This window comes from Crotalus tigris, unplaced genomic scaffold, assembly GCF_016545835.1.
Source record: "Crotalus tigris isolate CLP2741 ecotype Arizona unplaced genomic scaffold, ASM1654583v1 scf7180000017585.4430047, whole genome shotgun sequence".
NCBI lineage: Eukaryota > Metazoa > Chordata > Lepidosauria > Squamata > Viperidae > Crotalus > Crotalus tigris.
Window position 1 is genome coordinate 2,907,687 of NW_024096493.1, and position 102,796 is coordinate 3,010,482.

At 38.1% G+C, this 102,796-nt stretch overlaps 4 protein-coding genes across 7 annotated transcripts; 3 read left to right on the forward strand and 1 right to left on the reverse strand.

The window, feature by feature from the left end:
- Positions 1 to 21,187: 21,187 nt before the first annotated feature.
- OSTF1 (osteoclast stimulating factor 1) lies at positions 21,188 to 56,630 on the reverse strand. The gene is made up of 10 exons (XM_039361444.1): positions 56,408 to 56,630; positions 40,413 to 40,459; positions 35,226 to 35,276; positions 35,054 to 35,117; positions 33,126 to 33,179; positions 28,767 to 28,874; positions 27,233 to 27,282; positions 27,030 to 27,108; positions 24,237 to 24,335; positions 21,188 to 23,177 (listed from the first exon to the last, which is right to left on the reverse strand). Exons 1-10 carry the CDS (start codon positions 56,439 to 56,441, stop codon positions 23,119 to 23,121), a joined length of 645 nt encoding a protein of 214 aa, XP_039217378.1. The 5' UTR covers positions 56,442 to 56,630; the 3' UTR covers positions 21,188 to 23,118.
- A 192-nt stretch (positions 56,631 to 56,822) lies between these two features.
- On the forward strand, positions 56,823 to 69,165 carry NMRK1 (nicotinamide riboside kinase 1). 4 transcript variants are annotated; one of them, XM_039361419.1, is made up of 11 exons: positions 56,823 to 56,959; positions 57,059 to 57,094; positions 59,067 to 59,192; positions 61,511 to 61,553; positions 62,185 to 62,275; positions 62,915 to 62,963; positions 64,789 to 64,957; positions 65,035 to 65,106; positions 67,455 to 67,561; positions 67,978 to 68,056; positions 68,924 to 69,165. In XM_039361419.1, the coding sequence occupies exons 3-11, from the start codon at positions 59,174 to 59,176 to the stop codon at positions 68,925 to 68,927; spliced, it is 633 nt and encodes a 210-aa protein (XP_039217353.1). In that variant the 5' UTR covers positions 56,823 to 56,959; positions 57,059 to 57,094; positions 59,067 to 59,173; the 3' UTR covers positions 68,928 to 69,165. The 4 variants fall into 4 exon arrangements, with proteins under 4 accessions (XP_039217353.1, XP_039217370.1, XP_039217361.1 ...); XM_039361436.1 differs by lacking the exon at positions 59,067 to 59,192; XM_039361408.1 differs by lacking the exons at positions 56,823 to 56,959; positions 59,067 to 59,192 and having other exon boundaries at positions 56,982 to 57,094.
- A 140-nt stretch (positions 69,166 to 69,305) lies between these two features.
- CARNMT1 (carnosine N-methyltransferase 1) lies at positions 69,306 to 90,042 on the forward strand. The gene is made up of 8 exons (XM_039361394.1): positions 69,306 to 70,924; positions 73,857 to 74,052; positions 75,115 to 75,278; positions 81,301 to 81,441; positions 83,131 to 83,309; positions 85,028 to 85,141; positions 85,966 to 86,069; positions 86,666 to 90,042. The coding sequence occupies exons 1-8, from the start codon at positions 70,569 to 70,571 to the stop codon at positions 86,774 to 86,776; spliced, it is 1,365 nt and encodes a 454-aa protein (XP_039217328.1). The 5' UTR covers positions 69,306 to 70,568; the 3' UTR covers positions 86,777 to 90,042.
- A 1,886-nt stretch (positions 90,043 to 91,928) lies between these two features.
- CUNH9orf40 (chromosome unknown C9orf40 homolog) lies at positions 91,929 to 99,538 on the forward strand. The gene is made up of 2 exons (XM_039361459.1): positions 91,929 to 92,318; positions 97,534 to 99,538. Exons 1-2 carry the CDS (start codon positions 91,986 to 91,988, stop codon positions 97,684 to 97,686), a joined length of 486 nt encoding a protein of 161 aa, XP_039217393.1. The 5' UTR covers positions 91,929 to 91,985; the 3' UTR covers positions 97,687 to 99,538.
- Positions 99,539 to 102,796: the final 3,258 nt, after the last annotated feature.

Consider the following 102,796-nt stretch of genomic DNA (forward strand, 5'->3'; position numbering starts at 1 on the left):
CAGGTAGCTAATTTTTTTGTTGCCCAGGCCCAGAATGAACTTCCGGAAGCGGCATCCACACAGAGAACCAGTTGTTCACATATTTGAATCCCAACACTGATTGGGGCTGTTTAAAATAATTGTAGCACTCTTTATTTATAGATGCTGATATATATATTTAATGAGGGATAACAAGAAAAATGGGATATCTGCTATCTTTCATTAAACAAAGGAGAAGCCAAGCTATTTCCAGAGGCAGATTAACTAATATCTGAATTATGGCACTGCGGGAACGAAAGAATATTGCTGGATTCCCTAAGCACAATCCTCCCTTACTGAAGGATATAAGCTCTAAATACTTGTTCTCGAAGGAGCCCAGAAAGAATCGCCTCTTTCTAATTTACAAAGTGTTAACAACTTTGTTGCCCTTTTGGTTTTCTGTTCTGATAATTAAAATATAATCCTAGGATGAGAGACGTGGCATTTCCACAGCTTTTTGTCTCTCTGGGTGTGCTTGTGTGTTTGTGCATGTGTGCATGTCTTTTTCCAGTGGCACTCAATGGGCTATGATAACAAGGAGTAAAATGATACCAATTACTGGAGAGACAGAATGCAAGGTGACAAGTTCAGATGAACCAGGGATCACTCAGTGAAACAACAACAGCTGGCATTTATCTGTAGAAAAAAGAAAAAAAAGAAGAGTGTGTATTTTCAGTATCTGAGTTTTGATACCTTATTAATAAAATACCACCTCTCTTGCAAAGCAAAACAGACCTCATCATTACAAAATCACTTTCTTGCTATCATCAGCCCAAGCAACAATAGCAAAGACTTTAGTCAGTTTTGCAGGTCTGTAGCCAAATATCAAAATAAATTTACAGTGCTAGAATTATTAATATAATTACTAATATATTCTCTTGAGATCCACAATGGGTATTCTATATCAAGTCTTAGGCTTCCTTTCCAATTTTCCTTACATCCCTTTCCTCCCCACCCCTATATTTCTTCCTGTTTACCAGGCTGTGAAACATGGGCTCCCCATACCACTAAAAACTCTTCCTGTCCCTTGCTGAAATGTTGGAATAGAAGTTGGGTTTCTTATTGGTGGAAATTAAAATCAAATAAGCCTTGAAACATGCTTAAGGAACAGGTGCGAGAAACACATCCCCTTCCTTATATTAGTAAAGACTCATCACAAAGAGGTTCTTCTTATTCCATTTTTTAAATTCTGAAATGCCCAGGGAGGGGTGGGGGAGGGATAGGGAGCAATCAACGTCCAGAGATAAAAGAGCCAAGCAATCCTTCACTTTAACTTCCCTTTGGACCACAGGGTTAAAATAAGAGGTTTCGGACATGAGATCTATTGGAACAAGACTGTTCTGAAACCTGGGCCAAGAGGACCATTGACAATATGGTATGAGGCATGGTGTCATGCTTTATACATTGAAAGCCACCCACTTTCCAGTGGACAAGTTCCCATGTTCCAAATACAAGGGAAAATATCTTATTATTTAGAGTATTTAAAACCTCATCAATGTAGAATCCATCAGGATTCTAAGCCAAGGCTGCAACTCAATTTTCTTCTTTAATTTCTAAGAAAAACAGGAACACCAAGAATATTTTGGATTTGAAAGGGCTGAACAAACATCTTTAAAGGAATCATTTCAAGATGGGAACATGAGGGCAGGTGGCCAACCAAACACTGGATAAGGCCATTATAATCTAAGCTACTTTTTATTGTCTAGTTATGTCTATCCCTTGTTTTCTGTTTTGTCTCCCTTGCAGCCAGTTGGAATGGAGCACTATGGAAATGCCAGAAATAACTAAATTAAGGCCAAAAGGATGACATGTGCACGATGATGACATCACGTAAAATGCCACAATTTCCCTCTGAGTATTGATGCAAATACATGAATTTTAAAGTGATAATGTCATCCTGTATATTTTTTTTTTCATTTAATACACACAACTCTTTATTCCCCTGCAGATAAGCTTATGTGATGATTGAGTAGCAAAACTGCTAATACAAAAGATGATAAAACTGGGTATCATTTCCCAAGCTACATTCCATCTGGAGAAGGAAACTGCAAAGTGATATTTGAACAGGATTACCCACAGGAGTGGGATAAAAAAAATGTCACTATTGCAGCTATCATCATGTGACGCAATAAAAAATCAGGGAGGGTAGAAGGTTTGATTGCATTATTGCAGCTGTTCTCTTGACATTCTTTTTTACCTGTTGTGAATATTCCTGGATTTGGGAAGCACAAGTAGGAGGAGAGGTCTAAGGGATGCACATAATCCAAGTCTTGGAATGTCAGGAGAACAGAGTTAGGAATAATTTTAGAACTAGAATAGGTTACTATTCTACTGTCGTAGAAACAAGTGCACCTGTTTGAAAACCTATTTTAAGTTACTTAATAAAAGTGACTATAAAAGTTGTTTTCTTCCTATTTAACTAGCTTCCTATGCTATCATACATTTTCCCCACATTCCACCCAAATATATTATCTTAGAGTCTTAAAGCATTTGTAAATCCTCAAATAGGTTTAATGGTGGCATCAGAACAAGGGGGGTATTGCACCAGAATAATGAAACCAGAATGGCAAATGTGTGTGCGTTTGTATTGTGTGTTGCGTGGGGATGTGTCTGTGAGTGCATATTTATGTGTAGAGGATCTCCTTGTAGAATCAACTGAAACAATCATGAACTAGATGGTGCTCTGTCTATTTAGTTAGCCCTCCTCTCCTTCAAGGATCACGTTTTGAAGCAACATGTGCTCATCAAGACAGACAGTACCTTAATGAAAGCATTTACTGCTTGACAAGAGGGAATGGAATTTTCTCCAGTGATGTGAAACATATGATAAGGTAGTAAATTTAGAGCTGCAGATTGACTGGGTAGGAAAGCAATGTTCAAATTGGAAGAGAAGCTGAATCCCACCATGTTCTGAATTGTAACAGAAGGTTCTGGAATGAGACAGTTGTGAGTGCTATCAGACAACAGCCAGATGCTTGTGTTTCTATCAAGGTTTTCATGGCAGGAGGCTTCTAATGTGTTGCTAGTAATCTCAAGGGACTAGCAGCAGGGGTCTGCAACTTTGACAACTTTAAGACTTGTGGACTTCAGCTCCCAGAATTCTGAGAGCTGAAATCCAGAAATCTTAAAGTTGTCAAGGTTGCAGACCCCTGGACTAGCAGAATAATAGAAGAAGACCTGATTAAAAAAAAAACTCTTAAGATTACTTGGACATGACTTCATTACCCATGAAATTAGGTTATTAGATGATGATGGATGAATAATCCCTTACCTGGCTTGAATGCTATTATAAATAAAGATAAGACCTGTTTTACAAACAGGAGGAGATAGGCTATAAAATTACGATCGTTTGCTCTAAAATGCATTAAAAGTTATTCCTGTAACTCTAATATTACATCGATCATCTTTTACTCCTGGGCATTCTAGATGACACAATTTTTCAAAGATCTATTGAAATCCTTATTCTAAGTGTTTTTGAATGATGTCACTTGTCCTGCATCTTCCCAGAGGAGATGAGTGAAAGGACCCAAATAACAAAAGAATGGTGAAGAGTGATTAGTTTCTGGGATGAGACAGTGGATCTTAACACTGCCCTAGAACTGGCCATTCTCCTAGAGCAGGGGTCTTCAAACTTGACCCTTTTATGACTTGTGGACCAACTCCCAGAATTCCTCAGCCAGGCACACTGGCCGGGGAATTCTGGGAGTTGAAGTCCACAAGTCATAAAAGGGCCAAGTTTGAAGACCCCTGTCCTAGAGACTCAAACATGAAGGAGCATTCAGCGTATGCTCAAACTACTTGCAACTGTACTGCAGGCTGCTCAGTTTGGGCAGAAGGTGATCCTAACCCTACCCCAGTTAGCAGCCCCCATTGAGAGTTTGCACCTAACTCACAGAGGTTTGTGGGAATCAATTTCAGTTGTCACAAACATATGGAAAAATAGTGTAATAGGAGTACGTAAATCTTTTTATAATCCAGGCAAAGTAAGAAATGTGATCGTCTAAAAAGGTAATATTTCTAGGGCTTGGACTTTATATGCAGTCCTTGTGTGGTTTTTAAATTTTTGAGTTCAATGAGTATTTTATCATTCCTCATAAATGTAATTATAGTGTTTTTCATATTGCCTAAAAAATCATGCATGGTAAAACGTGCAAAGCTTTTAAAAAAAAATCTGCCAGAAGGAATAATTGCTTCTGGAAATGTTAATACTATAATCTTAAAGTATCTCTTTAAATAGTCATTTTCATAGAGCTGGAATGATTATGTATATTCCTAATAAACATTACCACTACAAAGAGAGAGAGAGAGAGAGACACACGGAGAGAGAAAGAGAGCACAATTTTCATGCAAATCTACAACATTCCTTTTGTAAAAAAGAAGCCTCTCTGAAGCTAACAAGCACACTAGATTTGGCTAAAAGATATAATGCAGCAATCCCTAAGAAGCCTTTTTATAAGTTAAAGTTGCTTCAAGTGATGGCAGTTCAGAAGGAGAAAAACACAACAGGGAGATTGAATGTTTAATACAATCCCTCATCTAAATTGGTTCTCAACAAGCTGGTTTTTCTCCTAAAAAGGACTCCTTGCTTAGTTACCTACATCTCTGAAGCTTTTAACAAAATCCTGGAGATTTGTTTCTCTCTCTCTCTCTCTCTCTCTCTCTCTCTCTCTCTCTCTCTCTCTCTCTCTCTCTCTCCCTCCCTCCCTCCCTCCCTCCCTCCCTCCCTCTCTCTCCTCTCTCTCTCTCTGTCTCAAAAATCAGTTTTAGGAAAATTCCAAACTTGGTAACTCAATCTTGACCAAATCAGCCCAGTGTTGTTATTTGGATGAAAAGGGATGATCAATATTTACAAAATGATGGTTAGGCCACAGGATTTCTGAAGTCACACCTTCCTTATTTGAAAGGAGACAGGGCTATGGACTGCAAGAATAACCTTGAGAGTCATAAGAAAGACTGTGGGGTCCTTGGTGTTCTCCAAGCTTGGTGATTTTTGTGCAGACATTTCATTACTCAGTTGGGTAACATCATCAGACTATTGATGGGCAATGAAATGTCTGCAGGAAAACCTCTAAGCTCAGAGTATACCAAGGACCCCACAGTTCAACCCAGAGCTGCAAATATTCTCTTCTGTTGGTAGAAGAGAAAGAGCAGCAGCCTAGACCACAGTCTGATAAGAAAAATCTGAATCCAAAGGAGGAATGGGGGTGGAGAAAAGGGTCTCAAAAGGGATCATCCCATGGAAGATAAAAGGGAGGGGAGAAGTGCTTTCAGACTTGAAAGATTCTGTTACTCTAATCCAGGGGCGTCAAACTCAATTTCACTGAGGGCCGCATCAGCACTGCGGTTGCCCTTGGGGGGCTGGGTGGGTGTGGCCAGGGTGGGTGTGGCCTACTGGGTGGGTGTGGATGGAGTGGGTGTGGCCTACTGGGTGGGCATGGCCAGCTCTACATCATTCACGTCAAGGGTGCCTGTGGGGGCCTGGGCAGGAGTGGGATAGATTTGAGGGTCTCTGGCAGAAGGGGGTGGGACTGGGGCAAGCGCCAAGGTATGGTCCATTTCTTCATTCCTCACAAAGGGTGACACCTCCCCAGCATGCACCCAGGGGGCAGGGCCGCCGTGGCAGGGGCTGGTTCCTCGCTGTTTTTAGACGGCCTTGTGGAGCTAAGACTAAATGCGTTTCAGCATAGATGGCCACCACAAAATTGTACATTGGCTCCCAGCTGGCCTGGGCCAGGGCCAAGGCAGCGGGGGCCGTTCCCTCACTATTCCAGGATGGCTTCGTGGACCACATGAAACCACTTTGCGGGCCGCATCCGGTCCCCGGGCCTTGTGTTTGACATGTCTGCTCTAATCTTACAATAAAGGTAATACCGCTAAAGAGATTGTTTGTAGCTCAGGGTTGAAAAAAGGGGACCTTAATGCTCTCTGAGTCTGGTTTTTTTTCTTGCCAGATGTTACATTACCCAAACTAGGTAACATCACTGGAGCAGAACATTGCTCAGGGAGCACCTCAATAAAGATCAAGATAGTATTCATGGTTTGGGTTTCTTGTCTGAACTACTTGGAAGAGCTGACAAGTGAAGAGGGGAAATTGTTGATATTTATTAGCCCTCTGTAGTTCCAAATATGGGTTTCAGTCCCCCCCATCCCCGTCAAATGTATCCAATGAAAATCAGGGACATTTCATATGCTTTAGAACTATAGCTTCAGGGCCTTGTAGTTCAATATATCAGTAAGCCCAGTCTTGGATAATTGGGAGAATTTCTCCATCTTCTGCTGGAGATTGGTCAAAGCTGTTTTGATAAGATCATAGTTGGGATCCTGGAGAAACTAAGAAAAAAAAAGAAAGAAACATAGAATTAAAGAAAAAAGGACAATTAAAAAAAGAAAAAAGGGTGTCTGTGTTTGCAAGTGTCTGTGGTCCTACATATGTGGTTTTAAGGAGAAATATAAACGCTATTAACACTCATATTTGTTATTTCTGTCCCAAACATTTATAGAGCAATGCATCAGGAAAAGCAATATAAGAACAGGCAAGAAAAGGGGCCAGATTTGAATATATTTCTCTGTCTATGCAAGTTTTTTTTGTCATGCTAATTTTTCAGTAAAGAGCACTTTCCCACACTATGGGGGTAATAAGAAATGGAAATGTTGTTTTGCTTCAAATCTGGAAAAGACTTCACATTTTAAAAGTCTGCCAAATCATTCTGAATAGGCTATCCTTTGGCCAAAAAATATCCTGCCAGGATCCTGGCGTGATTTTAGAGCAGTGCTTCTCAGCCTTGGCAACTTTAAGATATGTGGACTTCAACCTCCAGAATTCCCCAGCCAGCCATACAGGCTGGAGAATTCTGGGAGTTGAAGTCACCCATCTTAAATTGGCTCAGGTTGAGAAGCACTGTAAGAGTAAATAGGCAACACAGTGCCAGTTGCCCCTCCCTCCCTTTGTCTTCTCAGAAGCTCCCATTGGATGTTCCCGATGCATTTCTTCTTGTCCCAGCCTATCTCAATCACACCTACTACTGATACTCCAACCTATCACATGCTACTGGCCCATCTTTCCGAGATCTTCCCGGCCCATTCTCTTCCTCTGGTTTCAGAGGAACTTTCAAAGTGAAAAGTTTCTGTTCCATTGTAGCACTTTCTATAACACTTCTTACCTCAAAAGGAAAGCACGATGGGCACCTATGTATGTTTTGCAAAATATGTTCAATAAAGACACGTTTCTACAAATGGTTGTCTCTCTAATTCTATAACTTGCAAAAATGTAATCCTATGCATCATCTTAGTTTTTTTTTTTAAAAAAAACTGAATTCCATAAGGTTTATTTCCACATTTTGGATTGCATATTAAAGCAACAGTAACATAATGAACTGAAATATTCTGCTATGGATTGTACTGAAGAAGTTGATCTGATATAGTGAGGTTTTATTGTGGTTGTTGTTGTTGTTAATTGCGAAGTCGTGTCCGACCTATCGCGACCCCATGGACAATGTTCCTCCAGGTCTTCCTGTCCTCTACCATCTTCTGGAGTCCATTTAAGTTCATACCTACGGCTTCAGTGACTCCATCCAGCCATCTCATTCTCTGTCGTCCCCTTCTTCTATTGCCCTCAATCTTTCCCAGCATTAGGCCCTTCTCCAGTGAGTCCTTCCTTCTCATTAGGTGGCCAAAGTATTTGAGTTTCAACTTCAGGACCTCCATAGTGGTCTTTCTTCATTTGGGTACTTATTATGGCAAAAAGAAGATGACAGAGTCTTCCAGATCAGTAGGAAATTTCTTACTGACTTCAGTGAGCCCAAATGATATATTGGAATGAGATTTATCCTTTCCTGCAGCTTCAGTGTTAGGATAGCTGGCAAGATTTCCTTATTCTGAAAAGTGTAGAGGGATCAAAGATCAACTATTGATCTTCAGCTCAGTTCACAGCATTGTTGACAACTGTTTATTTGACCTCATAGACCTAACTCTTCCGTGTCCATGTGGGGAACAGCTGCTTCTGTGTCACACCAACTATGAAGAACTTTTCATAATAAAGGCAACTGTGACAAGAGAATTTGGGAGCAGATTAACACAACAAAAGGGTAACAATAGGATCCAGGTCACAGCTAAAAATATCTGAGTCAAACCTATAAAATATAAATATATTCTGAAGTATGAAAGCAGACTTTTCATTGAGCAACAGTTATTTAAGAGCAACAAGTATTTATTATAACAGAATAAGAAAAGATTTAAGCAATTAAATTATTATAATGCTTTTAATAAGTTAAACAAAGAGTAGATTACCAACCTTACCTCTCACCTATGCCACATATACTCATTATTTCTGAGTATTTATGTAACCTCCTTACAATGCAAGAGAATTGGTTTAATTGGTTTATCTGGATGATTACAGATTATACCTATCAGATGTGAACTGCACAAATCCAGGTAACAGAAGATGGTAGCAAACAGAAAATTTTGTATCTCTCTGCTGTCATCCAGTGGCCATCTAGGGTTTTGGGAACCAGATATAGTAATCTTATTTCTTATAGATGTTATTTGATTTCAATAAAATATATGCTACATAATTGTTAAGATTATTTCATAAATTAACTCCAACACAGACATAGAAATCAAATATGGAGACAATATTTTATATCTATAACTGAAAGGAAGCTCTGTATAGAATACAAATATATTTGCAGAAGGTGAGGTAGAGTATGGATATCAACATTTTGAGTTATATTAGGTGGCCTTCCTCCTTCAATCTCAACTGAGTCATTCTCTTGCTTTGAGGATTTATTATCTTCAAAATTTCATATAGATCTCTTATCTTCCTTTCATTTGGATTTACTGTGATTTCTTGAACATGAACATTCCTTTTGAGTTTTCATTAAATGTATTACTGACTGCTAGCACTGGGACAGAGTAATGAAGTTTTTTTCAGCAAAAGTCTTTAAGCCATATCACTCCAAAAGGTCTTCCATTACTTGGTTTTGTAGCCCAATACATTTTCTTTTGGAAATCTGTGCAAAAGTTGTGTATGTTTTGTAGCACTTGGCCAGCCTTGTCTGAGTTTCAGGCTAGGCCTGTTGATTCCCTGGATAAACAGGGAATACCAAAGTTTGTAGATTAAGCTCAAAGAGTTAGGCCACACTTGGAATACTGCATCCAGTTTTGGTCACCACGATGTAAAAAAGATGTTGACACTCTAGAAAGAGTGCAAATAAGAGCAACAAAAATGATTAGGGGACTGGAGGCTAAAGCATATAAAGAACGGTTGCTGGCATTGGGTATGTCTAGTTTAATGAAAAGCAGGACAAGGAGTGACATGATAGCAGTGTTCCAATATCTCAGATGTTGCCACAAAGAAGAGGGAGCCAAGCTATTCTCCAAAATGCTTGAAGGCAGGACAAGAAGCAACAGATGGAAACTAACCAAAGAGAGAAGCAACCTAGAACTAAGGAGAAATTTTCTGACAGAACAATTCATCAGTGGAACAACTTGCCTTCAGAAGTAGGTGAATGCTCCAACACTGGAAGTTTTTAAGAAGAGACTGAACAATCACTTGTCTTAAATAGTATAGGGTTTCCTGCCTGAGCAGAAGGTTGGAATAAAAGATTTCCACAGTCCCTTCCAATTATTATTATTATTATTATCGATCATCGCACAGTCAGCCAGATGTTCAGACTGGATTTGGCATTTTGTCTACCTATCGAGTCCTTACCCAGGACCTGGGATAGGCAGATGTGGATGTTTGATGGTATTACAGATATCGTCGCAGGATGGAAGCAGTTCCTAATAAGGCTGCCTTTTGCAATTGACTAATAGCGAATTTGTCAATGCCAATGGTGTTCAAGTGGTGCTCCAGTTGTTTTGGGATTGCACCCAAGGAGCCTATGACTATTGGTACTACCCTTGCTTGCTTTTGCCACAGTCTTTCTATTTCTATTTGTAGGTCTTTGTATTTTGTTATCTTCTCCAGTTCTTTCTCTTCTATTCTGCTATCTCCAGGCACTGCCACGTCCACTATCCAGACTTTTTTGTCTTTCTTATCGACAATTGTTAAGTCTGGGGTGTTATGTTGCAGGTGCTTGTCTGTTTGAATTCTGAAGTCCCAGAGCAGTTTAATTTTATCATTTTCTATGACTTTCTCTATTTTATGATCCCACCAGTTTTTGCTTACAGGCAAATGATATTTTTTGCAGATCTTCCAATGCACCATTGTTGCTACTTTGTCATGCCGCTGCTTGTAATCAGTCTGTGCAATCTTCTTGCAACAGCTTACCAAGTGGTCCACTGTTTCTTCAGCTTCTTTGCATAGGCGGCACTTACTGTCTGTTGCTGTCTTCTCAATTTTGACTTTGTATGCATTTGTCCTTAAGGCTTGGTCTTGTGCAGCCAGAATTAGTCCCTCGGTCTCTTTCTTCAATTTTCCTGCTCTTAGCCATTGCCAGGTTTTATTATTATCTGCTTTCCCAGCTATTTTTTTCATGTATTGGCCATGTAGTGCTTTGTCTTCCCATGCCTCTATTCTGTTCTTCATTTGGTCTTTCTTGTAGGCCAGTTTGGTCTCTCCAGTAGTTAGTAAGCCTTCCTGATATACTAATTTCAGTGCATCTTCATCATTGTTCTTCAGATATTCTTCCAAAGCCATTTTTTCTTCTTCAACCATCTGATGTACTTGTAGCATTCCACGCCCACCTATTTGCCTTGGTAGATAAAGTCTATCAATGTCACTGCGTGGATGAAGGGCATGATTCATTGTCATTATTTTTCTGGTCTGCCTATCCATTGCTTTTAGTTCTGCTTGAGTCCAGTCCACTATTCCAGCTGTGTACCTAATGACTGGGATTGCCCAGGTGTTGATTGCCTTTATGGTATTTCCTCCATTGAGTTTGGATTTTAAGATCTTCTTCACTCTCTTGATGTATTCACCTCTAATCTTTTTCTTGACTTCAGTGTGCTTGATGTTGTCAGCTTGAAGGATACCCAAGTATTTGTAGTACTCTTCCTCATCCAGACTCTTAATGTTATTTTATCTTGATTCCTTCAGTTTTCACTATTTTTCCTTGTTTGATAGTAAGTGTGGCACATTTGTCCAAGCCAAACTCCATTACAATATCTTGGCTATATATACGGACAGTGTTGAGCAGCGATTCTATTTCAGATGATGTTTTTCCATACAGCTTCAGATCATCCATATAAAGGAGGTGGGATAGTCTGGCAGATGTTTTTGATGTTTGATAGCCATGTCCTGAGTTATTCAGTATTGTTGACAGAGGAAACAGTGCAATAACAAATAGTAATGGTGATAATGAATCTCCTTGAAATATTCCTCTCTTGATATTAACCTCTCCCAGCCTCTCACCATTGATCTGCAACTGTGTCTTCCATTGTGCCATCGATCTTTGCACAAATTTTCTGATGTTTCTACTGACTCCTGTTATTTCTAGGCACTTTATTATCCAATCATGTGGCAGAGAGTCAAATGCCTTTTTGTAGTCAATCCATGCAACATTCAGGTTGGTCTTCCTTCTCTTGCAGTTTTCCAAGATCATTTTGTCTATTAGGAGTTGATCTTTTGTTCCTCTGTTGTTGGGGCGGTTTCCTTTCTGCTCAGGTGGAAAGAGATTGTTTTCAACTAGATGCTGTTGCACTGCATCAGCTACTACACCAGTTAGTAATTTGAAAGTTGTTGGTAAGCAGGTAATTGGCCTGTAGTTACCTGGTATTATTATATTATTATTATTATTATTATTATTATGGATCATCGCACAGTCAGCCAGATGTTCAGACTGGATTTGGCATTTTGTCTACCTATCGAGTCCTTACCCAGGACCTGGGATAGGCAGATGTGGATGTTTGATGGTATTACAGATATCGTCGCAGGATGGAAGCAGTTCCTAGTAAGGCCGCCTTTTGCAATTGACTAATAGCGAATTTGTCAATGCCAATGGTGTTCAAGTGGTGCTCCAGTTGTTTTGGGATTGCACCCAAGGAGCCTATGACTATTGGTACTACCCTTGCTTGCTTTTGCCACAGTCTTTCTATTTCTATTTGTAGGTCTTTGTATTTTGTTATCTTCTCCAGTTCTTTCTCGTCTATTCTGCTATCTCCAGGCACTGCCACGTCCACTATCCAGACTTTTTTGTCTTTCTTATCGACAATTGTTAAGTCTGGGGTGTTATGTTGCAGGTGCTTGTCTGTTTGAATTCTGAAGTCCCAGAGCAGTTTAATTTTATCATTTTCTATGACTTTCTCTATTTTATGATCCCACCAGTTTTTGCTTACAGGCAAATGATATTTTTTGCAGATCTTCCAATGCACCATTGTTGCTACTTTGTCATGCCGCTGCTTGTAGTCAGTCTGTGCAATCTTCTTGCAACAGCTTACCAGGTGGTCCACTGTTTCTTCAGCTTCTTTGCATAGGCGGCACTTACTGTCTGTTGCTGTCTTCTCAATTTTGACTTTATACGCATTTGTCCTTAAGGCTTGGTCTTGTGCAGCCAGAATTAGTCCCTCGGTCTCTTTCTTCAATTTTCCTGCTCTTAGCCATTGCCAGGTCTTGTTATTATCTGCTTTCCCAGCTATTTTTTTAATGTATTGGCCATGTAGTGCTTTGTCTTCCCATGCCTCTATTCTGTTCTTCATTTGGTCTTTCTTGTAGGCCAGTTTGGTCTCTCCAGTAGTCAGTAAGCCTTCCTGATATACTAATTTCAGTGCATCTTCATCATTGTTCTTCAGATATTCTTCCAAAGCCATTTTTTCTTCTTCAACCATCTGATGTACTTGTAGCATTCCACGCCCACCTATTTGCCTTGGTAGATAAAGTCTGTCAATGTCACTATGTGGATGAAGGGCATGATTCATTATCATTATTTTTCTGGTCTTCTTATCCATTGCTTTTAGTTCTGCATTATTATTATTATTATTATTATTATTATTATTATTAAAAAGCATAGGATAGGAGAAAAAACTTTTATAATGCTTCCAAGAAATAGCTTTGTTCGCTATGCCATCCATCAGGTAAACTCACAAGATTAGTTTTTATTGCCATGCACATGTATACATAACCTGAACTAGACTGTTGTTTCTCTGTGTCATATAATATATGTGGGTATATGCATAATTCTGTATTTATTTATTATTTTTGTCATATTTATATAGTGTATATTGGAGGAGGTGTATGCCAATTAGTGTACATTCAAAGTGACAAAAAAGTTATTATTCTAAGAAAGTTAAAGTTATTACTCTAACCGGACCAGGAATTGATGTTGCCACCAGAGTTGAGGTTACTTGAAGGAAATGAAATTCTGCTATTTTCCCACTATTGTTTAAATGTTAGCTGTGATTCACAGAGATTCACATTTTTTAGAAAAATTGCATCTAACCACACATCTCTTGTTATCTTTGTCACAACCTTTTCTTTCCACTGTCCCATTTGTGCAAGATTTATGTAATCCAATGAAAAACAATATTATTTTTATTGACATTTGAGGGGGAAAATGCTTCATTCCCCCCCCCCAGGTTCAATTCTTTGAACTCTGAAATAGTCTGAAACTCTGAAACTTTGTTAGTGCTTTGCCTCAATTATCTGTCAACAAGAATGAGTTGATTCCAGTGAAACCGATTAAGAATTATAAGATTTAACTTCTCTAACACTTTAGCTTCGGGGTTTCACAGTAAAATGTGAATATACTATGATAATCATCTTTAAATTTATAGAATAGCTCTTGCCTCCAAGTGTAGTCAAGATCATGAGACCACACACGCTGTGCACAAGGTCAAGTGTTTTTTAAGCTCTAGGCTGACTTTCCTTAATAAATTCATTGTTATTGCTTTGGCCTTAATACAACAGCCACAGTTCATTGTAACTGGGCATGTGGACATTTTAATGTATCTACTCAACTCTTTCTAATTCTTTGATGTTTTCAGAATGTCTGTGCCCCAAAAATCTCTGCCAAAAATTCTGTGTGCTGACTTTGAATGCTAGGTTTGACTTGTTCCTCTTTACAATAAGCTGATGTTTATCCACTTCACCCCAAGCTTTCTGTTTCTGAATTATGCATTACTTTTTCTGGAACAGATCTGTGAAGCATTCACTGATTATACACTTAATAGATAGAAAAAAAATTCTTCACTGGGGTACATATATAATACAGTTCTTAGATATCGCTCTGTTCCTTATTGTAATTTGGTTATTGATGCCAAATTTCTTCTGCTTACACAGTTCCTTCAGTGGCAAGGAATATTTTTATATTCAGACTTAACTCTGTAAAAAACGTCTTATCATTTGTCAGTGACTAGAACTCTGGAATCAAGGAAATATCCTTGAAAAGTATTGCCTTGCACAGTTTAAATACATCAACTTCATTTTTGATTCTCTAACACTTTTAAAATGCTTACTGCATTTATATTCTTCAATTGGCCTGCACATCCAGCCTCATATTTGCTTTAGGTCTAGTTTCTAGAACATGAATGAGAGCACTGCATAATTTTCTTCTCCAACATCACAGGAGCTGTTCCACAGTCTTTATTATGGCAATAATTTCTGCATAGCTTTGTCTTTTTGTAATTTCATTTACTACAGCTTTTTCCAAAGAATAGCTTGCTACTCCGATTAGCATGCTCAGGCACTATTTGCATTTGGAATTAATTTTATATTCCCTTTTCTGTACAGTCATTTGTTAAGGTAGATTATTTGGCTATGCTGCACTAAAAAACTTAGCATAGCTATAACCTGTCTGTTTTCGTTGTATTATAGCCTGGGTGATATATTGGCCTTTTTTGTGTTTGCAATTTACCACAAGTATCTTTAGATGATCATAACATATGCATTTGGAAATTCCAAATTTCAATTTCTATTATTTAATTTAGCCACATAATGTTTTGGACCACAGTCAGTAGCCCTAAATTAGAATTTTTCCTTTAAAAAAAAACTTTCCTTACATACCATTTGCACTTCCAGAAGCCTAGGGGCTCTGCACAGTGGACTTTCTAATCACCCAGTCTCTCAAAACAGTTTAAAGTTGACCCACGGACAGTAGATGTTGAAAAATTGGAAGATGAATATAACATGAAATCCAGCTTTAGACTGATCAGTAAATGCAAAGAGTGGTATCAGTGCCCCATCTTGTGTTATCTCTGAATACAGAATCAAATTCTCTCCTCCCTATAGTACAGAAAAGTGAAAAAAAGCCCAATTCTATTTTTTTCATCCACTTTCTTTATCCATATCCTGCACATTTTTCTGGTAAAACACAACAAACCAAAATAAAAGGGGTTGCTTTGAGAAGGAGCTGCTATGTTGCCTAAGCCTCCATTCCTCTTGTCAATGAAATATTCCTGTGAAACAACAGCTTATAACAAATGACAAATAATGTGTGGAAGAAGAAAACAAAGATGCAGAACCCCTATGACAGAATAATAAGGGGAAAAGAGGCAAAGCAAGAATGAGAAACACGAACCCTATAAAGCTGCTTAGCTGCTAATGGGAAAAATTTTAAAGTTTCAAATTAGGCTGAGGCAAAGTCAGAAATAATCCAATTTTTCAAATCAGCCAGTTTTTTTCATTTTGTTTACCATTTCCTGTTTTAAAATATTAGTTTTATCTTACAATGAGCATCATAAAGTTGAGCAGGCCTCGAGCTGAACTGCCACAAAGACCCTATACTGAAATACTTCGTATCTGATGGCATTTTTTTTGTACTGTCTGAGCTCATGAGTACTGGCCAAGTGATCTTTCTCTATAATTATTTATTTAACCAAAGTATATGAGAAAAATACAATAAAAGAAATGGAGAAAGAAGGAAACAGATGTGATGGATGACAGTGGCAAGGTAGATAGCAAAGATCCTCAAACAAAACTATTTGGACAAGACAATACAAGCATTCTCCTTATTCTAGTCTTAGAAAAGAATAGTAGAAAGTGGTACCACAAAAGAGTGCAAGAAAAGGAGAGGATTAAAAGCTTTGGAAGCTTACACACACATGTGCAAGCAGTGCCAGCTGAAGGGTATATGGTGCCTCTGGACCACATTGACTAACAACGCCATCTTTTACTGAGGTGAAGATGACAATTTTTAAAACAATCAACAATCTGCTCTGTGTGAGGTGACTTTGGAAATTGCTATGCTGGAGCAGAGTTGCCGATTATAGTCAACTGAAAATTGCTGAGACTGACAGCGAAAATACCAAAAATTCTGCATTAACATTGATCCTTGAAAGGTGGATGAAATATAAATAATTTATGCAGGCTTCTTTGCTGCTGTCTGAAGAAACGTTCTAATTTCAGGTGCATTTCATGTGAAGGGTACCAATCTGCCTGTATTCTAGTAGCTGTTTTTCTCTTCAGGCACTTCTGCTCATCAGCAGAGAAGAATATCATGCATATTCACCCAGGGTATCCATCTTGCAGAGGAAGGATGCGGTAGTGAAGCTGTAAATTCTGTCAGTGTAGTTTTCAACTGGTAAGACAGATTGATTTCTCCATTTTCTTGAGTTGGAAAGCTTATTTCCTTGAAAAGAAACATGTTTGGACTCAGCCCTGGAAAGTAATAAATAGAAAAAAAGTTCATTCTTGTTATATAGGTGGACCATTTTGACAAGGCTTTCTCTGAAGGAGAAGGGTATGTGTGAGTAAGTTACACAAAGACTACTGTACAGAGACTAAACGCTATTGAGCAATGGGAACGCTGCCAGCAATGTTAAAATGATGCTTTGCTATGTGTTGACTAAGATGAGGAATCTTGTTCACCATGAAAGCCAGATTGGCTTTGGAGAAATCAGTCCAGAACTGCAGGCAAAAATAGATGTGCTGGAGTTCACAGGAAGAAAGAGTGGACTTCTTTCTATACATCTTTCACAGGCACCATTCTCACATTCCTTCCTTGCTCATATGATTTTCATGAACAAAAGACTGAAAGCTGGGCTCATCTTTCTGAGAAAGATGCAAAACCAGAAACTTTTGAGATTATTAGGAATAGTGTCCAATATCTCTTTGCTTTAACACATGTCCACCATACATGATAATAAGTACCTGATTTGTGATTACATTTCCAACATCTACCTGACATATTTTAAAACATTTTTGCTAATCTTGCTGGTGGCAAGTGCCATCTAGAAAACATTTTCTATTAGTTTTCTTTATAAGAGGTTGACATTGTCAATTTATTGGCAAAGCATCAGCATTAACTTGGGTTAAAAGAATGGATAATCTTAGAAATAAAAGATTGTTGTACTTGGAGGGACATGACTTACAGCTCAGTTGGCATGCTTTCTTATGGTATGGGAAAAATAAAATTCATAAATATTTTCAAAGCCACTACATTAGAAATGCATTATTACTAACATGGGGGAAAATAAAATGTAAAATATACTTGAAAATTCCAGGATGGCTTTCAACAATGGAAACATTTGTACATCCAAATTTAGACAGTCTTGAGAAAATATGGACATATAAAGATATTCTAAATTCTGAAGGGAACTTAAAATCTAAACAAGAGATGGAAAATCAGGGTATTGAACTATCATGGTGGTCATATTTACAAATGCAAGTGAGATATCATAAAGATGTTAAACTGTATGGATTTTACAGAGAGCAGATCTTGTTTGATCAGATATTATTAACCTCTGAAGAAAAACTAATTAAGAAAATGTGTAACTTTTTACTGAATTTGAAAATGGAAGATGAACAAGTAAAAGAAACAATGATAATATGGGCAAAGAATTTTGGATACAATATAGATTTAGAGAAATGGCAAAGCTTGTGGGAAAGAAATTATCCTAAGATTAATTAACTTCAGAGTGTAACACTTGCATATAGATTTTGCATTATTTCACAATAAGGAAGGTTAGTATGTCATGGAACCGTCATTTCCACTTTCTAAATGTGACTCAGATTTATTTTCAAAATGACTCCTCTAGAAAATACTAAGAATTCCAGGTGAGCTGATCACCTGAATAACAGAAGAGTGCAAATCTCCCACATCATAATTTGTAGGTCATGATCAATACCACTGCAGCAAAGCTAAAGGTGGATCTTACACAGTATTTGCCTTAATCTGGTTCCAAAGTCCCTTTGCAAGAGATCAGATCAGTGTTCTGAGAAGAGCTGCCCACTATTCAGTCTGTTCCTTTGGAGAAAGAATGAAACTCCTCATTTACTTTTCGTCTTAGTTCTACCAGGCACTCTTCCACTATAGAGGGGCATTACATTATCCATGAAGAAATATGACTTCAGTTATAAGAACAAAAGTTTTTTCCTTCCTCATTCAGCTTCATCCTGGCTAAATACAGGCATGGCTGAAAGTGCCCAGTTATAAGGCTGAAGTAATTCACAAGCTCTGCTGGTTAATAGTCACAGCAAAGCTGCTTTATCATTTGAGGACAGATGGGCATTCATAGATCTATAGAATCTATGAACGTCAGTCTGTATATATACATGGATATGTATGTTGGAAGAAGAGAGCTTCTGTACCATTTAATCCTGCTCACTACAGGAATTCATTAAACCATTCCCAAGAAATCTATGTAGAGCACAAAGAATTTTGCAGTGGCTAAATGGGGGAAGCTATTGTAGATCTAGAACAGGCGTGTCTAAATTGCCTGGGCCACATTGAGTGAACAGGAATTGCTTGGGCCAGACATAAAATATTTAGTATAGATAATGTACAAAAATAACCAACTTTATTTTTTGAGGTCTTACGGGGTTGTCCAGGATCTCATCCAGCCCATGGGCCATAGGTTGAACATGCCTGGCCTAGAAGAACATTGGTTTCTTGGTCATTTTTCAGAGATAGACTTACTGGTACCTACATTTCATTGTAGTTCAGAAAGTTACTAGTCCATGAAAAGTTTTGTCTGGCTTCAAAGATAACTTTTCAGTTGGTGGAGATATGTAACCAGGTTTTAGAAATCTTCACTGGAAATGGCTTGTTGCCAAGCACAATTTGAAAAAAAAAAAACACTAGTGCTTCTCTTTAATATGCTGCATGGCTTGGGGCATGGAGGAATTCGGTATTCGGAGGTTTTTTTTTATGAAGACATTAGATGGTGATGAAGCAAGACAACTTCTAACTTCAGTATAATTTTATTTAATTTAAATTAAAAATCTACATGACTTAAGGCTGTTAAGGGACTGCTTCTTGTGTTATGAAACCTGTTGGGGTGTTAAAATCTGCAGAATAAGCCTTTTGGAAGGATTTTGCTGCGGTCAAGTTCCATTCCTCTGGAAAATGAGAGAAGGCCTCTTTCCTGCATTGCTCCTAGACTTACAGTACCCTCCCTTGGAAGTCGGGGTTGACCTCTCCTTAAATTAGATGCATCTTTTTTACTGGGCTTTTAATCATTAAATTATTTTATGCCTGGCGTTAATTAAGTACTGTACACTTAACATTAAATCCTTCTTGAGTTTTTTTTAGAAGTTTGTTAGTACTTGCAGCTAGAAAGTAGAAAGACTATAAAAACCCAACAAAATGTAACTTAAATTAATTAATTAAAATTAATTAAATACAATATTGTTCCATATACAGAGTGGTCTCATTCAGACCTATTGAAATCAGTTTGGAAGCAACTTTTGGAAAACCTCTGAAGCCACACATAAAACCCTGGAGGAAGGATTTTAGCTCTGGAAGAGCTTTGCCTTGTCTCTACAAAATATCTTAAGACTATAGAGCAATAAATGAGTTGTGATTGCTTTTAGCAGTATTTTTATTGCTTTATCAGTATTGTATTTTATGATCATATTTGTCAGGCGGAATTTTCATAGTATAACTTTATAAGTTTTTTAAAAATACTCAAGAGTGATATTTCATATATTTGATTTTGCTACCACTTCTGATTTTGTCCAAACTGATATTCTCAGAGCCATTTCGGATTCCATCATTACCTAATGAAAAGACAAACAAAAGCTAGGGTGTATGTATTTTGTTTTTCCAAATTTAGCCCTGTACAAGGTTTTTCCAATGTATTTTTGTTGGCTTCTTAAATCCGTATGGAAATTTCTATTCCTCAGCATATTGCTCTACATTTCTTATTGAAAGATGAATAAGATACCTGATCTTGTCAGGAATTGATTATATCCCCAGTGATTCCTAAATATTGATCATCCTAGCTGTGGTAGATGGGATTCTGGATTCAACATAATTTGGACAGCTATAGGTTTTTGACTTCTGAACCATGGTTTTAATGCAAAGTAGATTATGCCTTAAGGCTTACTTGGATGTCCTGTAATTAGAAATTATGCAGAAATTTGTAACTCAAATCTCCATTTCCCATTAGAAAGTTTTTCCGAGGACGGTCAAAATGAAATGTTAACTTTCAAACAGATAAAAAGTACCCTTCATTTGCGTAGAATCTCTTTTTGAAAGTCACATTTGTTTATGGTAAATGTATGATATGCAAATAAACACATAATGAATATTCGTTAGGAAAGATCTATTAGTTTATATAATAGTAAACCAGATTGAATGCAATGAAATAGAATTACTTGTTTAAAGCTGTTTAAAACTCTTGCCACAAACTTTATCTTCTATATGCAGATAGGACAAGAACATAAAGTAAAAACCTCATAAAAACCCAAGTAAATTACTAATCCACAGAAGCATTTGTGCTGTAAACATGTCTGGAGTTGTAAGAGCCCTATAAAATAAGACAAACATCTGAAGAACTTAATTATATGTGCAAAAGGGAGAAAAGGGTTCATTCCGAGACACTGTGTTGGACGTAAATTAATGTGAAACAATAATTAGCTTTGCAGTAAAGCCTGTACCCAATCTACAATAAATGCACATTTTTAAAATGGATTTATAGTTGCAGCTTCTTCACTCTGAGTAAGTTGGTTGAAATGCAGCAGTAATTCACTAAGCATTTCTGAGGCACAGTCTCTGAAACAGGCCATGATACTCTGGTCCTTTAGGCAGAGCAACAATTCTGTCTTTCTCTACTACCAGTAGTTATAATAAAGGGCACTTAAGACTAGAAAAGTCACTCGGGCACTTAAGATAAAAATGTCACCCTCTCTGGCAACAAACATGCACGTGAAGGGTAAATAATGTAAGATTTGCTGCTCTTCTATGGCACCCCCAAATCTATAGTCCCAATTTGATATCAGGTTTGTCTACGCGATCGCTACTTATTTTGCCCTTGGCAAAGTCATGTTGATCTAGGAAGAACTACAATGAAGTTTCAAAGCATTTAAAAATATTTATTCATACTGAATGTTTTTCTGAAGATACTTTTGGTTCATAGGCTTTTTTACATCACGAGTTCAGAAACATATCCGTTTTGAAATGAAATACTTTAAAGATGAAAAGAAACAGGAAAGTTAAGAGCATATGGCAAAAAGAGTCATCAACATCCTGTTACAGACACAACCACAAATATCTTTCAAATTACAGCAGAATAACGTGTATCTCCGGGTAAATTTCCCCCAAATTAAGTGGGCAACCTGTACAAACAGGTTATGTACCATGGTCCTCAGTGAATGAATTCTAGTATAAATACTAGTGCAGCTGGTCCCAATATTATATACTCCAGATACGTTTCAATGCAACTCCCATTATTCCAGCCAGGAACACTTTAGGAAAAATGATTTACTGCCCTGTCTATGTTGTAATCTACAGATATAATAAAGGGCAGAAATGGATTGGCCTATTATATCTCTCTTAACTCCAAATGTTGGATTCGTCTGTAGCAACAACTTCAACCAGACGTTTAGGTGAAACAGAAGATGAGACTTAACAGGATTATACTATTCCATTGTTTGCTCAATAGCTGGTGGAAATGGTACAGATAAACTAACAGGATTCTCCATGTGTTCAGTTGGATAGATGCCATATTTCTTGGCTTATTACCTCATAAAGCCATAAAGCAAGGCAACTGAGGATATCTTACCTCATTTTGCCTCCACTTAAAATTTAGGACTTGGACACACACAAGCACATCAACATGCATACATACATACATACATACATACATACATACATACATACATAGGGCAGCAATTCTGTGAAATACAGGGCCAAGAAAATGAACCATTGGGAAAATATCTCACATATACAAATTAGAGAGAAAGAGTGTGCTCAGCCTTTTTTCATCTCCAAAATTACTATTATGGAGGACAGGTTTCAGCTTAAACATACATTCCTTGTCTCTAGGATCAAATTCTCGATACAGTTCTTCCATTGTAGAATACAGATAAAGCCTCCTTTTACTCTCTAAGGCAACTTCTATATATCCAATTGTATTGACAAGACCCCTAGAGCAAGGGTGTTCAATTTTGGCAACTTTAAGACCTGTGGACTTCAACTCACAGAATTACATGGACGGCTGAGAAATTCTGGGAGTTGCAGTCCAACAGGTCTAAAAGTTGCCAAGGTTGGACACCCCTGTCCAAAGGGTATTAAACTGCAAAAGACTGCTATGAACAACTATCAAGGCAAAATGGCTGTATTTTAGCTGACCAAACAATCTTTCTTTCATTTTCTCTCTTTTCCCCCAAGATTATTTTCTCCCTGTCTCATCTGGTGCTAAACTTCTATTTTTGGTGGCATGCGAATGAACTTACAGTAATTGCTATCACAGCCAGTTCTCAAGGGAAACATTAAAGGAGTCATTTTAGCTCCCTGGCCCAAATTTTCTTTATGTAACCTGCCATTAGGAGTTCTAGCACAAAGTAGATCACTTAATGAGAGACTACCTGTAAATATATATATGAAAGGGGAAAAGGGGGAGAAGGGGTAATGGTGAAAATGTTCTGTGGAGAATCCAAGTTCCTGAGATTTTTCCTCCATAAAATAGCCTAAAACATGTCAGGCATAATTTAAGATGAATACATATTCGCCATCCAAATGGCTGACATCTCTAAATGCTGTTCCTGTTATTTAACAGAGGAAGCCTATTTCAGTATAGCCCTCTTCTAGACAAATAATTTAAAAAGTAATTAGGGAATTTATAGCCTTAATAGGAGAGAGCTTTTTTTATAAGGAATGTCTCCCCAAACTTAAATTATAGTAGCACATATTGTGAGTAAAAAATATTTTATCACAGCAGAGGAAAAGAATCTGAGAAGGATAAAAAAGAAGCTATCGATTTTCAAGGCAAAATTAAAGCAATTCAGTCAGAGTCTTCATCATCAAGATAGTCTTCTGCGTTGCTTAATGTTCGCATTATGTCTATAAAAAAGGAAACAAATATAAAATGGTCAGTTTTCAGCTAGGCTGATCATTTTAGAATGTATCTCCCTTTATTCCAACTTCTGGTTAAGCTACATTTCTCACATTTCAAATACAACTCTATATTCTTAGAATAATTATATTTCAAGCATTCTCCCTGCTTGTTTTTAATACGTCACTTGAAGATTATGTTATATATTTTATATGGTTTTAAAAGCTTTCTATATGTTTTGATATTGTATTCTGGGTTTTTTGTCTTGTTTTTAATTGCAAGCCACTCAGAATTATGTACTTGAGATGAGCAGCTATATAAAATGAATGAAGAGTTGACATCAAGTCTATCAAGGCTTTTACAGGTTGTACACTTTTTTCCTCCTCAGAGCATTTCATATATTTTTGAGGGGAAAAAAAGAAAGATGAACTACTCCTGTATTCACAGATCAGTCATTAACCCAATCATATCTTCTTGGTAGTAGTTGTAGCACACAATCACAATCACCCACACCAGTCAAAAGTTTACATTTTGGGGAATGGAGTACTATCACTTGCTTTCTCCGATCTTGCTTGAGCCCTTGTGCCGTTGACATTATTTACATTCCGTTGTTACGTTGTTGGCCCTTTCCCCATGTCCAGGAAAATAGCAGTTATAACCATCTGTGTTTGGAAATTGGACTCTGTGTTGTGTAGGTTTGAGTAGTGAGGGATGTAATGGAGAGGCTTCTCATTGTCTCCAGGTCTTCTTGGGTAGATAATAGAATGGGTGGAGTTTGGAAATTGCCTAACAGTTTACTGGTTTGGGGTTCACATGATGACCCTGATTGAGGGAAGGTAATTTAACTCCCACTTCAAATGTCAGGGTCTTTTGGGGCAAGACTAGTTATTTGCTATTCCATTACTGACTGGAATCCGGTATTCCCACAATATGATACCCCTAGTTAAGAGTATAAATTTAGTGTATTTTCTTTTGGGATAGCCACCTACCTACTGAAGCCTTCAATTGCTTGGAGCAGTTCAATTGTCCTGGGAGAGCCATAAGTGCAAAAAAAGGTTAAATCTTACCTTGTCCTTGTTTCTTTTTAAGCAAGGAAGCACAGGCAGCGTTGGTAGCCATGTCCAAAGCCAGTTTTTTCTCATTATTTCTTAAGTCTGTTCTGGCACCTTGATGAAAATAGAAAACAGGACAACACTGTCCTCAGTTTGGACAGAGAAACAAAATTCCTCTTATCTTATTTTTGATTCTTATCTAAAAACTGAACTACTTTCCTATCAGATCTGAGGTATGTAGGGCTGTCATCATAGAAATGAAAAGGTATTATAGAAAGAGACTTCTCTGAGTCAATAAAGAAGCATGACTGATAATATTTACTCTTTAACTTAAGTTCAAACTTGGACTGGTGTCATTTATGTTATGTTATGTTATGTTATGTTATGTTAAACCATAACTAGGCTGTGTGGTCTTGCGTGGGGAACACAGAGGCTGACACAGCCCTGGGAATGGTTGGCCCCATTGGAAACTCCGCCCTCACAACTCTTAATCCCCTCATTTTGGAACTCTCCATTATTTGCAATTTTATAATGTTGTTTTACATTTTTATATTTTAATCTTAAATTATTCAATGTTTGATTGTACTGATTAAATTGTACCCTCCTAGAGCCTCTCTGTGAGGGAGATGAGAGGTTAAAAAGTTTGATTAATAGATAAACAAACAAACAAACAAATTGCTTTCCCTAATTTTGGCTTAGCGTCTTGTGAGAACCCAGTCACTATGGGTTTGTAAACCATGGTTTATAATTATCAGGCTGCATGAACTCAGCCACTTGTGATTTATTCAATAGATTTCAGTAAATCCAAAGGTTTTGCAAAGTGAGGGATCCTGCCTGAGTTTCAAAGTCATAGATTGGTATCTAGGTAAAACAATCTTTCACAGCATTTTATCTGATCCTTATTTTTATACACACAATGTATCGAAGGTCTAAAGCAGGGGAGTCCAACCAGGGCAGCTTTAAGACCTGTGGACTTCAACTCCCCAAGGGCTGGCTGGGGAATTATAAGGATCAGATGAAATGCTGAGAAGGATTGTTTTACCTAGATATCAACCCGTGTTTCTGAAACTCAGGCAGAATCTCTCACTTTGCAAAGCATTTGGATTTACTGCAATCTGTTGAATAAATCACAAGCGGCTGGCTTCATGCAGCCTGATAATTATAAACCATGGTTTACAAACCCATAATGACTGCATTCTCACAAGACGCTAAGCCAAAATTAGGAAAATCAATTTGTTTGTTTGTTTGTTTGTCTATCCATCAATCAAACTTTTTAGCCTCTCATCTACCTCACCGAGGGGCTCTACAATTTAATCAATACAATCAAACATTAGAAACTGAATAGTTTAAGATTAAAGTGTAAAACAGCGTTTCTCAACATTTGTGTGACGGCGACCCCTGTCACACGAACGTGCTGCGCATGCGTGGTGCCGCGCACATGCGTGGGGCCACCCCCATGTGCGGTGCACATCCGTGGGGGCCACCCCATGTGCAGCGCGCATGTGCGGCGCCGCCCCCTGAGGGGGGAAAATGGCGGATCGCATTGTTTGGCGACCCCTGTAAAATGGTCGATCGACCCCAAATGAGGTCGCGACCCATAGGTTGAGAACCGCTGGTGTAAAACAACATTATAAAATTGCAAAATATGGATAGTTCCAAAGTGAGGGAACTAAACTTTAACCCGGGTGTAAAATAAGCCTTAATAACAATGGCATAATTTCTCATTCAAGCTTTTGAAATGTAAATGCAGAATATCCTGTGCTTCTTCACAACATTTTTAAATTATTAAGAATTCGAAGGTCCAGTCTGTTGTGAGGCAAATAGATTTGGGTGGCTGCAGGAGAACTGCAACATGCCTTGGCCATCTGCAAGCTTCAGACTGTCAAACCAGAATGAAGCAACTTTACAGCAGCACTCTTGTCTGATTCTGTACCTTTATAGATGTAGCCTTCTAAGTAACTGTTTCAAGTCAACTTCCTGCTAGCAGATACTGTGAGATACACAAAGTTTGGTCTTAATTTCACAATGATATTCTAAAGCAGGGGTCTCCAACCCCACAGTCCATGGACCAGTACCGGGCCGCAGCATGCCAGCAACCGGTCTGCACAAACAAGGAAAGCCCCATCCGCGGGATGCAGGCAGCATACAAAAGCACACCCCCTCCGGTCCGTGGAAAACCTCTCTCCACGGAACTGGTCCCTGTTGTCCAAAAGGTTGGAGACCTCTGTTCTAAAGGACCAAAGCAATATCTGACATTAATTTCAGGTTTCACTGAGGATTTCTATCCATTCATATTTCTTTGCTAGTTAATGTTAGGAATCTTCAGGAATAAGTTTCTGTCTTATTGAGAATTTTTCTCAAAATGTGGGGGAAATATGGTTACTCAACTGTATAAAGTATATGCTGATATTTAATACAATTGCACAAAGCTGTATACTATGTACATACTGTATCTTGGTTTAATAAAACCATATATGATTCTTGTGCTAAAGTTGAGTCCTTCCAAACTGGTGGCCATATAAACCACTTTTGATAATCTTCTTCTTTAGCAAAAACCAACAAAGACTTTTCTTTTAGAACAGTAGAGATGATCTTTTAAATCATGGGTTGATATGTTAGCTTGTTATGAAAATTAACAGTTTCTCATCTGGATATAACACACAATTAAGATTCATTATTCTGAATGTTGAATTGCTGTGGGTTAAGAGAGAACATTTATGAGGACAGAGCTTGTATTTTAAGAACACAAATTTCTTGGTAAACAGAGACATTTAACCCCAAATTTGGGTATGTTGAGAAACACAGTACCTTTTCCCAGCAAAATTTCTACGATATCTTCATAACCTTTCCATGCAGCAGCATGCAGAGCTGTGTCTCCCAGTTTATTCTGTGAAAAAAAGAGCAAAACTAACCTTAAAGGTTGGAAAGGAACAGTTTTGATCATTTCAATTGTAACCTACTACATCACTGCAAAGCAATTCTTGAATGTCACTCAGTGTACCATTCCCTACCTGTTGGTTTAGTTCTACCTTTGGCTGTGTCAATAACACTTCCACGATGTCTACACCAAATGAAGAAAAAAAAATGGAAAATTTCATGAGAAATTAGGAAAGCCAAGACTTTGAATTAATCAGCAAAAAGGCCCATTTTCTTATTTTTAGATTTGGGAAAATTAACTGGAAAAGGCTCTGGTAAAAACTGGAGTCACTAATACAATAAATGAAATGTCAAGGAAGATCGTCCTTTGATTTAATATATATATATATATATATATATATATATATATATATATATATATGTGTGTGTGTGTGTGTGTGTGTGTGTGTGTGTGTGTGTGTGTGTGTTTGTTTTCTGAGGTTTTCGCGGGTGTTTGTATGTAGGTCTTTGGTTGTTCGGGTTTTCTCCAGCGTAAAATTGGAAGTGTCTTGGCGACGTTTCGACGAAGTCCCATTCGTCATCTTCAGGCTGGTGTTTTCAGCTTCGTGCTTCTAGCAGCAATGTGTGGTCTTAGCTGTTTCTTCCTTTTAACTGCCAGTGGGGGTATGAACTGATTGGGTGGGAGCTTGGCTGTGTTCTGATTGGGTGGAGGTGTGTTCTGATTGGTTAGGGGCTTGGCTGTGCTCTGAACACTCCCCCATCCAATCCAACCCCCCATCCAATCAGAGCACAGCCAAACTCCTAACCAATCAGAACACACCTCCACCCAATCAGAACACAGCCAAGCTCCCACCCAATCAGTTCATACCCCCACTGGCAGTTAAAAGGAAGAAACAGCTAAGACCACACATTGCTGCTCAAAGCACGAAGCTGAAAACACCAGCCTGAAGATGACGAATGGAACTTCGTCGAAACGTCGCCAAGACACTTCCAATTTTACGCGGGAGAAAACCCGAACAACCAAAGACCTACATATATATATATATATATATATATATATATATATATATATATATATATATATATATATATATAAATGTGTACACACACACACACACACACATATTAAAGGGGAAGAAAGTCAAATTGTGCTTCCCAATTCAATACGTGAACAACACTTTTCATTTCTCTAAATTTTGTAATGCAGTCAAAACAGACACCAAATGTGTGAGTATAATTTACATTAAAAATGTCTCCCTCCCTCCCTCCCTCCTCCCTCCTTCTATCTTTTTATCTATGGTATATTTATTAAAGTAAATTCTATGCATAAAATTGAAAATGGCATGAGGGGTAGGCAACCTTGGCTCTTTTATGACTCGTGGACTTCAACTCCCAGAATTCCTGAGCCAGCCATGCAGAGGGGAAAGGGAGAGGTTTCCAAGCTGAGCCATGCTGACTCAGGAATTCTGGGAGTTGAAGTCCAAGTCCTAAAAGAGCCAAGGTTGCCTACCCCTTAGATACTGAATAGATAAATATTTTTTTTAAATGTGTAAGAGATATGTAAGTAGAAACAAAATGGGTGTGAAACTGGTTTTTTTTTTTTGCAAAATGAAGGATGAGATTGGCTTTAATGTTAAAAAACAATTAGGTTTGAAATAATTTCTCTACCTTTGTGTCCACCATGAGATGCCCAATACAAGGCAGTGCTTCCAGCTTTATCTAAGCCATTGACACCAACTTTGTTATCCAAACATTCCCTCAACCAGCTCAAGTTTCCTGAAAAAGAAGAAAATACGTATTAAACATTAAAAATAATATATCCAGAAAGTGGCAGAAAACCAGTTGGAGACTACACCTATCCATTTACACTGGGGCAAAAAAGTATTTAGTCAGCCACCAATTGTGCAAGTTCTCCCACTTAAAAAGATGAGAGAGGCCTGTAATTGTCATCATAGGTAGACCTCAACTATGAGAGACAAAATGAGAAAACAAATTCAGACAATCACCTTGTCTGGTTTGGAAAGAATTTATTTGCAAATTATGGTAGAAAATAAGTATTTGGTCAATATCAAAAGTTCATCTCAATACTTTGTTATATATCCTTTGTTGGCAATGACAGAGGTCAAACGTTTTCTGTAAGGCTTCACAAGGTTGGCACACACTGTTGCTGGTATGTTGGCCCATTCCTCCATGCAGATCTCCTCTAGAGCAGTGATGTTTTGGGGCTGTCGCTGGGTAACACGGACTTTCAACTCCCTCCAAAGGTTTTCTATGGGGTTGAGATCTGGAGACTGGCTAGGCCACTCCAGGACCTTGAAATGCTTCTTACGAAGCCACTCCTTCGTTGCCCAGACGGTGTGTTTGGGATCATTGTCATGCTGAAAGACCCAGTCACGTTTCATCTTCAATGCCCTTGCTGATGGAAGGAGGTTTGCACTCAAAATCTCATGATGCATGGCCCCATTCATTATTTCCTGTACACAGGTCAGTCGTCCTGGTCCCTTTGCAGAGAAACAGCCCCAAAGCATGATGTTGCCACCTCTATGCTTCAAAGTAGGTATGGTGTTCTTTGGATGCAACTCAGCAGTCTCTCTCCTCCAAACACGACGAGTTGTGTTTCTACCAAACAGTTCTACTTTGGTTTCATCTGACCATAGGACATTCTCCCAATCCTCTTCTGGATCATCCAAATGCTCTCTAGCAAACTTCAAACAGGCCCGGATATGTACTGGCTTAAGCAGGGGGACACATCTGGCACTGCAGGATCTGAGTCCCTGGCGGCGTAGTGTGTTACTGATGGTTGCCTTTGTTACGTTGGTCCCAGCTCTCTACAGGTAATTCACTAGTTCCCTCAATGTGGTTCTGGGATTTTTGCTCACCGTTCTTGTGATCATGTTGACCCCACGGGGTAAGATCTTGCGTGGAGCCCCAGATCGAGGGAGATTATCAGTGGTCTTGTATGTCTTCCATTTTCTAATTATTGCTCTCACAGTTGATTTCTTCACACCAAGCTGCTTGCCTATTGCAGATTCAGTCTTCCCAGCCTTGTGCAGGTCTACAATTTTGTTTCTGGTGTCCTTCGACAGCTCTTTGGTCTTCACCATAGTGGAGTTTGGAGTGTGACTGTTTAAGGTTGTGGACAGGTGTTTTTTATACTGATAACAAGTTCAAACAGGTGCCATTAATACAGGTAATGAGTGGAGGACAGAGGAGCCTCTTAAAGAAGAAGTTACAGATCTATGAGAGCCAGAAATCTTGCTTGTTTGTAGGTGACCAAATACTTATTTTCCACCATAATTTTCAAATAAATTCTTTCCAAACCAGACAAGGTGATTGTCTGAATTTGTTTTCTCATTTTGTCTCTCATAGTTGAGGTATACCTATGATGACAATTACAGACCTCTCTCATCTTTTAAGTGGGACAACTTGCACAATTGGTAGCTGACTAAATACTTTTTTGCCCCATTGTGTGTGTGTGTGTGTGTGTATGTATGTATGTATGTATGTGTGTGTATATATATATATATATATATATATCCATTTAATTTCTCTCTCTCCGTCTCTATCGCTTATCTCTCTCCCTCTCTATCACTTATCTATCCACACAATCTATCCCCTCCATGCTTATCTATCCATGTATACACATACACACACACATACACACACACACACACACACACACACACACACACACACAAACCTCTTCTTCTAGAAAGATGAAAATTATATTTTTGGGCATAAAAGGAGGACATACTATAAATCACATGGATAAAATGTTAAATATTTTGTGCTTGAAAACAAAAGAATTTATCTGATGGAACCTATATATATGAATTGTCCATATAATCAACAGAATACTGAATGGATTGAATAATGCTAATGGAGGAGAAGTCAGTTGGGGAAAAATCATAGCCTTCTAGCACCTTATCAGCAGGGCAAAAAATGAGGACATTTTTCTACCTCACTGAAACCAGTGACTAAACCATGCATCATTGTGTATGTCATTGAAAAAAGTAGCATTTCTGATATGCCTCCCAAGTTCAGACTACCTAGCAATTGGGGATTACTGCATGACAAAAGGACGTTGCCATTGATGACAGACCTCGCAAGACAATCTCTGCATCTTTCAACAGATGAAATGGATCGAGGTATGAGATGGATATTCAGTTAGTCCTCGACTTATGACCGCAATTGAGCCTTAAAATTTCTGTTGCTAAGCAAGAAAGTCGCTAAGTGAAATTTGTCCCATTTTACGACTTTTCTTGCCACAGTTGTTATGTGAATTTCCGCCATTGTTATATTAGTAGCACGGCTGTTAAGTGAATCTGGTTTCCCTAATTGACTTGCTTGTCAGAAGGTTGCAAAAGATTATCACATAAGCCCAGGACACTGCAACTGTCATAAATAATGAGTCATTTGCCAAGCATCTGAAATTTGATCAATGACCATGGGGATGCTGCCAACAATCATAAGGATAAAAAACAGTTATAAGTTACTTTTTTCAGTGCTGCTGTAACTTTGAACAGTCATTGAATGAACCATTGGACTACAGCAGGGGTAGGCAACCTTGGCTCTTTTAGGACTCCTGGACTGGCTCAGGAATTCTTGGAGTTGAAGTACACGAGTCATAAAAGACTAAGGTTACCTATCCCTGGACTACAGTATTAATCAACATCTCTACAAATGTATCTGGAAATAGGTTTCTTGGAGCACATTCCAAATAAAACTGACGTATTGGCACTTTCAAATTAATTCCATTCACAAGATCTTTAAACAAATGCAATCCCTAGGAGAGTCCCGATTTTGTCTCACTAGTTTATTTTTATCAGGTGTGTGGGTGTTCATGCTAAAAGCCTATTAAGGCAATTTCTATTATATCACATCAGTTACTATATCAATTCTTGAAAATAATGAATTAGTCAATACCATACGATAATATCAGAATAATACTTGTTTCAATCGATATGCTAATAAAAACAGAAAAATAAAATTATTTGGGTAAAATAAAGCTAGAGAATATATTCCCCTAACCTTTTGACCCTAGTAGGATAAAAAAGACATCCCTGGAATGGATATGTATATCCATCAACCAAAGCTGCATTGCAACAATGCAACCCAAGAATCACCCCTTTGGTAAGTGCATCCTGATGTCATGTGCCTGTACAAGAGGAGTGGAAAATGAGTTGTGATGCATGACACTGCTTTTTGGTCATTTGGACAAAAACTTCCAATCCAGGATATATTTCCAGATGCTGATGAAAGAAGTTATAGTTCCACACAGCTGGACAGCATCAGGGTTGGACAAAGGTGCATCATAAACATGGGAGCCAAATTATCTGCCCCAAAGACAGAAATAACAAAGAAGGGAGGGGGAAAGTTTGGACATTTTTCTTTTGAACACAGAAAAGGATTACAGTAACTTAGATAATCCGATCTCTCTTCCGCTTCCCATATCAGACACTTCTCATTCTCATACTGTACACCACTGTTTATCTGCCATAAAAGTAAAGGTTTCCCCTGTCCCTGTCCAATGCTAGCGGGTGTCGCTCATCTCTGTTTCCTAGTTGAGGGACCCAGTGTTGTCTGAAGAGGCTTCCGTGGTCATGTGGTTGGCATGTCTGTATGCCGAGGTGCATGGAACATCGTTACCTTCCCACTGAAGTGGTACCTATTTATCTACTTGCATGCTTTTGAACTGCTAGGTTGGCAGGACCTGGGGCGGGAATGGGAGCTCAACCCATCACACAGTGCTTGGGTTTTGAACTGCCCATCTTCTGGTCAACAAGCCCAAGGTCTTAACTGCTAGGGCAGTGTAAATTATAGAGGAAAAATGCACACATTTGTTTCAAGTCAGTCCCCCGCTAGAGCAGATGGAGAAGAAAGAATCAAAAACCTCTGTTGTTAAGAGGAAGCTCACCAACAAAATGTGTGCTTTTAATAAACCCTTACAAATTGATCTACTTCAGCCCAGAAATCAATGAAAAGAGACCAGATGAAGTCCTTGGTCAATATTGACCCTACACCTACCTCTCTTGGCAGCTTCATGTAATGGATTGTCAATGGATTCTGCTTGTTCAGCCACTAAAACAAAAAGAAAAAAATACATGCCAATGTAGCCAGTTGTATTAATCTGTCTCTTAATGGGCTGAAGACAATAGCACTAATATATTTAAAGTCCATCAATAAACTTCTGCCATTATGTCTCAAAGCTCCACTGAATTTGGATATCTTTAATGGAGCTCCTTGTAAGCAAAAACTATTCACTTCAATGTGAGAAAAATAAACTATACCTGCAGTGGAACTGCACACCCACAGCTTCTATGATATTGAAAAAAACTGGGAAGGTCCAGCTTAGAACCTTGGGTATAATATAACATGTTCATGTGCATACATAAAATTCTGATCTGTAGCTTTTTGATTTATCTATGAACATAATATTTGCTATGACAAATTAAAAAGATAAACACATATACACAATTGTACTGTCATCTCTAGATAGTCTGACATACAGTTAAAAAAATTGATTAAAAAAACCCCAGTGATTGTAGTATACTGCAATAAAAGTGAATACATTTGTATTTAAAAGAGGTGTGCAGAGCTTCCTTTGAACTAATGGTCTATGTCAGGGCTTCCCAACCTTGGCAATTTTAAGACCCGTGAACTTCAACTCCCAGAATTCTCCCGCCAGCCATGCTGGCTGAGGAATTCTGGGAGTTGAAGTCCACAACTCTTAAAGTTGCCAAGGTTGAGGGCCCCTGACCTAAAGGACCATACATCTAGAGTGCTGGTAATAACAGGTCCTACTTTCTAAGTTCCTATAAGTAAGAACAGTTTGAAGCATTTCAAGTGAGAATTCTCAAACTGTTTCTAGTAAGAAACAATATCATATTATAATTTAATGCTGGTATGAGTCAAGAAGCATTTACTCAAACTTGCTTAGTTATGATAGTTTTAAGAGTCAAATCAACAAAGAGAGCTTGGATATTGTGAATGACACAACAGAGTCATTCTTGAAGCAACTCTTCATAATCTGTCCAAGTTTGTTTCTGAGCTTGTTTCTGAATCTAGGACAGGAATCTTCAAACTTGGCCCTTTTATGACTTATGGACTTCAACTCCCAGAATTCCTCAGTCAGTGTGCCTGAGGATATAAAAGGGCCAAATCTGAGGACCCCTGATCTTGGAGATGGTTTGTAGCTGCTGAGGATAAGAAAAAATATGAGTATCTTTGCGGCACAAGCAGAATTCATCATCTAACATTTGGATCTGGCCAAAAGATTCAATGGGCTGTGAACAAATCCAGGAATCTTTGATTTCTCAGAAATTCTCATTCAGAGCTGCAGTTCACCAGGCTTCCTTTGAGAAGCTCTGTTAACGGGCTCAGAACCTAAGCATATGTACATGGTTTTTGAGACTGATATCTCAAAACAAAATGTCTCTGTATTCAACTTTTCAACAGGTCCCCTTTCTGCTCTGATTGTGAATCTTGACTTTTAATATTGCAGAGGATATTCTTAACAAGACTTTGAGATTATAGCAGGGATTTCTATAATGTTGAGACAGTCAAGGGCGCCATGATAGAATGGTTACTACCATCATAAAACAATTTTTCTAAAGATAAATGGTTGAACTATAAAAAAAAGTTGAATAATCTAAATTCAAGGAAGAAGCTAAGCAAAGCAAGGGCCAAGAAATTTGGCCAAAAGAGTGTAATGTTCTTAATGTATCTTATTGTTCAGAATCTCAGTTTTAATTCTACTCACAGATGTACCTGAAAAGCACATTATTATTTTTAAGGCTAGCCAGATGTTTAGACTGAATTTGGCACTTTTATTCACCTACTGGATCCTTCCCAAGGACCTGGGATAGGCAGATGTTGTTGTCTGATGGTGTTAAAGGATCATTATTTTTATTTTGCTTCACAACTATCTCTTGGAATACAATTCACGAAATTACCATAGTTGCTGGGGATTAGTCCAGTTCTTCCTTTACAGGTTCCTTTCCACCAATTTGTGTCACTCTGGAGGAAAAAGAAAGAAAGCAGTGCTGAAAAAGGCAACTGGCAGTTCAATAGTCATTTTATTTTCTTAAGGAGAGAGTGATTTAGTAGCTTTGTTTATCAACTCACCATATCAGAAATGTAGATAATGTCTCCTTCTTCAAAATACAATTCATCTGGCTGGAGCAACAAATACACTGCATTAGTTAAAGAACTGACTTAAACTACATTGAAATGCTTTTGGGTGACCTTATTTGAGTGACAGCTTCAATTCCAATCCTTGCATCCCAAATCAAAAATTGCATTTGTGCATCATAGCAAGCATGGTTAAGAGATTCTGTGGCTTGTATGATTTAGCCCTGTCCTTTCAGAGGGCAGTATCCCTGCAACCCATCTGCCAGCTGGTACATCCTCTTTGGCTTTTTTCCTGGAAAAAAATTGTGCAAAAGTGCTTGGGACTTAACTTTTTCCCCTCTCAGCAGGATTACTGAAAACTAAATAGAACTAAATTATATTGGGTGAGGTAGTGGGGAACAAGCCAGCAAATGAAATACTGAATTCCAAAAAAAGCTTAGATCTGGCTGGGAAAAAAAGAAACCACCTAGTTGTTGGGATGCAGGTCCATTCTAAAATGTTCCCCCCCCCCTCCTAGTTACAAGACAGATTTAACAGAAGTACAAAATACAAGAGTTGGGAGGGACCTTGGAAGTCTTCCAGTCCAACCCTCTGCTCAAGCGGGACACCCAGTACTATTTTAGGCAAATGGTTGTCTTATCTCTTCTCAAAAACCTCCAGTGATGGAGCATCCTTAGCTTCTGATGGCAAGCTGTTCCACTGATTAATTGATTCCATTGTCAGGAAATTTCTCCTTAATTCTAGGCCATTTTCTCCTTAATTGGTTTCCATTCATTGCTTCTTGTTCTGCCCTCAAGTGTTTTGGAGAATAGGTTGACCCCTTCTTTTTTGAGGCAGCCCCTTAGATATTGGAATACTGCAATAAAAGTCAACCCAAGCCCTTCTTTTCATTAAACCCAGAGGGGTATTATTTTATTTTATTGTATTGTATTAATTTTTAACGTATTGCTCCATTTCACATGAACTCATAGAGATGTACAATAAAAAAACAAAATAATTGTAAAAGCCTACTTGCCCTTTGATTCCAAATGTGCACACCCATATCCACTCAATGCCTATATACCCAACCCCCGGTCTGTGGACCAATACCGGGCCGTGGCATGCCAGGTACCAGTCCACACAAACAAGCAAAGCCCCATCCGTGGGATGCAGGTAGCACACAAAACCATGCCCCCTCCGGTCCATGGAAAAACTTTTCTCCGCAGAACCAGTCCCTGTTGCGCAAAAGGTTGGGTACCTCTGCCGTAGGAGATAACCAGGCTGGGCCCGGGGGAGGGGTCAAACGCATCATCAGTCATGATTCCCTTCATGACCACAAGAGATCTAAGCCCAGCCCACTTTGAATTCCTTCTATTCTTAACTCCCACTAATTTCCCTTGACTGTTAGTAGTTCAGATTGTCGTACAGATCAAGCTTACAATAAATCTTTACAAACATTTGAACTGCCTGGATTTCCTGATTTTCCTGGTTCTTGACATGTACCTAATTCAATCCCATATTTCCAGAAACACATACATGCCCACACATTCCACATATTGAGGCAAGATAATACGTTGTGCTCATAATGTAATTACTGTCCTTCCACTTAGGATACAGTAAGAAAATGAGAGTTTTGTTGTCCCCTGCTGCCATCTACTGATTATTGATGGAAAAAATACAGTGCAACAGAAGAGTAAAACTTCCTATGAATCAAAATGAAATAGCAAATGCTCCTTATTTTTATTGATCTATAGATGCTGAAGAATGGCTGTGTCATTGTGTTGAAACTGGAACCAAGTACAAGAATAATGCTAATGAGGCGGATTTTGCTGCATAGCTAAGAGCAACCCATAGGAGGAAGGTAATGTAAAGTGCTAGTACCACTTTATACTACACTGGTAAGACCACACTTGGAATACTGCATCCAGTTTTGATCACCAGATATTGAGGCTCTCGAAAGAGTGCAGAGAACAGCAACAAAGTTGATTAGGGGACTGGAGAAAAAGCATAACATTAACGGTTGCAGGAATTGTGTATATCTAGCTTAATGAAAAGAAGGACTAGGGCTGATACGATAGCAGTGTTCCAATATCTAAGGGTCTGTCACAAGGAAGAGGGGGTCAAACTAGTTTTCTAAGCACCTGAAGGCAGGTCAAGAAGAAATGGATGGAAACTAATCAAGGAGAGATTCAACCTAGAACTAAGTAGGATTTTCCTGACACTTAGAACAATTAATCAATGGAACAACTTGCCTCCAGGAGTTGTGGGTGCTCCAACACTGGACGTTTTCAAGAACAGATTAGACAATCCTTTGTCCAGCATGTATAGGGCCTCCTGCTTGAGCAGGGGGTTGGACTAGAAGACCTCCAAGATCCCTCCCAATTCAGTTATTCTAGTATGCATAACTAAGGGATTGAATATATGCACTGCTGTTGTAATCAGAATAAGAAGCCACAGACCTGTGTCATGTGCTAATCAGTCTGCAACTCTCATATCCATCTGAATGAAAACATTTTGAAAGCTGGGCTGCCAAGTACATTCTCAGTCTGCCTTTGAGCCATCCCTAGCCATTCTTTCCCCATCTCTCTCTTCACCATCATTCACATACAGCGAGTAACAAACCCCACAGTGCCATATAATGACATAACAGAAGTGCCTAATGGCTCTCCAACACTATTTGGAGTCTGTTGCGGTATAGATACATCTGTGAGTCTCTTGCATTATAGATACATAGCAATGGGATTTATAGGGCCAAAGAGGAATAGTATTTTCCCACTCCCAGACTAGTTCCTAGTTCCCTGGTTTTGTAGTGAGAGGGGTCAAAAATGCTTATTGGTTTTGCAGTTCTCCTTCAGGAGCTTAGACAAAACAAGGAAGCTCTGCGTGCTAATACCAGATTACTGAATCAGATGGAAACTAATCAAAGAGAGAGGCAATCTAGAGCTAAGGAGAAATTTCCTGACGGTTAGAAAAATTAACCAGTGGAACAACCTGCCTCCAGAAATTGTGAATGCTCCAACACTGGATGTTTTTAAGAAGAGACTGGACAGCCATTGGTCTGAAATGGTATAGGGTTTCCTGCCTGAGTAGGGGGTTGGACTAGATGACCTCCAAGGTCCCTTCCAACTTTCCTTATTATTATTATTATTATTATTATTATTATTATTATTATTATTATTATTATTATTATTATTATTATTATGGATCATCGCACAGTCAGCCAGATGTCCAGACTGGATTTGGCATTTTGTCTACCTATCGAGTCCTTACCCAGGACCTGGGATAGGCAGATGTGGATGTTTGATGGTATTACAGATATCGTCCAGGATGGAAGCAGTTCCTAGTAAGGCTGCCTTTTGCAATTGACTAATAGCGAATTTGTCAATGCCAATGGTGTTCAAGTGGTGCTCCAGTTGTTTTGGGATTGCACCCAAGGAGCCTATCACTATTAGTACTACCCTTGCTTGCTTTTGCCACAGTCTTTCTATTTCTATTTGTAGGTCTTTGTATTTTGTTATCTTCTCCAATTCTTTCTCGTCTATTCTGCTGTCTCCAGGCACTGCCACGTCCACTATCCAGACTTTTTTGTCTTTCTTATCAACAATTGTTAAGTCTGGAGTGTTATGTTGCAGGTGCTTGTCTGTTTGAATTCTGAAGTCCCAGAATAATAATTAATAATAATAATAATAATATTAATTATTACTATTACTATTATTATTATTTCTGTCTATTTGCTTATTCCACCAATCTTACAAACCTGACACCCAAAATCAGCAAAGATATTTTTGTCAGAGGTATCCATCAGAGAAAACAGCAGAGAAAACTAATAAAACAATTGTGCTCTCATGCTGCAAACTCTGCTCCTTTTATATGAGTGTTCTGATGTCACATACAAATAAGGAATGTTGCAATGCCCAAGCTGTAATTTTGATGAAATGGTCCAATTTTTAGCTTTATTTCTGGTATAATTTCAGCTCTGGTATTATTCAGGGGCTCCCATCCAAGTACTAACCAAGCCTAATCCTACTTAGCTTCCAGTCCCAGACAGTATCAGCTAAATGCTGGCCCTGCTGAGATGAAATGATAGAATAACAGCTAAGAGAATATTACCTCTACAATTTATCCAAGGCAGAACAAGGGCTCAGAAAACATCTTGCAAGCAAGAGTTGCGTCCCAATACTTTACTGTAATTGATTGGAGCAAACAAGCAGAAGCTAATCTATTCCTGGTCTCCCTAAGGCAGGAGTGTCAAACTGCTGGCCCGCGGGCCGGATGCACCATGGTGAAACCATGTCCACCCCACTGTCAGCAATGGGAAAAAGTTGCAATACGTCGTGACACGTCAAGTGGCGAGTTTGATACGCCTGCCCTAAGGTGCATCAAAAGTGAGCGATGAGGCTTAGATTCTTTTATAATCCTCTAAATTCCAGATTTCTAAATGTCACAGGTTAAGGCCAAAGACACTGAGTAAAGATAGACATTGAGAAAAACATTGTGAAAAACCAGTTCCAAGACATGATGTAACTTAGCACAATAGCAGACTGAACTGTCAAATTACAGAAATTGGTTGATTTAAAACATTAACATACCATTCACCATTGCAAAGTTTCAGTGAGGTTACCATAAAATTCAAATCGTGAAAACAGTTAGGTTAAGATCACTGAGGAAATCATACCTCAAAACTTTGTATAAAATCAGAAGATTAATGCAGAAGGAGGAGATGGACACAACATTGTTTTAAAATAATTTTTTTCTTAATTCTTAGTGGTTAAGAATGCCATTTGCAATCATGAGCCACTTCCTGTCATACTTCTTTCAGCCGTTTTGAACTGTTTGCTCAGGAATGACTGGATCAGTTGGCGGGATTTGCACAATCAAGGCCTAAACCACATACCAGAATATGATTTAGCAATGAAAAGGCTGAGTTGTCTACTTTAAATTACAAACAACATTCATTTTTACTTAGAAGGCAAGACACAATCTGCAGGACATGTGACTAAGTTCTCAGTAAATATGAATGATGAACAAACAGCAGCTTTAATCTAAAAAATAAAAATTGGATGATATTTCATCTCCACAGGGGAAATACATATACTCCTTCCAGTGTTTCATGTTCATAAAAAAAATAGTCTGGAGGAAGTTACCTCTTCATATTCAAATTTTCCTTTTTAACATATTTTGAAAAAGTAGAAATATACTTACTGTTCTGGGTTCAAACGTATACAGGGCTCGAAAGACTTTCACCTGCCCTAAAATACAGAAAGAAATAAGCATTAACCAGAGAACATTTCTTCTTTTCCTAAAGCAACTCAAATAGTTGACAGAGTTGAAGTAGGCAGTCTGGATTCCTGTTGTTTTTTTTTCAAATGTTTATTTTCTTCCTTTTTCCTTACAGTCTTAAACTGCGTGAAACCTATGACCTTCATTTCTTCTAGTCCCAAATTGAAAAAAAAAACAGCAAATATCTTGAAATACTAGTACAAGTGTGAATCAAGTGTTAATCTGTAAAATGTTCTATTATTTTCACTCCTTTCATCATCATAGAAAACTCATGAGAAAGAAAATTACAGTCCAATTATTTCTGTGTTTTCTTCTGCTTATGTCAACAGGAACCACAAATGATATAGACTGTTTTCTTTGGGATTTTGCTACAGATATCTTAAAAGGGCATGTCCAGGCAAAAAAGAGCTTATACAGATTTTCAACCCATTTCTTTATAGCTTGCTTTGCTTGAAAATGTTAATTCCTGTACAAAGTTCATAAAAACAACAACTGGTTTTGGAAATCACCAGCAGAGATCGGATAACAACAATTAGCCCCTACTCCTCCAAAATCAATTTTTATATTCTCTCAAACAATTTTGGGCAAAGGTAAAATTATTTTTGATTCAAATAATATAAGGGAAAATAGCCCTTTAAAACGATCTGAGATTATTTCAGTGGAAGAATTTTATGAGTGCTTTCAACTAAACACTGAAGCTTTCTGAATAATAGGCAATTGTTTTGGAACACCAGAGCTTTTCTTCAGCTTATTCATTTTCTTCACCTCTGCCCTTTATGATCATTTATTCATTATATAAAACCTCATTCTTGAGCCATCATCAAATATACTAAACTGCTACTCCATAAACCTCGATCAATGCCACCGAAGTTTAGTTGCATTTTATATTTTATATATTTTATTTCATATTTTAATACAAAGTTGGCATTTATATTGTTTTATTTATATTATATTTATATTATATTATTTCCATTTATTACAATGGAAATTAAAATTAAATTACAATTAGCTACTTTTCTGCTTTGCACACCAACACATGCTTATACATTTTTAACTTCTAAGGAGGAAATGTTTCCAGTGCTAAATGGAGAGCCTGAAATTGCTTTTCTATTATAAGTTTAAAAAAGCAAAACAAACCTCGTTGTGAAGAATGAGTTTTCATTTTAGAAATACATTAGAACTATAGTATTGCAATTGGTAATATGATCATTCAACTGAACACAATTAGAAGATATGGCAGACCCATACGTGGCAAGTCTCTATTCTGGCAAAGTAGCTGATGAATCTGGGGCCCTGAAAGAAGTGACTTATGACTGTTTTTCACACTTATGACCATTGCAATATCCCTACATTCATGTGATCAAAATTCAGATGCTTGTTAACTAGCGTGTATTTATGATGGCTGCAGTATCCTGGGATCATGTGATCATATTTGATCACATGATCCCAGGATACACATGATCACATGATCACAAGCAAAGTCAATGGGAAGCCTGATTCACTTAACAAACGTGTTATTAACTTAATAGCTGCAGTAATTCACTTAACAAATGTGGCAAGAAAGGTCATGAAATGGGGCAAAACTCAGCAACTGTCTCACTTAGCAACAGAACTTTTGGGCTCAAAAGTTGCTGGCTGAGGTATTCTGAGAGTTGCGGTCCACACATCTTAAAATGGTTAAGTTTGGAAACACTGATGTAGAGGGAAGAACGTGCCTAGATGTTTTTACGGATTCCATTTCATCAGAAGTTCATACTTTGGTTTTATGATAAAAATAATTAACAACTGCAGTAGCAACATTAAAGCAATCCTTAAAATGCTTTAAGACTGAAGGGAGGCTTCAAAATAGGTGGGAAAAGCTTTTTTTGATGAACTGAATACAACAATACTGAAATTTATCTGGCAAGGAAAAAAAGCTAGAATTAGACTGAAAATGCTACAAGAAGTGAAAAAAAGTGGAGGATTTGGACTGCTGGATTGGATATTATACTACCAAGCAACTATTTTAACATACCGGAGCTTAAAGAATGGATAATGCTTAGAGACAAAAGACTATTACACCTGACCTACAAATTGGTTGGCATGCCTTTCTGTGGCATGGGAAGAATAAAATACATACTTTCAAAATCACTTTGTAAGAAATGCACTTCTTTCAGAATGGGAAAAAATAAAAGCAAAAATTTACATCAAGATACCTGGATGGCTTTCAACAATGGAAGCTTTTGCTTCCCCAAATTTAATTAATTACAGAAAAGTTGTGATCTATAAAGATATCTTAGACAATGAAGGAAAATTGAAAGACAAACAAGATTTACAAGAACAAGGTATTGATCTATCTTGGTGGCCATATTTGCAAATCAAAACAAGATATGAAAAAAGATGCTAAAATAATGGGATTCTATAAAGAACAGACAGAATTTGACTAGATACTGTTAAAAACAGATGAAAAGTTGATTAAGAAACTCTATAAATATCTGTTAAACTTAAAGATGGAGGAAGAACAAGTAAAAGAAACAATGATAATATGGGCAAAGAACTTTCGATATAATATAGAATTAGAAGACTGGCAAAAGTTATGGGAAAGAAATGTTAAACTAACTAAAGCAGTGGCATATAAAGAAAACTTATATAAAATGTTTTACAGATGGCATATGACACCATTGAGATTAGCAAAAATGTTTAAAAATATTTCAAATAATTGTTGGAAATGCAAACAAAGATCAGGTACTTGTTACCATATCTGGTGGACATACCCTAAAGCAAAAAGTTTTTGGTTAAGAATACATTTATGGCTGGCGAAAATGACTAAAAAACAAATAGACTTTAAGGCAGAATTATTTTTGTTAGGAATAACAGGTGCAAATTATGAGAAAGATTGTATATATTTCATTTTACACATACTAACTGTAGCAAGAATTGTATTTACCCAACATTGGAAAAATGAAAATTTACCAACTGAAGAAGAATTAATTAAGAAAATTTTAGAGTGTGCAGAAATGGATAGATTGACTTTAAAGATAAAAGAGAAAGAAGACTCAGTGTATTTTAGAACATGGGATAATTTCTATCAATGGCTAGAAAAACGAGTTAGAGAGAAAGGAATGTGCTATGCAACTTTGAATATATATTAGCAAGAAGAAGACTATCGAGCGATTAATTAACATATTGTTTATGATAATTAATTATTATTTTTTGTTAAACACATGAACCCAGACGTTGTGCTAAATATTGAGAATGTTATTTGAAAAAATCCTAACCCCCAACCCCAACCCTAATCCTAATCCAAATCCCAACTCCAATCCCGACGCCATCTCATTCCTAATCCTATAAAAACTAATCAAATTTATATATATAAAAAATAAAAAAATAGTGCACAATAACTTAATTACAACAATGACATCCACCTGAAAAAAAGAGGAAGCGTTTAAGGCCAGATGTTTGCATCCAGGTAGGAGCAGAAAGGAAACAGGTTTAAAAGGCACATGGGGGTGTTGTCAGTTTTCTATTTCACATACTACTCCCTCAACACATAGCTTTCCATCTGTGGGGCAGAAAAAAAAATGCAATCATTTCCTTTTTCTCAAAGGAGAAACTGTGTCTTGATCTAATACTACTTGTATGTATCTTCCCTCTACAGATTAAGTGTGCTTGCTGCACAGACTTCAGAAGCAGAAATAGCACAGTCCTATTCCTGTTCCACTGTAGCCGGGCGCCATGCACAGTGCTGGTTCCTGAAAAAAAAAAGACTGCATTCAGAGTTCAACGGGTGCAATTCAAAATGCTCTTAGACCACACTATGGAAAATGCAGAGCTGCTGTGATTTTAAAAAAATGACATTTGGAAAGACTGTGTTATGAAGCTTTTTCAGGTACTTAAAATACTACTCTTGTCACTTCTGTTTGCAATAAAGGTAGTCCTTGACTTACAACCATTTGTTAAGTGGTCATTCGAGGTTACTGAAAAAAGTGACCTATGACCATTTTTCACACTTATGACTATTGTAGCACCCCCACGGTCATATGTGATCAAAATTTGTGTGCTTGGCAACTGGAATGTATTTATGATGGTTGCAGTGTCCTGGGGTCCCGTGATCACCTTTTGCAACTGTGGGAAGTCAGCCCCTCAGAGAAGAAAATATTAAAAAGGGCAGGAAAATATATTTCCTCAAAGGATCTTAAAGAGGCAGAAAAGCATGCCCAGTTTTCTTCTGAGCCTGAAGAAAACTACCTCTGTACAAATGCAGATGTAAACCATCCAGGAAGGCTGGAAGCCCCAGCTAGAAGATTAAGAAGACAAAGACACCTAAAATCTACATACCCCATCCAAAGTCTAAGACAGGACATAATAGGATTAACCCACAGATGTCAAAGGGCACACCCAGACACAGGAAATACAAAGCCTCAAAACAGGAACAGGAAGCAATTCCAAACAAAAGGCTTGAGGGTATAAAAACCCACTCCCTACATGTGCTCAGCCCCATTTTTCCCTCTTTTCTGCCAGACCCATCTTTCTGTCTGGCTCTCCTCTTCAATAAACTGCAACCTTCTTCCTAAAGCAGTCGCCATGTTTATTCCCAGCTTGGACTGAACCACAATGAAGACTTTTCTTTCAACACAACCTTTTGACCAGCAAAGTCAATGAGCAAGCCAGATTCACTTAACAACCAGGTTACTAACTTAACAACTGCAGCGATTCACTTAACAACTGTGGCAGGGAAGGTCATAAAATGGGGCACAACTCACTTAACAACTGTCTCACTTAACAACAGAAATCTGGGACTCAGTTGTGGATGTAAGTCAAGTGTAGCTCCCTGCTGCTGAATTTGCACATGCAAATTGGCGGGAAAGGATGCCAGCCTATGAAATGCTTTTCTGGATTTCAATCGCTGCCTCCCCTTTCAACACAGAGATAGCCTGGGGTTTTGAATTTGCTACAGATGACGAGCACTAGATTGTCTTGCGTTTTTACTTGCCCACCTGTGCCAGGCCAAGCCAACTGCTTTGCTTTCCAATAGCTTTTGGGACCTATGGATTCTACTGACGGATCTTTTATATGGGTCTCTCCCCCCCCCCTGGAGTTCAGACTTCCTTGCATTCACAGGAGGAAGGAGAAGAAAAGACAAAAGGGAAAGGACCATAGTTTTACTATTCTTTTCCTGCCACTTGGCTAGAAAAGTGGCAAAACTCTTGTCGGCTTCACTTAGTGTTAAAGAAGGGCTCATTGTTTCAATGTTAGAAAATAAGATGGGCAGGTCCGGCCCACACTTCACTGTTCCATTGGCAAACTTGTTTTCAAAAGTGCCCATCACAGGCAGTGTGTGGACCCCTAGAAGGCATTCCTGCTGTTGTGTACAGTAGCTAATTGGAGCACAGTGTAGCAGGTGAACCAGACAGCTGTAAGTGTGCCAGCCCAAGTTGGAAAACCCTATTTTTGGTCCAATGGAAGAAGGATGCTACGGATTCTTACCTGCTGTCTCTTCCATTTCCTTATTTCTCTTCTCTTTCTTTCTGATCAGAGCACCGGGCACCATCACCTCTTCCTATGGTCATTTTTATTTTCTAATAAAAATATTTGGAACATTCTAGGGTGGAGCACAGACTCGGTCCTAGAAATATAGCTTATACTCAAGGCTGTCTTTCTGCTTTTATGTAGGCCAGATTCTCTTCTATTCCTTTTCATTAAAAGCATCTAAATAAATAAGCAACAAGTGAGCAGGTGAGGCACAGAGTTCCAAGAGAGATATTTATGATTGACATGTTGCTGACCCAGAACTTAAAGCCATAATTAGTGAAAGGCCTGGGCATTGGTGCTAAGGTCCCAATGGCAGAAGGAAGCTACTTCTGAGCAGCAGATGAGAGTTGTATGGGCCAAGAAGAAGGAAAAAAAACCCCCTTCTTCTCATGCCATTCCACAAAGAGAAGAAACCTCTGTATCGCTCTTATTTTAATGAGGCCAGATCATGATCCACCTAAGCTCCACTATGTGCTTTGAGGGTCTGCAAGTCACTTCCCATCTCTGCCAGCTCAGCATATTTGGATCGAGTACCAGCCACTGAATCAGAATTCTTGGTATTTAGAGAACATCTCTTCTACTGTAAGGGAAAGGAAGAGCAGGTTTGCCCAGATCTAATTCTGACTTCTTGATTCTGACTTCTCTAGAATCATATTTAGGAAGTAGGCACACAGAGAAGACAATCATGGCTCTGTTTGTGGTATGGAATCCAATATGAAATGCCTTGAAAAATACCAGATTTAGGTTGGACTCTAACTCTGGAAGAAAAATGTTTTATACAAATCTAAAAGCATCTGTACATTTTGAGACCCCAGTTCCCTCCAGTGACTAGGTTCAAATTAACTGTATTTAATTGACAGTGTTAACAAAATTCTCTAATGCTGTGGGGGATGTTTATTTTTGTTTTCTGCCAGAAAATAGTATAAAAGAGTACAGTCTGTATCCATTAGAGCCTGACAACTTACAAAAACAAAACAAGGGGTACATTTGAAGAGAGTCAAATCTCCTATTGTTGCATTAAGATTTCTTTTCTCCATTCATTTTCCCCTCCAGCAAGTTAATATCTTGGTTTCTTCTATGCAATAGTAAAGTGGGAAAGAAATAGAATAACATAGAATAAAGAAGAATAAAGTATAATAATAATAATAATAATGAAAAATCACTAAAAGCAAAAATCATGTGTCTGCATAATCTCTGAAAGAAAGCTGTGTTGGCCAAAAGCTGTATTAACAGTACATGAATGACCTAATGCATATTTAGAAACATTGTATAAAAGTAAAAACTGCCTTCATTGTATTCCCATGAGAAATGGACCTAACGTGTGAGAAACTATCTGAATGTTACACAAAAGTAGATTCCATATACAATGTAAGATTCCATCTATGCTTCCTTTGTTCCTGAGAGAAAGAAACCTATAAAGCTTTAATTCAGACCCTCCCCTTTGTTCAGAAATTTGCTGATTGTTAAGTCACTTCTGAACCTTTTTGCGCAAAAATAAAGATCTCTCTTTCACCCATGGAATTTCGTAAAAGTCCTTATATTTTTTAAGGCTTTATTTTTCCACAAGATTTATGGCGATTTCTCCGCCGGGACATTTTTAAGGGCTTTTAAGAAAAAGGATTTAACCTTCCAAGACGGATTGCCCTGGTGGCCCCCCCCCTCTCCTAAACGACGACAGCTCCGAAAGCCGGCTTCGTAGCTCTTGACTACGAGGAGAACTCGACGGGAGGAAAGGGAATTAACCCATCAGGAAGCATTCCAGTCTGAGGATCCATGAGGGTGACAGACAGATCTTAAATCAACAAAGGAGTCTGGAAAACGCCTGCAGGCAAGTATTGTAAAACAGGGGAAACCTGATCCCTTTTGGATCGGAAGAGGGGACTGATCACCCCCTAGAAGGCAAAGGTGGCGTCCTTAAGCCTTCAATAGGCAGGATTGTGTGGGAGGTTAAACCATTGTAGCTCATGCTGAGTGATCGATGGTAGTGTATTAGAGAAATGGGTGGGAAAAAGTCAAAGGAGAGCGTTGACCAGACGCCACTCCAGTGCATGTTAAAGAATTTCAAAAAGGGTTTTTCTAGGGATTATGGAGATCCAAAACCAAATCCAGCCATGTTAAAAAGATTCTGTGAATCTGAGTGGACTGCCCTGGGCGTAGGGTGGCCAAAAATGGGATCGGCGAATCCCGAACTCGTTGCACGGGTTCATCAAATTGTGACTGGAAATGGTTATTGGGACCAGTACCCCTATGGAAAATCAACATTGCACAGAGACCCAGATGGTTAGCAAAATGTCAGATAGAGTGTGCAAAGATATATTTGGCAACCCAAAAAGCCAAGCCTCAAACAAAAGCTAAGATTTTCAGCCAGGAAGATAGGGAGGAAATTGCCAGACCACCCCCCTACGTTCCTAGAAGAGAAGAAGGGAGAATAAATCAGAAAATTCCACTCCCTCTGCCTGAAAGAGAAGCCCAATTTCAGCCAGAAGCCGGTGAGAAAGGAAAATTAGCAACAGCTGAATCCCTTCAAGAAACAGATAAAAGCTTGAATAACTTTGAAAGTGAAACCTCAGTTTCTAGCCGCACCAGGAGCAAGTTAGAAATAAAAACAGAAGAAAATATTGCCCCTCTAAGAGAGGTGTTGGTTCCTGGACCAGATAACACTAATATTTCAATGCTACAATATGTTCCGTAACCGTGACAGGGAGGAGGAACGCAAATCAGATCAAAAAGAAAAAAAGAAAGTTGAAATGTTAGCCGTGGCATTGGGAGGAACATGCCTAGGACCCAATCAGTGTGCCATCTGTAAACAAGAAGGACACTGGCAAAGGGAGTGCCCCCAGAGGAATGGCCAACCCAGGGGACAATCTCGCCAGTATGGAAGAGGAAGAGGATTTAGAGGGACTTTCCAGAGAGGCTTCAGAAAGAGCTTCAAAGGAAGAGGGCATCCAGTTTATCCCAATCAGACAGAGGAAAGAGAAGAAAACATGATCGGCTTAGCTGACATGGAATGGGAAGACTGAAGAGGACAGGGTTCTATCGCCCCACCCCCAGAGCCCATTGTTAAAATAAGGGTGGGAGGACAGGTTGTCCCGATGCTAGTTGACACGGGAGCCACCAGATCTGTCCTAAATAAATCCATTGGCAAGCAATCAAATCCTTGTGGTAGCCGTATATTTAAAAATATAGTTTTAGTCAAGCCCTAGCCCAAGATCTTGCTTATCTGAAGTTAGTCAGACAAGAGGATTGTTGCCTTCAATATGTCGATGATGTCTTAGTAACTGGCCAAAGCAGGGAGGATTGCTTTGAAAACACGTCCAGACTGCTCCAATTGTTACAAGACTGTGGTTATAGAGCATCCAAAAAGAAAGCACAATTAATTCAAGAGACTGTAATGTATTTAGGCTATGAACTTTCACAAGGGCAAAGAACTTTGGGCCCCCAGAGAAAGCAAGCTGTGTTACAGATTCCCATCCCAGAAACAGAACAGGAAGTTAGAGCCTTTTTTGGGAATTACAGGCTTCTGTAGAATTTGGATTCCTAACTTTGCTCTCACAGCTAAACCATTGTACCAAGCTTTAAGGGGACCAGAAAAAGAACCTCTTTTGTGGCAAGAGGAACAAACCCAAGCAATGAGACAATTGCAACAGGCTCTCACCACAGCCCCGCCCTAGGACTACCTGATATATCTAAGCCCTTTTCACTTTATGTGGATGTAAGACAAAATGTAGCTTTAGGGGTCCTTACACAAAAACAGGGAAGTTGGAACCGCCCTGTCGCTTATCTGTCAAAACACCTGGACATTTCTTCACAGGGCTGGCCCCAGTGTTTAAAAATTCTAGCAGCAGTTATGCTATTACTGCAGGAGGCAAACAAGTTAACCTTTTCAGCTCCAGTGACTGTTTATACTAGTCATGCCTTGCAGACAATCATTGACAATAAAGGACATTTATGGATAAGTAATCAACAAATGCATAAAATACAGGCTCTTTTATTAGAAAATCCACAAGTTACACTGCAACAATGCTCAACTTTAAACCCAGCAACTCTAATGCCAATTCCTGATTCAACCAAACCTGTTCATGACTGCATGCAAACAATAGAACTACAATATTCTTGCAGACCTGACCTTACAGACCAACCCTTGCATAATCCAGATTATCAATGGTTTACTGATGGTTCTAGCTTTATGGATAAAGGATGTAGATACTCTGGTTACGCAATAGTTTCTCAAACTTCTATTGTTGAGTCAGCACAGTTGCCTAGTCAAGCCAGTTCACAGTTTGCAGAATTATATGCCTTGACCCGTGCATTAGAGGTAGCAGCGGGAAGGACTTTAAATGTATATACAGATAGTAAATATGCATTTTTGACAATACACGCACATGCGGCTATCTACAAAGAGAGAGGATATTTGGATTCCACAGGCAAAGTTATCCAATATGCAACTTTGATTAAAAGACTTATCAAGGCAGCCCAATTGCCATCCACAGTTGCAATCATCCATTGTCCTGGACATCAAAAAGACTCAAGCCTTATTACCCAGGGCAATAGGAAGGCAGACAAAGAAGCAAAAAAAAGCTGCATTAGAAGGTCCCCCTCTCCAATCAGATGTCACAAGGTTCATGTATCTAGACGCTTACTTAGAACAACTTGATCCTACATATACGAGGGAGGAAACTCAAAAATTACAACAAGATGTACAAGCCAAACTAGTTAAAGGCTGGTACACTTTACCTGATGGACGCATTGCTGTTCCTTTGGCACTTGCTCGCCCACTTATTTTTCAGGCACACAAGCAACATCATTTGGGAAAAACTGCATTATTACAGCAACTTGAACGATTTTTTTATATTCCATTTGCTTTTTCGCTAATAGCAGATGTTTGTTCTCAATGTACCATTTGTGCCCAAACCAATGCACGCCAAGGACCAGTAATACCACCTGGCAGACAACCAATCGCTTATTTTCCTATGGACTATGTTGTTGTTGATTTTACTGACATGCCTAGAAGTAAGAAATATGTAGCATTGTTAGTAATAATTGATACCTATTCAGGATGGATTGAAGCATTTCCAACTGTAAATAAGAAAGCTATACAGGTTGCCAGAATATTTCTTAAAGAAATTATTTCTAGATTTGGTTGCCCTTCTAGGATTTCATCAGATAATGGCCCTGAATTTGTACACCAAATCAATCAGGCTTTAGCCCAAGCATTAGGAATTAAGTGGAGATTTCATTGTGCTTTCCGCCCTCAATCGGCTGCTAGAGTGGAAAGATCCCATAGAACAATTAAAACACTTATTACCAAATTTTGTTTGGAAACTCATCTACATTGGCCAGATGTTTTGCCTATGGTTTTGTATGCAATCAGACTGGCCCCCCGCACTAAATTACAACTTAGTCCTTATGAGCTCATGTTTGGCCGTCCTCCTTGCCTGTTTAAACCTGACAGTCAAGGATGGCCCGACTTGGCACATAAGGGGGGAGTAGATCAACAGAAATTGTTACATCAGTTACAGCTTCATAATTTGGCCGTTTCAAAATTGCGCCATTATATGATGGAACAACAACCCCCTCCAGTGGTTACAGCAACACATGGGTTCAAGCCTGGAGATAGAGTGTGGGTAAAGCACTGGAAATCAGATCCCTTGAGCCCAAGATGGAAAGGACCGTATACTGTTGTCATGTGTTCTCCTTTGGCAGTGAAAACCCTGGAAGGAAAATCTTGGATCCATTGGAGTAGAGTGAAAGCAGCTGCACCTGCAGATCCGGTGACCTACAAGGTGGACAAGACTGACAAGCCTTTGGTGTTGAAATTTACAAGAAATACAGCAACGGGTTCCCAAGACACGGTGTGATCAACAACCTTGCTGAGACACCCCAGGAAGCTGTCTCTCTACGCACGGTGGAAGATATGAGGATTCTACAGCTCGTAATATTTGTTAATTATTTAATATGCACACACATTCCTACACAAATCAGTACAATGGCTACACGAGAGGTCATAATGCAAAAACCCTCTAATAAAGAATTATTGAGTAGCACACACCAAGAAAGAGCAGAAACACAGGGAAACCAAGGTTGTCAAAACTGTATCAAAACTACAAAACAAGGAAACCAGATAACCAAGACTTTGATTTACCATACAGTTAAACCAGAAGGGTGCCAAGATAGTTCTCCTGACTCTTGTACATACAATAGAACTATATATAAAGTTTGTAGAAAAGGTGTCCAATATCAGTGTTATAACCCGAAGTCTGATCCTGATCGTTGGGCCTTACGAATCAAAACACATAGGACAAGAACTAGCTATAAGGACCAGGCACTCTTAGGGATCTCCCAATGGAAATCCAATCCACACTCCAGTTTTAGCGTCACCTTTGATGTTTGCAAAGCAGCTAATTATTGGACTCCAACATATGGTTGCGGAGGGATCGGTAATATTCACAACTTTATCCCAAAACATAAATACTTGTGCCCACCAGATGGATGTGCGGTCAAATGTAAGTGGTGGTCATGTATTAAGTGGCATACCCAAGACCCAAAAGAGATAGACCACATCTTGTTTGAAAAGAATGAAACAAAAGCAGATTCCTGTGGAACGGATAACTGTAATTTGGTGACTCTCACAGTCAAGAATGGCAGTTGGTTCCTAGAACAAAATAGGTGGGAAGGTAAGAAATGGATGTTTGGGATAGGAATAGATACAAATGGCTATGACCCAATGTCAGAAATAGAAGTCAAAATTATAACTGCAACCAAAAGACCAGAACAAAAATCATTATTTTGGTCATATTATGAGGAAATGGAGAACCTACATATTCCTGAAGTATCTAGACATGTAACCAATACCTTTGTTAAGTTAGCAGAAGACATTGCCCATACTTTAGGCGTGTCTAACTGTGGGAGGCACAAGAGTTAAATTATACCAAGGTACTAGAAATGTCTAAAAATAATAATTTAACCTATACAAGTGGGAAAGATGGTGATTGGGGTCTCACTTCCAACTTGGTAGGACATGTATGTTACTCAAGAAACAAAACAGAATCTTGTGTAGCAGTAGGTGACCTCCTATGCACAGGGACATGGGAAGATGGTAAATGGTGGTCTAGAACCAATGAGACCACTGCTATGGATCCTGGAATTAACAAGGCTGCTATGACTATGAAGGTTTATAGGCCTGCAAGTCTTGTTAATTCTAGGGTGTATTTTAATTCCTTGCTTGATCCCCTGTCTTATAGCCATGATTCGGAGAATCTCAGAAAGTACAGCCCAATTAACAGCGAAACATGAAACAATGTTAGCCTTATGGGAATATAAAATGGTACCTTCAGGAGATACGGAATCAGAGGTAGAATAATGGAAGTTTAAGCTGGAAAACTTCCAAAAGGGGGGAGTAAAGTGGGAAAGAAATAGAATAACATAGAATAAAGAAGAATAAAGTATAATAATAATAATAATAATGAAAAATCACTAAAAGCAAAAATCATGTGTCTGCATAATCTCTGAAAGAAAGCTGTGTTAGCCAAAAGCTGTATTAACAGTACGTGAATGACCTAATGCATATTTAGAAACATTGTATAAAAGTAAAAACTGCCTTCATTGTATTCCCATGAGAAATGGACCTAAACGTGTGAGAAACTATCTGAATGTTACACAAAAGTAGATTCCATATACAATGTAAGATTCCATCTATGCTTCCTTTGTTCCTGAGAGAAAGAAACCTATAAAGCTTTAATTCAGACCCTCCCCTTTGTTCAGAAATTTGCTGATTGTTAAGTCACTTCTGAACCTTTTTGCGCAAAAATAAAGATCTCTCTTTCACCCATGGAATTTCGTAAAAGTCCTTATATTTTTTAAGGCTTTATTTTTCCACAAGAATAGGACTTTGTTCTTTATGAACTTCTTTATGAGTTCAGTTTGATCCCATGAAGAAATATGGGGAATTTGTAAAAAAAAAATATTGTACACCATAAACCGTATTAGAAAGATCTTCTTTTCTGGATGGAAACTTAGATTTCATTTCGTTCTTAGAGTTCTATCTAAGGAGGATATCTAGTAGAATTAACTTTTTAAGAAAAATATAGTTGTTATACAGTACTCAGTTGGCAGAATCAACATCTATAGCTAAACTGGGCTATAGTAATACCGATAGTCTTCGAATTGAGCCCAAAATTTATGTTGTTAAGTGAGACATTTGTTAAGTGAGTCTCACTCCATTTTATGACTTTTCTTGCCACACCTGTTAAATGAATCACTGCAGTTAGTAGCAAGTTAGTAACACAGTTGTCAAGTGAATCTGGCTTCCGCACTGGTTTTATTTGTCAGAAGATCACAAAAGGTGATCACATGACCTCAGGAGAGCACAACTGTCATAAATATGAGTCGGTTTCCAAGTGTCTGAATTTTGATCACGTGACCATGGAGATGCTGCAAATGGTCATAAGTGTGAAAAATTGTTATACGTCCCTTTTTTGATTGTTGTTGTAACTTTGAATGGTAACTAAACAAACTATGGTAAGTCAAGGATTACCTGTATGAGATGCATTCATTGTATAGCAAATGACCACATCACTAATACACTGCATAGATACAGTATTGATTGTCTTGTCTATACCAGGGGTAGGCAACCTTAGCTCTTTTATGACTCAGGAATTCTGGGAGTTCAAGTCCACGAGTCATAAAAGAGCCAAGGTTGCCTACCCCTGGTCTATACCCTACCCTACCGTATCAGTCTGTGTTGTGTTAACAAAAATCTTATTAACTGGGCAGAATGCCATGGCTGAAAATAGATCTTTATGTTTTACAGAAATGAACTTAGTCAGCACAGATGAAGCAGAAATAATAGTTATTTTAGTCATGCTCACAGTCTGAATCTTGAAACTGATCTGAAACTAACTTTGAAGTGGGTTTGTGGGATCCACTCAGAGAAACACAAGTGATACTAAGTGAGACTAAGGCATTATACTAGAAACTAGAAGTCTATGAATTCCCATCCCTCCTCAGTCACAGAGCCAGGCTGGGTGACCTTGGGCCAGTCACTCCCTCTCAGCCCTAGAAAGACGCAAGGGCAAGCTACTTTTGAAATCTTGCAAAAAAAAAAAAAATCACCCCAACCCCCCCCAAAAAAAACACCTGTAGGGACCAGTCCAGTCCACTGACTCTGAGGTAGCAAAATAACAAAATATTATTTAAGCAAGCATTTTCATAATTTATTTCACTTTTCTGACAAAATATTGATCAAGGTGACTAACGTTTTAAAGACAAGGTTTAGTATCAGCATTTGCCAAGTCCCATTTTGGATGAGAGAATAGGTGACATCAGTTTCCAAGGCTGCCATAGATGTTGCTGCATCAGTAGCTTTTTAATTAATTGCTCCACAGTTCACTTTTATTGTAAATTGCCTTGATTATGTGGATTTTACTTTAGTATCCTTTCATCAAATCAGAACCCTTCCTTTGGGGCAAATGAATGAACGGTCCAATAGAAGGGAAACTTGTAAAACACACCAAGGCATAATCAATTAATTTTATGGCGTGATTTTATGCTATCCAACTTCCCCCCCCCCCGAATGAAAATGTTTTGTTTTGCCTTGCAAGCGATTGAGACAAATCCTACATATAAAGAAAGCTTGCTTATCTGCCGGATATGTTAATGCCCATCCGGCGCTTTTTTTTTTTTTTTTTGCTAAGCAGTCTGTTTTCTCTTCCCACCTCCCTGATCCGGACGAAACCTGCCACTTTCTAACCCTCTGACACGCCTGCAGACGAGGGTGCGGAAGTCTTTTTCTGTTGCTGCCGATTTCGCAACGGCATTCGTGTAGCAGAGCTCGTCCCGGTTCGGCCCGGCTCGCTTTCTTATTGCAGCCGCGGTTGCAAATATCGATCCGTTTTGCTTGAGCTTCCGCTCTCCCGCAGCAGCCGCCGCTCGCCCCCAGGTGGCTCCGGCGGGAGCCTGGTCAGGCTCAGCTCAACTTCCTGGCCTGACTTTTGACAGTGACAGCCTCCCACCCAGCCCCACCCGACCCAGCGAGAAGCTCTTCCTCTTCTCCAAACGAGCCTTTTTCCTCGCCATCTCCAGCGCATCGCAACGAGGAGAGAAGGGGCAGGAGGAAACAAGGCAGCCAGCCAGCCCGATTCAAGGCTGCCAGAGCTACAGCGAGGGTGGCGGGTGGGTGGGTTAAATCTCGGTTTAGGACGCGAAATGCACCACGTCCAGCGGGGCTCTCCTGGCAGAGCCGCACGCAGCAAGCCGCCGATCCACGTGTCAGGGAGGACCCCCTTCTCTTGCTCCCTTGCCCAGCGCGATCCTCCCGCTTCCCGTCAGGGGAGACGGCGGCAGCAACATCAAGACGACGGCTTCCAGGAAGAGAAGGACGCGGTTTGGGAGACCAGCGTCTGCCTTACCTGGCTTAGCTGGCTTAGGCGGCGGCTTGGACATCGTTGCGTCCAAAGTTGCAAGCAAAGCCTCCGCGACCGCCGATCTAGCGCCGAGCCGGCTCGCTCGCCACCTCCAGATCGCCGTAAACCCTTCCTCGTGAAGGATTTCTGGAGCGGCGCGGCTCGAGAGTTACCCACGAAGCTGGAGAGTCGGCGGACGTCCCAGCTGAGCGCTCGGCGAGGGCACGAAAGGTGCTTTTTGCAACGATGAGGAAGTGCGGCTGGTCTCAGACCGGCTCCCCCTAGAGGCCAAGGAGCCGCACGGCAGGAAGAGCGAAGGGACCAGGCGAGGGGGGACTCATCCCAGGAGGGGCATTCCGCGTGGGAAGGAGGGGCCAATAACAGGCCGACGAATCAGAGAGCGCGGCTCCAGTAGGGGAGGGGCAGTTCCTAAGGCTGCTGGACAGGCTGCAAATGCTGACCAATTGGAGCGCAGCGGCGGGACCCCCCAGCTCGTCTTGTTGGTGTACAAGCACGGGTAGCCTCTGCCCGTTTCCACCCCGTTCTGTGTTTACGGAGGTAGCGGCTTCTAATAGGGTGATAGAAGAGGGAGGGGCTCGGAGGCGGACCGCCTCTGTTTTGCGTTCTGAATGCGGACTTCGCTTTGCTTTCTTGCAGGAGTGGTTCAGCCACTTTGCTCAGAAGAGGAGAAATGTGAGTTTGCATTGTTACCTTGCTTCAAAGGGCCTGCTTTTGCTTCTGCATAGGACCCTCTGAACAGAAGCCCTTGTACAATTAAACTTTCCTAAAAACGAAAATCTGACCTCGTTCTCTGCAGTGCGTGATTGCAAACTCTTAAGTGTGTGATTGCAAGACTGGACGCTCTTGGGCAAATCTGTACTTGCCGCCATAATAATGCGAGTGTTTTGAATCCGATTGTGCGCATCCTGGCTTTCTCGAGAGAGTTCCTGGAGTGCTGTTCTGTCGGTCTTCCTTAACGGTTGTTCTTCTGTGGTTGCTTTAAAATTCTCACCTTAGGGCAGGGGTCTTCAAACTCGGCCCATTTATGACTTGTGGACTTCAACTCCCAGAATTCCTCAGCCAGGCACGCTGGCTGAGGAATTCTGGGAGTTGAAGTCCACAAGTCATAAAAGGGCCGAGTTTGAAGACCCCTGCCTTAGGATAAGAAAAAGATGGAATGGGTGGGGAAGGATAGGAGGGTTACAAGCATAACGGAGAACTGTAGAAATCCGAGGGACTGCTGTAGGGGGTAAAAATACTATTGATGAAATTATATTTCTGTAACAATAGAGTTTTAACATCCATCAAAAACCATTTGTACTTATTCCATTTCCCCCCCTTTGTAGTTATAATGGAAATCTGTAAGATTCTGGGAATGATATGTATGTATGTATGTATGTATGTATGTATGTATGTATGTATATATGCGTGTATATATATATATTATGTATATATATGTGTGTGTGTGTATTATGTATATATATTTGTATATGTATATATGTATGTATGTGTGTGTATATGTATGTATGTATGTATATGTATATGTATTGTAAATGTATATGTATATATATTGTAAATGAGAACATACAGAGGATAAATTCACACTGCATTTGTTCCAGGTAACTCATTATGTGCCATTAACTTCAGTGTTAACTTTTGGTGACCATATCAATTTGTTCCAGATGTTCTGACCTCAACCTGGCACTTTAGATTGCTCAATACCACACCCATTGTCACTAAATTCCAGTCACATTCTTGCTCGTGATCTTCTCTTTTTTCCAACCTTTCCTAGTGTTATAGACTTCTCCAAGAACTAAGTCTTCAAATAATGTGTCTCAAATATAGGTAGTCCTTGACTTATAATCACAATTGAACTGGAATCTTGGTAGTTGAACAAATCAGTAATCAAGAAGGATATCATGTGACTGCTTCGCTCAATGAGTACAATCCCTGCACATCCAATTGTGGTTAATCTTATGGGTTGCCAAGGGGACACTGTAGAAAGTAAGATAGATAAAGGTAAGAAGTATTGGATGCCTTAGAGGTGGGGAGGCCAGCAAAGACCACATGCAGGTGCCTCTCCTCTCAGAAGCTGAAATCCTTCCTGCTGAAATCCAAGCAAGATTTTCAACCTGAATGGAGAGATAGTCATGCATAACCTTCACCTGGCCTTCCTGTGGCTTCCTATTCCCAAAGCACCCTGCATTACTTACTGTGCTGTATCTCCATTCTCCATATCCTGTTTCAATTTCGGCTTCCTGCTGCCAAAGGATTTCAGCTCCCAGAAACCAGAGGAAATTCTCTTTGCAAGTGGCATCAGCTTACAATTTTCCCAGTTGGCTTCCCCATTGATTTTCTAGGGAAGCTGGCAGAGCTGATTGGGGTGCTTGGCAATTGGTTGTAAGTGCAAACAGGTTGCAAAGCACCAGATTGCAATCATCTGACTGTGGTGTGTAAATGTGATTTTTGAGATAATTGGAAGTGGTTAATTAAGCTGTAAAGCACCCTTTCCAAATGCTTTCTGGCCTTTCTAAGGTTGCCATTAATACGAACCAAAGTTAAGCAAATGATCATATATCGAGGACCACCTGTATGGTCATTTGTGCCTCTAGTCAGAATTCGGTATTTATTTCATGATCCAATGGGCTGTCCATTTTATTTTCAGAATTCTTCTCCAATGTCAGATTTTAGAAGCAACTATACTATTAATTCCATCCTCCTTCAAGTCCAGTTTTCATACTGTAGTACATCATTGGGAAAATCATTGGCTGAATGAGGCTGAGCTTTTCAGGTATAGTGTCACAATAGCTGATTTCTTCCAAACCTTTTGCTGCTATCCTACCAAGTCCTGGTCCGTGGTGTAATTCTTGGTCCCATTATTGTTTATGTTCAATCCTACAAAACAAGCTATCCATTACTTCAGTATGTTCTTTGGCAAGTCTGAGGCTGGTTGTTTATCTGTTGCCATTAATTTAGCTGTCTTTATATTTAATCTTAGGTTTGTTTTCTTCACTTAACTCTTTGACTTTCACTATTAGAACTAATAGATCGTTCGAATCTTAAAACAGTTTTTCTTCACTTGGTTCTTTGCCTTTCATTTGTGTTAGTAGATCATTTGCATTTTCATCTTTCAAAATAGTGTCATCAGCATAGTAGTTTTCTTCCTCCAATTTAAAAATCATGAACATCTTCCAATCTAGTCTCCCTCAATTAATAAATAAGGAAATAAGGAGTCTCCTTTGCAAACTTTGTGAAAGCCATTACACATCCTGACTGCAACTTTATTTCTTGTTCCAGTTAAGTTTACGTTTACTAGGAACTGCAGTCTTATTCAACCACCATAGAGCTTTTATTTACAAAGGGTGTAATTTGAATAGAGCTGTGTTTTACTGACAGTCATTTTGATGTAAATATAAACTTATTTTTGCCAGGTTCAGTGAAGATTGGAATAAATACTTTGTGTTCAGTAGATGATATTGTGGAATGTTATTCATGCATCTTTTCTGTTTATGTAACATTGCTTTAGAATTCAGTGTTTCTCACCCTTGACAATTTTAAGGCATGAGGACTTCAACTCCCAGAATTCCACAGCCAGCAATGCTGGCTGTGGAATTCTGGGAGTTGAAGTCCACATGCCTTAAAATTATCAAGGTTGAGAAACACTGCTAAGATTTTAATTTGGAGCTGTGTTCTGTTTTGAAACTCCCAAAGAATTGAAAGCCTTCACCCTTATGTAACTGATAAAAGACTTGGAAGCAATTGCAGGATAATAGTTAATTAACAACATATAATCCAGATGCCTTCATGGTTATTAGTATTTGTAATCATAAGTTTTGCCTATTTTATAACAGCACTAAAACCTGAAATAAAACACTGTGAAATGTTTGCCTTTAACTAAATAGCTTATTTTTTGTTCATGTGCATTAGGGCTTCAGATTCCATTCCAAAAAGGTGTTTTGAATGATATAGCTATAAAAAAGAAGATACCTGGTTAGATACTGTGGAAAGAACTTTGGAATTGTAGATGAAGTTGAAAGTTGACTATGCCTCTGCAGTGTGACATAAATATTAAAAAGTCCAATGCAATTTTATGCCATATCAATAGAAGAATAGTGTCCAAATCACAGGAATAATTTAACTTGTTTTGGATTGGTCATGTAATATCATTTATTAAAAATGTAATCCTGTGATTACATTTACTGACTTGGTAATTTAGATGATATGGGGGAGGAATATCCAGGTATCAGGTAGAACCTCATTCAAAAGAGGAAGTGCTACAGGAGACACACTTCCTGAGATTAATTGAAGGAACCAAGAGAATGTCCACATACTGGATCAAACTAGCTGGGCAGATAACCATGGAAGATAGATGAACCCTCAAGTAATCAGGCCCTGTGCCATGTACAGAACACAGTATTTTTCTGTACGCCACATCTCATGAAGGATTCGAAGAATCTGGAGGAGGCAGTAAAAGCCATAAAACGATCAAGAATTAGAAACCAAGCATCAGGAGAAGAGATCCTGTATGTTTGCTCGAAAAAGTATTAATTCTTCCAGGACCTTGGATAAGCAAATGATTCTCATTAAATGACACATATTTCTTTTGTTATTATTTAGCTTTATTAGATTTAATGCCACCTTTATTGTTTTATAAGTAACTCGGGGTGGTGAACACACAGAATACTCTTTCTTCCTCCTGTTTTCCCCACAACTCTGTGAGGTGGGTTAGGCTGAGAGATTGGCCCAAAGAGCTTTCACGTCTAAAGTGGGATTAGAACTCAACTATCTCCTAAATACACTTTACATTCTTTCATGGTCACCAAATTAGGGGTGTGGCAAAGATGATGATTGCATTTACGTCCAATCCTCCTTTTTATAGTTCTTCTACTTTATATTTCAACTGAGGTTTGATTGATTGTTGTCACTGTTGAGCTAAGTGGGGTTGTTTTTTTTCACTTGTGTGGTTTTCAGAAAGTGGCCAGGCTGGTCTACTTTTACAGAGTCCCACACTGAAATAGTACAATTTCAAAAATATATAAAAGTTCCATAAGTTAAGAAAAACAGCTAATGGACGTGCTCTTAATTTTACCCTTTCAATTTAATGTTTAGATTGTAAAGGAACAATGAAAACATTGGTCATTGGACTTGGAGGGTAAGTATGAAACGGGAATTTGAAATCCTCTTTTCTTATTTTATGCATCCAAATCTCTAAATATAGGTGGCCCTTGTTTAACAACCACTTGTTCAGTGTGGATTCTTTTCATTTTATTTTATTTATAATTTTTATTTATAATTTACATTTGTAAAGACCACCCTATTCAGCACTGGCTATGATTGGCATACAATTAAAACCAATAAAATACGTTTAAAAGTTATGGCACTTTATGATTATGTAATAATAAATTTGTTGAATGTCTAAATCTATACCTATATTGTATTGTGAAAATATTCAATGTATATGAACTTGTGGCTTTCACTGCTGTTGCAATTCTAGTCCTAATATTTTTGCTGTTGCAACCACACAATACTTTTAAGAGCCCTGCTCTCAGGAAGAAAAAAAGGCAAAACACTGAGTAATCATTGTGCATTTATTCTTCAGAAGATAATTGACAGGGAAATCCCTTATGCAACTATAATAAATAACCTTCTGGCTACTTAAGCTAAAAAAATAATTACATTTGATCGGATACAAATCAATTGCAGAGTAAACAAAGCTATTAATAGTGCTATCTATTGTATGGTTTGTTCTTCTCAATACCCTTTTTTCCCCATTTCCAATTCAGCGTAACAAATGGAGGCAAAACAACTCTGGCAGGAAAGCTGAAGAAACTGCTTCCCAGTTGTACTATAATTTCCCAAGATAACTTTTTTAAGGTAACAAGCTTAAGAAAAACTTTACAGTTTGAGTGAATATTTTGTTTCGTTGCAGAAGTGGATTTAAGTTTTTTTTTATTCCAGTGGCCACAAAGCTTCCCTCTGCCCTACAGTTAAGTCTGTGCGGTGATGAACATCAGAAGTTAATATGACTCACCAGGTGTGATCCAAGTTCTCAATCCAATAGTTTCTTAGTCTCAGCAACTTTACATGTAGTTCTTGCTTAATGACCACAATTGGGACCGGAAACTCTCATCACTAATCCATGGAGTCATTAAGCAAGACATCATATGATTGTAACTTGTGTTTTTTACTGCTGGCTTTTCCATTCTCCATCATTTGTTTGGCTGTATGGTTTGCCTAGCATTTCAATCTTTGATTTTTTTTATTGTTTTTGACATCGTTAATATCAAATGAACTTGGCAAATATCAGTTTTTAAATGAAAAAATATGGTTTGTGTGGGGGTGTCATTTTGTTTGTTTTATTAATGCTCAGGAATTGAATTCACTTGGTACAGAATGATAGGGATAATATTGTTAACTTTAGCTATAAATTGCCTCCATGCCTTAAGTTTTTCAGCCACTTATCCTGTGGGTTTGTGCCATACTCTCTCCATAATATGTTTGGGATTTCTTTAGCCTGAATCTGAAGTGGCCAAAGATGATCGTGGATTTCTCCAGTATGATGGTAAATATTCTGTTTTTTGATATTTTGAAAGCTCAAAAGAGAGATCTGAATGGTTCCCACTCTGATGGCATTCAAAAAGCTATTAAAGGCCCTGCTATTCTCCCAACATTCCGGGCAGGATAATGGTTGTGCCCCATTTGGATCGGCTTCTTGGGCCAGTTATAATTTCTGTTCTGTTTATTGTATTGCTCTTACTAGTTAACTGTAAGCTAATTAGAGTTATCAGAGTTGAATGGCCTCTAAATTGTACATATGTATCTGTAAACATTAAAATAAATTAAACACTATAGTACTGGGAAAAAACAATTTTCAACAGATATTTCAATTGTCTTAATCTTTGTACCATAGCACAAAGGCATCCTATTTATAAATGAGAAGAAAGGCCCTTTTTGTTCCTAGCCAGTGAAGGTCTTCTCTGCTCATTCTGGTTCTCCCTTTCCTAGATGTACTGTATCAGCAGTCAAGTGCTCAGAGGAAATCTGCATTTTGCTTTGTTTAACTACTTATAAAAGCTTGTTCTGTAATGGATATAGCCTGTTCTTGGAATGCAAATGTACTGCTTCTGCTTACAAAATCAACTACCTGGTTTAAAAGCTATTAATATAAGATATTTGGCAACAAATGTGTACGTGATCAACTTGTCCAGATTCAGACAGTGCTGATTGTTGTGCAATGCAGGCAATTATTAAATTTGTGAATTGCAGTCTAATAAGAATTCACCATAAATTAAATTGGCTTAGGAAAGCATAATCAGCTTTTGGGGATTGTAGAACGACATCGCATATGAATGAGATGAATCACATTTTCACCTCGTTTATATATCTGAACTAGCAGAAAGAAATAGATATGAGAAAGAAAAAGACAGAAGAATCTCTTTCTAGGATAAAAATATTTTATGTAAAAGCTTTAGGATTCTCTTAAAGCTCTCTGTTTTGAAAAGGAAGTGAGTGCCTACAAAATTCAGTTTATTTTTGGGATATAAATATTTTTCATTAAGCAGTTAAATAGAAAGCAGTTAATCATTAAAATACAGTTAGTACTTTAGAGATAGCATGTGAATGAATTCAACAACCATTTGCCCCAGTTGACCTCAAACTTGTTCATTAGAAAAATAATGCTTTGATTCCATACTTTTGCTATGCACAGAAACTTATAATTCATTTTTTTTAACCATTCTAAGGTTAGGGAACCGCCAGTAATACATTCTGGTTATATAAATAAATGTGTTAGTTTACTTCCTTCATATAGCATTGAATAATTAAATGTAATCAACTGTTTTAAGCATGACATTTTGCTGCCTTAAAAGAATTCATATAATTATTTTAATTCATTTTTGCTTAAAGAAGGATGTACTATTTCATTTTATATACTAAATGATAAAGATTTAAAACTTAGTATAATCTAAACTACATATGAGAAAGTGAAATAAGTGGGTTTTTTTCTTGCTATTGTTTGGAAATTATTAATCTGCTGTTTCTTTTAATTTGTCCTTAAATCATTACACCCCATTTTTCTGCTATTTGCATAGAATTTCAGATTTGTGAACTATAATGAAATAACTGGATTTGTTGCTCCTATACCTTGCTATCACTTTGTAAACTTTCATGCTTCCAGTCCTGATTAATCAACAGTAAACACGCTTTGCATTTTCTCAGATAGTCTGAATGCTCAAAATAACAAAATCTTCTACCATTTAAAGTAAGTCCTAACTCTCCCATTCTGTTCAGTATATACTTCAAACTTTGGCTCTTGAGTGTCTCATGAGCAGAATGAGTGCAGACTGGGAATGCTGCCTTACATTTTAAGATTTAAGTATGTCTTTTAGTACTTGATGCCTTGTACATGGAGACAATGGTGGCAAGCATACGTTCTTGGATGGCAAAACCAGAAGACTCTGCATTACCAAGATCACCCAATAATACACATGATGATCAGACAGGAGCAAAAGATTTTCGGGTCTTAATTATTGAAGGTTTCCTTCTGTTTAACTACAAGTAAGCAGTTGTTTAACATTTACAAGAACTGCAGTATGGCAAACCAGCATGCCTTACTTGTCGTTTTACTCTTGCAGGCCCCTTAGTGATATATGGGATAAAAAATATTTCTTAACAATTCCTTATGAAGAATGTAAAAGGCGAAGAAGGTAGGGTATACCTAAAAGCAATGCATAATATAACTTTTTTTCCCCCTTTATCCACTATTTCTCCTTTCTCTGTAAAGTTGCACCTCAAGCTTTCTCTTCTTAAGACATACTTCAAAATAAGCTCCACTTTTAGGATGTCTCTGTGTTGGGAGGACTATATTCAATCCATGGACAAGATTTCCCTTTGGTCAGGCGGCATTTGGAACTGGTGTTTGGAAAGGGGAATTGACTGCTACTTGACCTTCATTCAGAAAGATAAAGGGGGTGATTGTCTCTACTTTTTTTCTGAAAGAGAAAGCTTTCCTTCATAGCAGAAGAATGTATCAGAATGGTCACCTGGTCACCTGCTGTCTCTGGGTGCCAGTCTGCCATGGATCCTGAGTGGAGGGTGAAAGGGAGGGGGAATGCTTAGGGCAGCATCCCCCAACCTTCTGGGCACTAGGAACTGGTTCCATGGAGAGGTTTTTCTGTGGACTGAGGGGGGCGTGGTTTCATGTGCTGCCTGCATTCCATGGATGGGTGTTCACTTGTTTGTGCAACCCAGATTCTGCCTATCCACAGGCTGGGGGGTTAGGGACCGCTGGTTTAGGGTGAAAGTGAAAGTAATGGAAGTAAGTTTGCTTCTCTGAGTCACGTTTCAGGGTTGCTCCCCTGGGAGAAGAATGCAGCTGCAAACCAGCCTATACCCAGAGTGACCATTTCAAGAACATATTCTTTGAAACTGATTGGACGATGGGGGAGGGGGGGCAGTAGCAGGAAATGCCTAAGGGGGGAAAATTACACTTGGGATTTGGCCCACGAATTTCAGTTCTGGCTTTGCTTTATTGCAGTTCACTTGACTTCTAATACAACTGTTACCTTTTGCAACAAATGGAGCCAAGGATCGTTTTTATTTAGAAGTGCAAGCTGAGACAGGGTGGACTGGATGTTTTTGTCAATTGCAAAAAAATAGGGTGACCATTCCCAGCATCATCTTCATTGAAGGAAATCAATCTTGTCTCAGAGCTTCAGGAAGCAGTAGGTCTTTTGCACAGATCTGTAATAGAATCTAAGACACAATGGAATCTACTTAGATCAGCATGACTGATCTTTCCTTATGACAGTTCTATTGTTATTTTCTAGTATAGCTAGATATGCAGATGATACCACTGTAATGGCAGAAAGTGAAGAGGAACTAAAGAGCCTCTTGATGCGGTTGAAGAAGGAGAGTGCAAAAGTTGACTTGAAACTCAACATTAAGAAAACCAAAATCATGGCATCCGCCTTCTCAATTCCTGGCAAATAGATGGGGAAGAAATGGAGGTAGTGACAGATTTTATTTTTCTGGGCTCCAAGATCACCTCAGATGGGGACTGCAGCCAAGAAATTAAAAGACACTTGCTCCTGAGGAGGAAAGCTATGGCAAATCTAGACAGCATACTAAAAAGCAGAGACATCACCTTGCCAACAAAAGTGCATATAGTCCAGGCCATGGTTTTCCCAGTTGCAATGTATGGCTGTGAAAGTTGGACCATAAGAAAGGCTGAGCGCCAAAGAATTGAGGTCTTTGAACTATGGTGCTGGAGAAGACTCCTGCGAGTCCCTTGGACTGCAAGGCGTTCAAACCGGTCAGTCCTAGAAGAGATCAACCCTGACTGCTCTTTAGAAGGCCAGATCCTGAAGTTGAAACTCAAATACTTTGGCCACCTAATGAGAAGGAAGGACTCACTGGAGAAGGGCCTAATGCTGGGAAAGATTGAGGGCAATAGAAGAAGGGGACGACAGAGAATGAGATGGCTGGATGGAGTCACTGAAGCAGTAGGTGTGAACTTAAATGGACTCCAGAAGATGGTAGAGGACAGGAAGACCTGGAGGAATGTTGTCCATGGGGTCGCGATGGGTCGGACACGACTTCGCAATTAACAAGTACAGCTAGAGGCACATCATTATGAAGATTATCTCTGAATACAGCATGTAGATGCTGTTGGTCTTATGGCTGTAATAGATTTAATTTGAAGGTGGTTAATTTGTGATCCTTCCTGTGTTCTTGATCGTAGAATGGTAGAATTAATGATTGTTGGGGCTTGTAAGGACTTGCAGTTCAGCTATATTCAAAAAGTTGTAAGTGCTCAACTATTTCCCTAGAGCTACAAAGGTTTAAAGAATCAAAACTTAGAAACATTATGTTAATGCTTGAGAGACTGTGACAAAAATTATGAAAATGGCTTAAAAGTAGTAGTACTGAACAATATGAAATGCTGGATTCTAAAATCTAGGAGTGAAATAGAGAAAAAAGAAACCATTTGAAGATTACCAAACTAATAAGAACTACTTTGTTTTTTGTTCATTTGTTTGTTTGTTTAATATAGCAACAGAATATACAATCCACCAGACCCACCTGGTTACTTTGATGGACATGTGTGGCCCATGTATCAGAAACACAGGAGAGAAATGGAAGAAAATGGAATGAGCATCGGTACAGCTAACATTCTTATAGTTCTCCCAAGTGTCCATGATATTTGCATAAATATTGCATAGCCTTATTTATAAATATATAGTTCCTATATTTTTTTTTAAAAAATTGCTCAATATTTCTTTGCATTTATGTGAAAGGTGAACAGCTATGAATATGATAAGTGGGTTCCTAGTTCCCAAATGTTTTCTTAAACTACTAGATATTTATAAGCTCACACTGTTAGTGTTCAAATTGTTTTTTGGATTGCATGGGACCTTAACTTATATCTCTTTGTATGAACTGTGCTAGTGGATAGCTTATATTTATATATTTTTATTATTTATTTATTAAATGTATATGCCACCCTTCTCAGCAATAAGGTGACACTGACGTTTCCTCTGCTAAAGTAATTTGCATTTGTATTCTACCTTTTGCAGTTTACTTGGATGGCACAAAATCACAGGAAGACCTCTGTTCAAGGATATATAATGATACAATGGAGGCATTGGAAGAGAAGTAAGTAGTTTGCCTGAGTTAAGATCATTTGCATTAAGTAAACTGCAGATAATGCCATATGCATCATTAGATTTCTACATGTGAAATCTGTTGAAAGCCTCTTGACAAACATAAGCTGGTCCCACAGAAGTACAGGTTCAACTCTTGGTATCCTTGGACAGCTATTAGGGCTTTAGTATTTCGTTGTGTGATCTAAGACCATCCCTCTCCAATAAATCCTACTGCAGGTACTGGCAGACTGTGAACAGCAATTGATGGCTATTAAATGTTCTTTTTAAAAAATTCCAATATCCAGAAAATTGGGTCATTCGAGTAATAATATCTCCAGTAATCTGCAAGTGTTGCATATAGGTCAGTATTAGTAAACTTGCTGGAGAAAGTCCGTCAGTATTAGGAAACATATCTTGACAGAAGTGTTACAAAAATGCCTCTTGCAATAAACCCATATTTTCCCCTTTACAGCTAAAACTTAAGTGGGCATTCAAATTTAATCATAAGGTTTTTTTTATGTTACTTATAGATAAAATGATTGCATCATTTTTGCAAAATTAGTTTCCAAAATGTTATGTGCACATATTTAATTAACAGGTTACACCAAAATAGGATATATTAAATTCGCAATTGCTACATAAATTAAATCCCTTTGAATCAATTTCTACTTTAGGCATGTAACAATGAAGCCTTATATTAGAGGCCTTTGGGAAAGCAAAGAAGTACTATGACAAATACTACAGTTCATTTTTCATAGTTCGTTCTAAAATAAAAAGGAATAATTTAAGGCTATATTAACATTGGAAACAGATTATTGACTAGGAAAAGATACAGCACATCTATGAATTAATGTAGGCTTTGTTCTTTTTTCTATAGGTGAGCAAGGCATTGTTATGCATGCATAAATATGGTTCCCAGCCTGGACAGTTTCAATAACAACCACTTCATGAATCACGGAAGAACATCCCACACCTTGCGAATTGACAGAAAAGCAGTAAAAATTAAATGAAGAAAACTCAGCTCTTCTGTACTATTGGATATATTGGTTGTGGTTCGGTACGAATTCAGTTGTTGCAATTCCTCTCTCTTTCTTCTTAATAAATATTGTCAAAAACTTAGAGGTTGTTGCATTTTATAATTGTCTCTGTACTGAAAAAAGTTGGTTGTCACTTTTTGTATACATTTGTTTTATGTATTTTTTGGGGGGGTCACTTGTTAACTTTTCCCTTTTATCCCTTCCCTCCTTTCCCTATACATTAGTTTGTATTTTTTGAAATTTAATAAAGCTTTCTATTATATATATAAAAGACTGTGAGAATCATGCTTGAAAAATGGATTACTGCAGGGGTGTCAAACTGCTGGCCTCTGGGCTGGATGCATCATAGCGAAACTGCACCCACCCCATTGCCAGCAATGGCAAAAAAGTTGCAATACATCACGACATGTCACATGACATTGTGAGTTTACCACTGGATTACTGTTTTAAGCAAGTGCCAAAGTGCCTATCTTAATGAAAATCATTGACCATTAAAAATTTTATATATAAAACGTATTTAAAATCATTTGAAACAGGGTCCTGTAGGGAAATCTATAACATGGTAGCTCTAACATTATTACTTCATCAGTATTGTCTTTATCTTATTATCATTACCATTATGCACATTATTAAGAAGTCTAATTTTCTCACTAGGTTACAGTATATATTGTGATCTCAAGAAAAATACTTTGGGCTAATATTTTCTAATATGGCCTTGCTATTATTGCTTATTTTTTGTTGTTGCTTTTCTAAGAGAAAAAAAATGGAAACTTGTCATTTCAACTCACGTTTTGGGAAGAAACCAAAAAGGACCATTTACTAATGCATTCTTAAATACTAAATTCGCTCCTGAATTTAAGAAGTTTTCCTGTGACTTGACCCATGCAGATTTCTGAGCAAACCCATATCGTGAAATGTTCAAATGGAGTTCCTCTCCATAGGTATACCATCAAAATTTCAGCCTATTGTTTTCTTCCAGAGGGATGGTAATCCTTCTTATCAAGCGTCCCTAATGGAGATTTGAAATAGATTCGCAGTTAGAGGAACCTTTGCAGATATTCAACACTGGATGGGGTGGGAGCTCATGGTGAACAGCATCCGTGCTTACGTGAGAATCCTAGAAGTTACGTACGAGTCTGAAATGCAGAACCCCAATCTCTCGTTTCTGGCTAAGGAACAAAGGATACAAAACGCAAGTCGGAACCAAAACGCTGTGAAGTCACGTGCCATAAACGGGAAACGATGCACACCTCCAGCCAGGATAGCTTCAGCCTTCATTCAGCTTGTTTCCTGAATGAAACAAAGGTTTGCTTCATCTCTATCATCTCAATCCAGGCGCAGGCGCCGAAATACGCATGCCTGGCGGGTCGCCCTCTTTCCTCGTGTCACGCGCTTGCGCATTGTGTAGCCGTGTTCGGGCGCGAGCCGTAGAGTCGCGTTCCGCGAAAGATGGTTGGCTGAACCGGCGTCTTGCAGCTGTTCTCTATGAATCCGGGAGCGCGTCAGCATGCGCGGAAGAAGGCGCGTGGAGTCGGAGCGGCCGTTCGCTTGCGGCCTCGGGGAAAGGCGGCCGGGATGTCGGTGCCCCCCGCGTGCGCTGTGTCCCGGCGAGGGCAGCAGCCGCCGCGGGGCAAGGCGATGCGCGGAGACAACCGGGAGAGCGAGGAAGACGAAGAACAGGCGGAGCTGGGCACACGAGAGGGAGAAGCGGCGGCAGGGAACACCCAGTGCGAGCGGGACTCGCTACAGCAGTTGGCGACCAACAAGGTGGACGGAAAAGAGGAGGAGAAGCAGGAACGGGAGCACTTCCGGAGAATTATCAATGCCTTCCGTTACTACGGGTAACCGATTCACTCCCCCGCTTGCTCTGATATCCTTTATCCTCCATACCTGGAATATAGGACCCCTGACTCAGGGATCCACCAATTCATAGCAGAATCTACCAACGGAAGGGGGGGGCTTGAAATACAAGTAGTCCTCGACTTACAACATTTCCTTTAGTGACTGTTCGAAGTTACAACAGAAGTGATAAAAGTGACTTATGACTATTTTTCACACTTATGGCCATTGCAACATCCCCATGGTCACATGATTTACATTCAGAGTTTGACAACTGGTTCATATGATGGTTGCAATGTCCTGGGGTCATCTTTTGTGACCTTATGACAAGCAGAGCCAATGGGGAAGCCAGATTCACTTTATAACTGGGTTACTAATTTAACAACTGCAGTGATTCACTTAACAAATGTGGCAAGAAAAGTCATAAAATGGGGCAAAACTTACTTAACAAATTTCTCACTTAGCAACATAAATTCTGGGCTCAATTGTCATAAGTTGAAGACTAACTGTACCCAGTTGAATCCCGGTCTCAATCATGGAAACTCATTGAGAGACTTGGGGCCAGTTCACTTTCTTTCAGCTCAATTTGCCTCACAATTAGCCTTAAGCTCTAGAAAAAAAGCTGGGATACTCCTTTAATAAAACTTACTCATAAATTAACCCCTGCTGAGTACACTGGGACTTACTCTGAAGTAGGATGTCAATCTGGCACTATCCAGATGTTTTGAACCTAACTCTTAGGGTTTTTGTTGATCTTAGCCATTGTGGGTGGGGATTATGAGAGGTCTAGCAGGAAAGCATTTTGGGGTACTGTTTTAGATTGGAATATTGTTTTAGAGCAGTGATGGTGAACCTTTTAGAGATTGAGTGCCCCAAAATTGGCCCCACCTTGCTCCACCCCCTGCCCCATCCTCACTCCACCCCCCATCCCCCATCCCACCTGCCCGCAGGGCCACTCACTGCCTCCAGGGCCCACCGCAGATCACCCAGGAAGCCCAGCAGCGCTATGGTAGTCAACACCCTCTGCCTGCACCCTGCAGCATCAACTGTGCACGATGGGGTGTGAGGGCAGAGTCTTGTCTACGCTGCCTGGTTGCCATGTCCTTGGCTGCGCTGCTCCGTGTGGGCCATGCTTAGGGGCGACTCTCCTTCAGGGGGCTGCTGGAGGCGAGGCTGGGGCAACGGCACGTGTGCCCACAGAGGGGGCTCCGAGTGCCGCCTCCGGCACCCGTGCCATAGGTTCGCCCCCACTGTTTTAGAGCATATCTTTTTATTATATAAATCATGAAATGATGTCTCCTATTTAAGAGAATTATTAGGGCACATTTAGATAACTAACTGCAGAGACATCACACCTAAATAGCTGGGTGAATTTTGAAGGGGATGGTTTTCCTAGTTGTAACATACGGTTTTGAAAACTGGATCCTCAAAAAGTCTGAATGAAGAAAAATTAATCTCTTTGAGTTGCCACTGGAAAAATTGTTGAGATTATCTTGGGTTATACGAAGAACAAATTATTTAATATTAAAGAAATAAAATGAGACCATTTGTGGAAGAACTCATAAAAAACTACAGTTTTAAATATTTTGGACACAATATATAGGCAAGAGTCACTTAGAGAAGGTCATGATGCTTGGAAATATCAAAGTAATTTTTTTAAAAAAGAGACCAACAGAGGACAAAATGGATAGATAATAGCACTGATCATGTGTGTATGCCGTTTCAAGCATTTAAATAGCTGTTACTGGCAGATAAAGTTGGAGAAATGAGGTCCATTGGGTCACGAAGAGTCATAAAACAAAAACAAACAGTACAAACTAAGGTTTCCTGGCAATAAGACCTATTGAATATAGCAAAATTCTGAATAGTTGTGGACAGGATTGTTTTAATGCTTATTGTTTCACTTCTGTTTTCAAAATCATAGAGCAGATGAACATACCAATGTCAATTACACAGCTTATGAAGTTTTCTAAATTATCACTTCCAAATTTACTGCCATGTCCATATTAATTTATTTACTTTTCAGTTTGTGGTTAGTGTTAGGAATTCATCAAAATGAATTTCAACACTTTTTAATCTGTAGCCCAGACATGTCAAACTAGCGACGTCACATGACATCGCGCGACATATCGGAGCTTTTCCTCCATAGGGTGGGTGCAGTTTCCTGGTGATGCGTCCGGCAGTTTGACACCCCTGCTGTAGCCAATTGTGTCTGTGAAAGTGAAAGTAATGGAGTTGCCAAATCTGAAGCTCACCCTAGCATAGGCTATTTGTGATCTTTTAATTGTGCTTTTTAATAAAAATGTTATATTTATTAATTGCAATTCTACAATAGCACATTCATTCCATATAAATTTAAAAATGTAAAATGTAAAAATTTAAGGTGTAACAGTTTAAAGTGTATAAAACACATTGTGTCTCCAGTGTGTTAGAACCATTTGAAACACCTACAGAATAAACTTAAAACAATTTAAAACCACCATAGAATGAAATCAACAATTCTGCAAAAGTTTTAAAATACATTTACCTTCTGCTTAGAAAGTTTTCTGAAAGAATATCTGTGTGCCGCTTTGCAAAGTTTATAAATTTAAATGCTACTGGTGACAGGCCATATGCATTCGTTATTTCTTCTAAAACAATGTGATCCAAGTAACTGACACACATTTGTTATTAATATAAAATAGATTTTCGATCATTGTTCTATCTAACACTGAACTTCATGGGATCCTAAATTGTTAATTTTGACAGGATTCTAACTGTATGTTTATTATTTACTTGCATATTGACTTTGGGATAAAATGATACCTGTTCTGATAAATTTATATATGTGATTAAAAAATGGGAATTTCCAAATGGGAATCCACTGAAAATTTACAAGACTGATACCAAGAGAACTTTGTTTTACATTATTTCTGATACTTTTTTAATTTCTAGAACTAATATGCATGAAAGAGTGAATCGTGCAGAAAGACAGTTTAGGACTCTTCCAGCCATGCAACAGAAATTATTACCTCAGTTTCTTCCTCATCTTGACAAGATTCGAAAATGTGTTGATCACAATCAAGGGATCTTGCAGTCTATTGTGAATGACTGTACCCGAATGTTTGAAAATAGAGAATATGATGGTGATGTATGTTGAACATCTTATTTCTAAAAAAGCTATTTTCTTGTATTTAACTTATTTTAATTTTTAAAAATTTCTTTAGTGATTCATTCATGGGCTTTTTACACATGAAAATAGTTTTCATATTTCTTAGTTTAAATTAAGAAAGTTGTAGGAAAATTGATAAAACCTGTCTTGGATTTTACAAATGAAATACCATTCTCGTCCTTTCCAGTAAACCATGATTCTCTTTAATTAGTGATAAGGAGGAATGTTTACACAAATAGAAGATACATAATTTTTATTTCCACAAAAGCTATGCCCACCCATTCAAAGTTGATCTTGTCTCTGTGATTTTCAGTCTTTTAAAATTAAAAGTAACTAGATCTTTTCCAATTCTACCCTGGTTTTTTGCTTGAAGTTAATTCTGATTTTCTACGGGTAACCACTATTTATTATCTTTAGTTTAGCTCTATGTCCTGAGACTTATTGAAGGTTTTGACATTCAGTTATACTGCAAAACAGTATTCCAGATTTTATTTTTATCACTTATCTTTCTAAATATAAATTAATGTAATATGTACTCTCAGTACTTTATCGACAAAGCAAGTATTGACTTATATTTGGATATAGGTTGTAGAGCAGTGGTTCTCAACCTTTCTAATGCCGCGACCCCATAATATAGTTCCCCATGTTGTGGTGACCCCCAACCACTTATGCATCACCGGGTGCCAGGGGCGTGGCCAAAGAAAAGGGGAAAAAAATGGCAGACAGCCTTGTTTGGCGACCCCCGTGAAATGGTCGTTCGACCCCAAATGGGGTCCCGACCCACAGGTTGAGAACCACTGTTGTAGAGACACGTGAACAGTAGTGAGAAGCTACTGCTGAGAAAAGGCTCACCAAACAACTTTTATCCTGAATAATAAATGTCAACTTTTTGATGTGTTACATACAATATATTATATGTCAGTATCATGTAACATGTTAAGAGCTGATTTGGATATAGTTATTAGCTCTATATTTTTATATTAACCAAGATGTTATGATAATGTATCAGATTAATCTGTAGCTAATTTTGTTTCAAATTAGGGAAATGGAAAGATTACACCAGCTTCAACTTTTGACATGGATAAATTAAAATCCACTCTGAAACAATTTGTAAGAGATTGGAGTGAAACTGGGAAACCTGAGAGAGATTCTTGCTATCAGCCTATCATTAATGAAATTGTAAAGAATTTTCCAAAAGAGATATGGTAAATACCTTTTAAAATATTTTTTTAAAGAGAAGATGTGCACAATAACACATTTGTGGTAAAGGTTACTGGAACTGGTCTTTGAAGATTTGTTTAGGTCATAAGGAAAAAAAATGTCATAAATGTTTGCCATCTTTTTAAATGGCTTTGCTTAAAATCTAATTGTTATTATTAAATAGATCAGCGAAGAGACTAAAGTTTATAGTTACAAGAATAAATACCACTTAACTCTGATAAGATAGCTCTTTGTATTAGCTGTAACATAATTTGGAAAGATAGGTTGAGAAAACCACAGATGACTTGGCTATATCTTCCTCTTAATTTTTTTTAAGAGCCAGATATGAAAGGAACTAAAAGGCTCTCTGGTACCATAGTTCTTTTGTGAGGCCTAATAAACATATTGTACTCCGGCAGAGAGAAAATCAACCATTGGAAGGAAATAGTGGTATTAGTAGTCTCTTTGTAGATAACTTTTAGTTATTTGAGATTCTTTATTAAATGGACCTAGCATGGCAGTCTTGACCCATAGTCTAATGTTTCCCTTGTCTGTGTTGAGATAATTCATTTGATAACTGGTGGGCTAAGGTTGAAAAACGAAGTCTGTTTTAATCTCACTTTAACACAGCTTGCAATTGCTACTGCATTACTGAAGAAAAAAAAAGCTAAAAAGCTCATTCATAATATAACATGAATACCCTTCCCTTGTTAGATTCAAGGCATTCAAGAATGTCTTCAAATATAGAAAAAAATACGGTAAGTTTTTATATATTTAAATAAAAGGGTTTGACTTTCTCAAGAACCCCCACTTCCCCACCCAGATTTGTGGAAAAAGGGATATATGTCCGTGAATTTTTAACTGTGGAGGAATATTAGTAAATGTTAAGGATTAGCATTTTTCTTGTTATTTTTTTCCCCTTCTTTTGAAATAATAAAGTTTTTTTCCCCCTTTTGTATAGTACGGTGTTTTTTTAATTAAGTAGTAGTGATGATCAACTGTGATCTGTTTTGAAATATTTTATCCTATAGACATGCATTCATTCTCAGCAAAGTTATAGCGTGGACAGCCCAAATCAGTGGACCAGTTGGCATGTCTTTTGCACAATAAAAGTCAAAGACAAACGTTAAATTTCCAAGAACCAAAAAAATGGAGAATTTCTATGGGATATGTCTTTATTTCAAGAAACAGAAGTAGGTTTTTAAATGTAATTTGGCTTATTTATCTGGAAAGCTAAGGAATAAATTGTCATTTCTTAGTATATATATTGAAGCAATAAATCTGAATATTCTGAATGTTTACTTTTTTTGAAAACAGTATCAAAACACGATAGTCAGATAAGTATTTTTTAAATGCTACAAATTAGTGGTGAGGGTTGAGCAATAATCATACCATTTATTTTTTAATTAAATTTAATCTCTATAGCAAATAAAGTGATAGAATATTGTGACTTATAAAGTTCACATTTCACATTTATTATTTTTCATTGGAAGTAATAAAAGAATCAAAAAATATATTTTAAAAGGAAAGAAAGAGCTTGCTCATTTTTTAAGATCTAGGTTTTATTTTTGAGAAAGCTAATTTCACTTCTTGTCTTACATTTATTTTGTATCAAGAGGTACTCTTTATAAAAACAACTGTTGAAAATCTGACAGTTATCCAGGGAGAATGAGCCGTTCCCCCCTCCCCAAATTTTTTATAATCCCTAGATTTCTTTGTGCTCCACATTTTGAAGACCCCTTTCTTAAAGAGTTTGACTAGTCTAAATAAGTTTAATCATTTGTTCAGTTGGAAAAGCACTTTGATTTTTCAAGTGCAGACTTATTCAATTTATACTTTACTTTTCTGTTCAATCTGGAACTCGGAGAAGCTGAATATTGGATTACATTCAATATTCCAACCTCAGCCTATACGGAAATATAGGCCGAGATTAACAAACCTATCCCTAGCTCAGTGATGGCAAACCTTTTAGAGACTGAGTGCCCAAAAATCGCCCCCAGTCTGCCCCTACTCCGCCCCTGGTCCGTCCCCACCCTGCCCGTCAGCAGGGCCACTCACCGCCTCCATGGCCCACCGCAGATTGGCCAGGCGGCCCAGCAGCACCATGGCCACACCCTCTGCCAGTGCCTCACAGCATCAACTGCACGTGACGGGGTGTGAGGGCGAAGTCTTGTCCCCGCTGCCCAGCTGCCATGTCATTGGCTATGCTGCTCCGTGAGAGCCGTACTTGGGGGCGACTCTCCTCCAGGGGGGTTGCTGATGAGGGAGCAATGGGGGGAGATGGGGCTGGGGCAATGGCGCGCAGGCCCACAGAGAGGGCTCTTGAGTGCCACCTCTGGCACGTGTGCCATAGGTTAGCTATCAGTTTACTAGCTGGAACAGAATCTTCCAGTCAAATAGCACAGGATTCAGTACGATATTTGTGCATATAGTAATACGCATTGGTGAAATTAAAACTGGTTTGGGGTTTTGCAAAAGCAGTACATTAATATTAGTATTTAAATACTGTCAAGTGGAGCCAACAACCAAGGCCAAATGAAGAGCCAGCAAGTACATTGGTTCTTCTTAATTCCTCTCTGGACAAGGAGAGAAAGTGAGATTGCTCACAAGTGCTCTATACAGATGCTCCTCACAAGAAGACTGTGAAACAGGATTCTGGCGGTTTTAGAACTCCGGAGACAGTGAAATAGCCATCTTGCTGAAATTGTACTTTGTGCCTTCAAAAAGGACACTGGGTTCACATACTTCCTTTTTAAATCACTTTTGGCTATTGCTTGTTAACTGCTTTCCAGAAATTAGGAACCTTTGCATTGAGTTTCCTTCAATTCTTAGCAAAATAAGTTTTAAGTACAAGTTTAAGGACTTATAAAAACATGTCTCTTTTTGGAATAAATAGCAAAAGAGTGATTATAACTTTGATTTTGGAAAGTTACAAATGGATGAAGGGTCCAGATGGATTTGAATTCAGATTTTGAATCTCTTCTGTGGGAAAATGCTTTGGTTTGAATTCTTTAAAAACAAGGATGAAATGTGGAAGGTTGAGAGAGAACCAGAACGACCTAAAGATTATAACTGAGGGAGAATACTACTTAAATTTGACTTACTAATAAGCAAAATATTTTTGGACATTGGACATATTGGAGAGTATTTTGGAACAGTAGGCTCAGAAATTAATTTTAAGAATGTCTGCATCTGTAAGACTGCATTTGTTATGAAAGAGGAAGTTATATGTTACAATTATTTGAAAGTGGATTTTAAAATGGCAGGCTACAAGAATGATATGAAAAAAGATGCTATACCAGTTATACAAAATGTTATTATAATTATTATATTTTTAATTATAATGAAAAAGGATATACAAATAACAAACCAAAAGAGTTGCCTAGTTAATTTTCTTATACTAGATTCACAAAAAAGACTTGTTAAAGCTTTGAAGATTTTTTGGGGGCAGGATCAAAGAAAAGAAATAAGAAGAAACAAAGCTCTAGTACATTATTTGAAGAGATTAAAAAGCAAGATTGTTAACAAAAAAGGAAGGATTCTAAAGCTGATTTCTTTGATCTAGATTAAAATAAATGTTGTTATCTCTGATAACCCTAAATAGTTTGCTGATTAGGACTGAAATGAGGTAGTTAAGGTTTTGTTTATAGATAAGATATAGGACATGGGAAGAAGAGATTTGTTTTATTTTAACAGAAGGTGGTAAATTGCTTAGACTTGTTGGGATGAAGAGGGATGACTAGCTGACATATATCCCCTTTACTATATTATTTCACCTTAGTTTCTATACCTCTTTTTCTTTCCTGAACTTTTTATTTTTTTATTTCATTTTTTAGTTTGTATTTATTTTAATCTTTCCAATTGTAATTTTTAATAAAATTACTATTTAAAAAGATATTAATGTTTGCTATAGTGGTTTTAAGATGCTGGCCCAGAAACCAGGAGACTAGTCCCTTTTTAGGCATGAAAGCCAGCTGGATAACTTTGGGGCCAGTCACTCTCAGCCCACGTCAAAAGATTGTTGTTATGGGGAAAGCAGGAGGAGGAAAAAGTATGTTTGTTTGCCACTTTGAGTTACTCATAAATAAAGGCAGTATTAAAAGATTAATATATAAAATAGTTCTTTAAAACACTGATGAGCTTAGTGCTTTGTGTCTGAAAAAAATGTCAGCATCTCCTGATTGTTTATATTATACATTTCACTTGATTAAAGATTGAGTCACTATTCACAGTCATTTGATTCTACTAAGTCTTTCATAGTATGCTTGCGTTATTCAGATGTGTATAGAAATGTTTCCTGAAGATGTGCAAAGAGCAATATAAACAAATTGGTCCCTGTTTTTATATTGAAAGAAACTTGTCAGAAACAATAATGATACAAGTTCTAATATCTTTCATGTAACAGTCAAATGAATCAAGATACAACCACTTAGCCTTTTAATGAGTTAACTGGGATACAGGTCAATTGATGACCATAAGTCCAGTTGGTTTTTATTTTATTTTTTAGAATGTTCATGTATCAAATCCCAAGGGATTTCCCCCCCCCCATGTATTCATAGTTGTATCGTTTTCTGTTTTAAAACTTATTATCATTTTTACATGGTCATTTTAGGACTGTTAGCAATTGTCTAAAGTTTATTTAAGCTTATATAGTATATATTTCCTATGCAGGGAAAGGAAGTTATTTTGCTGGGGAATGCTCAGCTGACTGTTTTAAATCTTGAAATAATTCTGGCTTGATGTCTGTATTTGGCTTAGAACAACTAGGTTGTCTGACCTTCAGCTTTTAGACAACTTAACTATTGTTGAGGAATTTTGGAAATTAACTCCACACATCTGGAGAGGTCAGAAGCTGGGAAAGGCTGATTTGAAACATGCCTCAAAAGGCATGGTAATGCTCAAGGCTCTCAGGATTTAATATGTACCATTGCAAAAAGTAAAGTAGCATTTTGTACGATGAGCTGGCAATGTTACAGTATTGCCAAGATTTGTGTTTAAAGATTTTCCTAAAACATTACAGACTGAGGATCATAAAACATCTTAGCTGGCTTCATTCTGTAAATGGCAATAGCAGTTAGACTTATATACTGCTTCACTGTGCTTTATAGCCTTCTCTAAGTGGTTTACAGAATCAGCATATTCCCCCAACAGTCTGGGTCCCCATTTTACCGAACTCAGAAGGATGGAAGGTTGAGTCAACCTTGAGCCACTCAGCATCGAATTAGTGAGTTAGCCTGCAATACTGCATTCTAACCACTGTGCCACCACAGTGTTTATTACTGAAATCACCAAGTAGATGGTGTTCATGTTTCATAGAATGGTATGGATGTCAGAGTAATAGAATAGAACATTTTGGTAAAGGATATGGTTCAGATCGGTCTCTGGTATGTTATAGACTCAAAAATTATTCAGCAAGTTAATTATGCAGTGCTGTATTTGTAAACTTGAAAATAAATCACTGTCTTAAATACAAAGAGATTATAGCATAGCTGGCTAGGGAATTCTGGGAGTTGGAAGTCCACAGGTCTTGAAGTTGCCAAAGTTGGACACCCCGGTCTAGATAGTAATCTTACCATTGTTTATTTATTTACAAATTTACCTAGGAGGAAATCCCTTTAAACAAAGTGGAATTAAAATGTTACAAGGCAAGGATAGGATTTACATTTTAAGTTTATGCAAAGTGCAAACAAAAATCACAATATTCTTCAGTGCAACCTGTGATTTTTAAAAAAGATACTTTCTTTTCTGAAATTATAATTGCTATAGTAGCTTTCCAGTATTTAAAAGAATCAGGCCACTTGTAGGACTCAGACCAGAAAGAAATATACATTGTAAAACATAAGTTTAGCAAATTTGAGGATTAAAAATAACGAATAATTTTCTGTGTGTAGGCTCAGTAAACATGTTGATGATTACTTTTTGCTGGAATAAACCAAGCTTGGGAAATAGAAGACATGATCCAAAACAAATTGGCATTATTTCTCTCAAATATATTTAATTAAAGATTAACCCTTTTTCTTGTTTCAGGGATCTCTCCAAAGTAAATGTCCTGGTACCTGGTGCTGGGCTAGGTAGATTGGCCTGGGAAATAGCTATGCTTGGTTACACTTGCCAAGGAAATGAATGGAGCCTGTTTATGCTCTTTTCTTCTAATTTTGTACTCAACAGGTACATATACCATCTTGTACATGTGGTTCTACACTTGTGTGTTTGCACTGGCCATCGCTGACAGTTATTTCATGAAACTTGGGTTCTTTAACCGATTGTTGAATATTTGGGTGTTTCATATTTCACATGCTTCTTTAAATTATTTAAATGCTAAACTATTATGCCTTCAGAATTTTATATGAGCGAGAATTTATTGTATTTCAAATGTGCTCATTTTAACTGCTTGCACTTACCGCTTTCGGATGCCATTTTCAGGGTGACAAACAGTGTTTGAATTGGTTAAATGGTTTTTTAGTTGTATATAATAAGAAATGATATAGCAATGGTGGAGAGTCCTTGGGTTGCACAGTGCTTCTCAGCACATCAAGATTCTGCTACCAAAATTCATGTTCAGAATGGCTAAAAGATTTCTTCCACTCTTAAACCTCAACATTCATCACTAAATTGCCATGCCTTTGCCTGATTCCAGAGTTCTTTTTACAAATAAAAGTGGAAAATTCTAGAAAGGCAAACTGCTCTTAACTTATAAGTTCCTGAATATCCTGGAGAAAAAAAAATGGGCCTGCCCTTTCTAGATCACCTACAAGAGCTGTCTGCAATCTGTTTTAATGTTAAAGATTTAATAAGATAAATTTTAAGCAATGAATAAAGTTGTTTAAAAAACTAAATTCCATTTCTTTAAGAGTCTTTGTTAAGGAGAAAACTTTTAAAACAACAAATATTTTTTTCTAGTTGTTTCTTTGTAAATAGGTTACAAATAATAAGTGAAATCTTGCAGCGATTATTTTTAAGAAAGAAATGTTGATGTTAATTATCAAATTGTGTTTTAAAGCAGGGCTTTTCAACTGATGGTACGCATACCACCGGTGGTACATTGGCACCTGGCAGGTGGTACGTGGCCTGCCTAGGCTAGAGAAGAGTAGCGAGGGAGCGAATGAGCTAAAGCGGCACAGCACAGGACTTGCTGTGAGAGAGTCCTCAGGAGCTGCAGGGCTGTTGGGCCAAGACAAAGGCCCCAGGCTCAGCACTTCTGGCTCACCCAGAAGAGAAAGGAGGGCAGAGACAGGAGAGGCTATAAAAGGAGGCGGTTTTGGCCAGAGAGGGAGAGGAAAAAAAAGACTCCAGAGAAAGAGACATAAGAGAAAAGGCTTTTGTCAGAGAAGCGGTTCTGGGAGACTATGAGAGAGAGGCGGAGGAAAGGCTTTCTGGGAGAAGTGTATGAGAGACAGGAAAGGCTTTGTGGGAGAAGTGTGAGAGGCGGAGGAAAGGCTTTCTGGGAGAATGGGTGAGAGCGAGGGGCTTTTGCGAGCGAAGAGTGAAAGAAAAAAGGAAAAAAGTGGGGGAGAAGGGAAAAAGAAAAGGCATTGACTTCCAACTTTCTTGCAGTAGAAGGAAGCATTAATATTGAACCTCAACTTTTTACTTTTCCATAATATTATAAACTAGCCATTTCTATAACAACAAATGAATCTAACAGTAAAGCCCGAAATCCCCCCCCCCCTTTTTTTTTTTAGTCATCAAGTTTTTGACACCTTGCTAAGCATTGGTGGTACTCAAATATTGTCATGTCCTAAAAGTGGTACAATCTCTGAAAAGGTTGAAAAGCCCTGTTTTAAAGAACACAAAATAAAAATATTACATTTTGTATTCTTTAATAACAAATAACTTTTTGGTAATTATATGTTACAGATGCTGTGAAACTAATTCATATAAATTATATCCCTGGATTCATCAGTTTAGCAATAACAGGAGATCTGCTGATCAAACACAGCCAATTTATTTCCCGGATGTTGACCCTCACAGTCTTCCTCCTGGTGCCAACTTTTCTATGACAGCAGGCGATTTTCGAGAAATCTACTCTGAGAGTAGTAAGTGGGGAGGGGCAGGAAGTAGACTTGGGAAATGAAATTTGTCAAATCCTCAAAAACAAGATATGTTCATGTTAGATAATTAAAATTATTTCTGTAAATAATTAAAAAGGCCTTAAGTTTTTTTTTAAAAAAGAATACATCTCTGTTTGTTAAAGTGCCTTATAATTTTACTGAAAGATATTTAGTTGTTAGAGGACTCTCTGATCTCATCTGTTTTGGGATTGTTTTATCAGTTAGCAAATAAGACTTGATCGTGCTTTACCATTACAACAGAGAACAGGAAAGTCTTTGTGCAAAATAATCAGATTTGATCAGCCTCTTTTTCTTTTTCTCCCAGATAGAACATGAATACAGATAAATCTCAACTTACGATCATTTATTTAGTGACCATTCAAAGTTATGACAATGCTTAATAAATGATGGTTACAAGTAGGCTTTGGAGGTTTGGCCATCCCAACCCCCTGTGATCACATGATCACCCGCTCACAATTAATAATGCCCTACGGCATTATTGCCTTTTATGACCTTCTCTGCTAGCTTCCCCAGAAAGTCAATGGGGAAGCTGGCAGGGAAGGTCACAAGTTGCTGCAATAAGTCTCCTTCATCCTTGCACCCGTCCCCAGCCCCTTTGCACTCATGTGTCATTGGCCACTTGCATATCCCCATGCATCTTTCCTCTGCTTCACCATACCTCCCCCACTACTCATACATCTTTGCTCACTTTCCCAAATCTTGCCATGCCCCTCTCATATACTTATGGAAACCCCTGGAGCCTTGCATGCCTTCTTTTGCACCCTTACGTACCTCTCTTGTACACTACTATGCACCTTACATTCTCCCATTCCTGGCAGCAGCCACTTACCTGCCTGCCAGCTGCTTGCAAGCCACCCAGAACTTGCAACTTCCTGTTGGCTTCCCCACTGACTTGGTTGTAGTACGCTGACAGGAACTTGCCTTGCCTAACGACTGAGATTCAGTTCACAATGGCAACCAGGATTGCACGGATTGCTTTATTAGGCAGTGCAGGTTGAGCTTTAAGACCACATTGCTTAATGACATAAGTTTCAGTCCCAATTGCCATCATCAGTCAAGGACTACCTGTAAACCAGAATCACTTTAACAATACCATCTACAGAACAAATAATGATTTAAAATAGATTCAAGTTTTTTATGTTAAAAACTTACAAAAAACACAAATGCAGAACACAGTGGTTGAAATGGTCTTGCTTAACATTTGTCTAGATTTCATTTTACCTTTACATGGCTGTGTGCATTGACAGAGGAACAAACCAATCAACTGAACTGATAGTTCCTCTAAAAAGATTTTACACGGGGGACTTTTGGAAGCAGAAGTCATTGCTACCTCTTTCATTAAATGGTTGCAAGCTTCTTGAGGGAGCATCTTCGGTTTTTCATTTTGTTTTCTCTACTACTAGTAATGTCTAAATTAAGTACTATTACTACAGATTCTTGCTAGTTTAGGCTAATGATAGTTAAAATCAAATGGTTAAATTCTACAAATTATGAATATATTAGATTGTTCTGAAAAAGTAGACTCTTTAGAATTTACTATTTATACCACACAGTTGCAGCCTAGGAAATTGGTGAAAATTAAGACACTGAAGTGAGCACAGATAACTATCACTTCTTAATGATGGTACCTGCAAGCTGCACTACATAGCTAGATTATTCTCTGTTCCTGTTTCTATATACAGATATATGGGACTGCATAGCAACCTGTTTCTTCATAGACACAGCACACAATGTCATTGATTACATTGATACAATATGGAAAATACTTAAACCAGGAGGAATATGGATCAATTTAGGTAATTTACTAGATCTTTTGAGTTTAATAAAAGGACTGCAGTATTTGTACATTGTAATTTTAAGTATGATGTGAGGGAATTCCAGCTTGATATAAACCCTTTGAATTAAGAGCATTGTCAGTTTATAGATTATTGCTTTTGATAGTCTTTTTGGGGAAAGAAACCACTCAATCAATCAATCAGCCAGAATAGAACTGGAAGGGACTTTGGTGGTCTTCTTGTTCAACCCCCTGCTCAAGCAGTGTAGACCCTACCTATATCATTTCAGATATTACAATTCAAAATAGATTGCCAGAAGGATCTTATAAAACATTTTAGAACAACAGAATCTACCTTTAAATTAGAAGAAAATGCAAATCTACTTCAGGTATTACTTACCTGTGCACATACCTAGGCCTTCAGATCATCTACAGAGTCCCTCTTCTAACTCCTTTCATTAAAGGAGGTAAAGTCAGAGGGAAAACCTTTGTGGTGGGACCCCATTCATGGAGTTCTTTCCCCAAAGAGGCTTGACTGATGATCATACTAGCATAATTTCAGTGCCAAGTGAAGACCTTTCTATTTTGCCAGGATTTTTATATTGTTTATATTTGCATTGTTTTAGTCTCTGGGCACAGTACAGTTGTCTAATTTATATGGTGTGTTTATTTTGGATTTTAATTTATATTTTTTATTCGGACTGTATTTTAGTGTGCTTTATTGTAAACTGCCTGAAGACTTTCAGCTACTGGGCAGTTATTGTTTTTTTTTTTTAAAGAATTAATAAATTATTCTTGATCTCAGAAGAATTTGATAAAGTTGCTGTTTTTTCTAATATGTCCTAGGTCCTCTTCTTTATCATTTTGAAAATTTAGCAAATGAATTATCTATTGAATTGAGCTATGAGGATATAAAAAGTGTAATATTACAATATGGATTCCATATTGAGGTAAGAAGTGTTGATTTTTCACATTCCAATAATAATGTTAATATATAATTCCTTATTCTGTCCATTCTTCATCACATGATTAGTTACTATGATAGTAACAAGGTTATTGATTTGTCAATATTCCATAATGAAGCTTTGGGAGCAAAGTGCCCTTTGGGCAAAAAAGAAAAATATTTTTTTTAAAAAAAAAAAATCAGATCACCAGAACACGATTTTTGCACATTTAGACCTGCCTAAAAAATGCAAAGATGGATGGGTGGATGAATGGATGGATGGATGGGGACTATGAATAAAAACAAAATAGAGTAAAAGAACCTGTAAATTCCCAGGATAAATGGAACATGGCACAGGTTACTGGAAAGAAGGAGAGAGTAAATGTTCGTGTTGGGGGACAAGAGAGGCATAGTAATTGATCCCTCATTGTTCACGGACATGTTCTAAAGGAAGAGAAGGGCAGCTGGGAAGAACAAATGAGATTAAATAATTTTTTACCTTATACTGACCTCCTGACAAATTTCAGTTGTGTAGCATTACATTAGCATTTCATGTTTGTAATGAAATGCAGATAACTGAAGAAAATACTGTTTATTTTTCAGATGGAGAATGAATCTGTTTTGACAACATACACTGTGAATGAATTATCTATGATGAAATACTATTATGAATGTGTGATGTTTGTGGTTAGGAAACCAGAAAGCTGTATCTGAAATGGACTGTCCAAAAAGAACATTGCTGGCATTTTTGTTAACAATGTTAGCAGAACATGAAGTGGCCTGTAAGGGATGACTGGACCCAGCCTCTTATTAGTGGTGCCTTTTTATTCCTAACAGAATGTAACACTCTTTATTTTCTACACTCCTTATGATATCCAGACATGCATTTCTTCATTACTTATATTTGGGTCATTTGGGAATTCAAATATTCATGTATCTGCTCTTTCTGTTTTAATTGGTAATTTTGGAAAGATTGCTATTTTAATACATTATTGACATTCATCTCTCCATAATATACAGAAATGTCTACTACCTTTGTCTGAAAGAAACGCTACTGGATACAAAACTGAACCCCCCTCACCACACACATATTGTTTAGAAAACAAATACAAATTTCACCTAAAGTATTTTGATCAGTATGTTAGTGATTTTTCTGACAGGGTTTTTTCCCCAAAAAAATTGCAAATACTGCAAAAAGCATAATGTGAATGTGGCTGTTTACATGTCAAAGCCTTAGAAAAAGTAAGAACAGTTTTGTAAAAAACCTCACATTTGTCCTCATAAGAATTTTATAAACAAAATTGATGTCACTTTTCCTCATACCATGTTGAGCATATGGATAGTTTGAAACTGATATGGCAGCTATTATTATAAACTTACTACTTGTCTAAATGAGACTGTAGTTAGGTTTGTAATATTTTGTCATAAATCCCAAAATGACGATCTATAAGTATTCCTAAAAAATATCTAGCGTTGATCCATATTGTAATTTTAAGGCATTATTTTTTGATAGAACAAGTTCATATGTAGTAAAACCAACTTCTCTCTATAGTTCTTTTAGGACTGTGCTATTGGTAATTGTGCTGAACTGCCCCACATTATGATATGTTGACACACGTACAAGAACAAACTGGATAATTATGTTTTGAGAAATGTACTATCAGTCCTAGATCTCATGATGTAACTTGTTGGAATCTGTCATAATTTTGCACTAATTACCATATGATTACTCTTTACTAGACATAACTTGAGTGCAGCTCTGTTCGAATTTATGCATCATTCACTGCCATGAATTCTAGTTATTTAAGTACAGTTTATGCAAGATTTCTTTAAAATTAATCCTAGGTAAATTTATGGAAATTAATGTACCATCTGAAAACAAAGAAGTTAGGCATCCTTCTATCCATTTAATATATCAACTTAGCTTGAAAATCTAGTGCAAAATTTTTCCAGTGAATTGAGCTAAGAAGATAGAATTTTCTTAGTACATGACTGGCTTTTGAGATACCAAATAGTGCAAGAGAATCGAGATTTATGTTTTCTCATATGCTACTATGGCCTAGTTAACTTATTATGTGTCCTTTTTGAAGCTGAAAGATTAAAGAATAATTTTGCTTCCTGCTGTACTTGAACTAGAAATAGAATATATTGCTCTATGAGCAACGCTGTTAGTTATTTAAACTCATAGTGCAAAAAGTCAGGATTCAAATTTGCTTATTAAGTTCCTTGGCTAAGTATAAACTGCAGAATATGAAAACTTCGTGCGTTTGTTTTAATTGATCTTTTAAGAAAAACTGAATTCCCATATTAGAGCAAGCGCTACTCATACATGTTCAAGGTAGCCTTTCAGTGCAAACTTACCTGAGAGTAAGTCCCATTGAGGTAAGAGGGGTTCATTTCTCAGTGGATATTAGATTGTTCTATTGATATTTTCCTCCTATCTTTGCTAAATGCAGGACACAATTTCTGTGTCTATCTTTCACTCCTAGAAAATGCTCTTTTACAACTTAAACAGTCTGAAACTACTTTGGAACTAATGTATTTTATGCATCAGTGGTCAAATATTTTTTATTGTAAATCAAGTGTTTTAAATTCATCAGATTTATTTGCTTTTTACATTTCTTATTAAAATTGCAAGTATTAACCTTTTAAGTCATTAAATTAACATTTTCTTTTCAATTCTCTTCCATTCCCCATTTGAACTCCACTTTTCATGTAAGGTATTTGTGTGTATACTTTGAAATTCAGCAGTAATGACTTTTTGAGGATTTTTTTCTTCTACATGTTCAATACTTTCAGGATACAAATATGGCAAAGATTTCTGAAAATTGGGAATTAGGATTCATTTTCCAGTACTGATACGTAGAATTCATATTCTGTATCTTACAATAGAACTATCATGGGTTAATCTTTGTTAATTCTTACATGTATGTTTGCATACTCTGTATATTTGCACACAATAGAAAATTATCTATTTTGATCAAAACAAGCTGGCAGTTGTGATCATTTTATGATCATGTGTATAACATTAAAAGGTACATATGCAGCCCCATTAAATGAAAGTAAATTAAAAACGTAAAGTATCCTTTATTTCAAATAGTGACTTTGCAATTATCTGCGAATATATTCTTGCAATATTACTTCCAAGTAATGTAGCAAGTGAACTTTAATTTTCTTCTGTAATGATAGTGCAACTACGACCACTATTTTGTTGTTGTTTTTTCAGTATTACTGATCTTGTTTCCATTGTGTAAATTATCTCTGAATACCTTTTCATCATCATTTTATTAGCTGGAAATGACATATAGTGGTGCTTGAAAGCTTGTGAACCCTTATCCTGCCTCGTTTAAATTACAAAATCCTGGGTATTCATTAGCAAAGTCTGATTTTCACAATGTAGGTATGCAGAAGTTTGTTGTGGATCAAACAAGAGATTTTGGAGGATCTCAAAAAAGAAAAGAAAAAAAAGAGAGAAAAACCCAGCTGCTGATACTCACTAATCTGGAAAAGATTTTATAAAACCATTTCCAAAGAGTTTGGACCCCACCATTCCACTGTCCGACAGATTATACACAGATGAAGGCAGTTCAGCACCATTGTTATATTAAACAATAATGACAATGTAACAGATACAATACAATAATGTATTTGGTGGTGCCAGTATTTGGTAAACAATATACTGTTACTCTATTCCTCAAAGGCCTTGGAAAATCACCTTTTAATAATTTTCTGGAAAAACAAAAAGAGAAAGGAAGCTGTTCCATAGATGCATACTTCCTAAAGAAAATGCCTGCTTCCAAAATTTTAAAGATGAAATCGCAGTAAAATAATGGAAAGAGCTATAGAGAAAAATCAATACCGTTTACTACAATATACAATTTAATGGAAAATTAATGTAAAATGTTGTATGCTTGGTACAGGAAGCCAACAGTTTTCAAAATAGATGAATCATATAACAATAAATGTTGGGAATGATAAAATAGGAACATTCTACCAGCTGTGGTCATGTAAAAGGAAAAAAAATGCAAATAGTAGAAAGAAATACATCAAAATACTCTGCAAAATTCTACAGAGGAAGTTTTAATCAAAACCTATTTTATTACTAGATAATTCCAAAACATCTAAATGAAGTATATCACAATTCGTTAAACTACATGTTGGTAGCTGCAAAAATAAATATGCCCAACAACTGGGGGAAAAACTTTTGCTGATTGGGAATAAAGTTACATATGTCCATCAATGTTGTATTCCTTATTCTCTAGAGCAGTGGTTCTCAACCTGCGGGTCAGGACCCCATTTGGGGTCGAACGACCATTTCACAGGGGTCGCCAAACAACGCAGTCCACCATTTTTTCCCCCCTTTTCCTTAGTGGTGCTACTCCCTTTTATTCTATTGGCTTTTGAAAGCCAATAGAATAGACTCTCTTGAATAGAGTCTAATTCTATTGGCTTTCAAAAGCCAATAGGAATTGTCCAGGCTGTCTCTGCCCTGCTGAGCCCGCCAAAAGTCCTATTCTGCAAACGGTGCTGCACCAGTTGAGTAGTCCTCGACTTACGACCGGTTAGGGGTCGCAGCATTAAAAAGGTTGAGAACCACTGCTCTAGAGCAAGCATATAAAATTTGCAGTCTTCGACAACTATTAATGCAGCCCCACAAGATTGTAAACTTTTAACATAAGATATTTATATACATTATACTGTATATTTTATATGGGGCCCAAGACAATTCCTTTTGACTCAGTGGCCCAGCCAAGGCAAAAAAATTGGGACACCCATGGTCTACAGTAAGATATCAAATTGGCTGTCCCCAAGAACCATCTTGAGTGTTGCATCTTCTTCACTGTTTCACCACAGCAATGTTCCCATCTGCCCTCTTGATCTCCTTCCTAGTCCATCCTAGACCCACCTATATCTGGGGTCCTCAGGCCACTACCAAGCCACAGCCCATTCAGAACCAAGCTGTGGAAGCGGTGGGTGAGTGCAAGTGGCGCATGCAGTTTCACTTGCACGTACAACAGGCAGGAGAGCCTGCGCACATAGCTCCATTTGTGCAAGCATGCTCGCTGCTTGTGCAAATGGAGCTGCGCACACGCTCGCCCGCCACTCACACAGAACCATCCCCCCCCAGTGGTCCCTAAAGCCGGAAAGGTTGGGGACCTCTGCTCTACACAACAGCCACTATGTAAGACAGAAGACTGGCAGGGAGTTTCCATGAAGAACAGCTAGCAGTTAGAAGTTTCCTTAATTTCATAACATCTGGACAGACTTAACCATAGTTCCAACTGGGAAACTGACCATCCCAGATCAGGCTAAGTCCAAAAAGACTAGATATTTCCTGGAAGCCTGGCATTATGACAAAGCGGCCATCAACAGGCACACACACATAAAGCCCCACTTACAGACCATTCAAAAGAGGCAATCAACAAGCAAAAAAAGGGAACAAAAAGTCCAAACATCATCTCACCAGCAATCAACACCTAAATGAGCAGAGATTAATACCAAGATTAACATTAGACCAACAATCAAACAGCAAACAATATCCCAAGCAAGCTGACAGTAAATAGCCCAGCCAAGGAATCATCTAAAACCACTCCCATCCACACTGAAAGGGCAAACCACCAGAACACAATGAGAGCAAAGCCCTGTCCGTACTAACATTGATGATGTTACCTAATTGGGTAATGAAAAAAAAAAAAAAAAAGCTTACCAAGGACCAGGACATTTCCTAACCATCAAGAATAAAAAGAAGCCGGACATACACAGCTACTTATTACTTCCCCGATAGAGGGCGCAGGCGACCGGAGAACAACCCAAAAGCACCACACCGTATTGTGCATTCTTCCAGTAGCCCCGCCCCGTTTGCAGCAGTTAACGCCTGCGCAATGAAGCTAAGCAGCCCTCGGAGCTTGGCAAGCCGGCCTTGATGGCTAAGCGCAAAGCGGAGGCGGTGGCCTGTCGCGCGCCTTGCCAGCCGCGCTCTTTCCCGCACGCGCCTCCTTCGAAGCGCTCGCGGAGCGATCTCGAACGGTGGGAATCGCGAGGCGCAGCGCGCTGGCTGGAAAACGGCGGCGAGAAGAAGCGCAAATGGACGGTGGCGGCGGGAGGCGACGAGGCGGAGGCCGGAGGCAAGAGGCTCGCAGAAGGAACGGCGCGGCGGGAGCCCGAGCAACGGCTTCCTATAGACGCCGGTATGGCGACCGAAGCGGCGGCCCTCGCCGGAGGAGATGCAACGGGCAGTCAGGGCGGGCCCCAAAAGGTAAAGAAAGGGAGCTGTGCGTTGGGGCTTCTGGGAAACTGTAATGGACCATCTGTTGCTTCCAGGGACGTGCGGGCGGGCGGGCGGGCGGGCGGGCGAGCGAGCCAGAGCATCAGGCGGGCGAGCTTCCGTAGTGGAGGACTGCGATGGTCTCGAGGAGCAATAAATGTATTTGGGCTCTTCTGGACTGGGGTGCCCAGTCTCGCTTGTGGAAGGGACAGTCGCTGAGGGCTCTCTTGGGATTCCTTTTCCAGTTTTGCGAATCGGAATCTTTATGGATGCTAGTTGGTTAGTCTTTCGTTGGGAAACTATTAGGTGGTTTAATAAGTGAAGGAATAACGGTGAGGCACAGCCGTTGCCAGCGAAGGGACATTTGTGGCCCAAACGTTGCAAAAGCAGAACGAGAATAGCTATTAAGGGCTTCTGAGAAAATAATTTAAAAAAATCCCTAAGTTGGCTGAATAAAAATTAAGGTGGTAATATTAGCCCTCTGAGGATTTGACTGCCACAAAGTTATAAAAAGACTGAACTTGGAAAGGTGTACACAGTTATCTGTGAATAAATCCTGCTCTTATCCCAAAGGCTCTTTTTCCAAAAGACAAGTGGTTTTCTTAATGAGAAATGAAACATTTTCAAAAAAAGAACCAAGAAAGTCCAGTTGCCTTTTGGAAAATCTGGATGGTTGAGAATCTCCATAGGGGCGACTGGTGTAGATCATTTTTTGCAGCAAACACATTTCTTTCAACACAGGAAGTCCTCGACTTACAACCATAATTGAGCCCAAAATTTTTGTTAACAGAGACATTTGTTAAGTGGGTTTTGCCCCATTGTGGGAAGTCAGCCCCCCAGAGAAGGAAATATTCAAAGGGCAGAAAAATATATTTCCTCAAAAGAATTTTAAAAGCAGAAACCAACCCTGCCCCCAAGTCCCTGTCCCAAGCAGAAGCCACTCTATACAAATGCAAATGTAAACCATCTGGAAAGTTGGAGCTAGAAGCTAGAAGATGATGGAAGACACCTAAAATCTGCATACCCCACCCAAACTCTAGGAGTCATTAGCCCTAGCACCAGGGAACGGATTAACCTATCAACAACAAGAATACCAGAAAGACACACTCAGGAAATACAAAGCCTGAAACAGGAACAGGAAGCTACTTTAAACAAAAGGGGTATAAAAACCTACTAGTTACATGTGCTCAGCCCTCCCCTCCCCCTTTCCAGCCAAAACCATCTTGCTGTCTGGCTCTTCAGTAAACTGCAGCCTTCTTTCTAAAGCAGTCACCATGTTGCTTATTTATCTCCAGCTTGGATGAACCAGGTTGAAGACTTTAATCCATCACCATTTTATGACCTTTCTTGCCACAGTTGTTAAGTGAATCACTGCAGTTGATAAATTAGTAACCCAGTTGTTAAGTGAATCTCACTTCCCCATTGACTTTGCTTGTCATATGACCAAGCATCTGAATTTTGATCACATGATCATGGGGATGCTGCAAAGATTGTAATTGAAAAACAGTAATAAGTCACATTTTTCAGTGACGTAACTTTGAACGGTCACTGTTGTAAGTCAAAGACTACCTGTATACTTGTGGAGGTGACTGAGATTGCTAATTAGGAAGTAAATTGGCTGTAAATTGGCTGCATGTTGTGAGCTGTGGCCTTGGATCCCTAATGGTTTCCCAACCAAAGATTAACCAATAGTTCAGACCTTGTTTGACTTTTTAAAAGGTTGATCAAGGCTATTAGATTAAATAAAGCAGATATCATTTATGTTCCAAATTTCAGGTGAAAAGTCACTCTTGGCCTTTTAAGTGGAATTATTTATTTTTTAAGAAAAACTAATACAGATTAAAAATTAGTGCAGAAAAGAAAAAATAGAAAAGAAATAAAAATATATTAAAGAAAAAGAAACGAATGCTTTGCAACACAACAAATGTAATTTTAGTAATTCACCCCCTTTTCTTAAAATGCAGTAAATGATCTTTTCCCTATAGCTTGTCTATACACTATGTAAGCCTCCTTGTTCAATTCTGATCAGCAAAAGTTTGTTAAGGATTATCAGAGACATCTATTTTAACCTTGATCAAATAAACCATCTTTAGTGGACTCTGGGTGATATACAAAACTAGTAAAGCAGAAATAGCTAAATACATAAAATCAGGCAGACAATCCAGACTACAATGATCCAATAAAGAATAAAATCAACAAAACAAAATAAGGGCCTTAAACAACAACATCCCCAGGCTTGGAACCAAAGCCAGATAGATTTTCAATGCTTTCCAGAATCCTAGCAAATTATGAAGCTGGGACAGAAGCTTAATTTAATTTTTATAGCATGGTTAATTGCCATATTTTGCTGTACTTGTTTTCTACTGATTAAATCTTTTTGAGTTCCCTGCATTAATAACCATCTTTACAACTTGTCATAGAAATCTGCTATAGATTTGTGAGGTACTTTGCTTTGTCTTAAATAGTTTATTACTGATCCTGAATCATGGGGTGATTTTTCCTTAAGCATATGTGAATTAATCAAGTTTAATTGTGTTTTTCTCAGTTTTCCCCATGAATTAAAAATACATCATTTTAATCCCTTTGTAAACAATCTCTGTCTCTGTAATTCTATTATAAACTTTGGTGTGTGTGTGTGTGTGTGTGTGTGTGTGTGTGTGTGTGTGTGTGTTTGCCTGTATACATATATAAACCTAAAAGAGTAAAAGATTATTTTTAGTTATACATATTTTATACAAAGAATTCCTGATGAGAAAAAAAATCTTATCTGAATTCCTTTGAGTCCTTTTGGATAGTACTGAAATGGCCGGACAAAAGATCTGGCTTAATATGACACAGTTTTGCAGATTTCACTGAGTTGTAAGATTTAATAATAGGATTTCTTCCCTATTTGTCACTACCATTTGTAGTTCACCAATGCATTACTAAAATTGGTAGGTTTGCTCCATTTTTATTTTGTACACCCATTTTCAGTTGATAATCTAAATAAGGACTTTCATTGAATATACTTTCATTTTCATAAACTCAGATTATTGTACATTGTCAGTCCCTCAAAGAGACAGAATAAAGGTGGGAAATAGAAAATTTTAATTCCTTTTTAATGGTGAATGATCAGCCAGGTTCTGGTTACCACATAATGAATTTAAATATTCCTTTTTATGTGCACAATCTTTTTGTGTCTTCCCAGATTCAAAAATTAGATAGAAATTTAAGGAAGTTGCATAGTTCTAATTTTAGAAATTTTAGACAATTTTTGTCTAGCTATGAATTATTTCCACAGAATATTATTTTTCCACTTCAGCCACCAGAGGGTGATACAAGTCAAATTTTCTAACTTACAGTGTGGCAAAAAAGTATTTAGTCAGCCACCAGTTGTGCAAGTTCTCCCACTTAAAAAGATGAGAGAGGCCTGTAATTTTCATCATAGGTAGACCTCAACTATGAGAGACAAAATGAGAAAACAAATCCAGACAATCACATTGTTTGATTTGGAAAGAATTTATTTGCAAATTATGGTGGAAAATAAGTATATGGTCAATATCAAAAGTTCATCTCAATACTTTGTTATATATCCTTTGTTGGCAATGACAGAGGTCAAACGTTTTCTGTAAATCTTCACAAGGTTGGCACACACTATTGCTGGTATATTGGCCTATTCCTCCATGCAGATCTCCTCTAGAGCAGTGATGTTTTGGGGCTGTCGCTGGGCACGGACTTTCAACTCCCTCCAAAGGTTTTCTATGGGGTTATGATCTGGAGACTGGCTAGGCCACTCCAGGACCTTGAAATGCTTCTTACGAAGCCACTCCTTCGTTGCCCGGGCAGTGTGTTTGGGATCATTGTAATGCTGAAAGACCCAGCCACGTTTCATCTTCAATGCCCTTGCTGATGGAAGGAGGTTTGCACTCAAAATCTCATGATACATGGCCCCATTCATTCTTTCCTGTACACGAATCAGTCGTCCTGGTCCCTTTGCAGAGAAACAGCCCCAAAGCATGATGTTGCCACCCCCATGCTTCACAGTAGGTATGGTGTTCTTTGGATGCAACTCAGCAGTCTCTCTCCTCCAAACATGACGAGTTGTGTTTCTACCAAACAGTTCTACTTTGGTTTCATCTGACCATAGGACATTCTCCCAATCCTCTTCTGGATCATCCAAATGCTCTCTAGCAAACTTCAGACTGGCCTGGACATGTACTAGCTTAAGCAGGGGGACATGTCTGGCACTGCAGGATCTGAGTCCCTGGCGGCGTAGTGTGTTACTGATGGTTGCCTTTGTTATGTTGGTCCCAACTCTCTGCAGGTCATTCACTAGGTCCCCCCGTGTGGTTCTGGGATTTTTGCTCATTGTTCTTGTGATCATGTTGACCCCACGGGGTGAGATCTTGCATGGAGCCCCAGATCGAGGGAGATTATCAGTGGTCTTATATGTTTTCCATTTTCTAATTATTGCTCCCACAGTTGATTTCTTCACACCAAGCTGCTTGCCTATTGCAGATTCAGTCTTCCCAGCCTGGTGCAGGTCTACAATTTTGTTTCTGGTGTCCTTCGACAGCTCTTTGGTCTTCACCATAGTGGATTTTGGAGTGTGACTGTTTGAGGTTGTGGATAGGTGTCTTTTATACTGATAACAAGTTCAAACAGGTGTCATTAATACAGGTAATGAGTGGAGGACAGAGGAGTCTCAAAGAAGAAGTTACAGGTCTGTGAGAGCCAGAAATCTTGCTTGTTTGTAGGTGACCACATACTTATTTTCCACCATAATTTGCAAATAAATTCTTTCCAAATCAAACAATGTGATTGTCTGGATTTGTCTTCTCATTTTGTCTTTCATAGTTGAGGTCTATCTATGATGACAATTACAGGCCTCTCTCATCTTTTTAAGTGGGAGAACTTGCACAATTGGTGGCTGACTAAATACTTTTTTGCCCCACTGTATGTATTGGGCAATCACATTCAAATCTAAGAGTCTTTAAAAGGAAGAACGCAGTTGTTTCCATTATTGTAAATCAATTTTAATTTGATTGAGCTACTATAATGATGGTAACTAGAGAACATTTGAATGTTTGTGTTAAGATTTCTCCATACCATGTTCTTTCTTTGACTATGAGGTCTTAATTTCTAGCATTACTTTAATTAGATTTTGTTAGAGGTGAGTTTTATTTTTCACTACAGTTAAATCTGTTTGAACATTTTGTTTTCATAGCCTGAAGACGACGTTTGGCACTACAACTCCTTCCAGTTCTGGAAGTTACCATTACCTGCCATTGATTTGTCTGATATTCAAGAATTAGAAAAAGGCTCCATAACAGAAACAAGATCTTCCAGTAGTCCCTCACTATCAGAAATGGAAACCTGAAGAATAATCTATTGGTATAGACTGTGGAGTGTGGTTACTGTTTTGTACTGTTGTTGCTTGAAAGTGTAAGCAGAATTGATACTATGAAGGTATTAAATATAATTTGGAGGAAGGGTAACTTCTCCCAAATTTTTCTAAAATGAAGGAGTCATGCTGTAGAATTCATCAAAGACTAACTAGAGAAGGTATCAATGTATAGAACAAGTGGATTGTGAAATTTAGAGGTTTATATGAACAAAATTTTTTTAGTTCATTGCCAGTAGAAATGAAAAATGCAAAGGGGTGTGGGCTATTGTATTGCTATGGAAAAGAGTACAAGATTATATATATATCTTCCAGTATATATATATAGTGTGTATATATATATATATACTTCCAGTATATATATACTTCCAGTATATATATATATAGTATATATATATATATAGTTATGGCTAGAAAAGATTTATTGCTGAGAGTAATTTAAATCAGTTATTTGATTATAACGGTTACTTGGGTAATAATGTTAAGAATTTCTAGCAATTTGCAGACAAAATTGAAGAATCATGATAGAAAATGATAAGAAACCTGTACGTTGGGCCAACTGATGGAGGGTCTGGACATATTTACAAAAAGTGGTTTGCAGCTGGACTGTTCCAGGAGGGAAGTTGCAGTCAGCTTGGAGTATCTTAATTGTTAACAGATTTAGACTGAAATAAATCTAGAAGAGTCTTAAAGGATGAATAAAGTTAAATTAGTACACTTAAACCCCCTTTCTCTTCCTTTCCATGTGGTCCCTATGGCTGCCCTAGTCTTTCCATTTTTATTCACTCCACCTACCTTGTTTTGCACACCACTACCACCACGTTCAAATACAAGTGGGTCTTGCTATATTTTCTCTTGAGTCACCACTTCAGTGCATATTCAATTAGTCCGCTCCTCCCCATCTTCTTGTGCTTACTTACTCCATTATGTTCCTTTAGCTGCATGCTGCCCATGTTCACTAGCTTGCCTTCACCATAACTTGAGCATATTAAAATTATTCTTTATTGTCTAATAAAATTTCTGCTGACTTCTTAAAACAGTGAAAAAAATGCTGTTTATAAATTAAAATAATTCACATAAATGATTTCTTATTTATAATGGTATTTTCACTTATATCTAGATACCATTTCAGTAAACTCAATAAACAAGCATAGGCAATGTTTGTAGACTTTTTTAACTAAGCGCATGTTGAAATAATTTTTCTTGTAGAAAATAATAAATAATAAGACTTCTGTATATACTTTCACTGACTTTCCATATTTTTCCAACAGTTGTACCGTTCGCTTTATGTTAAATTATAACTGCATGTAAGCTACAAACTTAGTTTTCCATGTTTCCAGGCCTGCTGAACTTAGTCTTTGTTCTAAGAGGCTAAAGTTTGGTTAGCAATTTCAGATTTTTTTTTTCTCTTAAAAATACAAATGCTCCTACATAGCAGCCTCTTTCTAATTTTGTACTTAAATCGTGTTTGCTGTGTTCATAAGAATTCAGTATCAAACTTTTCAGTGCAGAAGAAAAAGCAAGTATAGTCTTCTTTTTCCTCCATTCTTCTCCATTTATCTGTTGGCTATTGAATGAAAGAAAGTTGCAAGATTTCAGCAACCTAAACATTCCTGTTCTTTTACCAGCATTATTTCATTACTGTGAATCATGAACCAAAGAAACTGGTTTGAGAGAATAAGACAGAGAATAAATGATCAAAAGAAGCTACCCTTGTAAAAGGAACTATTATCTGAAAAATGCATAAGGTCACTTACCTTATGAACACATTCTTGGATAGCCATAAGTTATTATTGTATTTTAATTAAAATGTGTATTGTAAATCAGATATTTGACTTTTTTCTTGCTTTCTGCACTGTACACAATCTTCGTGAACAAAAATATATTTTTAAGGACCTACTTGGCTATATACAACAGATTTTTAATGTTAACTTGCATCAATATTTTGTTGCAGCAACTACTAAGAAGAAACAGTCTATTTAGTAGCATTGAAATTAGCAAGAAAAGTAGTAAAAATATTTTTTATTGGCCTCAGAGTGAACAAGTCCTTGCTTATATTAGTAAAAGAGATCCACAGTGAACCATTAGGGGTTCCCCCCCCCATTGGAAAACTTTTATTCTGAACTAAGCTGCTACTTAAAACAACAAACAAAAAACGTTCTGAATGTTAATCATTTTCCTAATGTGATATATAAACTTGAGACCAGATTGTCACATGTTCTTGAGTATAAGTTGTAGTCTTTTCAGTTTAATTGCAATGCAAGTATGTCACCAGAGTTTTCAGAGTTCATCTTTTTCCCCGCTCCCATTAAAGCTTTTAATTGCAAGCACATGGACAATTGTAATCATTACTTTCCAGCATTGTTTCCATTAGCTGTTAGGGCAAAGCAGTTTTTATCTGATTGTGATGTAGATGGAAAGTTCAGTATGAAATCCAGTGGCTAAAGGCTACAAAAAGTTATTTAGTGATGAAAATGAAGAAGGTAAGTAAGCTGACTTCTATTGTGATATATGCAGCTCTGATATGGAAAAAACTTTGAATAATTTTTTTAAAGTTTTACTTCTTCCTTTCCCATAACAACTGTAGGTTGTTATCCAGAGAATTGTGATTATGCTGCTTTTGGGGGTCCTTTTACCGTTAGTGATGCAAAAATGCCGAGTTGAGTATATTCTGGGGAGGGGAACCCAGGAAAGTATTTCAAGATATCAATTATCTCTTTAATAATATAAACTATAGTTAAAATTATTCACTCCTGATTCAGAGGATTTACCTTTGGAATGCTCAGTAAGTTGTGCAGAAGACAAAGGATAGCCTTGCATATCATGAAATATATGAAACATAAATAAACGTTATGGCTTAAATCACAACTATTGGGAAGAGTTGACTTTTATACTTCAATTATCATAAGTAATTGTTTCAGTTATTGTCTGCATTTGAACAATACTATATGCTTCAATTTCTGTATCAGCTTCTAGGTAGAAAATTCTTAAACTTCTGAAGTGATGAAAATGCAGGTGTAAATGGGCAGCACTTCCCTAGTTTTGTGTCAGGTGTTTGAATAAATTTTTGAATGGAAAAATGGGTTTCTCAGTAGTTGAATTTGTAATGTTCCATATTTGTTTTGTTTTTTTAATTTTTATTCATAATACAATTAAAACAACAGTGGACAAACATTTGTTGTTTTTTTAAGAGTAAAAAATATGTAACATGCTGCTGTAATGAATATGATGGTCAGATTAGACTTTCTTGGTAATAGTCAATAGTTTCTTTTTCTTTAGATCTGCTGCCTCAGAAAGCGATAGATCAGTGATGGTGAACCTTTTAGAGACCGAGTGCCCAAACTGCAACCCAAAACCCACTTATGCATCGTTGGGTGCTGGGTGGGTGTGGCCCATTGGCTGGGCGTGGTAGCGGTGGTAACAGCAGACTGGGTGGGACTAAAAAGTTCAATCAATTCCAACTTTGCAAGATCTTTTTTTTCCCCATGAGAAGTTGAAATTGACTGAACCTTTTTTTTTTTGTACATGGCGGAGGCCTAAAGCGAAAAGATTTTATAAAACCCAGCTGAAGCCTAGGCCTGGGGCGACAGCGCACATGCCCACAGAGAGGGCTCAGAGTGCCGCCTCTGGCACCCCTGCCATAGGTTCACCACCACTGCTATAAATTAATACTAGCAGGAAGAAGCAGCTTTACCTCAAGGTGGATTATTGGCCCATGTATTTACGATTGCTGAATTAAAGCTCTTTCAGACTGAATTCTTTGTGTCTGATTCTGACTGAATCCGGGATCTGTTTGTGAAGCACAATGCTGTGGTCCTGAATTTTCGCTACAAAATTTTGAGGAACTGCCAAATTCTTCTGTTTTGCCATTAAACCACTTTCTGAAAGTTGACCGTACAGGCAGGGAATAAAGTGGCTTGTTTGCTATTGCTTTTAATTTTTTTTTAAGAATATGGGTGTGGAAAATGTTCCACGCTTCAAATAATGCTCTCTGTTCCAGAGTTTGGTCCAGAGCTCAAAATAAGCAGCATTTGTCCCCTATTATTTTAAGTGTGCAGCTGTCCCATGAATAATTTTTTTAATTTTAGAGTTATGGAGATTTTCTGAATGGCTAATGAAAGAGTAGGCATAGGTTCTGCCTTTATTACTTGAAAAATAAAAGTGGGAGTGAGGCTGAATTGGTGAAATGCATTCAGAGCTCTTGACTAAAAAGGCTGTTAAGTGGTTCTTTTGTTCTTAAATTCTTCACTTTGCTGAAGTTTAGTCAGTAGGTTGTGTGTAACATTTTCTGGAAAACTGCCAAAAACAAAAGTACATTATGTGTGTATATTACAGATAATTTTGCCCTGTTGAGTTTTTAGGTTGTCAGATACAAAACAGTAAGGATTTCTTGATGATTAAAGATAATTATCAAAGCTCAAAGTGTACAAAGTGTATGGGTACTAGCTTCCCCCCTTCCATATATTGTTTTTTAAATAAACCATTTCAGTCGTTTATTTGCTGTGCTTAATCTCCCTCCCCTCTTCCTCCTCTTGGCTATTTTTCTGTAAATTGAGTATCATCCCTTCAAGATAGGTCAGATCAGGAAACAAAGTCTGCAAGATGGATAGTACTCTACTTGATACTGAATTAATGCAGGCTATAATAACAGAATCTGAAAGGAAAGCTTGGCTGTGCTTTCTAGTCCCTCCTCTATCAGTGAATTAGGATGGATCCAGTCCTGAGTTTTCTCTCACCTTTATTTCCTGGAATTAATGCAGACTTTTGTTTTTGTGACTATTGATACACATTCTCTTTAGAGTCATCTCTGAGGCTCTCTACATAATATATGGATTATTGGCCTACCTTGACTCTGCCTGCCTGCCTCTGTGGCAAAAAATAGGAGAACCCCCAGCTTTTCTCAATTTCCTTTTTTTGTATAACAGACTATGTGTCAGAATCCAATTATATTTCATCTTTAGTTATCAAATATAGAAAACCCCAATTCTGCCTTCTCTGGATTCTGCCATAAGAGGGAGAGAAGGGGGAGAACAAAGGGGCTTTATGGCCCTCACTTCCTTCAGTATACTTCTAAGGAACTGAATGT

Coding starts and splice junctions, on each gene's coding strand:
- OSTF1 (XM_039361444.1), bottom strand. CDS start 56,441: ATGTCCAAGCCGCCGCCTAAGCCAGCTAAGCCAG. Junction 35,118..35,225: donor TTATCTACATTTCTGATATG/GTGAGTTGATAA, acceptor TTTTTCCTCCAG/AGTGACACAAATTGGTGGAA. Junction 23,178..24,236: donor TAAAAAGAAACAAGGACAAG/GTAAGATTTAAC, acceptor CCTTTTTTATAG/ACATAATGCGAACATTAAGC.
- NMRK1 (XM_039361408.1), top strand. CDS start 57,031: ATGCGGACTTCGCTTTGCTTTCTTGCAGGAGTGGTTCAGCCACTTTGC. Junction 57,095..61,510: donor TTGCTCAGAAGAGGAGAAAT/GTGAGTTTGCAT, acceptor TTTAATGTTTAG/ATTGTAAAGGAACAATGAAA. Junction 62,964..64,788: donor TGGATTTCTCCAGTATGATG/GTAAATATTCTG, acceptor TATGTCTTTTAG/TACTTGATGCCTTGTACATG.
- CARNMT1 (XM_039361394.1), top strand. CDS start 70,569: ATGAATCCGGGAGCGCGTCAGCATGCGCGGAAGAAGGCGCGTGGAGTC. Junction 81,442..83,130: donor TCTAATTTTGTACTCAACAG/GTACATATACCA, acceptor TATATGTTACAG/ATGCTGTGAAACTAATTCAT. Junction 83,310..85,027: donor AGAAATCTACTCTGAGAGTA/GTAAGTGGGGAG, acceptor TTCTATATACAG/ATATATGGGACTGCATAGCA.
- CUNH9orf40 (XM_039361459.1), top strand. CDS start 91,986: ATGGCTAAGCGCAAAGCGGAGGCGGTGGCCTGTCGCGCGCCTTGCCAG. Junction 92,319..97,533: donor GTCAGGGCGGGCCCCAAAAG/GTAAAGAAAGGG, acceptor TTGTTTTCATAG/CCTGAAGACGACGTTTGGCA.